The 121,896-nt window shown below is 36.9% G+C and overlaps 1 protein-coding gene and 1 long non-coding RNA gene across 3 annotated transcripts; one reads left to right on the top strand and one right to left on the bottom strand.

Moving 5' to 3' along the window:
* The first annotated feature begins 13,946 nt into the window (after positions 1-13,946).
* MACC1 (MET transcriptional regulator MACC1) lies at positions 13,947-44,720 on the top strand. 2 transcript variants are annotated; one of them, XM_010712754.4, is made up of 6 exons: positions 13,947-14,214; positions 26,064-26,768; positions 32,350-32,464; positions 34,826-36,864; positions 38,520-38,708; positions 43,676-44,720. In XM_010712754.4, the coding sequence occupies exons 4-6, from the start codon at positions 34,843-34,845 to the stop codon at positions 43,883-43,885; spliced, it is 2,421 nt and encodes an 806-aa protein (XP_010711056.2). In that variant the 5' UTR covers positions 13,947-14,214; positions 26,064-26,768; positions 32,350-32,464; positions 34,826-34,842; the 3' UTR covers positions 43,886-44,720. The 2 variants fall into 2 exon arrangements, with proteins under 2 accessions (XP_010711056.2, XP_010711055.2); XM_010712753.4 differs by lacking the exon at positions 26,064-26,768.
* On the bottom strand, positions 23,690-42,079 carry LOC146544118 (uncharacterized). Its single transcript, XR_014883878.1, has 4 exons — positions 41,637-42,079; positions 37,302-37,355; positions 27,100-27,134; positions 23,690-24,118 (listed from the first exon to the last, which is right to left on the bottom strand). It is a non-coding gene; the product is annotated as an uncharacterized LOC146544118 (long non-coding RNA).
* Positions 44,721-121,896: the final 77,176 nt, after the last annotated feature.

Raw genomic sequence — 121,896 nt, 5'->3', positions numbered from 1 at the left:
AGATGGCAGCAGAGGGGGGCAGTCTGACAGAATGACATCTGACATGGAAGAGTGTATGAAGCAAAGAAGTGGAACTGAATTCCTCCATGCAGAAAAAATGGCACTCATTGACATTCATTGACACTTGCTGAAACTTCGTAGAGGCCAAACAGTGGATGTGAGCACAGTGAACTGACGGATAGCACATTTCAGCAGAGGCGGCAGTGATGTGAAAGGCAAGCTGTATCCTGGACAGCAATGCATAGCTGTCACACCAGAAAACAAAGAGCATCTTCATCATCTTACCCATGCAAATCAGCTAATGATGATGACTATGTTACAAAATAATATTTTGTAGCTGAGAAGTTGCTCTATACAAATAGAGTTCTTTTCTCTTTGTATCTGCTGCATTTTCCCTGGAAATAAATAGGAGGAATTACTTTCAGAGTGACCCACTTATATCTATCTGCTTCATTATTAGCTGAAATATTTAAGCTAGTGACAAATTGACTCAATTTTCTTCATACATTAATTATTAAGTGATCTAGAATGTAAATTTTGAAAGTATTTTATGCAACCAACACAAAGACTGAGTTTTTAGAAAATGCTTTAGAAACTTCTATTTCACTTTATTTTTTCTCTTGTCAGTAATATTTAATCCTTCATTTAATGATAGAAGTTATACACTTAAAAAGTGAGTTCACAGTCTGAGCAACTAAAAGCAAAGTATGTTTTTCTTTCTACTTGTGTTATCCTTCTAGAAGGAGGATCTATACATTTGCACATTTTTCTGGTGATTGAGTACACTTTGTTTCCAGCCTTATATTTCACAGAGAAAGATTTGCTGTTTCCATAGGAAAAAAAACTGGCAAAAAATATGTTCTGGAATAGAATTATTCCACTATCAAACAGATGTAAGTTTCCAATGGTTTTGTGTGTGCGTGTGGAATAGAGCCCTGTTATAGCAGCTTTTTTATTGCAAAGCTTTTAAAATATGACTCATGGGTGTTTTGTTAGTGGAAACATTTGTAAAAGAAGTTAGAGCATATTCTTTTAAAGATGTCTTTTAACCCTGATTTCAAATGTTTACGTACAGCTTACATTCAATAATCTCTTGATTCCAATAATCTGAAAGCAAGTTGCTGTAGATTAAAACCACTTAATCATATTTTTGTTCAACATCTTATAAGACATCTATTACTGAATATAGATCACTTCTAAAATAATGCATGTTACTGTAGAAACTGAATTTTGAATACATTTTCTGCTTAAATATATGACATAGATGTATAAATGCACATTTCAATTAAATACAAACATTTCAAATTAGATGTATAATTAAAAACTTTTATGCCCCAGAAGTTCAAGTAACAAAAAATATCAGTTACCACTGTGAATTCAGTCACCCATGACTGAGAGAAGATCTTTAGAGAAACAGCAACAAAAGTAAATAGATCACAGTACTGAGAAAATTCTTAAGGCGTATATAAAATCATTATGCATGCTGAAATGACCATTTATTTTGTTAAGAAGCACATCAGTAATACCTAAAAATTGGACACTGGAAACCTAGATCTCTGTTAACTCCTGAACCTACAGATCAACACAAGGTTCTCTACTTCCTTACAAATGAACTACTACTTTTCCTCTTGGGGAACTAAGCAAAGGATAGTTTGGTAAAATCAGAAGGGGAATGAAGATGGCAGGAAGAAAAATGCACCTTACTATTTACTTGGTATAGGAGATTTTCTGCCAAACTCTTTCAGTTCATTTTCACGAGAAAAAGTACCACCACCAGAAGTGAAATATTTCTCTGTGGCTCTAAACATCAGCAAAAATACTGATGAACCAGAGGTAAAGAAGTGTGCTGCTAAATCATAATTTCAACAGAATATTCTTTGTTTGTTTAACCAAATGCCCGGCCTCGGGTAAAACACTGTTTTACCAAATCACAGGACTAACATTTTCAGTAAACAAATAAAAATGAATAATTCATTTCTCACGCCATCACCAAAAAACATATTTCAGGGTTTTCTAATTCTGTGCATAAATAGAGATGCATCTTTCTAGCTTTCCTTTCTTCATTCTCCTGTACTTCAGATTACTTTGCAAAGAACAGTTAAGAGAGAAATACAAAACCAGCTAACCAGTTTCAGTTGTCAAGTGTTAAAAAACTTCTAGTGATTAAACACAATAGTGAGAAAGTTTAAAGCTTTCTTAGAAGATAAGGTGAAATATATTTAAAGTGAAATATATTTTAAAATGTTATTTATTCAAAAAGGAAATTCACAAAAACAATGAGCTTTTTTATTGGTGTAATTGTGGATTATATTTATAATCACATAAAATAAGAATCACTGCTTGATTTCAGTAAAATACCTCAAACATTTCATCAAAGACCACTGAAGCCTTCCCTTTTATGTAACAATGGAAGATGAAACTACTCCTCCGCTCACTGTAACTTGAGGATTTTCAGGGGTTTGATTTTGAAGTCCATGACCATGCACTTCATTTCTGTGGTCATGCAGTTTTTAATTCTGAATTACTTCTGATTAAGTACTCAGAAGAAGAGTTTATTGTGCTTGGATAAATCCAAGTGGAAAAAGAAGCACGAGGCATCAAAAGTCCTACTTTTCAAGCAGCCACAAAGAACATCAGTAAAGCTTTCAGTATTCATAGGCGAAATAAGGGAAAAGGAAAATGATACAGAATTCTGAATGTTGTTTAACATCTTCCAAGATCAACATTTGTATTGTGAGATCATTGGACTAAACAAGCTGAAGATACGACTGCTCCTCAGAAGCTGAACACTTTACTCAATTGCTTTCTGAAAACAGACGTAATCCTGGAAATTACAGCAATTGGAAAAGGGTCAAAATAAATGTGCAATTCCAGTTACTCAAAATGAGATAACAGAAATCATGGCTTTTCAAATTGTGAGGAGTGTTTTCGCAATGGTTTCTTGTAAGCAGTAACTGACTGTGGCTGGTAAAGCAGCAAACTTTTTGCACAAAAAGCATCTGACTTTGTTCAAGCCCACATGGATAATGACAGAAGGTTCATATAGAGTCCATTACATTACTCAGTGAGAAGTAGTTACAATGGTAAAGATAATTTATTCAGTCCTGAGGTTCGCCAACTGTCATGAAATCTTCTGTGAGGATTCCAATGCTATGGAAAATCCATACCATAAAAAGGAGTGAAAAGGAGAAGACAAGAGTTCCATTTGCCCATTGCAATGGCTGTGCTAGGAATTTGGCTTGGGTAGAGAAAGCAAAATACTGCTGTTGTATCTAATATCCCTATAGTCTGTTTGCCAGACTACCAAGTTTAATTTGATACAAATGAGATATTATTCTTCAGCCGCATAAAGAAGAGTAATGATGACATCATTAGGAATTTACTACAAATACACCAAAAGGAATTGTGTACGTGTGGGGGAGAAGTGGCTTTAATTTCTGAGCTGACTAGCATGTGGTACAATGGGAAAAGTGAAAGAGATGTAGAGAAAGAATTTAAAATGATTGTTTGAGCTGATCACAAAGTATTGTTTTAAAAATCACTCTTTTTTATTCTAAGTTTATGGAAAATTTCCAGGCAAGGTAGACCTATTTTCCAATGAAAATTGCAGCAATAGAAGGAAAACCTTACTTCTATCCACTCAAATAGCTGAAAACTGGAAATAAGATATCAAGCAAAGATTAGCACATTGTAATTCAAATGGCAGAATAGGACTGCAATAACAGAGTTTTCATAAGTACAGACTATGTATGCAATAAGGAGCACTCACCTGATAGGTTATGCCAGAAGAACTGTAGCTAAAGAATTCTTGGAAGAGAAGCCAGGATAAAAATCTGTGAAGGGTGTAATTTCTGAACCAATACAGACATTTTGTCAGGAACAATTTGCCCACGGTTATATTCTATGACATCCACAAAAAGATGTGAAGTGAGAAATTTTAGGATGTGTTTGAGATTCCAAGGAAGAGAAAAGTTCCAAAGAAAGTGGGGCAGACAAAACTAGATTGTCAAGTTCAACTAAGTATTTCTTTTTCTTTTTCTTTTTCTTTTTTTTTTTTTTTGTGGGCCTCATGTGAATCTATTTGCCAATGTTTAGAACAAAACCAAACCCTGAACAAAAGAGGTACAAATTATTTAGATCTGGAAACTTATAATGATGTCAACCTGAATATAAACATCCAGACATGCTTTGGCTTAGTGGTTCTAATTGCAAAGACTATTGATCAATTTTCCAACTTTATCAGTATGTTTCCTTAAGATTCATTTGTTTCAATGTGCAAGAGAAATTCTGGATGATGGAAAGGGGGACACGAGGTTGAAACCCAGGTCAAAAGAGCTGGATGAAAGTAGCACTGTTTCAAAAAAAACAAGTCCAGAATCTTTCCAGAAAACTGAGTCCCAAAAGAAGTCCTTCCACATGTGACAACTACTAGCAAACACCTATCTTCTCATCAACTTTAACACTTATCCAAACACACTTACCTACTCTGTAACCAATGCTCCAGATGCAGCTGGTAATCATAAATGGAATCAAGTGAAAGTATTCCATGGCCAGTGCACAAGTCATAGCTCAAGTAACTGAGAATCAGAAGACAGGAGTTATGAGCCTAAGACTCCCTCTCAGTGAATGGGAATTGGTGGGTTGTGAGCTGACCTCTGCAAGGCAGTGTGAGCTCACAGGAAGTCTGTCAACGTCAGGTCAGAAATATGTATATTTATTTAATCAAAAGCAAATACAAGTTGGTTTCAAAAACAATGAAGGTGGTAACAGTGGGCTTGGCAGTACAGATAATGAATGGTGTCTGTCATTGTATTTAAGCACTCTCTTTGTTGAAATGGACTGGGGCTTTGATCTACAATTTAACAATCATGACTGAATTTGTACATTGTTTTACGTATTTATGAGGAGAAAAACAATAACAGCTTGCAGATGTTGCTGAAGAATCCATTTCAAATCACTTTTTGGGAAGATCACTGGAACTCTTCAGATCTGTGAATTAGTTGTTTTTTTCTCCTCATATTCATAGAATTAATAATAATAATAAGAATATCTTAATGGATGATATTCTACTGTGACTGAATTTGTAGACTATTAATGAAGTGAGATAATAAATTCCTATTCCAAAAATTCTTTTTATATACAATTACAGTCCAAAGTCCCAATAAATTAAGCAAATTGAAAGTGTATATATATGAAATCAATAAATGGAGGTTCTTATACATGCAAGTATGAGCACTTTTAATTTTTTAATTTGTTTTGTATTTGCATAACTACAGTCTAGAAGTTCTACTGAAATGTGTCAGCATAATTGCCCTGTTTATGGATGTTTCTGAACTAGACCTTCAGCAAAGAAGGCCTGCAAAGGGAATAAAGGGAATCTTCATGAATCCTCTGTGATCCAAATTGTATTTGAAACCATCTTATTTCACAGAGAGATTCAATATTCTATGTGTGATTACTGAAATGCAACTAATATTTTATTACTTCTTGTGATAAATTTACACTCTTCTAAAATTTTTTGCTTATGCTGTGGACCACCCACAGGGCAGTGCCACTGCTGCTCTGAACTCCAAGTTGTCTGAAGTCAGTGAAGTTGCAACTGTGAGCATCACAACCAGCTTTGGTGTGGTTTTATCACCTACCTTCCTCACTGTTTGTCTGGGAGGTCAAAAAAAAAAAAAAAAAAAAAAAAAGCAGGTGAAATTGGGTACAGCACTGGAAGATGTTAGCACTGGTTGTGCTTTGTTGGAAAACATTTCCTGAAACCATCCATGTCTTTTAATGAGATCTGAAGTAGTTAATTACTTGATCTTATCCTGTTTCTGTAGGTGTCAAAAAAACATTCATTACATTCAAAATGAAGACAACAGGAACAAACCTTGCAAGATTTCTGAGTAAGTGTTCCCTTGAGCCTGTCAGCACTGAATATATTCAATGTGCTGCAGAACCCGCCTTTCTCAACAGATCCCATGAAGTCCTCTGGGCCTTGAAACCAGATATACTCCTATTTCCACAACTTTCAGTTACTCATCCACCAAAGAAATGTTCCATGTTCAACAATGGTGGTGACATATATAGGAGTGGGATCCTCCACAGACGCAGCCTGGAATTACTCTCTCTGCTTCAGTGGAGTTGCTATGATTAATAAGAGCTGAAGATCTGGCAAAACTTCCCTTTTATAACTGCATCCTCAGCATGTACTGTACTTAAATTATGCTATTTGTTATACCTAACAGATTTTCTCTTAGCTGGCAATTCATTTCTAGCCTTAAAAGAGATAACTTAAAAACATTATATTGGTAGAGATGGGGAGGGCAGGTGGAACACATTTTGGTAGTCAGGTGTGACTGGTGGCAGTACTGAATAAGAGTATCTTGCTTAAGTACCATGTGCTCAGAGATAAAAATTGCTATTCTAAAAGCTGCCAAGTTCTTAGAGTGGTTCTTTTCCTGAAGATCTCTTTCTGATCCTTCTGCTCTGAAGGCAGCCAGAAATGACCTTCCCTTTTAGGCAACCAGTTCCTCAGGCAACATTAAAGACGCAACATTAAAGACCTTCTATGAAGATATTGGGGCCATTATGTGTATTTCAGATTAGTCAAGTGAGGTTATTTCAGCAGTGAAGGAGGCATGGGGTGGTGGTGGTGGATGTCTCAATGCCTTGAGCTGTGGCCATGCAGAGCAGACGTAGGAACATCCTCAAGACCTGCTGCAGCCTCTCGCTTATGCAGGGTTTGAGATCTCTCACACAACACAGGGACAACTGGAAACTTTGCCAGCAGCCCTCCCAGACTGCTTCTGAATTACACTGAAGAAAGACTATTTGAGTAATCCTTGAGCAAATGTCTGCACAGCTCTTACTGCCTGTGTGTCTCTTGGGAGTTAAAGCCAGGTCCGGCTTTCCCTTGTAAGGATGACACAGCCAGGCCTTTTGTGAAGGGAGCAGGATCAGCCTGCATTACAAGGAAGCATTATATGCTCAGAGCACACCAGAAATTTCTTATTATAGAAAAAAAAAGAAAAAAGATTTCATTTCCAGAAATAGAGTTTTACAGACCTGATGACTGTTTGCAGAGATTTGAGGAAATTGCACTGCAGTTATTAAAAGCGAGGCAGCATTAGTAGGCTGGTGGCACAGTCTGTTTCATATTGGTGCTTGTATGGCTGTGAGATGCATACTCCAGAGCTTAGACTCCAGCTCAGGAATAAAACACATACATATGCAGTGCCAGTATGATAATGTCATTCCTAAATAGCAAAACACCAAAATACACAATTAAATATGCATCTGAACTGCATCAACAGTAAGATTAGCTGATGTTTTGCTGACTCAAACTTAATGAACAACTGAGTGGGTACACAGTTGAGTAGTTTTTTTCTTGGTGATGTTTTTCTCTCTGCTCTAAGATTTTTCTCTTTCCTTTTGTACCCAATAGTGAGAGCTGTATGTTTTCTTCTAGGTAATGATTACACAGAAACTGAGGGCTCAGATTCCTGGTTCTGTATCTCAAGTCTGTACTGGAAGTAGAACACATTTTTCAGGTCTTATTCTGCTAGATAAAATCTGATTTTCAGAAGAGCCTGTTTTCTATCTAGCCACTAAAAAAAAAGCCTTGTCTTTCAGAAAGCTTCCAGTATCTGGTGACTCCCAGTGAGGCGTCTGTGGCTAGATTTTCAAGTTCTTAACATAGTAGTTGCTGAAAAACTGGTCCATGTTGACAACCTATGTGGTCAAAGCTAGGCACACACTACTTAATTCAACAGACTTGCTTGGGATCTACAGTGAGATTAGATTCTGATCATTTATGTTTATGTTGTATTAATAAATACTTTTCTTCCCCTATATGGACACTGACTAACAAGAAGAAAAATGAAAATGTATATCTATAAGGAAGAGAAACTTCTGGAGGTAAATTTTTCATAAATTCATGTTTTGAACTGGATTTTCCACTATTAAAAAGGAGAAGTCCTGAAACCTCTATGTGATTTCATAGCAGTCCCTCACTCATTGTTCTGTGTGATTCTCTGATGCCTAATAACACGGTAACCTTTTCTCCATAGAGATCCTTAACTATGTTTTTCTACATGGATGACTATTTTCATTAAACTTGCATCGTTCTACCAAGTCTGAGGTCTCTGTTCCTGTACAGTGTTGAACTGAACTGAAATGGATGATGGATTCACAGAACACCGGAGTGCATGCACAATCTTAGACATGACATAACGTGATTGCATATACCTTGTATATACATAGAGGAAATTGGGGTAAAACCACCACCAGCAAAACCCTTATTTACTTCTCTAGTGATCAGTTACTTTCTACCGATGTGCTGCCGAGTACAATGAGATAATCCTTTCTTAAATAGGCAAGAAAATATTCTAAAATGAAAAAAGCATTTCTTTATTCACTGTTGACTAATCTTGAATACCTGAGCTTCTTGGCCTGGAGTCCAGGATTTTTGTTTACTGTCACATAAATAATTTTCACTGTTGACAATCACTGTAACAGAAAAGATCCTTCTTAATTAGTCCAGGGGATTTAATGAGGAACTGGGAGAAAACTAGGCCTTTCTGGATCTGAAAGTTGTTATTCTTTTCCCAGTCTAACACTACAGAAAAAAAGTGTTATGTACTGCTGCTCCTGCCTCAGTTCTGAAGGCATTACTGCAAGCACTTCTCTATGATGAGTCTCCCCAAAACACCACCTGGGTCACCTGAGTCTTTGTGCCTTATTGACTGAGGCTGTAGGCTTGCATACTAAGGCCAAATTTGTTTCCCTTCTCCAAGGTCACCTTGTGCACGTTCCCTGTGGGAATATAGTAAGTGACTTTTCTCTGTGGAGAGCAGCAAATTCTGTGGAAGAGAGGTTTACTAGCAACAGAGTGAGAATGGTGTAAACAAAAGAGAAATTGTTTGTTTAAAGAACAGATTTTGCATAAAGTAATCTAGAAACTAACCAAACTGAACAGTTGTATATACAGAAAGGAAACAAATGTTCCCATGTCACAAAAAACATTTTGTGGGTCCTGGCCTGCAGCTCAAGTTTCAATGCTCTTGCAATTTCAGGAGAGAAAGAGATCTCTCATCTCCCTTTGTCACTCTCAGAGGCCTTTTTCCAAGTCCCTTTTGGCAACCACATGCTCCTCATTTAAGAAAGCTCTCGCCCTGATGTTCTTCGGTCCAATTTTCCAGTTAGCTATTCACATTAATGTTTAGATTGGATGATTCTTTTTAAAGTTTTTTATTCACTAAATAATAAAAGAACTACAAACACAAATGAAACAAACAATTCCTCCCACTCCTCTTTTAAAAATAATTTAATAAGATATTTATAACATTCCACTCATGTAAGGGCATGTTCTACTCATTCCTTCACTAACATAAACACTACAGGTCAACCATGTAGTTTTTCACGTTGATATGTTCTACTCAGAACAACTTGGTGTTTTCACCAAGACTTTCTGATTTGTTTTCTAACAAATTTCAATTCTCAATCCAGATCACCGCGGAGAAGCGATTTCAATTTTTTTTCAGAGTACAAGTAGATATAATAAATATAGGTATAGCACCTGCTACTCAATATGTTTTCCCTACTAAATTCTGTGCTGCACAGTGCTGTTTCAGTTGGGCCTATTGCCTTCAGCAGTTTTAGTATACATTCCTGCTGTGGACTTTGGCTGTTGTTTCCCACATAGTACTGATTCCACAGGTTCTGTGTTCACTGAAATAAAACAGATGCTTTTTTAAAAAACAAATCTTCACCTTGACTGAATTCTAAGACATCCTGCTATGGATATATCATGATTTGAGAGTTTTCTGATTATTTAACACCGCCAAGGACTATATCCTGCCCTTTAGAAATAAAGTTAAAAGCTTTCATAGAATCACAGAATTGCTGGGGCTGGAAGGGACCTCCAGAGACCATTGAGTCCAAACCCCCTGCAAAGCAGGCCCCCTACAGCTGGCTGCGCAGGTAGGCGTCCAGTGAATATTGAATATCTGCAGAGGAGAATCCACAACCCCCTGGGCAGCCTGTTCCAGTGCTCTGTCACCCTTACCATGAAGAAATTCTTACATACATTCATGTGGAACTTCCTGATATCTCTGGTTCACTGTTATCAAGAATGGTAGTTTTGCCTGCCTGGGTGGAGTATTTGTTAGTGTGTGTAAAGCCTGCTTTGTATTAGAAACTTTTGTTAGCATAAGTAATGTCCCTTAGGAATGTGATTTTTGGCAATATTCTATATTGGCAAAAGCCCTAATGTGGATGCAGAACTGCCAACATCAGTGCTTTTGCTGGTATAGACTATACTCAGCATTCTGGAATCAGTACAACCAGCCAAAACTTTTCCTGCCATTATAATTATAGTACAGTACGTTGGTGCTCTAGCATACACCTGGCAGAAAATCAATTCTCACCCCCACATCTCTCTTAGTTATTAAATATTATTTCGTTGGTAGGTGTAGGCAAGCTGTTACCCCATATGTAAACATCTTCATCCAGAATAGTCTCTGTTATGGAAGCTTTCTTTTCGCTGGTAGGGGGAGAAAAAAAACCTGTATTTGGCCATGTGAGAGTGGCTTATTTATATCCAGAATGACCTAACATTGTACCTTTTTTCTTGTTATGTGGATACATAAGTAATCACGTAGTAGCCACAGCTAATCTTTAGGAAAACTATTAGGTAACTGTCTTGTAGCTTGGTATTTATGATTCTTGTTTTTTAATGTCTTGGCAGGCAGGAGCTTCATATTTTATGTCTCCTAAGCTTTAGGAATAACTGAAACAAATGGGATGAGAACAATGTATAATGTACTTTAAAACCCTGGTGCTTATTATTCTGATAAGAACTGCAACAAAACTGAGATTAGGTCCAAAAAAGATACTCTTCTTTCTGCCCAACTAACTATTCAATTTGTTGAAAACAATGTATGTTTACAGACAGAGCTGAAGTGACCCCTTTGACCCTATAATCATTGCTGGTTTTAGACATCAAAATATGTAATTATTTAAAAAAAAAAAAAAAAAACAAAAAGGAAAAATCAGTAAAGTGTAAGCCGCATACTTGTAATCAAATAAGAAGCGAAGACATGGTGGTCACTTCCCATATGTGTTATGTTACATCAAGCCAAAATGTGATGGCTTACACTCCCAGGCTTTCCAGGATTCTGCCACCACTACCAGTAAGGTTGCAAAAGCCAAAGGATGTGGCTTGGTGGCACTCACCCCATTCCAAAGTGAGGTAAGTATCCCATGATGTTTCTTGTACCCTGGAGCTGACAGCCCTGTATGCTGCTGAACAACTCCTCTGCCTTTTCTACACTAGTGAATGTGTTCCTGTGGACTCACACGTCACGTTCAGCTTGCACCCCGGACTTCCTGCACTGCCCAGGTGTTCTCAGCTTCTAGATCTTCCCTTTTAGGCCCCACTTATATCCCAAAATATCCCTCCTCAAAGTCCACTCATTTCAAGACAGAAGCATATCTGTGAACTAGACTGAGATTAGCAAACCAAAAAAAAAAAAAAAGTGAAAAATATATTACTAAGTGAGTCTGTGAACATCTGCTATTGCATTTGTTTGTGTGTCCATTATGTGGGTTTCCACTGTGCATAAACTCTGCGGTTAATTAAACTTACAAAACTGCTTACTAACTGTCCACATAATGCTTAACATTCCTAAAACCTAACACTGTTAATCTACTTTATGGAAGATTTTTGCTTTGAAAATGAGTCAAGCTGCAGGAGATTACAGCGTCTCACCAAATGATTTTCACAAAAAAAAAAACTGCTGCAGAATTTTTGTAGAGACTGGAAAGGAAAGCAGACCAGTCAGATTTGGTTTTGGAGAGGAAATAGGGTATGCAGCATTGTCTTTTAAACACTTATTTTAGATCACAGGCTCTATTATGTAACATGATAGATGTAGCAAACTTTAATAACAACATGGGAACTCATTACTGGTCACTCTTCTACAGAACACCCAGATACACTATATTACTACTCAGCCCTGTTCTGAGGTTAAAAGGTGACCTGGAATATTGTAGGTGTTTTACATGGGTCAGCAAGGTCCAAAAAAGCTACAGGTTCAGATATCCTCTCCAGCATTTTCCTAGCTGAGAAATGTTTGAGAAGCAGATAAGCTTGCATAAGTTTTCACACATTCCTTTGAAAAAATTGGATATTAAAAATAATCAGTCCTTCTGTTTAAGGTAAAATACCTTTGTTTTTTCAATCAAAAGAACGGATTGTCAAAAACATATGGCTCTAAAAACACTTCTACTGGGAACTAACATTTCTTCTCTGAACTAATGATGATCTACTCAGAGACATGAAGACTCTGGAAGATAGTTTAGCTAAATAGAAATTTTAAGGAGTAATCTGAGATGATAGAAATGGGGTTGAAATTTAGAAATTAAGATACTAAGATCTTCATTCCTATTTAAATGACATTACTGTAACAATGAATTTCAGCTTGTTTGGAGGTGTATTGTCTTCTGTATTAAAGAGGGATAGTAGTACCTAACAAAAAAAACAAAACAAAACAAAACAAACAATTAATTATTTGCTTTCTCAATATGTCCAGGCAAACTAATAAATGTCCCTGGAAATGTTTCCTTTAATCTCTTGACAAAATTTTATCTGAACTATGTATTCTATTTCCAGGCCTTGAGTTTCAAAACTAGATGTTCAAAAAGGCAGTGGAAAAAAAAAATCAATTAAGTTTTCTGTAGTCTAACCTGCTTCTGACAGCAGAGCAGAGCTCTTTCAATGATATACCTAGTTGGTTAGGACACTTGGAAATGGAGCATCTCTTCTTTTTAATCTCTGTCACCATCACCGCCTCAGTTTATTATATGAAATAGAAGAGATTCCCACTTCACAATCCCATAAACTCAGTTAGGAAAGTCTATCATCTGGATGAGCAGGTAGAAGAAAAACTGTTGAATTCTGTGAAGGATCTGAAAAATTGTAGGGCTGCAGTGGAGTGATCCTTTCATTGAAATGATACTGGTACTATTCCTTCTAATACATTTTCCCCTCTATTTTTAACAGATGAAACTATTTGCTGAACTTGATTTACTTTTATACTAGCCCTGGTTGAACAGAACCACATATTTTGGCAAATAATACCTTTTTTTTGTTGTTGTTGGAAATTGCCCACCAGTACTGACACTATCTGCTCCAGGATTCTGTTTTTCTACAATTTTTTATCTTGGTTTGTATTTCGCTTTTTGGAGGTTGGCTTAGAAAGTCTGTAAAGCTTGTTTTCTTCAAAAGAAATCTTCAGCTGTGAATTTTAAGTGCTACTAAAATACTGCTGGTAATTAAGAACAGGACAAGAAAATCATATCTTCTCCAACTCCTCATGATGTGCCTGCTTCAAAGACCATTTATCATATCTCTCTGTGACTATGATCTTTGTCTTTATATCCTAAAGAATACGTATTATAAAGAATAAGTATTGCAGCAACTGTGATATCACACTTGGGAAAACATGATTTCCTGAAGGTCACAGAGCCAAAAGGAAATATTTCTGCTTAGAATGTCTCTGCCTAGGCTCCTCTGTAGATGCCTTCTCAAGCCATTGCCGCCCCTTGTTCATTTGCTTACTCATACCCAATTGTCTGATTACCTTATATGCACGGAGATCCCCAAACCGGTCCTACAGGTTCATGCAATTTTGGTCGTTGTATTCATTGCCTGTAAATCTAATTATTTCTAACCCTGAACTTTATCAGAAGCCCATCCTTTGTCCCCCTCCCAGCACATTCAACAGATCTGTAATATGGCATGTGAAAGCAGAAAACCTTAACTGGCTTCTGGCGGCGCATAAGGAGAACACATTCTCTTCCTCTTTTCCACGTGTGCCTATCTCTCCTCCCTAGGGCGAAACTCCCACACCACCTCTTCTGGTTTCAGGTGTAATCATAAACCAGCTGAAGGCAGTTGTGGGTAATGTAGTTCCTTCACTCTCTTCTGACTCCTTGCATAAGTGGTGCTAGGTACTTGCTGGACTGCAAATTCCAGCAGGTATTGTGCAGCACCTCTCACAGACAGGCACACACCAGGTGTGCTCCTAGCAGCTAACCCAGCCCTCAGCACGCTGGAATTTTTCAAAGCCAGAGCGAAAAATAGGCGCTCTTTCAACAGGGCTGATGTCCTGAGCCACAGCATAATTTGGATCTAAGAGAAGGCTCTTAGTTTCCAGAATGGTGAGTTGTTTTTTTCTTTTTTTTTCTTTTTTTTTTTTTTTTTTTGTAAATAAATCAAGTATTTTTGTTTGTATTTTTAAAATATTTCAGAGAGTCTGAGGTACTGCAGTAATTGCTTACTTAGTAGTAATGCTGCAGTCTGCTACCCTGTTTCTGGCTGTAGCTAATGCTAGGTACCTCTGGAAAAGGTGCAGAACCTTTGTGTATTTTGTATTGCATGATACTGTACCGTAAGATAGTTTGAGATGTGTGAAAAAAAGGCACTGTTAAAAATGTGTTAAAAAAGACTTGCTAAGTGCTGGTGATTGCCACTCTGGAGAGGACAAATAATAGTGAGCCCCTTAAAATTTTAAATTAGCCAATATTAAGCTGACCTTCCATGTCTTTCTTCTTTTGTGAATAAAGCCTCTGCTGGTTGGGTGGGCATGTGCTTTTATTTATTGATTTACTTCCTTGTTGTTGTTGGGTTCTGTTTCTGTTTCTCTTTTCTTCTGTATGAACAGAAACATTCCTGTTGATGCATGTAGCAGTTGCTCCAGCCTGCAGTGCTTTCTCAGAGAGAAGTCTGGAACATGCAAAAGGGTGTACTGAACACCACATCAGCATCTTCATTGTTAAGAAAGCTAGTAGAAATCAGAAAAACAGTTTAAAGAGCGTGTATACTTCTGACATTTAACATATTTGTTCTGTATTAAAAACATTCTTGAAAGGTTGTATCTCTAGGCTGACTGCAGGAAAATGCTGACAGACCTTGAACAAACTCTCTCTGTGGCTAAAAATATGACAAGTAGAGCTGTCTAGTCTGTTTAAATGAAATAAAACCCCAACCCCACAAACAAACAAACAAAACAACCACACATTTAAATGTAAGACAAGGAAGAAACAGTTCTTGTTCTCTTCCCACCTGTTACTACTGCTCAGCTAGTAACACCTCTGCTTTGATAAAAAATTGTTTTTAAAGGAAGACTGTTCAAAATAGTACAAAGCTTGAGAATCATTTGGGGGTATATTTACTATGAATTGAAAGTAGGCATCTTCCTGAGCAAGTGAGGGGGGATGATCATTTTTAGTGCGCAGATCTTGGGAGGCACAAATTATCACGTTGCAAACAACACTCTGCATAGCCCAAAACCACATGTTTGACAGAGGTCAACAGTGAAGAACTTACAATTTGAAACTAGTTTGATGGTGGAAACTGTTTTGGATGGGTGATATACAAGGAGATTTACGGCACAAATAGAATCTGATTACTGTCTTCCTGAAAGCTGTTAAACAGTGTTTACATTGAGCATGTTAAAAATAAGGAATACCTTCAGTCATATCCACTAAACTGTTTAGCGCAACGATATCCTCTGGGAATGAGTTCAACAAGCTAATTATATATTGCAGTAGAAGGCTTATTGAGTATTTAAATGTTTGGTTTAAAATGTTATTATTCCCCTCTCTCTATTTTCTCCCCTTATTATGAGAATGATTAATAGTGTTCAACTGCACACTTCTGTTACACAGTTTTCTCTTAACTCTGTCACAGGGACCTTCAGTTTGTGGCCCAAGAATATTGGTATTGGTGGACTCTCTCTGAGGGATTTCTATTTCATAGGGAAGCCAAAATTTTGAAATTCACTCTCTCTCACATCAGATGCCTTTGTTTTCTCTTTTCCACAGCAGATAAATTTTAGAAACTATCCACGTTCATGCTACTGTAAACTTTGGCACAAGTCCTATTTGGGGAATTCAGCCTTAAAATATGAATGCAAAATAGGTGGATGAAACTCCAAATGCACAAAGTGAAAGAATGTAAATCATGTTAACGTAAAAATCAAGAGATTGAATTTGAAGAGTTGATCAGTCAGTGGAATCTGATGGTCATGAAAGGATCTCCTGTATAAATATCTGAACTATTTGTCAGTGGCAGTGAGTACGTCAGACTTCTGCACCACAAATTCCATGCTGTGTACTTCAAGAAAACAAAACCAAAACATAGAAAGCATAGCTCTGTCTGGAACTACAGACTCTTCCATCGCTTTTACTACAAAATACTACATGGGATCCTAAGTTATCCCCCAGATCCAGTGATGGGAAATGGAATGTGGTTAGAAAAACAGAAAGGAGCTGTTTCAACATTGTCCCTGTCCTGATATTGCCATACTCTGCTGCTATTACAAGGAGTTTAGACTAATTTAATCTTACATCTTTTTAACTTCTTCTAGGGAAGCATTCCTCATTCATATCACTCCCTTTCTTGAACTCTTTTCAGTTCATTTTCTTCAACTCTATTTTCAATAGACAGTTTTTTCAGAAACTGAATTCCAGAGTAAAGTTGAGGTCATAAATTCATATGAACCATATATATGTATTGGCTCTGTAATATTTTTCCATATTTTCATCTGCTTCTTAGTACAGTCCTGTATCTTATTTGATTTCTTGGCATCTTTGTGCTTCAGGCAAACATGTCCAGGATCATATGTAAACTTTTCCTAAAAAATTGCAATTAGTTTAGAACTCAATCCATAGGAACATTTAAAAAGTGTTCCTCCAAAAATGCCACTTGATGTTCTTATATGCAGCAAACTTAATCTTATGCTGTTCAATTTATTAAAATTTCTGGTAGTTCTTTGTAGTCTCTTGGAGCATGAGTAATGACAGAATTTTGCTTTGTGAGCAAACGTTTTCAACTTACTTTTCACTGACCTTTCCTTCCCACTCAACAGAACTTCAGTAAAGTAAGTGTCTACTTCAATATCTATTGTGTACTTCAACATGCTTAGTCACAGGAGTTCATACATACCGAGGAGTGGAAGCAAAGTTGATGTAGGGCTTTGAACCACCAAAAATTTCAGGAAAGTGAAGCTTTCTTAGAGCTTGCAAGGAGTGATATTTTGTACTCTTTGTGGTGGATGGGAAAAGTTTTTAGGTTTGGATGTATCCAGGCATTCCTTTTAAGGAATTTTATAGGAGGCATATACTGCAATGATGGGAGTCCCTTACTTGCCAGCCTGCTCAGGAGGAAGCCAGCTGTGGATGAAATCTTTGTTATGTACCTGAGGATGCTGCCTTCTTCTTACTGTATGGGTGACTCTGTTCTGAAACCCAGTGAGCATTTTGGCAGCCTACAACAGGTGCTTCTAGGTCTTCTGCTCTTAGGATTTGTATTTACAAAAGACTCTAGATTACAGTTATAGGAATCCAAAATGTAAACAGTTGAACCAGCCATTTTCTTTAGCTTTATCAATAGGAAAGGATCTTTTCAAGTCCTTAGGGTAAGTCTGTTTCCACTGAAGAATCTGAGTTTGAAATGATCTTTGTATTCCTCTTTACAACATACTTGAGAGATAGGAAGCTGCTATTTTACTTTGGGTAAGGCCTTGTTTTACGTTCAAGCTGCTCTAATGGCTACCTGCTGCTGAATGTGGTAGTCCCACTTCTCTCACCTTACTATTACATCCCACGGAGCAGCACAGATAACACTGACTCATCAGTGCCAGCTGTGACAGCTCACTGTGAGACCAGATAAGTAACAGTAAGACTGCTGATTTCTGGAACAGCCAGCCCTGCAGCCAAGTGACATGCCTAAGAGCAGCCTTAGCCTTAAGCACAATTGCCATGTGATCATGTCTCTTGTTTAAAGTCTTAAAAACTTGGCAGATTTGACCTTAGTCCTATCCCAAGCTTGCTCTGAATATTCTGATGTCCATCTCTCTCTCCATGGGAGCATATAATTCTTACTTACTCCAATAGGGGGCTCACAAATATTTAAGATGGTTCTGAAATGAAAGAGCTGCTCCAAAACTAATGCCTGCTATTTTGTCATGTTGGCCCATAATGTCAGAGGCAGATATTGGTAGTATGGTAGTAGAGGTTGAACCTTCTTGCCAATATTCCTTTACATTTTGTTACCATGAGACAGATGGTAGCAGAGGAGCAGTCTGAGCAGTCTGATACGGAAGTGTGGAGTGAACCCAACTCCAGCAAAGGAGTGGAATTAAATTCCTGTATGCAGAAAAAATGACACCCACTGACATTCATTGACATTGGCTGAAACTTCACGGAGACCAAACAGTGAATGTCTGCACAGTGAGCTGGTGGGGTGGTGCGTTTCAGCAGTAGTGACAGTAACAGTGGATCACCTCCACTGGCATAGATTCTTAAGGAGCATGACATGCAGGCTTTTGTTCATCACTGACAAAAACGCATAGCTAATGGCGGATGACAGTATTGAAGAGTAGTGTTTTGTAACTGAGAACCTGCTCTATCAATTAGTGTTATTGCACTCATTGCAGTTGTTGGAGTTTCCACGGAAACAAATAGGAGATACTACTTGTGGAATGACCTATGTAATGGACTTTTACTTTAATTTCCACAGACTTTTAGTTAAAAAAAAAAATATGGTATTAATTCTTTTTGTGTTTTTACTTACTAGTCCTACCAGCTAACGGCATTGTTTGTCCATTGTGCCAGTCCTCCTGCTGTCACACCAAAGCAAACAGCTCCTCGCCTGTTGGCTGCAGTAAGCTGCATAAGAAAACATTTGTGTGGTGACTTAATGAGTTGAGTTCCCACCTTAGCCTGGGTCTATCAAGATCAAAACTTTCACTAGTAGGCTCAAAATTTGTGATCCATTGCTGGCAGATCTTGCAGCCCAATGTCAGTCCTATGATCTAATTGGGATCAGAATTTGGGTATGTATTTACAAGAAGAAGAAACTGTATTTTTATATGTGCTAAGCGGCATAATTAAAAGGAAATGACTTAGCCTGAAATAACCGAGGGGAGGGGTGGGGCCACTGGAAAGACTTTTAGGTGATTAGCTTTACTCATATGTGATCTCATGCAGCTCTAACTCTGAGCCCTGGTGAAAAGCCTATTGTGTGTGGTGATCACCTTTTTTAGCTCCCTTGCTCTGATCCGCTTCCCCTAATTTAATGGTCTCTTAAAGATGAGGGGTTCAACATTGCAGGGAGACAAGAATTCTCCATTTACTCACAATGCTGCCCTAATTCCTGCAGCATAATTTGTCACCTGTTGTTCTGTGTGAAATTATAGTGCTTTGAACCTGAGTTATGGCTCTTTGCTCTTCTGCTCAGTGTGTGGGTATGTGAAGTTTTTTGACTTCCCACTTGAAATTTAGTCTGTTTAACTCATTTCCAGTTAGTTTCATACTACATATTATAAAGGTGAAATGAGCAATGCAACAAATAAATCCAAGGAAACATCTAGCAGTTCTCACCAGAAGGAGCTTCTGGCTGAAGTGTTCACAGTATCTCTCTCAAGGGATGGGAAGAGGACAGCTAAGCAAAACCTTGCCCCTCACTTTCCATGCATCGGACAAGCTACTATAAGCTGGCATGGGGCAAAATTTCTCAGTCCTGCAGCTAGGTAGTACATAGGGCCAATTTGTGGGTTACATTAATTCAATGAGCTGAAAAACCTCACTGTTAAACCCTACATAGCTATGAGGATTGTGGGAGAAGCTAGCTAGAATGGTAGCCCAGTGGGATAGCTGTTCTGAGGTGCTCAGAAACATCTGAAGGGTTCATAAATCTAGTTGTAAATCAGAATTGGACAATTTTTTTGAAGGCAGCGCTTAACAGAAGTTGCATTCACCATCACTATTTTTTTGTTTTGTTTTGGTTTGGTTTTTTTTGTTTGTTTTATGAAGTAATAAAATCAATTGTTCTACAAAATAAATGAAAGAACCAGAAAAACAGTGGAGAATGTGTATTCCTAAAGTCTTCCTTTATATAGGTAATTTTCTACCACCTGTTGAGCATAACTGCTGTTTTTGATTTCTTCTGATAGCTGAAAAGCAAGGCCGGATGTACCCATCCTACAAGGCTCTCTCAGGAAGTGTTTCTAACACTTGCCTTGTTCTTGAGTTAATTGCCTTTTCAGACTGTGAGCATTTTGAGAAAGTGAAGGCTCTTGTGATATTTATGCAATGACTGTCAAAGCCCTGTTTGCAGTGATAGCTTTCTTCCCAAGGCACTCAAACATTCTGTGTTCTGTCACTGGTTTCCTGTGTGGTCTGGGACAGGTTGTTTGGAGCCAGATTTTCAAGGGGCTTAGCGCTTGTTTATGCAGGTCTTATGGTAGGAGTGGAAGAGATGGTAATGTGCCTGTTACACTCTTTGTGTTTTAGTTTTTGGTCTGTAAACCAGTTTTCTCCACTCCTCTCTCCTACTGTCTTCTATATCTGCCCTTCCTTGTCTTGTGTATTAAACAATCAGATCCTTGTGACCAGGATGGGCTTACTGTATATTTGTACAAAGCTTAGGAGAGGGTTGCTGTAGCAGCTAGACCTGCCAGGATATAAATGAAAAACTAAGCCATAACCCTCATTTGTGTCCCACCATAATATAAACATCAGCTCTGGGTCTTGAGATCGGATGTCTCTCTAACTGTCTCAATTCAATAGAAATGTATTTAGCTTGGCAGAATAATAAGAAGGTGAACGTCTGTGCTCTTGGTTCTGCATAGGAAGAGTAAAGGCAATTGCTTTGTTTCTTTTGGCTTTGAAATCTGTGAATAAATCAAATCTAGTGATTATGAAAGAATCCAACAGATAGACAAGCTGCCAGCTTTTGAGCTTCTGTGCCCATGGTCCTAAAGTCCATGGCATGTCTCAGGCCCCGTTTCTCTTGGGATAAGTGGGACGGGTAGGTCTGTGTCTTGAGCAGCCTACGCCTTTCTTGGGTGGTAAATTGTTTCTCTCTTAATATGGAGAAAATAGAGTGAAAGCTTACTCTTCTCCTGCAAGCAAAATGTTCTCCATGGATTACGCTTTAAGCCTTTTTTTTTTTTTTTTAAATGCTAATCTCTAAAGAACATCAAGACAAAAGTATGTGTGCATGTTAGTGATTCATCATACCAAATGAAGACGACAGACATTGACGCAGCATTGTAAAAACGTGCTAAAATCACTAGTGTGAGATAAATTCAATTATCTCACCTAAATAAAATAAAATAACCTGACCTAGCTTGCAGAGGAAAACAAGCTATTCAGTTACATTCAAACTGCCTTGATAAACATACAGTCATGGTGTGAAGCTCAGCACAATCTATTGCAATTCTAAGGATAATAACTTTCACTAACTTAGACAAATATCTTTACATGTAGTTACTGATGTTTTACTGACTGCTGTTTTTGTTTTGTTTTTTTCTTTTTTTCTTATGGAAGTGGATAGCTATACAATAGCTAAAAGAAAAGCACTGTAATCTAAACCAAATTCATTCCTAAACATTTGGGCAATGCATCTCCAAGAATACTTGCCAAATTAGAGTTTAGATGAAACTCTGGAAGTAGAACATATCCTTTGCATTTTGACTTCCAAATATCACACTCTTTCTGCTCTCTGTAGTAGATAGTTCTTGGCTGGAGAATCTTATGTTCTGTAAATATCTGCTTGTTGTCATCAGTGACATGAAAGTCTCTTCTTACCATAAGAGGAGACTGAAAATCTCGTATAATAAATGGCACAAACAAGCTTGCACATGTCTGTAGCATAGAGAAGTAACAGGAATCTCCAGTCTCTCTGCAGCCTAGGAATAAAACCTCTTAGGCAAAGTAACTTGCTATTACACATCAAGGTGCATGTTTGATGTTTACAAGTTAAATGCTAATATGATATCTGCATGTTTTGACACTTATATACTTCAAACGAGGAACCCCTGACAGTAATGGCAAGGATACATATGTAGTGGCAGGAGTGAGTTTCTTGGTCTAATGTCTTTCAGCCGCACTGTACATGTGCTCTGTATGTTGATTGCTATGGAAAAAGTATAAAACACCAAACTTCATTAAAATCAAATGTTAATTTCATTTACAGGAATCTGCAGTATTTCTCATAACATGTATTTTTGAACGCTTATTATCTGAAGTAGTAGGAACTCATTAAAGATGCAAAACTCTAGACTTCCTGAAAAGGAGTGAAATGCTTTAACATCAAAGGCAGTGGCCTTACGATTAAGATGTGAAAGCTTCCTCCCACATTTCAGTTCATGTGGAACAAGGACAGCAAACTTACAAAGATGAAACCAAAAAAATTTCTTTAGGATTGGCATTTGGAAGGTGTTGCTGCATAGATTGAATCCTCAGAGTTAGCACATGGCGGATACCTTCAGGTTTCTAAGTAAGAATGTCAAAACTCTAGAAAGCTACTATAACTGTGGTCTGAATTTCAGTTTATACTTGTACCTGGTTTCAGTTCAAAGTGAACTTTATTCTGCTATCAATGATCAGACTGAAAATGGGCAACTAGCCTGCAGCCCTATGCTGATGGTTGTTCCGTTCTTTCCAGTCTGCTGTAGCCAGTATATGAGGCACTACTGTCATTTTCCTCCAGCAGGCAGAGGTAGCAACCCTTCTGCAAGAACAGTGCCAGAAGAACCTCAATTTGAGATAGTGTATGAAGATTGCCTTTTAAAATAATATATATGAAATTAATTCATCTGTGTCCAGTGTTTAAATATCCTATTGATCCCAGATCAATTTTCTGTAACTTTTCCTTGATAAAAGTAGACTGGTAATAGTCTCCATAGCTGCTTTACTTCATATGCCAAGTGATTATTCTTTTTAGTGAATGGAGCATCATATGGCTGCAGAGATGGTTTTAGATGGCAAATGAGACACAGGACTTTTCTGTGTAAGAAGTCAGTGAGGTCAAAGAACTGCAGCCTTTTGAGACTGTTAGTATTACAAAATACTGAACTTGCTTCATTTATATGGAATGGAAGGTATGTTCAGTTTGTATAAAGTATGAGCCAAAATAAAGGGTTGGAACCTAGATTTTCGCAAAGCTGGACATTGGCTCAATCTTGCAGTAGCTGCTGTATTATTACAGAAAATGAATATACTTTATGTAAAAAATCTAAAACAGGGACAGGACAGAGGGATGAGACTACTGGCTGGAGTTTGTAGTTTTGTTGTTGTTGTTTGTTTTTTTGAGGGAGAGAATTAGGAGGCAACGTACTGAACTACTGTGATCAGGAGTTATTGATTTTCAGCCCTCCACTTCTGTTAGAAAGGCAATAACTACACCAGTGATGAAAAATAGTAAATGAAATATAAATCTGGGCACACATTTGAATCGGTAGAGTATAATCCACAAAATTTCTGAATGAATTTCCTGAAGATTTTCTGTGGGATTATCTGAGACCCATTGTCAGGGATTTCTATATGCTTGGTATTTACTGATGAATTTGTAACAGCATGACTTCAGCCATTATTTTTCTTTGTGGGATCAGCCAAACTTTTATATAGATGAAAACTTCTTCAAGTAAACTGACTAATTTTTGTTTAAGAAAGAATGAAACATAGGGTAATTTAGGGGAAGATTTTTCTGTGCTCTTCCCTCTGCATCTCTAACACTCACTGCTATCGCAAATGCACCTGTGTATGGTTAGGAAGTAAGAAAGTAGCAACAGCTTTGTTGTCTTTTTCTTCTCACCACTGCCATGTTAATGAAAAAGAAGAAAGAAAGTTAAAGTGTTTTATTTGTGGCAAATGGCATGGAAAAATAGAGATGAGTGAAGAAAGTTTCATGAATGGGCAGGCAGCCTCCTGTGTATAGTACCTGCTCAAGCTACTCCTGAGCCACTACAGCTTTCATCTGCTTCATCAAATTTTGCCTTCAGAAGTCAATGATGTTTTCATTGATGGAAGAGCTGGAGCAAGTGGGGGTGGAGGTAGAGTGCCTGTAGCAGCCTAGGAAGTGAAAGCTGGAGCTGTGCTGTTGCTTTTGGAGGTGAGTAGAAGGAAAGGGATTGAGTCAACATAGGAATGTCTGGGCTAAAATATGGCCTTCTATTATTTATCACATGAGTAGTTAATCCATCCATTCAAGAGGTCAGCCAGATGTCGTTGAGGACTTCCGGAATGATTTCTGCCTCTGAGCTCTCCGTGGAGGCTGAAAAAGGAATATACACACTTGATGTGCTTTCAATGGTAAACACGACATGTAGCACTAAAATAATGTGGTTTTCCTGAATGGGAAACCTGGCTTGGCACTGAGGTATTGCATCCATGCTAAGGGTATACATTGCAAGAGGGAAAACTGTTGCTGGAAAGCCAGTTGGACATGCAGTGCAATGGAAAAAATGAAGAACTAAAGAACATAGGGATTGGAGGAAGACGAGAGCTGGAACAACGAGCTCACACAGTGCTTACATTCACTTATTTCTCCCTCTGAAGGATGACTTTGTCATCATTGCATAAAAATGGATGACCATTGGGCATGCTATCCTACTGAGTAGTAAGTAAGAGAAGTATAGGAGCCCTCATCTCTACAGACAGGAACAGATAGTTTAGTCAATGAAATATAAAGCAGCAAGATTTGAGAATTAAATTTAGACACATAAGGGCATGGAATTTTTTGGGAACTTGTTGACTCAAATCTTGAACTCAAATGTTTCCTTAGAATAACATACGTGCAGTCTTCAGCATCACATGCATGTATAAAACTACCAGCAATGTTAAAAGCAGACCTTCCTCTGTCTTCAAATGTAGCACTTCTTAATTCTGAAGTGCCTAGTTTGCTGCAATCAGAGATGGATTATTAAATGGGATCTCACATTATGTGGCAATTTATCTTGCTCTGACTTAATTCTTTTTGCTGGATCATCACCACTTCAGGATCTATCTGGCTCTATTATTTCATATTAATCATATTATTTCAGTAAAAGTATGTCATTTTTAACAATCTATCGATAAATATCTAAGAGTACAATTTGGAGATTAAAATGGCCTTCACTAGTAGAGAAACTACCCATTTAAATATAAATCCCTTTTAATAGAAGTAAGATTTTTTTTTTTTTTCCTGTCAAGAACATTTGTAATTGCTATGTAAAGGGAGTGTCTGCAATATAATGAGAAGTATTGGGTTTGGCTTTTAGAGAACAAAATCTGGTTTTATGAATCCTCCGCCCTTTTTCCCTTCAAAATTACAGTTTCAGCAAACAATATCAAAAATAACTTCAAAATATTGGCAGGTGCAACTTAATGAATGTCCTGTTACCAGCAATGAAGGCACAAATGTTTTAAGTGAAATGACATCTTGCTACCAGAGAAAAAGTTCTGACCAAGTTTTGTGGTCTACAGTTGCCGTAAAAAGCAACAAAGAAAACATGGGCTTTCTGCAGTATACCTTGGAAAGAGTCACAGTGATTAAGACTCTATTGGATGCTCTCTTCTTTATGTTGCTAAAATGCCAAGGACTATTAATCAAGCTCTTCGGTCAAAACAGATCAATGTGTAAAAAAAATAGGTATATGCTTTTTCTTAAAAAAATAAAAATTTAAATCATAATTTGTCAGATACACTATTTGTTCTGTCACATATTCATGTGTCAGTTACACAGTTAGAAGTAAAACAAAATGTAATTTGTGAGTGTGCTGGAGAATGGTTATGCTATGGTTAGGAACTCTAAACTAGATCCATATGACAACATAGGCTGCGGTCTTTCTTCAGGCAATCACCTCATTTTCCTGAAACGAGAGCACTAAGGGATAAAAGTGCCTCAGACAGACATGGGTATCAAGCTGAATTTACTCTGAAGTTCATGTTGCATGTTTTGCTTAGGTATCTTCAGTCTATGGCTGTAGAAAATGTAGGTTCAGTACCCAGGGAGGTATATCAGTTTCACAGCTGGAAATTCAAGACTGGGTCCATGCACAGTGTCAGTCACATTGCATTATTGTGTCTGTTTTAGTTTGGAATAGGAAGAAAATCCTACATGTTTGCAACCTGTCCAGCTAATATAGGTGCTTAAAATCACTCGTTAATGTTGATTCTAATTATAAAGTTAAGAGCTTATAAGCACTGCGAGTGAATAAAACAATGGCCTTTCTCTGCAGGTGGATTCCTTGGTGCTTTGACTTAGTGCCATGAAGAGAGCACAGCTTTTGAAGGATTTCACTTATCACACCACTGGACTAGATGAGACATTTAAATGTTAAAAGTCAAGAGGGATTTTTCCCCTGCCTGTGCTCAGCCCTTCAATTAATTGCTTTTGGGAAACATGTGACTTGATGAAATGCATGAATGTTGGTTCCTAATGAAGAACAAGTTCTCTACTTTTCCTGGATTGGATTTTCTGGAAATTGTTATCCTTTACTTGCGGATAGCAAATATGCTGTTCTCCATATATAACTATAAGAATGTTAAACATTTAGATGTTGCCAAAACCCAGTGTTTGGAATAGAGGAAGCCTCTTATTTTTTATTTTTGTTTTTATGTAGTTATTTTTGTCATGACTTTGTGACTCCAAGACACAGGCATTTTTTTTTTTTTTAAGTGTCCTTTATTATTCTGTCAGCCATGAGATTATAAATCATTTGCTACAGTAAATGTTATTGCTGCTTCTTTTCCCCCCACCACTGCTTCCTGTCCACAAAGAGACCACAGCTTATATCTGTCCCTCTGCAAATTGTCTTTTGGCAATTTGGCAGAGCCTTTTTCCTGGGAAAAGCATAATAAACACTATGCAGGAAAGCTGGAAGTGCTGTCCACGCAGAGGCTGCGTGTAGGTGCCTAAGGCCTCATAGACCCTCCACTGCCAGGTAAGCTGCTCAGTTAAAGACCCCGTGTAACTTCTGCATGTAGCTTGGGAAGGACAAAAAGTCTAATTATCAGAAAAAAGATGAAAGCAAGGGAAAAATGCTCAACACGTTGAATATTTTGGAGGTATCCTGTATTTACAAACTGATCATAACATAAAAGCTATAGCTCACAAGACATACATAGCTAGCAAAAGTTCTGGGGTTCCCAGTTGCTCTCATCCTTCTAAGTTATTAAAAAATACTGATGGTTTAATCCTAGGAAAAAATAGAAGAACAGGATAGGCAGCAAGGCTCTGGTTTACATGCAGAACTCTTTAGATAGAAGCCCTACCTTTGCTGTGCAATATAGCTTATATTATGGTGGCACTGAAACACAAAAAAGAAAAATGCATCATTTAGCAATGGAAATTTATAATCAGATTGCTAAATAAAAGATGCTCCTTACAGAGGGTGTCCAACATCACTTTTGAAGGAATAACTCTTGGGATTACTGTCAGTAGTAACTTGTAAGCCCTGTGAAGTATCTGGGAATGTTTTCATTGGACCTCAAATAGAGAAGAAACTCTGTGCTTCCACAGTATGTTTATTTAAACATGGCACATGAGAATCTGTTGTGCTTGTTTGCTTGCTTGTTTTTATTTAAAAAAACAAACAAACAAACAAAAAAACCAAACCAAAAAAAAAAACAAAACTATTATTGTTTTTAGAGGCTTTTGAGAAGAAGTAAATGAGTTTTTAGAAAAATTAAGGAAATAAATGTGGGAAGTTCTCTGTTCAGAATAAAGAAGTAATATTACAATTTAGTGGCACAAAGTTGGTAACTTTAATTTGTTAAAGATATCCTTACTTTCCATTTTCAGTTCTTTAAAAATTTATTTGGTAATACAGGTGGAAACCAATGTCTATATCTCTCTCTATATATTTTTCTGATACTAAAGAGAAACCATAACTTATTTCAGTGTGGTAGCTGAAACATAAAATACAACATCAAGATTTATCTAAGCATTCTTGAGGTTTCTGGAAAGCAATGTTCCCAAATGCAAGGTTTATAATAAAAAATAAAGGCCATTGCCCTTATGCTTACAACAAGCAATTTAGTAGTCTAGATGTGTGGAATGAAAGGAAGGGTGTGTGCTTTGTAAAGGGAGTGTAGGCACTTTTTGCTTGCATAGTATTCTCCAAACTGGCTAGAAAGCAGCAAGTTCTGGGTAGTGGAGAGCTAAGTGGAGGCTATAAAAAGCACCTAGTGAAGTTGTGGAAATCTACTGAGAGGATGACCCACTTCAGGTCTCGCTCTCTGTTGCACTAAGACTACTAGCTCTGCCCTTTAAAGCTAGCTCAAATTAAGTATTATGAGCAGTGATTATGTCAGTTACAAGCATTACCACACAAAGGTCTGCCTTAAAACCTGGGTTCAGGCAGGAGTGTGAATGCGTCTGCAAATCACATTATCATAATATAATAAGTTTTCAGAATTGAAAAGTAGGTACCAAATGAGTCAACTATTTAAAAACAGAATAAGTTAGTAGATATATCAATTGAAAACATTTTCTTATCATTATAGGCAAAGTGACAGGTAATAGGATGATACTAAGGCACTAACATTGCTGCTGCTAAGTCTTGGTAAGTTAGCTTAATATATGGTTGAGATCTTTAGTTTGAACATTAAAAGCTACTGCTTTCTCAGTACAGAATGAGATACAGATGCAATTCTTTAACTGTCTCACATATCCTAGGCTGACAGTAAGATGAAGACTGTATCACATCAACTGAAAACTTTGCTCGTTGTTCTGTACTACCATTAGCTACATTACCATAGTTCAGCCTTGTGGTCAAGAGATTGGTAGGCTCATATCCAGTGACCTGTCTGCAGACCATGAGTACCAAGGGACTATTGTTATATGACCCATTGATGTAACTGATATTCAGTTGCAGACATGTTAATCTATATAAAGCAGAAAGTGTTTTAGATTTTTATGATGATGTGTGGTACCTTCTGAAACCACCCCTCTCCTCTGTTTTGCCTTCTCTTTAGAAATCCTTTTCTTCTTTTCATTTGTTAGAATTTAAATGATTCTGTGCACTTAGTTAGGTCAGGAATACTGTACTTAACACTGACAAAAAAGACTTGCACCATTTTCAGAATTATACTTGTAAGTCTAATAATATAGCCTCTGCAACTAGCAAGTCATCATCCCTCATGACAGCTGCGTGAGCCTGAGGAATGTATTACAATCTCCATCACATGCTTGCGTTGCTTGTCTTGTCTTTGCAAATGACAAAATTCATCCTCTGGATGTAGAGGCCATGAATCATTGTGAATAGTGCCTGACTATCACTACATGTGCGAGGAATTTGTGGGGTGACACTGCCACAGTAGAACTCTGCTGCTAACACAGACTCTTCTTGCAGGTGGCCAAACAGGGCTAAGGTTGAATGAAAGGCATATTGCTGGTGTCTCACTCTGGGATGCTGATACTTTAAAAACACAAAGGAATGTGTTCTGTCTTGTTTTTGAGGGCAGAGGCAGTGGGGAAGTGTTTGCTTTTGGGCTTTCTTTATTTTTTTCCTCACCACTATTTTAAGCACAGCAGGACACGTTTTCTTTGGTAGTGACTCTAGAGGAAGAAAAAAAATGCACTTGAATTTTAAAAAACCTGGAAGACATTTCCAGAGGCATTGCATGCAGCAAAAATGCTGTTTGCAGCAAATCTGTCTCCTGGCTTCTCTGAAAATTTCAGTTTTCTACCTGAGACTTTCCACTCCCTCTAGTGTGCTTTCCTTCCCTTGTGACAGTCTGCAGCATGCCTACCAGGAGCACTGTGGCCCTGCTTTTCCTGCCCCAATGGGCTGAGGCAGGGCCCTCCAGGCTGTAATAGCAGTCTGCACCCAACTAACTATTTCTTTCTCTCATAGGAAAAAGTGTCATGTCTCTCTACAGTCATGTTTGCTCTCTGGTCACCACCGTAGATGATCTCTTTCCAACTTCTTTACTTCTTCATTTCCTGCTCACTTCACGCTGTGAGCTGACATACTATCAGTCAAATAATTCTCTGCACCATTAAGTACTTGTCAGGTTACATCTTTCTTACTCAGCAGCTACCATAAATGAAAAGCATAGCTTCTGTTTCTTTCCATATATAATTCCCTCTTTCTGCAGCAAAGGTTTTTCATAATTTTTCCCTTCGCTCCTGTTCAGCATAGTTTTTCATCCCATGTGCACTGATCTCTCCTCTCGTGCAGATGATTGTTCATTTGTATTTACTGAGGTAAGTTTCTAATTAATAGGGCTGTCCTATCCAAAGTTTCTGTAAGGATGCTGTTTTATCACAGAATTTACGTACAGGGAAGGGGAAGCACTGGGCTTTCTTATTTCAAGAGTTTGATACAGCGGCACTGTGAGTTTAAGCACTCCCAGCACTAAGGCTGAAACACAGAAGAAATGGGATCCAGCCCTTCTGTCAGATCATGTCACTGTACTCAGGAAGCACAGCACACAGTACCCCATGGTATGTGCACGGCTTGTCCTTGGTATTTCCCACATCCTGTGACATTCTGACCAAATGTGTTCAATGTTTGCAAACAAACATCTGTCTTGTCCCCCTCCCTCCTCCTCTTTTTGGCTGGCCTGAAGATACACCTAAATAACAAGGGCTCCCTCATCGTGAGAGAGAGGCCTTATTTTTGAGTTTGTTTTTCCTTTTCAGTATCTGTCTCTACTGTCTCTGTGCCAGGCTAGTGGTAAGGTTTTAACGAGTTCCCAGAGGAACCTTTTAGGAACTGGCTTATTCTTTCTGCAGAAGTTTGTCGTGTGTATAAGATTTCAATATGCAATCTTGTTCTTATGTCTCTGACAATATGCACCCACTGTGTAAGAGATTTGTTTTTCTTTCTCCCTCTCCCTTCCCCTACGGGTTCTTATTTTAGTTTTTCTGCAGCTACTTGCCCTATCTTGCTCTATCCTCATCTTAACTTACTGCATCCCCATTCAAAGAGCTACTGAAATACTTGTTCTTTTTATTAACTATTCAAAGGACTGTTCTTAGATTAATATGTCAATAAATCATCAGTCAGAGTTCAGTGCTGACAATGCATATGCTGATGCTACAAGAAGTAGACTTTCTTTTTGTAAAATTACTAGGAATTTAAACTATGGATACCAACATAATGTCTCTACAGTCGAGACTGGTGATTAAACACCCCAAATCCCTGAAATGGAAATCTGAGATAAAAATCTGGCATTCTTCTACAACATTTTCAGTTCTTCAGCATTTCAAGATGCAGCAGCAATGAAAAACATTTACTCTGTAGGAAAGCAGATACATTATCAAAGATACTGCCCTTTACAGCAGATGGTGATAATTTTATACACATATGCGATGTCAGCTGTTGGAATTACAGTGTCGGGGTAAAAGAGGCATTTTAGATTTGATTTTGGTATGTCATTAACAGCAGAAGCTACAAACTATGAGTGTTGGAGGCAAGTTTCCACTGTTATCTGAAATCAGCCTTTCTAAAGCTGAAGGCTGAGATTTCTGATAGCAGGAACGTTAAAGTGCGTGCAGCCCCATGACAGCAAAGCCACTGGCTAGCTGTCAGCCTTAGCCTGACATCAGCCTTCCATCCTGCCTGAGTGCAAATCAGCATCTGATCAGATGGCCATTTGCTGAAGGTAGCCATTGTTGTAAGAATAAAAGGTACCGAGTTACATCTGCAGTGGAAAAAAATCACATCTTTAGCCATTGCACTGTGCACAATTGAAACAGTCATCCAGCTTCCAGTTTCTCATTCAGTAATTTTCTAGTATAAAGCGTACTTCTTTTTTCCCATAATTCACCTACTGGAATTGATTGATTTATTTTTTTTTTTAATAACCACAGCAAAACCTTCCCCAAGGCATTTTTTTCCTCTTTTTAATCACAATAAAAACACGATCTGAGGGCTGCAATTTCTGTTGAAGTGGCAGGCTGTAGTACTTTAGAGTCCTGTACAAAGCTAACTGTTGCTATATCCTGTGGATGCACCACAAAAAATCTGTGGTTTTCCCCGTCCCTTTCCCTTTATTTATTTATTTATTTTTAAAATTCCATGTGTCTTAATGGTTTTACTAGCGTCATTTACAACAGTATAGGGCTGGAAATGTTCCATGTTACTTGACAGAGGAATGAACAGACCTAGATCTTCTCCTTCAAAGTTTCTTGTCAAGTTTAACTGAAAATAGGAATTGAGATGTTTATTATTATTTTTATAAAGTTTTTATACAAGACACTCATAATGGAAATTACTGTATAATTGGCTCACTTCTACTTGCAAGACATTTAATTATGTGATTTGTTTGTTTTCCCCAATTGCTGGGGTGCTGCACTGTACTGTAGCTGTTACATCTGGTGCTTTTGCTATAAATTAGACAGTGAGACTCACTCAGGACCACAGTGCTCTCGGGCAAACTCCATAAATTAAACCATAATGTCACTTACAAAGTTTTTTCGTTTATTCTATCGCAGGAGCAAAACTCAACTATTCTTCAACAGTTTCCTCTTTTGCAGCTTGCTAATGTTTTACACATTCAACTGTTTCCTAGGAGGAAAATGCTTCCAGTAGTGGAACAGCCTCCCTCCATAACTCAGAGATTCCGCGGAGCAGGTCAGAGGGCGCTCTGATTGATGTGGATGACCGGATACCTTCAGCCACTTACAGTATGCCTCTACTGCTGTTTTCTCGATTAAGGCTGTCCTCCTCAAGCCTGTACTTCTACAAAACTTTTGATAGTGTTAAGAGCTACAGCTACCCTCTAAATCCCTGTACAACAGTTGTATTGTTTGTTTGTTTTTCTTGTATTACTTGTGTTTTGTCAGCTTAAACCATAATGGCTGTCCTTGGAGTCAGAGTACAGGTTTTATCTCACTGTCCCCTAGGAGAAACTTGCCAGCATAAAAGAAGTTCCCTGTCATGGCAAATATGGTTCAGTCAGGTTAGGAGGAACCATTATCCTCATATGAATAAGTGCTATTTAGGGTGTGCTCTTGGGGATGGAGATGGGGGGAGAAGAGAGAAGTCTTAACCAAACTTCATTAATTTAGGGTTTCTTTAAAATACCAGAAATCTGAAAAGGGAATTTTGACATTAGCCTAGCTTAACAACTTGAGTTTTGGACTGTAGAAAACTTTGGATTGAATGTCATCCGTTAATTTGAGTTAAAACCAGAGTTACTTTAATCTCACTGTTATTTTAAACCAAAAGTTGAGGTAATGTTCCCTTTCAAAAGGTAGACCTCTTAATTTTTGTCCAATTACAGATATGACTAATGGCACAGCTTCACCCAGCTGTACAAGCTGGGGGGTAGGAATGATTTCCTTGCCAACCTACTGCACTTCGGTAACTTGTACTGCTAGCTTAGTATGCGAAAGACTCCACCCTAACAAAATGAGCTCTGTCAGAGCTTTCTGCTTAGACTTCTGTGGAAACATACCACTTAAGAAGATGGAGTCTAGGACATAAACATATGTATATATATATAATATATAAATTTATAGAATTTTACTTCAGATATTATTATTATATTTTTTAATGTGATGTTTCTACTGTAATAGCATTGAAATGCAGGGAAAGCTTTTGGACACTGGACAGAAATGAAAGGCCAATTGGTGATTGAGCAGCCAGTCTGGTGGCCTTGCGCTTGTTCCTGCTGGCAGCTCCTTTCAAAGAGTCTGGTTGAGACAATGCTAGAGCCTTCCAGATGGGCAGCTAAGAACAGATAATTTCCATTTTGGTTCTTCTCATTTGGGATTTTACTGGAACTGTGGAAAAATTTCACTGTTCAGGCTTTTTGTCACAGTTCACGAAAAATTGGAACTGAAAAGTACAGTTTCAGTTCTTTTTTTGGCTGAGTGCACTGCCATTCCTGTGCTTCAGCAATAATTAATAACCTTGAAAACTTCTATGGGAAGTGTAATAATGAAGAATATAGACATGCTGAATGAATAGAAATGCTGAGTTTTACCTCTAAAATTAAAATCCCTTATAGGATTTTAAGCAAGTGCAAAGAAAGGATGCTATAACCTCTGTATAGAATAGTGACAAACTACTAGTGACAGAAACCCTTATTGAAAAAGAGACTGTTGCAGGAAGTGTGAGTTGATCAAAATATAAGCCATCTTTTGTGAACTGTTATTAATATAAAATATTAGGGCATTTTATAGTCACAGCAAATAGAAGTTAATGATGAGTATTCTTATAAAAACACATTTAAATATCAATTATATAGCTTTATTTGTCTATTTACATTTTATTTACTATTTATTTGTTTACTGAAGGTTGGACTAGATGATCTCAATAGTCCTTCTGAATCTGAATGATTCTAGGATTCTATTATTCTATTTAAATGCAATCTCAGAAAAACTATTTGCCACAAAATAATTTCTTTCTGAATTTCAAACTGTAAAAAAATCATAGATTATACTAATGAATTTTTAAAAGAAAAGCTGGTAGAACAAATTCCACTCACACTGAGATAAATTGTAAGAGTGCTGACATCAATTAAATACACGTGCTCTAACATGAGAAGGAATCCATACTGTTCACAGTGTCTGAAAAATGAAACAGTGGTTGCTTAATTTTTGCATAGAGATATTCACAAAAGAAAGAAACTCATAGAATTTTGTAGGAGACCAAGGATTACTGAAATGTAGTGGCTTAAACCTTATGGGATCTTAGCATGCTTAATACTAATTAACATTTCTTGTTCATAGTAATCAGAACTTTGCAGAAGATTTTTAACATCTTTCAGTGCTGATTTGTTAGTACTATTATTATTAATGAAAAATTCTTAATGCTACTTAAAAGCATTGATAGTCAATATTGATACTCTTTAATGATCTGAAGTAAAAACATACGAATATATCCCTTGACAATTTGATCCATATGCATTTTAAGATGATAAATTTGGACACCTGTCATCATTTTAAGAGTGTTGGTTGGAAACTAATGGAATGTCTCAAGTTTCTGTGATCTAGGAAATACTTGGTGGTTATTTTTTTTTCTTTTCTTCTCTTAAACAGATGTCAATGAAAGCAAAATGGATTTGGATATTGAGTGGTCTGATCTGTTCAAACATACCTATACTATTTCCAAGACTAACCCTTTCTGGAATGAACTGTCATCCTCCAATCCTTTTGTACATGACATAGCTGCTTCCAATAGAAATGAAAACAATAAATACTTTTCTGTTTTGAAAGAAAAGTCCTATTTGTTCTCTAAAGTTTCTAGCGACAGGGATTCTTTGGCTTCCTCAGGAGATGAGCTAAATATTGACTGTCTTCTAAGAAAGAGCTCAACAAGAAGGTCTGGACGATCCAAGAGTGTCTCTGACTTCTTGGATATTATTGATATCCGAAGATCTAATCCTCATAAGCCAACGCTTCAAAAAACTACAGTTTCTGACATGACATGCCTTCAAATTGACCGTGAAGCCTACAAAATGGCTTGGTTGAGTCACCGACAACTCACTCGGTCTTGCCTAGATTTAGAAGCCATGAGCCATAGTCCTGGATGGGCACAGACGCAAGCTGCAGACATTCATGTAGTTTGTAAACTGAATCATGAAGGGGGTTCAGTACAGCTACCTGACTCTGATATCAATGTTCACGTCCCTGTAGGTCATGTATTACCTGGAGAGTTCCAAGAAGTTGGTTTAAGGGCTATCCTTAACCCTCCATCGTCATTTAATAATGAGCTGTCTAGCACTGTAAGTCCTCTGATAGAACTTACATTGAGCAACCTCAACACGAAGGAAGCTATTTTCCTAGAAGTGAAAGTTGCAGCTAAAGTGAAGAATGATCCTCTCAGTCAAGTTATGAGTGATATTGTGTGTTTTTTTAGTCTTGATAAAGAAGGGCCTTTTAAGAAGCTAGAGAATTGCTACACTTACCAAGACACTATACAAGTGAAGCTATCAGACCTAAGTCACGTGATGTATACAGTGATTGCAGTACAGGCAAACAAACTCCAGCCTCCAGCCACTAACGTCTGGGACTACATTCATAGAACTGTCTCAGTTGGAATTTATGGTCCCAAGTATATTCATCCATCTTTTACAGCAGTTTTTGCAGTGTTTGGTCATAACTACATTCCAGGAAAACTTACTATTTGTGATATAAAAAAAGGAGGGAAAAATATGCCCCCTGTAGTGTTTCAGCTGTGGGGAAAACATACATTTCTGCTTGACAAGCCCCAAGATCTAAACATTTCTTTGGTATCCTGTGATCCAGATTTTGAAGTGAAAGTGGAAGACGAAGGCAAAAATATTAAAGAGGAGGAACTGAAAACTGGTGAAATGGTCCGCCAGCAATTCCTGTTTTCCATGCTAGGATGTAGGGAGATGCATTTCTTTGTTTTTCTTGTTCAGATTAAAGTCTCAAAAAGTAGACAAATAACACAATTCCATGTTACGACTCCTGATCCAGCTCCAAAATTAAGTGGAATTATCAGTAGGCCACAGCGCTTACAAAAACGCAAAGAAATCAAGTCTGCACCTTTGCTTTTAATACCAACAGTTAAATACCCAAAGTTTCAAGACAAAATTTTGAATGTTAATACTTATGGAGTAGCTTTGAAAACTGTGCTACGTCAAAATAAAATTGACTACTTGCTGGAATATTTTAAAGGAGACACAATAGCACTTCTTGGTGAAGATAAAGTAAAAGCCATTGGACAAGCTAAGATAAAAGAGTGGTATGTAGGAGTTCTCAGAAGAAAGATTGGTCTTGTACACTGTAAAAACATAAAAGTGATTTCTAAAGAGCAAGCTATGGACACAACTGACAGCGAACTGACAACCAGGAATCTTGTTGAACAGATTACATTGCCATTTAAAAAACTGACTTACATCTACTCAGTAGTTTTATCTACAGTATCAGAGAGTGTTTATGACTGGAGAGCTTTGGCTGAGGTGCTAGGATATTCACATATATCTTTGGATGACTTTAATGAGGTACATGGTGATAAAGAATCAGACAGAGTTGCGCATGTTGTAAAGAGGCTAAAGGAAGACTGCCATGCTAACAAAAAAAAGAGACTATTCCTTTATGAGCTCATTATTGTAAGTATTGCATGAACTAACTTGGTTGTTGGGAATGCATTGCCAGGAGGCTAGTCAGTAGTAACATGAACAAGAAAATGTTGTCCTATACCTTCACAGGAACCTTTACAAGCCTGAACATACTTTTGCAGATAATTATAGATGGTAAATGCATCCAGACTCTTACGAAAAATAATACTTTAATCCATTTATTTTAAATAGCATTCTGTAAACATACCAGAAATCTTGCTCATGTAGTATGTTGACAGGTCATGGTTGAAGTAGTTTTGTCTTTTGTCACTGTCACAAATCAATAGTAAATTATTTACCTAAGCAATTCACAGTCCTAATTAGAAGCAATTAATAACCACACAGTGGGAGAACTGTTATAGCATTTCTGCCATAAGATGCATGTCTAAGATTCATTATATTTTTAAAGCAAGGGAACTGTGACCTACCTGTTTGTTGAAGACAAGATTTTCAGTCCACATTTGACAGTTTCAGTGTTGTAGCTGCAGAAGGAAAACATAGAAAATATTTTAGAATTTATTTTCTGTGGTAGCAATTTATATGAGGGCTGGTCTGAAAGTAATGCCTCCTATTTTATTATGTTGGCCCATAAAGTCAGAGGAAGATGTTGGTGGTATGGCAGTAAAAGTTGAACTTTCCTGGCAATATTCCATTAATAAAATCCATTTTATTACCATGTGACAGATGGCAGCAGAGGGGCAGTCCACTTTGCTAAAGTGTAAAGGGTGTTGGTACTATATACTACTATTTCTCAGTAGAGTGACTTCAGTATATTATTCTAGTTGGGCACTAGTATGGGAGAATTTTGTATCCTTATTGACTATTTTTTGATAAGCTACACTAGACAAGGTCTTACCTACCAAAATTTGTACTGTTTCAAATAGGATTTCTATGGAACATTTTCAACTAAAATATACAAGTAGCTGTTTTCAGGCAAAAAGCTTGCTATTGTATAAAAAAATCAGTATCTGAACACCGAGGAACTTTTCTGGTTTTCGTTCTTGATATTGTTCTGGCAAGCCAATATTTTCTGTGGAACATCTTTCTGATAAAAAAATTAATAACCGCTACCCATTTTCTCATTAGCTCTTGAGGAAATAAGTAAGAAATGAGAATGCAGCCTTTCAGGACTTTGCTCCTGGAAACATGTTAATTCACTTGCTCTTGAAAGATCATTTGGCATGGGGACTTTCATTTTCACATTTCTGTGTGATGATTGGCAAATTTTCCATTATATGAGAGGAATAAATCAAAGGGTGCTGGCCAGTGTAATCAGTGTTCTAGAAAAGCAGTAGACTAAGGACCACATCTTAGTGCAACAGTACTTTAGTTTCAGTTTTAAGTTCCATGTCGTACTCTAGGATAATTTGATAGCCCAGATATTTTTGTTGTACAAAAATATTTTGCCTTCAGGATCCCTTAGCTGGGCAATATCCATGTGACACCAGAACGCTGAAGCAGCTGAATGCCAGCCTAATTTTTTCTTAAGCTTGTGGGGAGCTTTCCTATGAAATTATGGGCAATGCAGTTTTATTGGAAAAATATTTGTCAGCTTAAAAATGTAGACTGGTCTTTGAAGACAAATGATAATGATGTTTGTAGGAAGTTCCTTTTCAAAGGGACATTAATGAAAATGATTGTTGCAGGCACTTTTGAAAATAGATTGCCAGGGATTAGTGGCCCGTCTTACCCAGGACACCATCATTTTGACATCGGCTGTGAAACTTGGCAAATACTGGCGGGAGCTCGCAGAGAAACTAGCCCGACTCACGAAGCAGCAAATAGAGGCTTATGAGGTACCCCATCAAGGGAAAAGTGGAGCAGTGGCTCTGGAGGTAAAGTTCTGGGTAATGCAGTGTGCACGCTTGCTCCTTTCCAGGGACCTTTCTTCTTCCTTGTTGTGTGTAATTTTTTCCTTTTATAGTTACTGCCTCTGTATTTAGTTTGTAATCTCTTCAGGGCAAGAAATTCTCATCAAGTTTTGTTTACAATTATTTAGATTTTCCTTTGAGGCCAGTTGTAGAGTGTTGTGCCAAATTAATTTGCTGCAGAGATCCAGGTATCTCTCTATCTTGAGTTTCAAATCTTTACTTTCCATCCCAAGGGCCACTTTCTATCCCTTATTGACTTGCCATCTCATTTTTAGTCTTGCTCACTCCTCTCTTTCTCTTTCCCAGCTGCTGTCATTTCAGTTGCAGTAAGGAAGACCATCCAGTTCTTGCAGTGAGCCCCTTCAAATCACCTTTAGTACAGCTTTTTTTCTCTCCACTGAGAACAAGCTTAATTCTACTATACTTCCCTCTTCTTCGTCTGTGTCAAATTTGTCACCATCAAACTCAGACAAGGCAATCTCTTACACCAATTCCACCTCTGTCCTTTTATACAAACATGGCAAACCCTGTTTTAATTGGATGGTTTGCCATGTAGCTCATATTTGTTGTAAAAGCACTCTGGTTAAATAGAAGTATGACTTCTAAATAAAAGTCAAGTTGTCCTCTCAGATGTATTTTAGTGTGTATACAGTCAAGAGGCAATTTAGGCACCTAAGTATATCTCTAGTGCTATTTGAAGATGCTCAGAGGTATCCATAGCATCCATGCAATGTGACAGATATGTCATAAGACTTAGGTTGGCCTCATGCCCAAACCTCTGAGTTGAGGGCCAGCCTATATTCCTGACACACCTTAGCCTGGGCAGCCAACTTTCTTCCTACATTTCTCTGCTTTCTATATCCACTGTATCCTACAGAGTTATGTGCCAACAACTGATAGTTCTCAGACTGGGTTTAACATTGAACATTCTCTTAAGTATATCACTGAATGTTGCTCAATGTGACTTTTCTGTTTGGACTTTGGCATTCAGGATTGACTCTCCATTTGCCTGTAATATCCTCTGATTATTGCAGGTAATGCACATTATCCAATCTGAATCCCTTTTCTGTCACTTCTTGGTACCTAACAAATTGCTTCTATTTGCCATTCATGCCTTCACAGCAGCTCAAGATATTCTTTCTTCCTTTTTCTTTCCCTGTAGCTGATTCTCCCTTATTCCTGTTGAGCATATTTTCCTTTCTACAACCTAATTCCATTGAATCTTTAATCTCAGTCTTATCTGCGTTATGATTACCGTCAAGAGATTTCTGCTCTGATCATTAACCACCGATTCTTACTCACTCTGAATGCCCTGCTCCAGCTCCAGACCCATATTTGACTCAGATGCACATTTTGATTCACATACAGTGTTCTTCATTTACTGCAAAATTCTATCATTTCTTCTCGAAAACATTTCCTGCTCCACTAATCTTACTATTCTCTTTGAGATATTTCAAGGCTTTGCTTTGTTTGGTTGTTCTGGACACATTACTTGTGCATGGATGTGCATTTCTCCTTAAAGTTTTTGTTATTATGAAACTCTACCAGTTGCTTGACTACTGCTCTCTTTCCAGTGGGAAAAAAGTCACCTTGTTATTAGCTCTATTTTTGCACTAGTGTGTGAATGACTGTCACTTCCATTTTTAACTTTTGTAGTGTCTTGTCTAACTTCTTAGACTTTTGTTTTACTTGCTAAGCTTCCTTTGTTTGACAAAATCACAGCTCTCTTGAGCGAGAATTATAGAGCTTATTATACCTGAGCAATGTGTGTCTCCACTGGCCTCCACGGTATTTGGAAATCCTTCCTTAGCTACCAGACAGTAGAATCAACATAATCTTAAAACACTTCTTTCAGCATGTGTACAATGTATATACACGCACATATATATGATATTTACTTTGTTATATACATATTTACTTTGCCTCAAATATATAGGTATTATATATCCATCTATGTACATTCCCACCTAATATAAATCATAGTATAATAAACCACCTACAAGATTCTCCACCTTCCCATGACATCATCTTATGACTGAAGATAGTACAGTCAAGTTCTACATATATCTATTATATAAAGCCAGTAACAGATCTCTGAACTTCTCAGTGGTCTAGTGAATTGAACCTCTGTATTCAGAAAACAGTACTCTGCTTATAAAATTTCTTGTTTATCTTCAGTGGGAGTGCCTATGTGGGATGCAAAATGAATATAGCTAACACAGTGTAAATTCATACCTGTGTGGGAAAGACCCCATGATTTTTACCAGGCTAGTGTTAGTCTGATTATTTACTTCAGAATGGTTGCTGTTCGTCATGTTTACTTAGAAGCTACAAAAGAAACACCATTAAAATAATCTTATCCTGGAGTTTACCAATTGAAATGGCTTTTTTTTGTTGATAGTAGTTGTTGGTATGTAAGTGAAAAAATAAGAAAAGTTGAAGGAGTAATGATTCTGACTAATTACTAATTACTATTGTCTGAAAACATTAACCAATTCATTAATCAAGGACTATTCTCCATCACAAGGATTGATTGGCCAAAAAATGTTTCTATTTCTAATTGGAGTATTTTTCTTAATGGGAGAAATCTTCTCTCGGATGATCACAAAGACAAATTGAGGTGCATACAATTGATGCCTTGCTTTTGAAGTGCTTTTCATCAGTAGATTCCAAACCACTTTATGGAGAACGTAGGTATCATTATTATCTACTCAGCAGAGGTAGTGGGAGCAGAGGGAAAAACCAGGCGCGTAGCTGAGATGTGATTTGCCCAGCATGCTGCAGTGATTTAATAGTTTGCCTTAAAATTCTGCTTTGTTGAAATTCAGCAGTGTCAAACCTGATTTAGTTTAGCTGTTGCGTTAGAGTGTGTGATTGTGGAGAAGGACCTACCTCAGAAGCCTGGTCTGCAGTATTAGTTAGGTGTGATGAACATGTGGGTTACTGCCTCGTTGCATTACAGATGATCAGTTCATAAAGTTTCTGATTGTCTACAGTTTTCTTTCGTCCTGCAAAAAAAAAAAAAAACATCACTTGAGGAAAGCACGGTTTGTGTTTTAGGCAATTCTCTGATTGTGCAGTGTCAGACTGACCTTCAATGTAAGTCAAAGCATAGCATCTTTTAATACTCCCTGTCTTTTTGCATACTAGTAAGGATTGCCAGAGAAGGGCTGTCCCCTAATCTTTCAAATAGCCTGGTCCAGCAGGCTATAAGAAAAGGAAGCAGGAGACAGAGAAAGGACATAGCCAGCAGTAGAATATCAGGAAATCCCAGTTTTCTTGTTGGCTATGTTGCTTATCAAGCTAGAAGAAAGAATAAAGAACCTTAAAAAGCTTAAATGACAAACTTCACCCAAAGCATTGGCAACTATCTTATGGCTTAAACTAAAGGTAGAAATCAGACTAATCAGACTGTGAGGCATACTACCAGGGAGATTAATTGTATGGATTTTTGCATTGAAGGATGAGGAGAAAGGCAGTAGAAGATCAGGGAGATGTTGACAGAAACTATAGTAAAGTTAATATTTGAGTAAGTTAGGAGTTCTTAGCCCAAATATGGAGGATAGTTCAGAACCACAGGCAAAGGAATTTCCTCCAGCTACTTGTTTTCTTAAATGATCAAATAAATAGAGCTCAAAGTAAGGAGGTGGAGCTTTACATTGTCTATTGCAGATTCATATGACAAGATATTGAAGAAATAACCAATTTCCTTCTGAATTATCCTTAAGAAATATGGCAATTGTTTTACCATTAAAAAAGGGAAAAGGATTTAAAAATCCTTTTAGAATTAAATGATTTCTGGTCACTTCTGTGTGTTTATATATATCTATATGCATCAGTTCATGTGCTTTTATTACTATGGATAAGTGTATTTTTCTCAAAACACCATAGAACAGTACTATTTAGGAAAGTGAAGTGTTTATTTATGGCTTTGTGTGTCATCCATACAACTGATAATTAAATTGCTCTTTGTTTGCAAAACCTCTGTTGCCAATGAGAAAAAGGGAACTAGTTGTGTAAGTTAATTTTCAAAAGCAGCAGATGGGAAGACAAGCTTTCTGTTTGTAAACAAAAGCAAACTTGCTCTGTACATCAGCACTTTGAAAGACGCAAATCAAGCTTGGTATCTGAATCATGCTTCCATATCTGCATTAATGCCACAAGGTAAATGACAAATTACAGCTGGGGAAGACCTACTTCATATTTGGTAGGCATAAAATAATTAAACATATTCTAATTTGCAATAAGGAGCACTGGTAACTTGTTTTTTCTTACATATATATTTTTAATTTTAGTTTTTAAAATAGCATGCCCTAATTTTAAGAAGTTAATTATAAAAACTTTCGATTTTCCTGCGCTTTGAGCAGTTTTATTTGTCTGCTTCTGTTTTGTTTTGCTCTATTAGTAGGCAGATCTTTCTGTTGATATCACCTGAAAATATTTTTGTGTAGGTAAGAACTATATTTAAACGTTCCAGACTTCATAGGGGGACAGTGGAATCTTGACAAAGTGGGGCTTTAACCACCAAAAGCACAAGTCAAACTCTAAATGGGGAAATTGCTGTTGGGTGTATATGTTTCAAAAATGATCAAGGGGAAAAGCATTTTCCTTCTACTCTTGTGCCTTTAACTTTACTTTCACATATAGATGTGTATTGACTTTGTGATAGTTATCTGAATGAAAACTTTATCTTTCTCTTATTATTCCTCTGAGAATTCTGCAATTTCATATCAATGAAGTACAAAAGGTTCCTGGATTTTTTAATGAATATGCCTTATATAATAAAGCATGTCAGTGTGGCTGGGGATCAAATAATTATTTTTCTTCTTTCTCTTTTCTCTGACTGTTGCAAAGATTTTGCTTTTTTTTTTTTTTCTGCAATAGTTCAGTTTCTGCAATTAAGATTTCTCATACTTCTCCCTTATTTGCAGATGATGTGGAAACCTGCATATGACTTTCTCTACACGTGGGCTGCCCATTATGGAGACAGCTACAGGGATGTCTTACAAGATCTGCAATCAGCCTTGGATAAAATGAAAAATCCAGTAACAAAACAGTGGCGAGAGTTAACTGGAGTGTTGATTCTTGTGAACTGCATGGAAGTTTTGAGGGCAAGTGCGTTCTCCAGAATGGAGGAGTAAAACCAAACTATCAAGATACATTTTTGGAAAATCTAGAAACTGTACTGTTATCTGTATTTCGACAGAGCTTGCAGAGTAGGGCTAAATGCTGCTGGTGTTGAGTCTAGTCCCATGGTTCTCAGCTATAGCCATTCAAGATTGCCAGGCCTTGCTCACAGCTACTGAGGAAGTAAGAAAAGGGTGAAGTCAAAAATGACTTGAATACTACAGGCTTTCTACAGGGAGCTATTTCTGACTGCACTTATTTCTAGGTGGGAATTAGTTCTAGAAACAGAGCAGTGCATGGATGAGTGCAGCCCATGGGGCATATGTTTACATTATTTTCACTGGGGCATTAAAAACTAAATATTTAAAACATTTTAAAAGCTGTCCCAAATCTTTAAGAGAATATGTACAGGATAACCTAGAAAAACTAGGATTCTTTGTCCTAAACTGGGACAAAATTAATCTTCTTCCAAAAGAGTAATTCAATAGTTATTTATACTTGGAAGCAAAGGCTTGTGCAGTGCATTCCTTCCAAAACAGCTTTTGGTTCATTTTATGGAGTCTTAAAAAGAGACAGGCAATGTAGTAGTCAAGGTCAGTTGGTTTGTTGATGTAACTCTAAAAGGGTTATTTTTTTGTGTGTCTAGAAATAAAGGAAGCTTTCTTGGTGTACTCTGTCCTGATCATTTGCACACTTTTCCTCTGTTATTGTTAATTAGGAAAGACTGGCTTAATAGATATAAGGGCTGCAGACTGTTTATAACCTCTTCTGTTGATCATTCTTTTCTACCTTACTGTATGAGGAATATGAGTGATGGCTATAAATTAAAAATAATTAAAAAAAAAAAAAGCAGTAGGGTGCTTTCTAGAATTTTTTTTTTTTGCAGCAATTAATTTTCCTTAGTCATATGCTCTGTAAAGAACCCTACTTAAACATCAATAAAAGTCTTGCAATTACTAGGTAGTTTATTATAAATACAGAAAATACAGGCTGAATAATAGCTACAGACTAACCAACGTGATTGCAATTATTATTTTTTATCATAAGCTTCTAAATAAATTTTTAGTTAAGTAGAAGCTTCAAAATGTTAAAGCCATTTTAAGCATCTTTAGCAACATTCGTTCAGAAACATTAGCATATACTCATGACAGCTGGGAGAAAAGAAATCTGGGTTCTGTCATCCCTTGTTGACAAGACAAAGCCAAATTCTTTCTGGAGTATCATAAAGGAGTAACATTACAGTTAAAAATCTGTGCTCCTGCTATTTTCTTAGATGATCTCTACTAACAAGGAAGATTTTGTGATTCTAAAACCAAATAGCATGTGTAAACATTTTTCTTCCCCTCCTCTTTCTTCCAACCTGCTTTCTTTTATCGTTTCTTTAAGCTTTCCCATTGCATTCATAGCTCAGAAGAGTCTGAGGAAAGAGCTCTTGCTCCAGTAACCGAAAAGCTCGCTCAACAAAAGTCCCTTACGCATGAAGGCATGACTGAATTAGCATGCATGCAAATCATTTGGCTTCAGTGGACTTGCTCTTGATTTGCAATAGATTGAGGGATTCAGACTACGGAGCATTAGTTGTCTTTGTTTATCAATGAAACCTGGAGAAAAAGGATATAGATTGTTGGAATTTCCTGTTGTTTGAGTTGTTAGCACCTATTTCGTCTTCTCTAGTTTTAAAAAGAGCTGCAAAGAAAGTATAAAACACGTTCTCTTGTTAACTTGTCATTCTGTGCAGAGACCAGCTGTTTTTCCCTGATTGCAGTTATGAATCCCCCCAAAGGGGAAAAAGCATCTATCAGCTTTGCTGTGCTGCTGGATAAGAAAAAAGGTGCTTATTTATCAGTAAAATGCCAAATTGAAATACTAAAATAACAAATTTAAAAAAATAGAAATCAAATTAAAATAAATTATTTAAAATAATCCTTAAACATAGCATTGCATGCCCTGATGAAGGTTTTTGTACATTTTCCAGATTTGGTCGCAAGGCCAGTTTCTTTCATTGATGTGAAACAACAGTAAAATTGTTTCTGCTTAGAACAAGAGTTGAATTTGGCCTGGTAGATCTAGTAAATATTGACTTAGTGAGTCAGTGTTCTCCTTAGCTTACAACATTAAGCAACTGGTCTTTCAAGTATATTTCTTTAAAAGGAAATTTATATCTGTCTGTAGTTTTTCCTTACCCCACATTCTGTATACTGTGGGCTTTGGCTGCTAATTGCTCTCCCCATTTCTGCTTTAAGCTTCTGCTCATATGAATGAAATGTGCACTCACGCAATATTCTGTTTACTTTAGCATCCCACACTGGATACATGAAATAATAGGTATTAAAATCTCATATTTTATTTAGTGCTCTAGTATTCAAAACCGCAAAATGCCAGCTGAGAATGAAAGCAGCTGCATGCAGCAGCAGCACGCATAGAGGAGCACATGGGTCTGGTAAACACACTGTTCTTGACCTTTTCTCCTTTCTTCCCACTCTGTCAAGAGAAAACAGCTTTCCCATGAGCCTGCATACATACCTTCCTGGATTTCTGCAAAGTGGGTGAGATTAATGGCTCTCTGAGAGGAGACAAGGCAAAATAAGCCTGGGCCTTGCCTTAAATGACCCTCTGTTTCCAGTTTCTGTTCCATTTCCCTTTGGATGTGTAGGCAGACAAGACCCTTTCATTATTCCTCTAGCATCTGGATTGGTATGGTTCTTAGATGAAAAATGTGTGAGCACTCAATTACTTTATGATTTCACCTAATGATGAAAACTGGAAAAATAATTGCTGCAGCTCTGTCTACCTCTGAAAGGGATAGGCATGCTGCATGGTGGGCAGCAGTAAAGAAAGTCTAGCTGCCACTCGCACTAGAAATGCTATTTTTTTTCAATTAAGAAGCCATTCCTGTTCTTGCAGTGCAGAGACGACTCAGCTCTGTGCCATTTGATGGCACACTGCAGTGACGTGTTTCTAAATTAACACGAGAGAAAAAGTAAATGGGTTTCTGGTCCTCCATTTGGGTTTTGGGAAAGACTCAGTTCCTTAGGTTTTACTTTTTTTTCTTTTTTTTTTTTTAACTAGATGTATAGATAGGAAAAGGGAAGTTTCTTTTAAAATATAAGCAAGGGTTACCTCCCAGGGCAGACTCCAGGTTGTGGGCTGGATAGGGACATTTTTTGTGGACTCATCCAGGGAGGAAAAGGGAAGGCAGCAGCCACCCTCTCCTGATGAGGCCAAAGAAATGGGAAGAGGTGAGGAAGCTTCTCTTTTAAGTCACTTTTTGTGAAAAATACTGATTTTTCACAGTAGTTTTCTTATTAAACTGAGTGGCATATAAAGCAAATACTAAGCAGCTCCAAAGGAGCAACTGTTTTTTTGTGTTTTTTTTTTTTTTTTTTTTTTTCTTCTTCTGTGTGTGTGTGTGTGTTGAATTGACTGTAAAGACATATTCTTAAAGCATTTTGGACTCATTCTCATCTTTTTGCTTTTCTATCATCTTCATCACATATGTACAACTGAACCAAATACAAACAGGCGGCTTTGCTATTTTGTTCTGTTTGTGTTCTAGTTATAGGAATGCCGATGAAAAGATAATGCAACAGAGAATGTAAGGATTGGATATTTTTTCCCCCTCAGAAAAGCATGTAGTAAAAGTAATTCTGCACATTACAGTGAGAGAGCATCCCGTCTCTCTGGAGAAGTTCTACAGTTCTACAATTGTAGATGTGTAAAGAAAATGTTAGTCCAGTGCAAGTAGTAACTGTTGTTCTTTATAGCTCTTCTGATGTCAGTAAATATCTACAGACAGTATGGGACGTAGTCTTCAAAATAACCTGAAGATTGTTCTTAGTACATATGTGCCTCTTTGTACGTGTTGCCGTTGTATATATGTTATCTATTTTTTTTTTTAAACTAACAGTATATATTTTTAAGCAAAATAAACAAGGAAAGATGATGTTGTCCACTGGAATATTGTACAGATTTTATGTTGTTTTTGTAAGCCAAGAAAGAGAGGTCAAAGACTACAGATCTGTTAATACCTGAGAAATGAGTGATGTCCATAGATACTTTCCTTCATTTGAAAGTTCTGTGCTAAAAATATGGATGTACACTCATTTTAGTCTGTTTATAAGCAGAAGTAACTGGCTTATATCACTCCCTGAGGCAGCAGAATGAACCAACTGCTGAGAGCAGCGCTAGCTGCAGAGGTGATAGGGCAGCCTGTTCCCCTCGCAGGGATGTGTCCCAGAATGCGCTCCTTTCTGTGGCAGAATCATGCCGGCAAGTTTGAAAAGGTGAATCTTTGAAAAGGCCATTCAAAACTAGCACAAGCTTCTGAACATTTGGAAGAAAGAGGTGATACCACTGTTCAGATTTAATTATATATTTATCTCGTTTTTCTCAAATCATATTTTTACTGGATATCCTTGTCCATTTAGACACTGCGTATCTTCGATGCTCAATTAACACTCATGATTTTAAATTAAAACTAAGTGGCAGGAATTACTATACTGACTGGAAAGTGCATTTACATATTCATTCTAAATCCCTGGTTTTAAAATGTTAATGAACTGGCCTGCACGGAAGAAGGAGGGCAACACAATAGTCCAAAAAGCAGGGAAATACAAAGGGCATTCGGTTCCATTCCACAACTGCAGCATTTTAAGCATTACAATCTTGGTAAATTCAGAACAAGATCTAAAATGTAGCCTTGACAAATACAATACGTTGAGAAAAAAGAAAATCAGGACTGACAGGGAGGAAGTGAATAAACAATGACTGTTTCACATGTCTAATAACAGTGAAGATATCAGGCAGTGGGTTTAAAAATAAGCTGAAGTGCCTTTTCACACAGCAAGGAATTGAAGAATGAGTTGTTACAGGAAGTTTTTGAAGACAAATGCATAAATGGGTGCAAAAGACACCCAGCCAAATTTATGGAAAAAAGTGCCATATGGAGGTGATGGTCTGTGTACAGCCACCAGCTGAATACAATGCAGAGTCAGAGAGTGGGAATGCAGCAGGGAGAAGCACATCCCACACTCATTGTATTCTCCACACTCTGGTCTGGATGCTGTGGGGCTGGAGCAGGCAATGCACCCGCTTTCACCCTGACACTCCTGCTGCTCTAATAACTACCACATTTACATGGCCACCGCATCCCAGCACACTCCTTTACACTGCCCTTGTGCCTCCATACAGGACATAGCTTGTGCTTTTATTCTGCAATAATTATGGCCACTTTCCTGGTCCTTTCCTTGCTTCAAGTGCCAAGAGCAGCTGGTTGGAAGGAGCTACCATCCTCTGACCTGGATGCTGAAGTCTAGGCAGGGAAATAGCAACCCAGTCAGACTTGCCCCATGGTCTTTTTCTCTCTCAGGATCCAGCACAGCCCTGTGTCCTGTCCTGGAGGGCCACAAAGATGGTGAAGGGCCTGGAGCATCTTCCCTATGAAGAAAGGCTAAGTGAACTGGGTCTGTTTAGCCTTGAGAAAAGAAGACTGAGAGGGGACCTGATCCAGGTTTATAAATATCTGAGGTGTGGCGGCCATAGTGGTGAGGCCAGTCTCTTTTCAGTGGTACGTGGAGACAGGATGAGGGGAAACGGACATAAGCTGCAGCATAGGAAGTTTCGCACGAATGTGCGTAAGAACTTCTTCACAGTGAGGGTGATGGAGCACTGGAACAGGCTGCCCAGGGAGGTTGTGGAGTCTCCTTCTCTGGAGATATTCAAGTCTCGCCTGGACGCCTACCTGTGCGACCTGGTGTAGGGAACCTGCTTTGGCAGGGGGGTTGGTCTCGATGATCTCTAGAGGTCCCTTCCAACCCCTACAATTCTGTGATTCTGTGATTCTGTGATCAGAGAGAAAAGTACAAAGGGGTTGGAGAATGTAGGGGAAAAAGGAGAGGCAAATTTTAAAAGAAATCTCACATGAGAAGGCTCATTTCATAATTCTACTCACAAATAGGATATGTTGGTATTGGAGTCTGAAACTGTTTTTTATAATGCCACCCTCTGCCACCCTCATACAAAAGCTTCTATTATTGATAAAGGAGATTTAATAAAGCAGTTAATGTATGGTTTAATAATGCTGCTGATAAAACTAATTTTGTGTAACTGAAAAGTTCTCTCTGGAGTCCTTTTTGCAAGACTGCTAAATAGGATTATCAAATCTTAAAAAACAAACAAACAAACAAACAAAACAAAACAAAACAAAACAAAAACACCTGAAGCTCTGAAGCTCCTGCAAGAAGATGTTACAAAGCAGGAGGGAGCTGAGAAATTTTCCTAAATAAATTACAAAGCTTAGTCATATTACCAGGGGACGATCTCCTAGAAACAGAAATCTGAATGGGCTCCATATACCTGCAAGAATCTAGAAAGGTTTTAGGTTGGAAGCCCCATTGTCACACAGCTCTCTTTCTTGACCTGAAGACCTCTAGCCAACATGCTGACTTCAGTGGCAGTCTACATACACAGCATGTCAAGACATCAAACTAGTGTCAAACTACTAAAACGAAATGGACCTTGCTGTTTCCTCATTTTTATTTGCCTATAAAGGACAAATATTACTCCATAAAACAATAGAGATGGTTCAGCTGAGATAGTGATGTGTAGGAGCTGTCTCTGCATGTCCTCCACAGCAGGTGCTGGTTAGAAATGTTCACAGTACCTTGGTTATGTGGACTCTTCTGCAACCCATACTGCCAGTCTTCCCTGGCTTGCTAACCCCTCTAAAACCTTCTTGGTGAAGCTCTCCTCTTTCACAGACATGTGATATTCTTGTCTTTATAGACAAGCCAAAGATGAGAGAGAATTTTTTACTCTGGAGAAAAGACACATTCTCACAGGTTCTTGGTTTCCTGCTACTTTATACATTTTTAATGAATTAAGCTAAGAAATTTAGCAACATCACAGTAGTTAAGGCCAGTTTCCTGTTTTTAACAGTGACTTTATCCTCATGTGGCTTTTGTCCTTTTGAAGGACTTTATAAGTAGAATTATACTTTGGAGATGTAGTTGCATAAAGGTAAGTACTGATGGCACAGAAACTCAGTGCGCTGGACTCTAAAAATGATGTTGATGGAACTTACGGGAAATATTGCACTCCTACTGAAATTCATGTCACATTATTTTACCACAGAAAGAAAATATGACAAAATGCAGGACATGGAATATTCTGTAATTAAAACCACCAAAAGATATTAACAGCCTGTTAGCACATTTCAAGCCCTTTTCATAGTTTGTGTCTCCCCTAGTATGTCTAGAGAGGAGAAAGGTAAAAGAGGAGAGAAGGGTAAAAAAGAGATGTTATTATTACTTGGATGATTGCTATTTTTGTCTATTAGTATTATATCAATAGTTTGTTTGACATTAAGGATTTGAAGACTTGTATGATGCTTTTGGATAACATAGAAAGTGAAGAAAAAGCACAAGAAGCAAAGTGAGGGTAGAAAAATTGTTTTAAATATCACTCAAAGGATATATCCATTTCAAACTCCAGTTCAGGCCTCGTTCATTGAGCACTGTAGCCTTCGTAGTTATCTGGCTTATTGATAATTAGTGTGCTATTTAAAAAATATGATTAATAAGGTTTATGTTGAGTATTAGGAAAAGGATCTTAACCAGACAGAGGTGGGCATGGAAGAGGCTCCCCAGGGCAGTGGTCACAGCACAAAGCTGCCACAGTTCAAGAAGTGTTTGAACAATGCTTTCAGACATAGGGTTTGAATTTTGGGTGGTCCTCTTAGGGGTTACATTACATGAAGGCCCATGATGGACCTTTAGGGCAGAGGGACTAGGCCTCTTGCAAATACAACCCATGAAATATAATGAGGTAAAACTGTGTAAGAGTTGTTTTTGTTCACTTATGAGTGGACTTCAGAGACAGGATGTTTTTGCAGAAATCCTAACTGCTGTAGTTCTTCTATTTCAGCCTTAGAAATGTACATAAGGCCAATAAAAATAAAAGCTGAAAAATATATTTGGCTGACAAAGGCACTGATAAAGAGTACCTCTGTATGTCTGCATCAGACACAACTGTAAGTAAGACCTGAGACTGTAGCACCCAGTCAGCAAATTTGTCTTGAAAAAAAAAAAAGACAGTTAAATAATTCAAGATTCTTTTCTAGATAATGTCAGATGCACGTCTAGGTTGGGCAGTAGCAAAAATTTTGACTGCATCTTATTAATTGAAATATTATTTCATATTTTACTATATAATTGGATCACTCCCAATGTAGACATCTTTCTTTTACCTATAATTTTCAGATAAGCTGTCTCTAGTAAAATGGTTCTTTTGGTGTAGGCAAATAACATCCCAGACTAGTTAATCTAAGGGAGAAATCTTGAAACTACAAGCCTTCAAATAGAGTACTGGCCTTTTTTTTCCTCTCAGCTCCAATTATCTGTGTCCTCGTGGACACCCATTAGCTTAGAATACTGCTCCTAGCCCTCTCTTTTTCTCATTAAGGCATTAGGGACTCATTAAAAATTGTGTACAAGCTAACGATACTCAGGACCTTCATTACATACAATAGTAATAGTTTTCACTGGATCTATTAAAATATCTCAGTTGTATACACAAATTCATCTGTATGCTGCTAGTTTTACTCATTGAGTTACATTTTAAAGAGCGTATTCTTGCAAATGCTAGTGAAATACCCCTCTGCCCCCAAAAGGCACACTATTTCCCTGTACTAAATGGCCCATTCCACAAAACATCATTTTTCACTCTTATTGTTTCCAAAAACAAACATAATGCTCCAATTTTCTTATTTTCTTCCTCTTTATCTTCCTTTTCTGTGCATTAGAGGGACCCCGGAATTGCTACACAGTACACAGGAACATTTTCATGGGAGGTACTTGTTGAAATACTGGCAGCATGTGACTGAGATTACAATGAGCCCAAAAGTGCTTACAGAAATGCTAAGAAAAAGCCAGCACAGTAAAGAGTAACAGGCAGAGAAATAAATTCCGGGGTTATAGAGTTCCTGTATGATGTTATTATTTATGGCCAACCAGAATTTTGCAAAACAACTTGACTGAAATGGAAATAAACAGTAATATCAGCCATTGTCTCAAATGACAGACTAATTAAAAACAGGGTGACTTCATCATTCTGAAGTTATTTCTTTTTCCTGTTTTTCATTTAGTGGAGGATGCTTCACAGTTCCCATGCATTAATGAGAAAATATAAATTCCTTTTTCTAGCTTTGTTTGGCTCATACAAACTTCTTAAATATATTCCTCTGTGATTAGCACGGAAATCGATACTTTCTGAGCACAGGCAATTATCAAAATCAAGCTTGCATAATCTTGCTAGTTCTACTATTTGTAATTAGCTTAATTAATGCAGGAGGGGCTCAGAGGAAAATTTAGAAGGTTTCAGTACCTACAAAGTACCTATAGATATTTTAGCAACGGCATCCATAATCTCAGTCTTCAGACTTCTCTTATTTTTATTATTCCAGTTTGACAGTTCTCCTCTCCTCTCCTCTCTCTCCTCTCCTCTCCTCTCCTCTCCTCTCCTCTCCTCTCCTCTCCTCTCCTCTCCTCTCCTCTCCTCTCCTCTCCTCTCCTCTCCTCTCCTCTCCTCTCCTCTCTCTCTCTCCTCTCCTCTTTCTTCTCTTCTCTCCTCTGCTCTCCTCTTTTCTCCACCTCACCTCACCTCACCTCACCTCACCTCACCTCACCTCACCTCACCTCACCTCACTCACCTCACCTCTCACCTCACCTCATGCTAACTTACTGGTTGTCCCTTCTCTGTCACTTTATCGTCAATTACTTGTCCATTATCATTACTTTAAAGGCAACATATAATACTATAACCCTGTTATTTTCCTTTATTACTCTCCTATTGTGACTGCATCTCCTGCCTCTTACCTCTTTGCGCACACTTTTGGTATAGATGTAAACAGTCAAAAAGTTGTACTATGGAAATCTGTAGTCTACTGCTGATAATATTTAAAGAGATTTATTACTGTGCTATTTGTAGCAGCTGATCTAGAAAGAGGCAGCATCAGTTCTCTAATATGCTAGGCATTGCATAATGTCAGAGCAAAAAAGCAGTTGTCAACAAATCCTTGAAGCAACTGCAGAATTCAACTGTAAAGGGCATAGAGATGCTTTTTGTCTACCAGAGATATCACAGCTATCCAGTAATTTATGACTGTCATAGTCTCTCTGAACATGATTGTTATTTTAATACCATTAGCCATGTGATTGCGCAGCAGCAGTTTGAGTAACATGAATCTAGTTCTCTTCAGACAAGGATGGTACACGTGAATAATCATGATCTACTGCACAGGACAAGTCAAGGTGATTAGTATGAAGTAAGGAACAGAAAGTCATGTGGTCTAGCCCCAGTCATTGCCGTAGTCATTGCTTGTATGGTTTACCATGACTCCTGTGCTGTTGAACTCACAACAGCCAATCTTCCTAATCTGAGAGTCCAGACTGACCAAACCACTTTGTTTAGAGCATTCTCAGTTTCCTCCCATTACTCACTTCTCAAAGCTCACATAACTGTCAGTGTAAAATATCAGGAACAAATGAAAAGACTTTCTACTTCAGTATGTGCTGTGAGATACTGCTGAAGCAGATTTGGTTTCCAGACATGCATCCCATTGTCATGCTATGTGCTGACATGCTTTTATGGTCATCACCTTTTACAGAATGATACTTCTGTTTTGGACAGCTGTGGTAGCTGAAACTCACTGACCTGAAAGAAAAGCAATCGCACATTTACCTAAATTAGCTTCCTGCTGATACAGTCAGTAGAACTGACTGACTACAGAGTCAGAGCATTTCTTGTGAAATCCCGCCTTGAATCTGTTTCTTTCCAGGGGAAGTCTGGCCACTCTCAATTAAAATGAGCATGGTTCAATTTTCTCGGAGAAAATGATAACAAAAGAGAGAAAAAGAAAATGGGCTGGGGTGATAAAATTTCAGAACAGCACAACACAAGTTACATGTCATGTAGCTGTAGGCACTATATTAGAAAACCTTTCCTTGGCTGCCCACATCTGAGCACCCTGTCACTGCTGCAGGGCTGGAAGCAGCTGCTGCCCAGACAAAATGGGAGAAGCAGCACTGCATGGGCATCTCAGCACTGTAGAATACAAAACACGCTCAGTGGGGAAGGTCAAGGTAGGAGCAATAACCTTAGTAGGGTAGCACCATAAAACTGTGGTTGATTCATTCTTAACTGGAAGCTATCTTCAAAATTTTGCACTTAAGCTTTCTGCCTACAAAACATATAAAAGTTTGTTTATCAGACTCAAATGGCTTGTAAACATAGGTCAGATGCTCTGCTGATTTCAACATATACTAACAAGGGGTTAGGTCCAACATTTTTATAATGGTTATAAATGCATACAGACAATACAAATTAAAACAAACAAACAAAACAAACATATTTAAAGCATTGTTGCAAGTATGCTTTGATTTTACCTTAGTGATTATAAAGAATGAACCATCTTTCTTACTGTCCAAGCCAGAAACACATTCTGCAGCTCCCTGTAACTGTAGAGATTGCTGTTGGACTTTTATTACAAAAGCCAGCAGGTATTTGAGACAAATTATAAATTGTTGGTTTTGCTAAGTTGCCTTTATATGGCTAGCCTCTTCTGGGACACATACATCTATGACACAGTCTTGGTAACATTTGTTGTCAGCAGCTGAATGACAGGAGCAGGGTGAACTGGATATGATTTAAAAGCAATTCAATTCACCTGAGAGCAAAGTACAATAATTATTTTTCAGTAATGCTCTGTTTTTTTGGTTATGAACTCTTTCCAGAATATTTGCTGATCACAAGCTAAAAGCACTGGGATCATTTTCAATCCTATTAATTTGTATTGTAGAAGTAGTTGAAAACATGTTTAAAATAGAAATGAAAAGATACTAGTTTTTACTCAAATGCCTGAGGTATATAGAATATAATTCCCATGAAGGATAAAATGGTGCAGAGTGTGAGTAGGAAGTATTGGCACTTGTTGCACTCTTAACACCTGGGCCTCAGGCTGAGCCTCCTATACACAGCTGCTTTATACCTCCAAAGCTCACTATTTTTAGATGCTTAATTTGCCCTTTGAAATGACATTTGCAAAGCACTGAATGAAAGGAAAAAATTACTTCTCCCTCTTCAAACCTTGCCTTAGTGGAGAGAAATGGCTTGAGAAATACAGGACAATTTTCAACAGTGTTCAGTTTGGCATAATTTTAACGTTCCAGTTTAGGAAGGGGTATCACCTATCCCTTTATGGACTTTGAATTATTGTTTAGTTTTATGCCATAACAGACCATAATATAACATAAACAATTGTTCGTTCTCTGATGGAGGATGCCTAACTGTACACAAAGACATATGGCCACTGGGAAGACATTCCAGCCTAATTAAAGTGGAATGCAAGAGAGAACACATTGTTTGTATACTCTTTGCTCTAAATAGGGAGTAAACCTTCTTAGGCAGAGATTTTCTAAGCACTGGAGGATATGTTATCCTATATTGTCACTAAGCCAGATGACCTCTTTGGATTTTTCACTGTTTATGTCAGCAAAGAATTTGACTCAATTGGAGAAGTATCTTTTTCCTTACTTAATGAAAACCACAAGTAACCTAAGTCAAATGACTGAGCCAGATTCCACCTCTTAGTTTGCTGACTTACCATTTACTAGTGTTAACTGAGTAAGGCAAACACAAAATGCTACAAGTGCATATTAGAATTTTGTGCTCAGAGACTGTTGTAAAAATTTTGAGATGCCATCACAACTGTTTCAACTTCTAAACCTTCCAGCCACCTCATATTAAGTTCTCCTTGGCAGCTCAACCCGACCTTAACCCTTTATGTTTGCTTTGTTAAATGTGTCACAAGATTTCTGCTCTGTCCTATGACCAAAGCAGGGCAGGAACCTCCCATGTAGCGTGAAGATCTTCACACCCACCTTCAAAGCAAACTGCCTTTCAGAGCCTGCCAGGGAAAGCAGTAGAGTACTGCTCCTCTGAAATGGTATGTTATTTGGAAGTGATTTGTTTCAGAGAACTTCGATATAAACAGGAACTGGGTCCAGATCTTTGATAGATATTTATTCTTTGACTAAAATGAGAATGAAAAAAATTAATTAAAACACCATTTGCTAAAACATAACTTAAAAAAATGTCAGAGTACATAGTTAAAAAGTTGAATATTGCAGACTTCTGTAATGAGAAAACAGAATCATGGCAGGAGATCCAGCTTCCATTAAAACAATTCAGATTTCCAGTAATAATTACTCAGTTAACTTTTTCAAAAAGAAGCGTGGGCTGTATATTTTCTTAGGTGCAAGTTTATTTTTCTCTTCTTTCTTTTAGGCAAAATAAAAGATCATCTTGTCTAAAACTGTCACTAACTTGTTTAAAAGGGGGAAAGTAAACTATTCAACACTTCAAAATATCCATGGATCTTCAGAATACTTCTGCTAACCATCTTAAGCTTTTTATTATAGACTGTAGGAACTATTTTCTCCATTTTACAGTACTTTTTATAAATCACACAATTTGTATTTTTTTAAAAAAAGGTTCATTATATAGAAGAATATTAGAGTTTTGCTGATGACTACTTCACTCTGAGATCAAATTTTATGCATTACTCATAGAGAAGAAGTCAAGAAACTGAAGGTAATTAAAAAAGTAGGAATTATGATGGAAAATTTTCCATGACTCTTTTCCATGACTCTGATGAATGAAATGTGTCATATAAAAGGAAATAACATGAAAGCTGTCAGTTCTGTAATATTAGCTAGGTATTGTCTGAATTAAAGTGTTACTTGGTCTTTCATTCCTTTCATATTAGTCAGATAGATTTTACATCTACTCGTTAGTCATTAAACATAGGTAGAAAATGACGTCTCTTCCTGCACTCTCTCATTGGAAAAAATGCTGTCTCTGAGGGTGTTAAAATCATAAAACTTAAATGAAACTTAGTTGTAGCAGAATAACTTCAGTGCCTGAAAATGTGCGCAATGGATTTATAATATGTGTGGTATCTCTGGAGAGATGAAATGAAAGCAGCAGGGGTGACTGAAATACAATTCAGAGCAGAGGAACTCAAATATCCTGTTATTAGATGATAATTCAATCAGTAAATTCCCATTTTATTTTATTTTTTTTTAGGATTTTTGCACAGAGTTGTCATGGAGTTTTTATCTGGTTGCTGAGCTGTAAGTACAGATTACAAGCTGCACATGGTTTGTAGTTGAGCACTTTGTCAGACAGACTTTACAGCCAGTATTAATATGTGAAGTAATAATGCACACTTGATAATAGCCTTGATATTTTACTGCACTGAAAAGCAAAGTCTAGCTTCTTCCTCTATGGTCAATTCCCCAAGTGCAAAGAGCCTTGCCTTCTTTTTGTGGTATGAAGTACAATCAACCTACAATCATATTCTTCTAAGTTCACAGAGACACAGATGCTTTACGGGACCTTTTAAGTTGGAGATTGAGACCACTGAGAATATCTTTTATATTTTTATGTTGAAATGTGAGCATACACTTCTGGCATCATTAAGACAAAAAGACAGGTCTGCAATCTCGATGTGTCCACTTTGTGCCCTTCTCGTCATCTACTTATTTCAAAGACATTTTGAATGGAAGAGTAATAAATACAGCTTCTGCTGTTACTTAAGTAAATTTAACACTTCATTTCTTAGATACAATTGTACATCATTAAGTTCACTCAAGAATCTTTTTCTTTTGAAATGAAGAATCTATTATTTCAAATGAGACTGCTTCAAAAGAAACTACTTTGAAAGCTTTCTGTGTATCTATTTCAATACAGCTTGCAGCATTTCTTATGATGGTGAAGTCTGTATGACAAAGATTATTTTTAGAGGACTATCCAATACCTTTTGTTTCATGTACATATATACATATGGATATGTGTGTGTGGATATATGTGCATACATATATCCACATATATGTTGGATATTACTAAGTAAATAATTCAGTAACAGGTTTTGAGAAAGTTCTTGTAGATTGGGTCAAAGTCACTGGGACCACTACCAGAAAAAATAATAAATTAAAAAAACGTATCAACAATATACATCTATTTTTTCTCTCATACTGACTTTGGGCAGGATCATTCTTTCCTGGCTTCTAGTTGGTAAAGGGTAGAGACTTTAAAAAACCCCTCTGTAACAGAACATCATGTTGTCTGCTGGTAAACAATATAGACAACAGATTTTCTTATGATGATACTATATCCTTATTCTCAAACAGCTCTTTGAGCTGAAAGCAAATAGAGGACTAATGAGATTCTTTGCGTGGTGTGTTGAATCATGTAATTAAATAACTTTGAGTAAGAGACGGAACACTAGGACCCAGAACTAGCCAAGGTCTCCAAGGGGGATCAGGAGGATGTTGAATATTCTTAAATGGAAAAGACATGGTGAGCACAAAAGCAGATTATTCAGATACATTTTTAAAATTAGTGAAGTAACGTGGGTGACATGATATTAGAAGCATAAAAAATAATTTCTTACACGGAGTCTATTAGTTATCATAAGAATTAAAAAACAAACAAACAAACAAAATAAGACATGGTAATGTTGTCTGACAAATCAGAACATAATTGAAAGACATTTGTATCTAAGTAAAACAACTATTTTGGCAGCTTTGTAGCAACATGGGGTACTCAGCATTAAATTACTGAAGTGTATCAGTTGAAGCAGCAGAGGTGAAGGTGTAAGGAGAGACAAAGAGTGTTTCAGTGAACTTATCCTTATAATAATAGGCACATTCTCTTTAAGAAGATTAAAGTCAGAAAGGAGATTGAAACATGGAGAAAATTAGCAAATTCATTTTAGAATCAAAAATCTGTATTTTAAGTGTCTATGGGTGAAATTAGAGAGTAAAATTAAAAATAAAGAAACATGATCTGCTTGAGTTAATTATTTGTATTTTCCTTAATGGCTACAGTGATTTTAAATATGGATTCTTATGAATACTGCTTTATTAAATAGGCACAATTTTCTTAAAATTTTAAAACTGAATACTATGCATTACGCTTTTATTTAACATTACAAAAATAATTCTGAAATGAAAAAAAAACCTCAAGTTTTATCAGAAATTAGTATAAGATCTATAGTGCTGAATTTTATTTCAAATCTTCAAAATCATCATGGCTCATCTTCTCACAGTTTTCATCGTGTTGCCATGCCATGTTGCCATGAAGTGTATTTCTATGTTTTCATGAAACGGAATGAAATATAACACATAGGTGCGTATGACAAAAGAAAAGCATTTTTTTAACGTCCTTTGTCCTCTTCAGTCTCCTTCCAATGAGCCAACCTTTGCAGATGAGAAACATGACCATTCCAGAATTCTAATCAACGCACCAGTACATTCAGACTTTGAGCTGCTCAGTAAGACTACCAATTATGGAATCAGTTTTTACAGTGATTTTTTTTTGTTTAAGAGTGATGTAAAGCAGACTCTGATGCTAAAGACTGATCAGAAAACGCACAAATTTTAAACAGACCATTGAACAGACTGAGGCACAGCTTTAAGATGAATGATATATTTAATAAAAACTCATACAGAGAAACAACTCTCCTAATCATTCAAATTTTTAGGACAAAATTAATTAACAAAAAGTAACAATGATGTGTAAGAAAAACCAAACAGGCAGTGTCAGAATATATTAACTTCTAAGCAGAAATCTAAAAGTTAAAAAGGCTAATATATGCATTAACAAGAGAGACATGGCTTTGTACGTTGGAAAATAATTGAAAATGAAATGCAAAATTTTAAAACTATTTAAGAAAAATATTTTTAGCTACCTAGTGTTTTTGTTTGGTTGAGCACTGAACACACCACACAATGATTTGTGCAACTTTCCTGGTAAGTTTCTGGGATCCCAGAGCCTGTAGGCAGTCTACTGCATTCTGCATCAAATTTGCAACTCTGCTCCTACTTTAGGGCTCTTAAACTTGTAAGAAGATGAAAAAGCAAGAGTTTTACCACTGCGGTGTGAGAATTCAGTCTGCATGGCTAAGGCAAGATCTCTCTCTTATCCACTGCATTTAGAAAGATGGAATGGGTAAGTTTTTCTGTAATGAATGCAACACACCTCCTTTCAAAAAGAGAAGGAAAGAGAAGAAAAGAGAAGAAAGGAAAAGATAAAGATAAAGATAAAGATAAAGATAAAGATAAAGATAAAGATAAAGATGATAAAGATAAAGATAGAAAGCAAAGAAAAGCAAAGCAAAGCAAAGAAAGAAAGAAAAGAAAAGAAAAGAAAAGAAAAGAAAAGAAAAGAAAAGAAAAGAAAAGAAAAGAAAAGAAAAGAAAAGAAAAGAAAAGAAAAGAAAAGAAAAGAACGGAGAAGGAAAGAAAAGGTGAAGAAAGAAAAGAAAAGAAAAATAGCCCCAAGTTAACCATTCCATCTCATTTCTATTTTTAATTCCTTTTTCTTAATTCCTTTTTCCTTCCTGTAATGGTAGTGGGAGCGTTTACTTAGTGCATTGCAGCATTCAGAAAGTAGGTGCAATCAGGAATTCTGATACTGTCTCAGAGAGAGGGTCTGTATTACAGTATTGATTAAACTGCAGAAGGTTAACACTGAGCCAGCTCTTCTCTTCTGTGCTCATTTTTCTGATCTTTAACAGTACCAGAATTTGTGTCTAAGTTGAAATCTATCCTCATGACTTATGTTGTAGAAATTGCTTACACTAGCTGTCATGTCCCACACTTCTGAAGGAGAGTTAGTAAGAAGAGCCTTTGGAATGCAACAGATTCATCTGAGTGTAGTGATCTATTCTAAAATGAAGACCAAGATTTTCAAGGTGGACTAATGCCTTCAACTAGCTGCTTTTGAATCACTAATCAGAGTGAAATTTGGAGGATCATGTTTCAAATATTGGCCTTTTAAAGCTGGACACCTGAAATCTTTATTCTGCTAGAAAGCTTGATCTTCTCACCGATTACAGCCACTCCAGTAGCATTACACTACTGATAAGAATACTCTTCTTCAGTGGCTAAGCTACAATAAAAATCCAACTACTTTTCTTTTGTGTTTTAATGCATTTCTCCCCTCATATATCTAAACATAAATGGTTTTAGGAATGTTAGATTGAATTATCATCCAACATTTAGTTTCTAGAAGGCATACTACCTACCATCTCTGAAATATTTTACTTTGCTGGCATCCTCATTCTTGAGATCCTGGTACAATATTTCATAACACTTCAAGGAATGGGGAGATGTTTTATATCTGGAAAATTGATTTGCCTGAGGTCAAATGGGAATCATGGAGCTAAGGAACGCACTGAAGTTGGCTCACCCACTGGCAACCTAAAGCCTGAGATATCATTAATTTCCCTATCCTGCTTCTGAAATACTGGAAAGAGAACAGCACAAACTGTTTCATTATTTCAACAGTTACCAGACATGTAGAATGAGTACATAGAATCTCACAGTTAAGATGCAGGTTTTTTTACCCTTCTGCTATTTGGCAGATTTTTATTTTATTTTATTTTGAAGAAGTGTCACAGTCATGGATAGATAGATCCAGGAGACAAACAATTTACTTTTGCACTTTCAAAATTTTGCGAGCTAGGTTAAATGGCATTTTTTTATTTTCCTTACTGCAAAATGGCTATTAACCAAAATATATGTATATTAAGAAGATTTAGAGTTCAATTCAGGAAGTACCTTAAGTGTTTAACGTCCACTGAAGTCAAAGATGTTATGCACATCCTTAAATGCTCTGCTAAATTGACACATCTGTGGTATTCACTGAGATGGTGCAGTTCCATATTTCTAAATAATTTATTTACTATAGATTTAATTTCCAGCAACAAAATGAACAGGTAAATTATAAATTCATACAGAAACCTTTATACTGGGTTCAGAAGTGAACGCATACAAGATATTTGGGCATTATATAAAACACATATTACCAGATAAAAATTGCTAGTTTTCAATCTAGTATGTTCCACTAAGCTTTAAGCCTTAAAATTTTCTAAAGAAGTTATCAAAAAGTGTAAAAAAATATTCTGCTTTTACCTGATGATATTCTAATCAGCTAAGTAGATATTGCAGCTATAATTTTTAGGGGAGAGATGACTATAGCCTATAGCAGTTATTTTGGAAAACTTTACTTCTGCTTGATTACTTAAGAAGAATGCAATTATTAGAGTACTGCAATTATCCTAACAGTAGCAGCAGAAACCATTAAGTGCTACATTTTCTTTTTTCCTGATCTACTTTTCAGTTGCAGTCAATTAAAAAAAGTGTTAATTTAAAGAATTCTGACAGTCTTCCTACTTTTTACTTGCATTACTGTTCCTACCAGCAAAATAATAACTGTCTTAATGGAAAACATAATTAAAAATCTACTGCTTTTTCTACCAATAATAGTGCAGCTTTACTATAATATACTGTGTTGGAACAATCAGAACATCTGGGTGAGCTTTATTTGCGAGAGAAAATGTGTGAATTTGCTATCAGGAGCAACCTAACACCAAATGCATTCCAGAATGAACACACTGCTGAGGAGACTGAGCAATCCCCACTTTCACCCACTTTTTCTCCACAATAGCCATAGACCTGCTGGTCCCATGCTGGAGCAGATGGATGATGTAGATGACCTTTTCATGTCTATTCCAACCTTGTTTTTTAGTTTTTAGACTTTAAGATTAGCAGAAACAAACTAGAGTGAACATCCACTAGCCAAGAACAAACTTTTATATTCAAAAACTGATCTGTATTCTTTACAGGCATACATGATTATAATAATTTGGAAAAGGCTGAAATGCAAAACACTTTCCCAACTTACTCAAAAGATTGTTTCTGTAGCATCAAGTTCAAAAGAACTTCATAGAAACTTGTTCTTCTGATTTTCCAAATCATACATTAAGCAAGGTAGTGTCATAATATGTTCTTTTCATTTGCCATTACATTGGCTGCTATTTTTGAAGAGTGAGAGGATATGTCTTACTGCTTGTACTACTCTCTCTGAACCCATAAATATGCTGTCTTCTAGATGTCTAATTAACTCTTATATTGCCAGCTCTTCTGGGACAGTGGTATCTTTCTGTTATAAATACAAAATATCTAGTGCAGTACTTGATTGCTCTGACAAATTCATGACTGAATTTCCTAAGTGCAATGCTAACAAAATGAGCAATAGCAATAAGATGTAAGACAGACAAGTCCCTCAATAGTGAAGGCGATTATTAAGTGAAGTTTATACATTTTAAGAAAATTTCCTAATCTCTGCCAAGTTTTTATCATTTAGCTTTTAATTAATCATCCTTCCCTACCTTTTTATAAAACAGATCTTCTTTATTCTTTTACTCTTTTAACAGTGCTTCTACCTCATGCTACAGTTAAGGGGCTAGGTTTGACTAGAAGTGGCATGTGCAGACAGGCACAAAGAACTTTAAAAGCTCTTTTGCATTCTTTTCTGACATTTTGCTCTCACATAACATTTCTTTTATTTGTAGTTTCCTAACTTTTCTGGTGATTTCTTACCACTGGAAGATGGTGAGCCTGTATTGTTCATAGCAATCTCACATGGATATGAAACAAATATTGGAAGTTGAACTGCATTCCACAAGAACACAATGGCCTGCGGATGTATTTTGTATTGCTATCTCCATACTGGTCTTAACAGACCATCATCAAGCTCTGGAAGACAGACCAAGATGAGGCCTAAAAGCCACTTATTTCTCCATTGTGATGGAAATCTGTACAACAGTGGAAGAATCCCTCTGAAGAAGAGGCTGATTTATGGTAGTTCTACCATTTCCAGAGAGTATGCGCATAGTAAAACAAAACAAAACAAAACAAAAAAAAAAAAAAAAAAAGAAGACAGAACATAAAAAAAAAAGTCCTACCCTCCAACCCCACTAAAGATAAATATAGAAAAATCTGTCAAAATGCAGCTGTATGACATTCAGCTCTTGCTGTGCAGAGACAATAAAACAGAAGAAGCTGTAATTATTATGCTACTTAATATTAAGGACTTCATATACCAATGTCAGTACAGCTTTCCTTAGGAAAGGTTGTCAACTTGCAAAAAATATTTTTGGTCAAAACAACTGAGCAACCACAGAAGTATACTGTTTGTCTTGTAGTTTGGATGCAACAATCCTCCTAACTTCTGTTATTTTTTTTGGTGTGGAATGCCTAATGCATACATGTTCTTCAGATTTGCTGTCTATGTTAGTTTTTGTTGTTGCTGTTGTTGATATCAGTCAAATTTACAAAGACACAACATAAACAATGTATTATTTTAATGGATTCTGCTAAGTGTAAATATCTTCCTTAATGGTATAAAGAGGTTATTCTGTGTACATGTTCTGTTTAGTTATATTTGTTGTTTTGTAAACAAAATAAACCACAAAAGAATACCTAAAATGATTTTTTTTTCCTTTCACGTTCATAGGTACTATTTACCTTGTCACCTGGAGAAAATTGTTTACAGTGTACCATTTCAGCTGTGCTGAAATTAAAGCCTTCATGTTTTTAGCATGTGCTTTGGTTTCTGAGAGTTCCAGTAGTGAGTACAGACTATAGATGAAAGACTATAGACTATAAGAAAGAAGTCATGTTGCTGTATTGAGTCCCAAGCTCAGAAACAAGCTGAGTGCTTTGTAGCCAACATTTTGCCCTGGAAATTGCACTGACACAGCTTATCTGAAATTTTCACGTCTTCCTAGCCACTAGAGAAAAAAAAGGCAAAATTGATAAAAAGAAAGTCATGGCCTCCTTTTCCACCTACATTCACATGTTAGAAAGGAAACCCATAATAATAGGTCACTCTGCAGTTAAAATCAATACCGAGCCAGCTGAGCAAAATTTGAACACCTATATTCTGAAACACGACTGCAGTTTTCCTAGGCATCCTAACATCAGTGAATCTGTTGGGTATCAGAAACCTCTTAAAAATCAATGGTGTGACACTTCAGCTTTAACAACAGCATACAATCATCTCTAAAGAAATTGTAGTAAAATGAGAGAACAGATACTAATTGTTTCTACCAATTAGGTAAATAAAATCCTAACAAATTCTTATGATGGATTGTGCAGAAATATATATAGCCACAATAAAAACAGCAGATTGATCTCAAGTGGGTGGAAGAGTGCAGGGTGAAGAAATGCAATTTTATTTCCTCATTTTGCTTCCTTGACCTTTTCAGCAAAGCTGAAAAAGTCTCACTCTTCAGGAATGATGATAAACCAGATATATAACAAGTTTGTACATGACCCTGTATGAACATTCCTTTCATCTACTCAGTTCTGCAGTAAAAGGCATCCTTTAACAGGATGGAATATTTCTGACAATATTCAGGACATGACTCAAAATCAAACAAACACTGTCAGAGTTCTCTCAGAAATTTAAAGAGGTGTAAAGTTATATTGCATTTCAGGGAAAGAATTTATTATCTTGGAGACTTAAATGGATCATTTTAGTACTGATTAAAAAACAGCCACAAACCCCACAAATACAGTCCTTCTAAGGCGATGAAAATTTTTTTGTAGGGAACAATGTTCTCTACAGGCCTTAAACTTTTCTTTAGATTCAATTATTTTGAATTCGCTGGTTTTAACAATCGGCAACAACAAAATAACCCCTTAAATTTAAAAATTAGATGAAAAAATCTCACCAGAATACTATCCCTTTTAGAAAGACTATTTGGAACCTATTTAATATCTTCATCAATGACATCAATAGTGGGATCGAGTGCATCCTCAGCAGGTTTGTGAATGACACCAAGCTGCATGCTGTGGTTGGCATGCTCAAGGGACTGGATGCCATCCAGAGAGACCTAGACAGTGATTGGCCCAAGAAAACTTCATGAGGTTCAACAAAACCAAGTGCAAGACCTTGTACTTGGGTCATGGTGACCCCCACTATCAGTACAAGTTGGGAGACTTTAGGATGGAGCATAAACTTGCCAAAAAGGGGTTGTATATTCTGGTGGATGCAGCTGGACATGAGCCAGCAAGGTGCAATCATAGCTCAAGAAGCCAGTTGTACCCTGGACTGTATCTAAAGAAATATGACCAGCAGATCAAAAGAGGCAATCTTACTCCTCTACTCTGTGCCAGTGAGACCTCACCTGGAGTACTGCATCCAGATGTGGAGTCCTCAGTACAGGAGAGACATGGATTGATTGAGCACATCCAGAGGAAGGCCACAAAAAGTTCCCAAGGAATGAAACACCTCTCCTATTAGGGCAGGCTGAAAGAGCTGGGGCTGTTCAGCATAGGGAAGAGAAAGCTCTGGGGAGACCTTATAGTGGCTTTTCTGTATCTAAAGGGGGGATATAAGAAGGAAGGAGATGAGGTCTTTAGCAGGGTCTGTTGTGATAGGACAAGAGGAAATGGTTTCAAATTAAAAGAAGGAATGGATATAAGGGAAAAGTTTTCTATGATAAGGGCAATGAAGCACTGAAACAGGTTACTCAGAGAGGTGGTGGATACCCTATCTCTGGAGACATTGAAGAGCAGACTGGACAGGGCTCTGAGCAACCTGATTGAGCTGTAGATATCGCTGTTCGTTGCAAGGGAGTTGGACTCGATGACCTCCAATGTTGTGTGTGTTCCAACTTAAATAATTCTGTGATTCTATAACCTTGTAAATAAGAATTTATCAGAGTTGGCATTATTGTGCATTTTTATAGGTATTAATGATAGTTGATAGAAGGTATCAGTAATAGCAATGTAAAAGTTAAAAAACTAAAATTCTACTTGATTTGATGTTAAGAAGCTTTTTCCTGTAGCTAGTGAATATTACATATTGTCATGGAACACAAAGAAGCTTGAACCTCCATTTTCTTTTGCTGCTCTTTGATTTGTCCGTTACTTCTATTTCATTATTTTCTCATGGCCAATATTGAACTGTCACAATGCTCTCCTTATCACTCGTTTTTATCATCACCAGCTTTTAATGGTATTCCAGATGGAATAGTACCTCCAGAAAAATGATTTGGTAAGTGAGAAGTTTGAAAGATGTGTGCAATGCATAATTGTCTGTGATCAAAGCTGACCTATATATACCTCACTAGGATTGCAACAATGTATAGCAATATTTCAAATAGAACAGATAGAAAAGGAGCATATAAGAATTTTACATCTTTCCGTAAATCTGAAATAATATTTCAACTGCTGTTCATCAGTAACATGTATTTTTGAACTGAGTTTATCTGTTGGCTCCAAACCCAAAAAACTTGTTTCACAAGGACTCTCAAATCCTTTAAATGTTTGCTAGTGCATAGATACAAAGGAAAACAAGTAAACATCACAATAATAGTAAGCACACATTGATTTTGATATGTTGTTTTAGTCCCATTAATTTTGTTTTCAAAATTTATTGGAACAGCCTTTATTTTTGTTTAGCCAAAACAATAACGTTAACATTTTCCTTCTGGGCCAATTGATGTATGAAGGCTCTGAAGTGTTGCTAAGCAAAATAAAGGTATATTTTCTGGGAAGATATAAAACTGTCAGTTCTGGCTGAGATGTTTCTGAAACAGTCTCACTACCTGATGTTAACCTTTTATGTACCAACACTATATTCTGAATAATCTGACTAATTGTAATTACCTCTCTCTCCAAACAATGCCAATCAAGTGAATTAATTTTTTGCTGCTTACTGGAACACCTCCATGTATGTCAATACTTAACCTGGAAAATTTATGTGAATCTTTTTGAAATTTATAGTGTTAACTTCAGTAGCTGCAGTTTTGAATTTCAAAACTACAGAAATGAATGCAATTCCTTGTCTTTGCTCTAAAGGATTACTGAGGGACTCCTAGGAATTAAAAAACAAACAAACAAACAAACAACAAACCAACAATGAAAATCTGGACATGTCATGGTACACTTTTTAAGTGAAAACCTAGTCATTCCACAAAGAGATGCTGCTACAATGGAGAAGTAAGTAATTAGTATTAGGGTAAAACAACCATTCCAATTGATTGTCTTAATATCTGTTCTGGAAGACAAGCTGTGCATTCATACTGCAAATTTCACATTGCATAAGAGATATTTCTACACATATTTCATGCAAACATTATTTCAAAGAGAAGCAGATAGATAGCATGCTATATTAATATAATCAAATCTACACTGCAAAGAAAAAGCTCCCTGAGTCATGGGATGCAGAAATTGCTGCCCCATTCCACAGGCACTGTCTCACTGTTTAGCCTGGAGGTATAAGAAGAAACCTAGAATCACAGAATCATAGAGCAGCTTGGGTTGGAAGGGAATTCAAGGATCATCAAGCTCCATCCCTCCTGCCACAGGCAGGGTTGCCAGCCAATAGATCAAGTGCTAGATCAGATTCCCCAGTGCCCCATCCATTCTGACCTTAAACATGTACGGGAACAAGGCATCCACAACCTCTCTGGGCAATCTGTTCCAGCACCACATCGCTCCCTCAGTAAAACACTTCCTCCTGACATCCAATCTAAATCTCCTTTCCTTCTGTTTAAAAACATTCCCCCTTATCCTATCACTATCTATCTGTGTAAAATGCTGATTTCCCTCATCTTTATAATTTCCCTTTAAATAAGGCTGCAATGAGGTTTCCTTGCAGTCTTCTCTTTTCCAAGCTGAACAAGCTCAGTTTCTTCAGCCTATCTTCATAGGAGAGATGCTCCAGCTCTTGTATCATCTTCATAGCCCTCCTCTGGACCCTTTCCAAAAGCTCCACATCTTTCCTGTGCTGGGGATGCCAGACTTGATCACTGTACTCCAGCTGGGGCTTCTTGAGGGCAGAGTAGGGGGGAACAATTGCCTTCCTAACCCTGCTGGCCACCTCTCATCTGGTGGAACCCAGGATGTCACTGGTCTTCCAGGCTGCAAGAGCACACTGCTGGCTCACATTAAGGTTTTCATCAACCAGGACACCCAAGTTCTTCTCTGCAGGACTACTCTCAAGGAGTACTTCTCCTGGTTTGTATACACATGTGGGATTACCTCCATTCAAGTGCAAAATCCTGCATTTTACTTTTTTGAAGCTCATTAGGTTCACAAGGGCCCACCTTTCAAATTTATCAAGATCTCTCTGGTTGACATTCCTTCCTTCTCTGGTATCAACTGCATTGCTCAGTTTGGTGTCAGCAGCATACTTGCTGAGGGTGCACTCAATACCATGATCTGCAGCACTGCAAAAGATGCTAAAGAGTACAAGACTCAAGATAGATTCCTGAGGGACATCACTCCTTCCTAGCTTCCACCTGAACATAGAGTCATTGATCACAAAAGAGATCTAGAGGTTGCATGAAAAAAAAAGGACTTGTATCATTATGAGAGGTCAAAAATAAGCAAATGTACCACTTACTGACATCATTCTAAGCTAACAGAAATCCTACGTAAAGGATGCAGGACTTGATAATGGTTTCTCATTTCTTTGTGATTGCCTTTACTTGAAGGAGAGCTTTTACAGGAGACCATTTAGAGCATCAGGCACCACCAGTTACAAAAAAATACCACTAATTGAAAACCTGTCCTAGGGCATTCTGCAAGTGATCCTTTCTTAAGGGAGGGCTGGTGGAGCCCATTCTATGGGTCTTCCTAGGCTGTAACAAGTGGGACCCTGGGGAGGACCAGTGTCAGCCATTGGTGGGACATCCAGATAGCTACTGCTATCCTAGGACTCCCTACACCAAATAATCTCCCAGGGTTATCATTTTTTGTTAGTATTGTTAGGTCATCTGAAAACAGAAAAATTGAAAATATGTGGTGATAACATTGTAATACCACTGCCTCTGTTACACGAAGACTTTCAAAGCATTTCTGTGCAAGAAACCTACATCTTCCCACCAATTCAGAACACCATAAACTATAGCCTATAAACTTCCTCTACTTGTCTTGTGCCACTGCCTTTGCTGTAAGCTGGGCTTTCTTGCATTTGAAATGCAAGATAAGGTACCAGATGAGAATGAAATTTCTCATATGTTTTATTCAAAATAATTCTATAATTGCTCTCTTAGGGGGTTGGGAAAGCAAGTATTATCTATTTCTGAGGTGATACAGGCCATGCTGAGGTCCTAGAGCTATAGCTGTAGCTTCTTTTTTGCTATTTCTTTATAAGGTGATGCAAAGTTTTTGGATATCAGCCTCTGCATAATGATCTCTCTGGTGGCAGTGTCTCTCCTGGTCTACAAAAGGAACCTTGGCATTGCTGCAGGGTGTTCTGCAGGCTGTTCTCTTTTTCAGTTCCCTATGAACATTTTGTATTTTAGTCACCTTTGCCTCTTAGCTCCTCCAGGAGTTGTAAAAATTACCTCACAATGAAGTTTTACACAGATTCAGCATCAGGTTTTTAAGTTTCTTTGCCTCTGTGAAAGAAAATAGCACTTTTTTTTCATAGAATCATAAAATATCTTGATTTGGAACGATCACTGAGTTCAACTCCTAGTTCCACAAAGAATCACCAAAGTTCAATCCTCATGTCTGACAAATGCTCCTTGAACTCCAGCTGCTTGGGGCTGTGACCATTGCCCTGGGCAGTCTGTTCCATGCCCATCATCCTATAATTAAGAACCTTTTCCCAACCCCCAACCTGACCTTCCCCTCATGCAGCTCAGTGCCATTCCCTTGGGTTCTGTCACTGTCACCAGAGAACAGATCTGAGCGCTACCCTTGTAAAGCTGCCATGAGGCCTCCCCTCAGCCTCTGCTCCAAGCTGAACAAACCAAGGCACCTCAGCCGCTCCTCATACATCTTGCCCTCTGGACTCTTCACTACCTTCGAAGGCTTCCTTTGGCTGATCTCTAATAGTTTTATGTCCTTGCTATACTGTGGAACCCAAACTGCAACCCATGCACCAGGCTGTACAGTGCAGAGCGGAGTAGGACAACTCCTCCCATGGCCCATCTGACAGTACCATGCTTGATGGACCCCAGGATACGGCCAGCCCTTTGGGCTGCCAGGGCATACTGCTGGCTCTTGTTTAACTTGCTATCAGTCAGAACCCATAGGTGTAGGTATATATAGCCCACATAGGGCTGCTTTCCTATCTCTTGTCCCTCAGCCTGTACATATAGTCAGTGTTGCACCTTCCCAGGTTCAGAATCCAGCACTTGGTAAATTTCGTGTTGTTGGTGACTGCCAGCCCTCTAATTCGTCAGAATCTCCCTGCTAGTCTGCTGTACCCTTGTAGGAGTCAACAGCTACTCTCAGTTTAGCGTTGTCTGCAAACTTTCTTTGAACATCTTCAAGTCCTGTGTCTTGATTGATGAAAATGTTGAAGTGAATTAGCAACAGAATTGAGATCTATTGTACCACACTAGTGACTGCCACCAGCCTGATGCAACTCTGTTGATTATAACCTTTTGAGCTCAAACAGTCAGCCATTTGTTTGAATAACACATTATGTTTTTGTCTAGCTGTACGCTGATCCTTTTTGAAGTATACTTTGAGGAGCAATATTGAAAGCTTTGCTGAAATAAAAAAAGATAATATCAGCTGGCTTCCTTTGGTCAATAAGGTGGGTACCCTTGTCATAAAAGGAGATTAAACTCATTAAACAGGACTTTACCCTTGTGAACCCATGTTCACTGTGACCAATGACAACACTGTCTTTCAGGTATTTTTCAATAGATCCCAGAGTAATCTTGTTCATAATTCTACCAGGCACTGAAGTGAGACTGACAGGTCCGTAATTACCAGCTTGTTCTTCCCCTTCTTGAGAACTGGAACAATGTTTGCCAGCTGCCAGTTGACTGGGACCTTTCCAGATTCTCAAGACTGTTGAAAAATAATTGAGCAAGGCCTTATGATGACATCAGCCAACTGTTTGAGTACCCTGGGCTGAATCTCACCAGGCTCCATATACTTACATGAATCCATCTGAAGAAGAAAATCACACGCAGGTTTGAATCTGTCTGAGAGTTTATCATTCCACAGTCATGGTCCTCAAACTCAGAGCTCTGGGGGTCCCAGGGCCCATCATCAGTATTGAAGATAGAGGTGAAGAAAGCATTAAACACCTCTGCTTTGTCTACTTTCCTATTTGTGAGGTAACCTTCTTTATCAAGTAATGGATCAATGTTATCTCTAGTCCTTTTGCTGTTTACATATTTTAAAAGGCCCTTTTTGTTGTCCCCTGTAGTACTGACCACGTTCCTAACTAATCTTTAGTCATGTTAATTCTTGCCCTACAATAGTGAAGAGTATCTCTATAGTCCTATCATGTTACCCAGCCTCTCTTCCAGTGGCTATACCTTTTTCATCTAAGCTCTAGAGGAAAATCCCTGCTCAGCCAAGAGCATATTAAAATGAGTGGCTGCTTGATGCAGAAGTTAATGTTTATGGTTTCTGCTAGGGAAACACTTCACTTTCCTATAGCTTTCACATCCATTTGTGTATAGCACACTAGCAGCTCTTATAAAAATAGGAGTAAATAAGCAATACATATTCAGAATTTACTAAACTTACTCCTTTTGGTTCTAGTACAGATAATTAAGGACCAACTTAGGGCATTTTCTATGTTTACTGAATGAACCCTCTTTTTTATACAAATGGTGAAAGAGGACTTCATTGAAAATATGTTGCAGCATTAGCTCCATGATTTCAAATGTAGATTCATATATATTTATCAGTGTCAATCCATAAAACTGACTGTTAGGGACTGAGAGACAGTATTTGTCTTTTATCTGATTGTTGATTTCTGTTCATCAATAGTAAAAAGTGCATACATTCCTAATTCCCTTTGTCTTTTCTGTATTGCCTTGTCTTGACTACAGCTACCAGCTAAGACTAAATGGATACTTGAATGAGGCCAATTATACTTGTTGCATATACTGCTTGAACCTCATTTTGGTATTGTGAAGTGGCAGTCAGCTTCTGGTGGGGCTGAGAAACCCTGCTGTTCCTGGTTCCTCGAAGAAGGTATGGAAGTTCACATATGCACATAGAGCATGCATCTTAAATGATTACACTTCACTGGTAGATTAAAAAAACAAGTTATACATAGCAGAGTAAAACATACAGAGTCTGACACTAACTTCATGCTGTTTTATAAAGTGTGATGGAGGATTTCCCCACCACTTGGACATTTTGCTCCTCAACATCTTCAAAGCAGGGCTGGAGCCCTTTGTGTCCCTTTTGCCACAAAAAAAAGGAGCTTCCAGGTATTCATGGTATTCAAAATTTATTGACTAGGAAGAAGGAAGGTGCAGAAAACAATTACAGAATCTGTCAAAAGTTAGTATATCCTGAAGGTATATATATATAATATACCATCCTGCATTTCCCAATCCTTTATTTCTGTGAAATAATAAAATATCTCCATTAAAAAAAAAATGCTGGATGAGAAATATCATACAACATGGTAGCCTCTCTTCTCTCTGGGTAGTGTGCCAACTCCAAACGTTCTGTCTTCTCGGTGATATTCAGCCCTCAAAGTGATACTACTTGAGGAAAACCACTGATTTTTTGTATTTTCCTTTCCTCCTAAAACCTTTCTATGTTTCTCCTGTTTTGAAGCAAGCACCTGTTTTTTTTGCAATTAAAACTACTTACAGTGTTATAGATAGGATATCTTTGGTCAAGAACAAAGATATTGTTGGAGATAAGATAAAATTGTTGGAGTTCATCCAACAAATGCAATACATTCCATTTTTGAAAAGTCAAATGTAATTGATTTTTACAAAGAGATCCCTGTGTCAGCTGGCTAATCACTATGTTTTGGTAACTGCTCACTAAACAGACAATAAGAATTAGTAATGTGAAAGATCTTCAGAGCAATTTTCAAGAGGTAATGACTTCTCGACAACAGTGACAAAAATGAAATATAGACAATGCACAGTTTTGCCAGTGGAAAGATAATCCAAAGTGATAATAAGAAATCCATGGCCTCATAATTGAACCCTAAATTTCACCAGACAAAAAGAAATCCAATTTAAAAAGAAGAAAAAGCTTGCACTATGATTGATTTATTTTTTAAATGAAGGTTTCAGTGTATCTGAAAAATTTAAAGTGAACAGAGCATAAAAAGTTTTCAAACTCTCCTATGCAGTTATTGGCCTAGAAAATTCACTGAATGAAAGCAGTCTTACAATCACCAATCTTCAGGAGGCAGGTTATTAACTTAAAAAGAAAATGTCAGAAGATTTCAGCTTAAAATCACAAAGTTGTCAGTGCAGAAAGGCAGACTCCCTGCAAATCAGACATATAGAGTTCTGGCACATTTGGGGTCAATTGTCCTTATTTTTAGCACAAATCCATTTCAAGAAGTAGCTTTAAGTGTATTGGGATAAAAGTCACAAATCTAAAGAACAAGAGTGGTGCAGAGGACCCTTAAAGGCCCATGTTAAACTTGGAAACTTCTCCTACTATCTTTCTTGAGAAGAGGCATGGGATAAAGATACTCTGTACTACTGGAGGTCATCACTGCATCTTGTCCTGGTGGAAGTGGTAGGGTGCATCACTAATGCTCAGACGTTTTGGATAGTGGTGAAGAATAGATTGTTTTCATTTTTCTGAAACTTCAAAATGCTTGAAGAGCCTTCCAAATACCATGACTGGAAATTGCCAAAACGTTGGAGGTAGATCATAATGTACACATAATAAATAACCTTTGGAATGACTGGCAGAGTGGCAAGTGAGCTTTCTCTTGGAAAGAAGATACTAAAACAGAAAAGAGCAGGAGGAATATTAATAGTCAACCATATAGTAAGTTCACATCAGATATTAGATTTCCCTAAGTCAAATTGTGTGGAAAATGACTGCTATATTAGTTCAGTTACAGCAGTCATTCTAGTTTTACAAGTGCATAAAGCAAAATAAAAAGCTACAGTCATTTATAAATTCCAACAAAGTCCCTTGCATGCAACTTATACTACTGCACACTGTGAGGAAATAATAAAAATTAAAAAATAAAAAAATAAAATAAAACTCAGGAAAAAATCTATTTTCTCCTGACAGAAAAATGAGCTTATTAGCTGACAGCCAATATTTCTGAAATCTCTACTTTTCAGTGTTCTTTTATCAGTCAGCAGATTCCATTGTACTGCAGCTCCAAACTTCTATAGTAGAGCTCAATAATAACACCAGTTCATGCTTCTGTTGCACTTAAATTTCTGCTGGAACTTGTCTATAATTTTCGTGAATTAAAATCTCAGAGCTTTTCTCCATGTTAGGCTAGCTCTATGGTCTGGATTCAAAATCTCACTAAAGGCCAAAGAAAAAACTACTGGCTTACCTTAGCTTTTTACATCTGTTCTATAGACAGCAAAAATGATTCTTCAGGTTAGTCTGTTCATCTCAGATGTGGTAAAAAAATGATGTATAGGCACAGTATTTGTACATTTCATCCTTGGAAGAGGTATATTTGGCCTGATATATAAGCAAATACACAGATTTTAAAAGCAGGATAACTTATACCAGTTAGATGTTTTACTGTGAAGAATTTAGACAGAAGAATGGAGAATCATAACTGCAAGACAAGTTATCCCTTCCATCTGGAGTCTGTGCATACCTGCTAGAAACAAAGAAATGAGTTTCTGAGGGTGAAAGGAGATACTCAACTAGCTTAATGTTAACAAAATGTACTTATTTCTTCAGCACATAATTCTGGAACTTCTGTGGAGCACATAGTTCAGTTTTCTTTCATTACCTGGGAGGGTCACTATTCCAGATAGTTCATAAGAAAAATTATAATCACTGTTTCTTCTATTGCTTTATCAGTTATTCTGAAAAAGTCCTAAGCCATTCACTTTGAACAGTATTGGGAGTGTGCTAGTAAAAGACAAATAAGCCGTAAAGGATTCCATGCTACTGTTTGACAAATACTGTTTTGTCTACGTTAGCAGAGATGAGCTGAGATGCCCAGACACTCTTGTGATCAACACTCTTTATAAGAATATACTGGTTATTTTTCAATTGTTTGCTGATAATCTCTATGTTTTTTATTATTATTTATTTTATATATATGTATGTTTCTTCCCTCCAAACCAATGTTGTGTTAGGATTGGGATGTCCATTGCAGCATGACTTCAAACTAATAGTGAGAGAAACTAATATGTCAGAGAACAGATGGAGATGTTATCATGCTGATCCTGGTCATTCAAAGGTGACCTGCTTCACGTCATATATTACTCTCAGGATGCTGTTGAAATGAATTATAGTTAGAGATGAGCTATTGTCAGAACCTAACATTCTCTATACCATGCAGTGCGTGAGAACTGTGGGAAAAAAATAAAATCTCAAAGACGAAGTAGATGAACTACAGCAACCACAATCAACAGAAATAATAACAACAACAAAATCAAACCAATCTGCCAACCAAATTTTCTTTGAATGTTAGCATTTTAGACAGACAAAATCAGCCCGAGTTTTTTCTTTAATTCTGCAGATCACAAGGTATGTTATCTCAATTTCATTTGTAACAGAATACTGTTCCCACAATTCCAAACTTGTTAAATCTAAGAGCTGCAATTGATCAGAGATTACCAGAGCACACTGCTATTCTGAAAGTAGTTCAATCTAATTTTTCCCACACTTTCACTCCATGAGTTACCATCACATCTTTGAGATCCCTGTACACTGCAGTACATTGCTATTCTCAGATCCCATAAAGACTAAACACAAAGCTTGAAAGCTGGAGAAAGAATACCATTTTCTTTGTGAACTTGTTATGGGCATCTCCTCCCTCTCCTTTCCTGACACATCTGTTTCCCTCTGAGCCAGGAACACTCTCACTGGACAGGTTTGCTCACCCAGCTGAGCAGCACTCAGTGCTAGCCATGAATGACTCATGTGCCCTGAATGAGCCCCGGATCCACAGCACTGATCAGACATCCCAGTGGATGAGTATTACTGTTTTGCACTGTTTACAGCCCTCAGTGTTGGCACCTAAGTTAAAAATAGCAGTCATGATCAAGTTAAGCATCAAGCACATAAATACATACCTATTTTATTGAGTTTCCATAATTAAAGGATGAATGGATAAAAATTATCTAGTGATCTTCTTACTTAATCTTCCGGGGACATTACTAGAACCAAAGATATTATCTAAATGTAGAAATACATTGTTTTTCTCATCCCTTTCAAATCTTCTTTCCAGATTAAAATACCGTCTCAGCTACTTTCCTGGAAGCAAAGGGTTTGATCTGACGTTATCTAGAGAGGGAATCTGAAGCTCTCTCTGATTCTCAATAGGAAGATTTAAGTGAAGGTAGCTGAGGAAGATTACTTCTCTTATCCTTTTATGATCAGGCAGAGCATGAAAACACATTTCTATATGACAAATTCATGTAATAAAGTATTCCTTTTGAAAACTTGTGCTGCTTCAGCTGCTTGGGATACTTACTTGTGTGACTTCAGGCACACACACACATACGACAGAACCCAAAATAGATCTGGAAGATGAGTCATGATGTTCAGGAAGGGCTTTGAAATAAATGTACCTATTTACTCTTGCAGCTGTCTGCTGAAGCTAATACTGCTCTACAATGGTGTTATTAATTTGTTATCAACAGCTGCATCTCAGAAGTTTGTTTTTGCTTTGGGTCATTGTTGTTGTTGTTTTTATTTTTTAAATCAGGTAATTATAATAGCGGTTCATGTCTTCAGAGGAAACATTTGGAGAATAAATATGCCAAACAAAAATAATATAAAATGGGAATATTAAAATTAGGACATCCTCAACAATGTTGCAGGCATTTTATCTGCTTGCCAAATGCCATTATGTTGCACAGCATTTTAATTAATTACTGGGAAACATGGAAAGTAATGTTTTTCTGTCAGACTACTATGGGTGCTGTATGTTTTCTCCAAATATGCTATGCAATGCTCATGTTAATGTGTCATGTTTGTATCTTACTATGGTGGCAAAATTGTGTAACCAGAGGAAATGGTCCAGTAAAATTGCAACTTTAGAAGTTTGTACGTAAGTGTTTGCTTTTTCAGGTAGACAGAGCCTACTTTCAGCACAAATTCCAATACATAACAAAAATGTCAGTTAGCAAAACTCTTAATTTGTCCTTTTGCTGTGTCGTTATTTTTCCTTTGACCATCAGTGGTCTTGTGTTTATTTTAAATAGAATTCTTAGTGTAAGAATCATTCTCATGTTTGACTGCCAAACCAGTAATGTTTCAGCAAGTCTAATGATTTCCTTACTGTGATGCTAATTTAGTCCAAAAGCAAGGTCATCTTTAATTTTTAATTATTATTATAATTTTCTAATAAGAAATTCACTGCTAAGGGTCTAAGCCAACTGCTTTTGACATACATTGACTTCATTGGAAGCTTTACCAGAGCATAACAGCAAAAGATAATTACTACATAAATCACAGAATCTCGTATACTTTCAGTGTAGCTGACTTAATGGCAAAATCTCTGCAAAATTATGGACTTGATTATTTAACATAGTCTTATATTAGCATGGTTCCCCATAAATTACTCACAATTTTTATCATGGAAAGTGAGAGGCAAATATGTGTGTACGTACTAAGTGTTAGCGTTTATGGCTGGAATTATGATGGTTTTTGCATGTGATCATTTTTTGCCAGTCAGTAGGTTGAAATGGAAATAGAATGTAAATGATTGATCTACTGCAATAATGAAAAGAAGAGATGAAGGAAATCTTATATTGATGAACCAAGGCTTTAAAGTTATATGTTTGCTTAACAAGTTAAAATATGAGAGAAAAGTCATTTCTCACAACGCTTCATGATGAATTCTTCATTCAACACAGTATATGAGATGCATTTAACTTTAAAGTGCAGCAATACCACAGAAACCAGAAAAATTGATGGACTTCTACTAAATGTGCAACTTAATTTATTACCAACAGGAAACTCCAGTAGAACTGTCATTCACTAAAATGAATCTGAATTTTATTAAACACCTCCTACAGCATATGCTTATTGAATTTAGCATTTGCATTTAGATCAGAGCTGTTAGACTTCTTAAGAAGATAATTACATTTCTGCAACACTGCTGACCAGTAACTAAGGTGATTCAGATTTTTTTTTTGAAGTCTTCACCATAAATTTCTCACAGTATATATGATGATTAACAATCATCTGTAAACAATATAAGGACATTAATAAGCAGGCAGAAAAATAAAAATAAAACAATAAATGAGCATTGGAATTATGCATACAACAAAAAATAAATCACTGATGACAAAATAGCAATAAACAATTATTAAAAATACATTTTACAAGCAGTGACTGTGTCCTTTACTAAAGTTCATTCATTTCCACTCAATTTCCACTCCAATTTGGGTCTCCAGATACATATATATACATATCACTAGAATAAAAGAAAAGGAATAAAAAATCAGAAAGCATCATCGATACTCATAGTTATAAAAAAAATCTGGTTTTGGCTTTTTTAAGGCCCGATATTGTTTTAGCTTTACCAATGAATTCATAGGCAATCTTGCACAATGTGCTGATCATTCTAAAAATAGGTTTTACTCTGGCACAGACACCTTTGCTTCACTCAGCAGACTGTGGCTGTTACTAAGCTTACTTAGTAACAGGTTTGGCTTTGAACGTTTTGCTTCGCCTGTTGGAATTTATGTTGCTTATCTTTATAGGTTTAGAATTTTCAAATTGCTATTGCATTTTATTGATTTTTTATAGAAGACTAGATGACTTAATGATGTTTTGAAGAATATTTTTCTGCCTTTTCTTTTCCTTCGAGTAGATTTCCATGGAAACTGAACACATTTTGTCGTTGAATGTCTTCTTCTGGCTTCATTTCCTGTCTACCTGAGATAGCACTTTGATTAAATACACCCTCATAGTTGGCAAATTAAAATCATCATGAAGATTCTCTGAAATCTCGACTAATCTTGTAAAGATGCTTTAATGTTTTGAATTTAATTTAGCATACTTGCAAGGAAAGCAAGAAATAGTATTTTCTAATTTAGCTGGATCATGATACTGCTTAATTGTTTTAATGTTGTCACAAAACTTCAACAGTATGTTGGAGACCAGCTTTTTACATGATCTGATAGTGACAGAACAAGAAAGAATGGTTTTAAGCTAAAAGTAGGTTGACTTAGATTAGATGTTAGGAGGACATTTCTTTACTCAGAGGGTGGTGAGGCACTGGCACAGGCTGACCAGGAGAGCTGTAAGTGCCCCATCCCTGGAAGTGCTCAAGGCCAGGTTGGATGGGCCCAGGGCAGTTTGAGCTGGTGGGTGGCAGCCCTACCCATGGTGAGGAGGTTAGGACTAGATGGTCTTGAAGGTACCTTCAAATCCAAGCTGTTCTATCATCCTACGAACTGAGATCTGTCATCAACATGCAATTGAAAACCAGCTACGGTCCTTCAGTATGCCATTCCCTACCTCACTGCTTGTGCCTTTTTTTGTGCCAACTGTTCCCTAAACAGTTACCTAACTTACACTCTCTAAGCCACTGTTCTCTAACTTGCATAAGTTAACAAAAAGGGTGGTTTACAGTTCATCCAAACAGTAGGAGATTGTAGTGTTATCCTAGAAATGTTCACTTTTAGTATATATACGTTCACTTCTAGTATATATAGGTCCTGCTAGGGGAGGAGTAATGGGTTCCAGTGATTCACTGTAGAGTAGCTATTTGCTAATAGCTACTTAGTCTAGGAAGGATAAAAATGGTTTAGGAATAAGATCTGTGGAATGAATAGGCTTGTCAAAAGAGACGTAGCTGCCAAATTAGAACTAATATTAATGATGATCACTTTTTTTTTTCCATAATGAAGCTAACACCCTTCCTTCTAAGAGGCAAATTGATTATGTTCCCAGTTAAATTTTATAGAAATCTGTGACAGCTACCTCTACGTAGTAAAATGTCTTATTTCTAATCCCAATGCAAGTAACCACAGAGAAGTCCTGGTGAAGAACTGGTATCTTCTTTTCCATCATATACTTCCACTTTCACCTCCCAGGCAAGCAACATTCCTGGGATGAAGGCTGGCTCCCCTGATGCTATGAAATGATAGGGAAAGAGTTGCGAGTTACAGATCTGCCATTAAATTTCTCATGGAGAAAACAGATGGTATTATTTTACAGACTATTCCTTGCATGCTACTCCTTGCTAGGAGTAGACTACTCCTGTAGCTTTCAGTTTGTTTAGAAGGCTACTGTGATGCAAATCCCTATACACTACATGCAAACCCTCTTTTGTATGAATAATCCTGATCCTACAGATCACTGTCAGGCACCAGAGATAATAGGGATCAAGATGAGCAACAGATGTCAACTAAATGATGTTTCTGAACCCAAGTGTCAGCATCCAGATGCACATGGACAGACTTTGTTCCTAATTATCAAGGAGCAGCAAGGTCAGGCATTGCTGCATGAGTGAGAGGAGCAGGGACTGAGGATCAAAGACAGTTCCACAGGGCCTGAGTGCGGAGTGCAGGTCTGAGTTGATAACAAGGTCACTCAAGAGTCCAGTGACCATCCAGTCAGTGCACAGTGATGAGGTTGGTCCACAGCCAAGCTGGAAAGTAGTATCAGTGGTTCAGCAGAAGGGATATAAGAGTCCAGCCACAAAGCAAGAAGATATTTGAAGTAGTTCTGGAACAAATCTGGGGATAGGAGTGGAAGCAGGGAGTAAGTGCTCCCACTAAGTCTTCTCTGCAGAGCCTTCTCTGCAGAGCTTTTTTAAGGCTGGACAGCAATACTTACCTACATGGATAGTGAGTTCAGGCAGCCAAACCCCGCAGAGAAGAGGATACACTTAGCCCCCTGGCATTACTGACAGTTGCTGATGAAAATATCTTGAATTTGTTTGATGCTGATGGAAAAGCACAGCCAGAGGTTTGGAAATTATCTTCTAAAGATATCTCAGAATCTGGAAGCTGTAGGGATTCGCCTCTAATTAAAGGCGAAAAAGATTTATCCTAGCCTTCAAATTCATGCATTACAATTTTTGAAATTCAATTCAGCATTATGTGCTGGTTCCTAGAGAACATCCTTTACCTGCCTTGTTAACTATCACTTGAGATTCCAACAACAAATCTAGTGGCAAAACCACAAATACAAATCTGGTGCAGGAAGAGAATGACTTGAGAACTGAGAATCTTAAGTCTCTAACAATTTGTACAGTGATATGCAGATCTCTGGAGAGGACACCTTGTATTAAACAAGGGTAAAATATGCATGCGTTGAAGCCTATGCAAATCTATGAAGTCTGTTACTTCCATAATACACAGAGATAGGATCTCAAGGAGCACTGACCACTTAGACAGGCTTCTTCAGAAAAGAAGCTCCATAGTTAATCCCTGAGTAAAGTCCAGCTATGCATTAGCATCTATCAAGTGAATAATCTCACTGCAAAACATACAGAAATTTGTATGAACCCATTCTTAGTAGCATATGGGCAGAGGTCTGGTAGAGAATGAAAATGCTAGAGTAGTATGAATCTTAAATAGAAAGAATGAAGAGTCAGAGTCTGACCCATATTTAGCACAGTTGTGTTACAAAATATCACTTACTTGTCTTCTGTTTAAAAAAAAAATCTGAAAAGAGAACCTCTGGATTGTTAAAATACTAGTGTTCTTGATTAGAAAGAATATGAGAGGATAAAAAGGCAGCAAAGACAATACAAAGGCCATTTGGTATGGTTTCATGACCTACAAGCACAAAACTGATGCTGTGATTCTCTTGAAAAAATAAATAAAAGAGACAAAATCAGAAAACCACAGTAGTTACAAAGAGGAGTGAGTCACAGTAGGTTGCTCCAGGGTCCCACAGGCCTGTCACTCCAAACAAACAATACTACCAGAAATAGGTGACATATTCTTCAAATCTGAGGCACAATAGAGAATATAGTCAGTCATTCTGTTCAAGAGCATCTCTGGTAACAATAGGCAGAGACACCAAATCTGATTACAAACATGTGGATGTCCCTTCTAGTGGAGATGGAACAAACAGCAGATCAAATGTATTTCGGAAACTCTGTGTGCCTAATACACAGTAGATAACTGAACACTATCTGTATATATATATATATGTATGTATGTATGTATATTTAAAGAACTAAAAAGAACAATTTCTAACAGAGTTTTTTATTAATTTGTGATTTTAATGTTGTGCCTTGCAGGAAAATGCATGGATTTGGGCAATAAGGTATGAAACATCTCTTGAACAACTATGGCGCAACATTTGTTTTTGTACTCAGCTACATTATGAAATAAATTTTAAAACTTATTATATAAGTGATCAGTAATCATTCCTCAATAGACTACATATCCCACTGTTTTCTAGTAACAAGAAACTTCTGACGTGTTGAAATCACTTTTGGGAAAAAGCAGAGATTATTTTTTTACTCTGGAAAATTGCATCTCAGTTGTGGTAAGAAAAAATCCGGACTTTGATTTTTGATGTTTGGTCTGAAAAAGAATCTGCAAGAAAGGCAAAGATGCCTTCAGATATACGCTTTTCCTAGAAGCTGATACTGACCACATAATCCATTTGCATCCCTTGACTCCTGTTATTCTTCATGACTTTTACTGTTTGCTACTATGAGTAGTGGGAAGGGTCCAATCTACTACCTAGTCTTTCACATATGCAGCATAAAATCCTCAGCTTAAATCTGGAAGGGTCTAGTTGTGATAATTGTGTTCACTTTTCCTTGGAAGTTTGGATGCATACAAGCCCCAGCAGAGCACAGAGTTTGTTATTTTTGTATAATTTTGTATAATTTCTGCTTGTCCTGTAGAATTTGATAAATGAGGGGCTTTGGAATTGCTTATGGGAATATGATTACACAGAATTAAATTGTCAAGCTCATTAATTATTCCAATTAAACACACAAAGCCAAGAAATGGCATTCTTCTGCCTCCTCTACAGTGGATTGTGTACAGCCTTTTTGTGGGCATTTACATTTTTATATTCTAATAATTTCATCTTAAAATGTAAACATAATTGCGCACAGACGCAGAGCTGGAGCTCAACTCACAGAGGACTGGAGGCAGAAACCTCTCCCATTGGTATGATGATATTAGTTTTGCTTCATGACTTATCCTACCAAGTCTACCAACCATCCTAATGTACACTGACTATGCAGGGATTGCTCTCCTTCAAACTTAGTCTGCCTTCATTTACATGCCATTATAGAAATATGCAAATCTTCTATTTACCATTTTGAACAATTAGCTTACAAGGCTAAGACACAAACGTATTTTGTCTTCTATTTACCTATAATTATTCTGGCATATTAAAGGAATGGGGGGAGCAGTACCTCTGCAATTTAATTCTAGTAAAATAACCTATCACCCAAATAAGATGCATGCTATCAGTTATGGTTTCTTCTGAAGATGCTGACCCCCATTAAGCATTGCTTAATTACAGACCTTGCATTATAAGCAGCCTCTAAACATAAACCCATCAGTGAAAAAGAATACAAGGGAAATTATATGAAATAGAGATAAGGCAGCAATAATGATTACAACTACAAAGACATTCACAGTCAGGTGTACAGAGAAGGTAAACCATTCTTCCTTTTTAGCAGAGAAAATATTTGATTAATGAAGGAACCAGATTAAGAATCTGATGGAATTTTAAATTATTGTTGCTATTTACCAAGACTGCTTAGCACAGTTTTAAAAACTACATTTTGGATCTACTAGTTTGATCAGACAAAAGGAAGTCTCACATGTCCTCAGTGCCTGTTCCCATTTGAATGGCCTGGGGGAAGAGGCAGAAGACAGATGGGTGTTAAGTTGTTTCATTTTGACCAAATGTAAGAAGAGGCTTTGAAAAATAGCAGAAATCTCAACTAGGACTCAGTATGAGATAAGGAAAGCAGAAAGGGGTCCAGGCTTACATGCTGGCATAGAGCTCTTTCAAGGTGAGGAAGTTCACACTTCTCATTGGTATTTAACAGCAAGAAGGACAAAAACCCTTGGATTTCACCAAAACAAATCCCAGCTCAATTTTAAACTTCCTATTTCATAAATCAGACTACAAGTTTACAAGAAATGTGGTTCTCCACTCCACAAGATCTGAACTTGAACTTTCTGGGAAATGTTTATGTATGGCCCCTGTAGTTCCCTTGATCCTGATTCAATAAAGAAGAACAAGCTATTATTTTCCAAGTGTGCAGAGGCTTCACAACTATCCTTCTATGTCCATCTTGCTATTATATAAGGGTCTCCAGCCTGTAGCTTCTGGCTTCCATTTTGGAGGCTGGTTAGAAAGCTCTGTGTAAACCCCTCCTGAGACCCCGCACTCCTAATGCAGGGTTATGTACCTGACTCTGTCTATTTTTCTTTGGGAGAAATCCTTCACCTGATTACTTCCAGAATGCCTGGAGACTTCTTCAGCTTTCATTGGAGCTTTTGACAGTAACTGGAATCAAAATAAGGATTCTTGTCAGAAAGTCTTTAAATAAGTGTTTGTTCAAGTGTCACTGTCTGCACTCTGATTGCTGACATGAGCCCTTCACTAGCCTGCAGGGAAAAATGATTAAGACTCACCAACAGATAAATCCCACAATGATTACACTCATCTTCCTGCCACTAACCATGACATAAACACAGTTCTAGTGCAATGATGAATCAAAGGTTATGCAAGAAGGCTTTTTCTAAATCCCATTTCCCCATTTGCCCAGTGCTGCTTCCTTTTTTTTTCAACAGTTGCTAGACAGAAAGCCAAACACTGGAAACTGAGAGCCCACTGTATTCATTGCTCACAGGAGTATTGCTGGTTTCAGTACATTTCTTTTTTTCAGGTAGTGAGAGTATAAAAAAATCTACACAAAATAGCATATTGAAATCTATTTACCTTTTCTGTACTTTTTTTTTTTTTTTTTTGCCTAGGGCCAGATTGGAAATGCAGGACTGGTCCCCTGCAGCAAAGTTTTAGCTACAGGTCCAGAAGTAATCACTTCCAAGGGTCTGCTTCTCTCCAGATACTGAATGCTATTACTTTGGACTTAAACATCAGAGTTCTTTATAACAAATAAGGATCCAGCCTGATAGTGTAGTTCAACTGACAGAATGGCGAGATGATTCACAGTAAAATTCCTAATATAAAGAGTAGTAGTAAAAGTCCCTGTACCATCTCCCTTCCTCCCTGCTTATATTTCAGTAATTGCGAAATTCAGAAACTGTGAAACAGCTTTTAGCATTCATTTACTATCTTGCAAGACAGCATTCACATTTATTTTACACACACTTGCTTTTATGCTTCATATCTATTAAGAATAAATACATAGCAGCCTGATTTTTCCCCTCCTTATATATATATATTCCCTCCTTATATATTACTTTCTTAAATTATTTTTTTAATTCCAAGGTACATATTATTAAACATATCAGATGATGTATTTTTGATGAATACTTGAAACAGAAGTCAAACACAGAAGCATTGCTTAAGTAAATTGTACCTATAAATAAATGGTCAAAAATACATTAAAATGGAGTGTACATAAGTATCTCCTGATATAACGCTTCTATTTCCTCCCACTAACATAAAGCTCATTAATCATAGACATATTGAGACTGATAGTTTCAAAGCCTATGCTACACAGGCCAGCAAAAGTTTCCCACATGGCTGCGATAATTCTTGTACAAACAGAGGATTAGAGTCAAGTGCTACCAAGTAATATGAAGTGTTCCAGGATGTTTTAAAGAACAAGACTGTGTCTGGACTTCATCCATACACTAGGTGGTTTGTAAAGGAAAAGTGGTCTCCAGTGGTACATTTATTATGAGAAGTTAAAGCTAATAACAGTACTTCACCTAAGAATTTGGAGTTTTCAGTGTTTACATTCCAAGAACTCCTGCGTAACTCTGTGTTGTTGTGGAAGAAGGGCACAGTTCCCCAGTTCCTATAGAAAATGCAATATCTAGCCATCAATGCTGGTAGACAGAACTTTGCAATCAGAAGTGATGGATCTTTTTAAGTTTCCCTGTATGCCAAAATCTGATTGGAAAAATATAGTAACTTTTCTATTGCTTTTCTTTCTCCAGTGTCTTCTCTTCTTTTATAGTTTGTATGAACATAAAAAATGTCAGTAACATAATTGGCTTAACAAGAATGCATACAGATCGAGGCTCTACTGCAAGATAAAAAAAACTTTATAAAAAAGCTGGTAATGTATTTGGGAGAACTAGCAAGAACTAAAACATCTAATGAAAGAATCAATTCAGATTAACTCAAATTTGTCTTCTGTTTAATTTTGTCTAATTCTAAATCCAATATTTTGCTAAGTTTACATTAGCCTTAAAAATTTCCTCGCAGTAAAAGCTTTGGCCAGGATGATGCACATAGCACTTAGAACTTGCTGCCATATGCGATCTCTGCATTTCTTATCATATTGGTGTTTATTTTTAATTTGCTTGGCAAAAGACAACACAATCTATGCAAAAGTGGCAGAAAATTATTCAGCTCTGACAGACTGATATGTTGCAGTTCACAGAATTTTCAGAGTTCAATAGAAGAAAAAGTGTTGGTTCAGTATGAACCTTTCCTACCCTAAATGTCTTCCCTTCCCCTTACTTAATGATCTTGCTTCAGAACACAAGCATTAAAAAGTGCTAAAAAGAAATGAGTGATACATTGCATTGTATTTAGTTCCCGCTGTTTTATGACCTTCACATTTTTTGTACCCATTCAGAAAGATATCTGGTTGCTTTGATGCTTATAAAGTCAAGAGATGCTCATTTGATGCTCCCAGCCTTCTGGGTTCTCCTCAGTTGTCATGGTTTTCTTCACCATACCCTTACAACATGATTTTCAAATCTCATTCACATGACTTATTGTGTGAATGAAAGAGCATCTCAAATTTATCAGAACTTTTGTTTCCTTAACATTAAAGCCTTCACATTATTCAGAGTCTTCCATTTTGCTTTTGTCACCTACGTGTCAGCCTAGAATGACTTATGAACTTATTTCAAAGTCCATTTATTTTTCTGACAGTCACTAACTTTGTTCTTAATTGAAGGAGCTTCTAATCTTCATGCAAACTCTATGGGATTTCTTGTAGAGGTACTATCGACACACTGACACGACTTATGTTAGGTGCCTCTCCATTTTTGGGTTCTGCTGCTCTGCACATGTATAAATAAATACATTCAGTACATCTGCTGCTACCTCAGAGTTGCTGATTACATGTAGTGAGAAAGCATACTTAGGGAACATATATTTTTTGGCTACTCACTTTCTTGTTTAAAAATAAAAATAGATTATAATTGGGATGCACAAATCATACTCTCCAAAACAAGAGCTTCCATAGCTATTCTTGCAATAAGTTAATCATCAAAATTTCACAGCATTCAAATCTTTTGCCTATGATTCCCACTGGTGCTAGACTTTTAGGAAAACTTGAATGGAACAGCCCCATTGGGCAGTGTATGGCAACTGCTGAATCACGGCCTGAACCTCTGATTGATCACCTGAGGCGAGCACTAAGTCAGCCACAGGAGCACAGGTGAAGGCAATTCACCTGTGCTGCTGGAAGGGGGGAGCCTGGCTGCACCTCTCCTAGACCCATTTAAGAGCTGGCTACCAGTGGGGAAGGATCTCTTCTGGAGATCCCTTCTCTTGAGTTTTGCAGTGAGCCCAGGACACAGGTAAGCATTCTGTCTATTCTCTTTTTGTTATTATAACATGCTTAGCCAAACTCTCTTGTTTATTTCATAGTTATAATGTCTTTATAATCATTAATTATACAGGCAGACAAGTCATCAAAAATCTTGTTATTGCATTTAGCATGTGGTGATAAATATCATCTTTTAATTTACAAGGATATGAACAAAGGCCTGAAGTCCAATAAAATATAAAGAAGGAAGAGAGCAGTGAGTTTAACTCCCTAATTTTTTTTTTGAATCTGCAAAGTAGGAGATGCAAGAACAGAGAGTCCTGAAAGTCAGTTTGAACTCTACTTATTCTTTCTTGAGCAACATATAGAAAATATACTTTTTAAAATATTGAAAGGCACCTGGTTATTGGTTTGTTAAAAACAGGCTGTACTTATCTCTAGAGTTGTCTGAATTTTGCAAGATGTTTCATTTTAACCTTGTAATTCTGTCACTTTAACTGGAAATAGCTATAGCATAAACATTTCTACATGCTGAAATCCATGTAAATATCTCCCTATAAAATATCTCCCTATAAATAGCCTTCCTTAGATAGAAAGAGATTTTCCTTGAGCATGATCGATTTTGATAAAGAAAATTAAACAAAGTTCCCTATAAACATTCAGTGATCACTAGCTATTGCCTTTTTCCTGAAGAATGGCATTTGTGGACATTTGAAATAGAAAATAACTTCTGTCACAGACCTCACAGCAAGGTAACCTTTGATAAAAATGCACTTTCAAATGTTGATCTCTCATTTTTGTCTATGCAGGCAGTGCATTATGAAGCCCAGCTACAAATTAATGACAAAGTAGTAGATGAATTTTACTAGCAATTTTAATTCCTGTAAAATAATCAATGTCTTGATCCAGAGTCTATCTGAATCAACAAAATGAACTCTTCTAATTTCAGGGGCCTACAGAAATACTAATTGAAAATTTTACTTATATTGCTAAATACATTGAGTACACTGTAGTCACTAGAACTTCCAAGTTATCTTAGAGCATCAGAAGGTAAGTACTGTGGGACAAACAATGAGTCTGTATCTGGGTTAAAGTAGAATCAACCCATGGATATTTCAAGTTTGGATATATCTTGATCTTCTAAGAAAATCCATTTGTTTAGGTAGCTCAGTATATTGCATACTACAACAAATTAACAGGTTGTGAGGATAAGTGATGCAAACTACTTCCTGATTTTCATGTTTGAGTACCAAGCTTATATCTACTTTCACTAAATTTATGGATACAATTTCTACTAATGTCACAAGGGATGGGTAGGGTGTGAAATAGATCAAGTATAATTCTAGCATCTATAATAATAGCATTAGTGCAGAAGTGTTGTGGTAATGCCAAATCACAGCTTGAACCAATGATTGAGCACCTGATGGGAAGGTGCATTGCATGCACCTGAGTAAGCAGAATGGGTGGAGCCAGGATTTACCTCTTCCCAGACCTCATTTAAGGGTTAGTGGTGAAGGTATCTCTCTGGAGATCTCTGCTTACCTGAGTTTTTTCTGAGGGCGAGAAGCTTCTTTCATTTACTTCTGTGCTTATGGCTGTTGTGTTGGAGTGAATACCCACTTGAAGCAGCCTGGGATCTTGCTATTTTCCTGGCATTATTGTGCTTTCCATTGCATTACAAGATGGGTTTAGAATACTCGGATATGATAGTCTATGTCATCTAAATTTCATGATGAGTCTCCTGAGGACTTTAATGTTACTGTTGTCTTTCATGTGAAAGCTTCTGAATGCATGAATTGAGAATGTTTTAAAGGGCAAAGCTTATTATCCAGGTAGGCATGACTCATACACATGATGTTACTCTATGAGCAATGTACTTCAATGAGTGAAGATGTTTGGCGGATGATTTAAGAATTTAAAACAATCTGGTTATCAGTGTATCAGTTATTGCTGATAGGATGTGCTTGGTATTTTGTTCCTTGAAAACTACAATAAATCCAAACTGGAAATGGAAGACCACTTTGTTATGAAAACAAAGTGATGTTTAAAAACAGAAGTATTTTCTTGACTCATGCTAAGAGAACATAATCCCTTAGTACTTCTAATAATCACTGCAGTGTTCTTCAGTACTCAAGAAGACAAGACCCTGAACAAGGTTTTCTATGATCTGTTTCTGTACTACTTTTCTGAAAGAAATTCAGGACCACCTAGGCTTAGGATCAATCTTCCTTACACTACTTTGCCTTTGAAAGCTTCTTCTGTTTTGCTATAATTTTAACATCACTCTTTTAAAAATTCTAAGACTATTCTGTACTATTTCATGCTTTTTTTTCCTGAAAGAGTTATAATTCACATGTAATACTCATTAAGGGTGGTAAAATATATCCTCTTTCTATTTAGCTTCTTTGTAGAAAAATATAGTGTTCTTCTAAATCTAGAGAGAAATAATTTACACTACTGCTATATGTTCATCCCCCAAGAAAAGCAAAAGCATGGATAATGCTGTAAAATAAATACTGATTTTTCTGAGATAATTAGTTCAAATAAAATTTAATGATTTGCCTTCTGGAAACTTATGAATTCTGATTTGATTTTTTTTCCCATGTTATTCAGAGAAATCTTTTATCCAGAAAATATTCTTATTTTATGGAAAACTGTAAGAAATAACCTGCTTTAGCTTTAAGAGTAGAAAAGATTGATTCAAACATTCTAATAGGTATCAAACAATTGATTAAACTAAGATAGGGACTAACTTCCAAATAAAAATCTAATTTTAGTAGTTAATAGAAATTTGTTAATTTTTTTCTAGGCAGGTATTTCAGGAAACCTTACTGCATGCCTGCTCCAGGAAGAGATAGTGTGCTTAAAAGTAAGTACAGAATTTAAATACCCAAATTGTTATATAATGAAATATATATTTTACAATTTAAGGGATGCATTATATGTAGACTGCTAGAAATGTCATATCAAAGTAATGTACTCATTAAGAACTGCTGATGAAACTGTCAAGGTTAGAAAACTTAAACTTGTGAATTTCAAATGCAGCAAGCTAGATATGTGAAAATAAATAGTCATACTTATGGCAATCTCAAAACACATGCATTAAACCAAGTTGTATTAAAATGCCTGAAACATAAGAGTCTTCCTAGACAAGTGCATCTAGAGCTGTAATCAAAATGACTGAGGAGAAAAATCGACCATACTCAACTATGACTAAATAAACAGGATTACAAAAAGGCCCACATGGCTTCCATCCTACCACACCTGTGGACATCAGAAGACCTGTTCCTGTGCAATGATTAGTTTCAGCTACACACACAAATGTTGGTCAGATTGTTTTCTCAGTGATAGTACAGTGGTGCTGCAGAAGTACTTTGACTTCAGCCCTCTATGAAAGGGCAACAATTTTGAAGGCCTTTTTAATCTGATAAAAGAATGGTCTTTGACCTAGCATCTAAACAACTAATTCTACACTTAAATCATGTTATTTAGATTATGTAATATGTATATCTAAAAATGATGAACTTTGAAACAACAAAATATCAGTGGAAGTATAGATATTGCTCTAATCTGAACCCCAATCTGAAGCTTATGGTCAGTATTCCTTGTTTGTTTTTGCTTCACAATGGGCTGGAAGCTGTGTTATGAAATATTTACATTTTACATAGCCATGAAATTCTGATCCTTAATCAGCTTTCAGCTGAGCACTTGTGATTCCAAATGCCTTCAGCAAGAACTGTAATTGCTGGCACATCTGAAAGTCATTTCAGGAGCATAAAACAAAAAGTGAACTGTAGTTTGATAGATCATTTTGCGGCCTACAGAGGAGATACAGTTGATGTAATTCCATAGGTTATGACTTTCCCTCCTGCCCTGCTGCAGGACATGACCAGCTTCTAGCCAGACACTTGGGTGCAGCTCTTGACTGTCAGCAGGCATATTCTCTTGCCTCAAGATTTAAAGTTAGGTCAAATCCTTTCTCTGTGTATGGTGGATGTGGACACACCAGCACTACTGAGAATTCTTCCATCACTTGATAAAAGTTAACTATACAGAACTTTAAGTGTCTGTTTTGACCTGGAGGTATTCAAGAGCTGTGTAGATGTGGCACTGAGGGACATGATTTAGTGGGCATGGCGGTGATGGATTGATGACTGGATTGGGTGATCTTAGTGGTCTTTTCCTACCTCAATGATTCTATGATTCCATGACCCAAAGAGCATACTTTAAATCCTGTTTCCAAATAACTGTAATTGCTGAGTTCTGATATGCACTTAAAATATGTGAGGTATATGGAGTAGAATAATTTACAGTTTGAGACCTTTGAAATTAGGTGTCCTTCAGAAACTCATGGAGGTAAAGTTGAATAGAATAACAGTCCCCATATCTATAGCAGGGCATAACATGGATAATAATGGTAATGAAGTTCATCTTTAAAAAAACCTACCCTAGCATTTGTTTGGTTTATATTCCTGTTGTCTACAATTTTTCAAACATAAAATGACTTTGTAAATGATAAATTGGGTGTAAAGTAGGGATAAATAACTCTTACAATGAAAGCTTAATTAAGCTGGTATTTTTCTCTAGTCCTGGAAATCAAATTTCTGCACTTAACAAGATTGTGTATTGTCTTCTTCCTACTAGGTCTCCATAGAAACACACTTAGTAATGTTTTGTCAAACAGCCAGTAACCTAAGGATTTCAAATTGTGGAGTCTGAATGTTACTATTCTGCAAGGAACCTGTCTTAGGGAAAACACTTGAAATTTTGTGAAATAATGAAGTGGTATTGCTTAATTAAAATCAGTGGTAAGATTTCAGCCTTCAGAGAAATAACAGGCTTCGGGAGCAGCTTAGAAATGAGAGTGATAATGAACTCCAGAGGTATCAGTAATGTCATTTCCAAACTACATAGTACATTCATTACTGTTGATGTAGGGTATGTATGTTATCATGTGTGTACATGCAAAAAGACAAAATCAAAGTGAGAGGAGAATTGGATAATGTTATGCAGCACACAGGAAAGTGCAACTGTTGTGGATGCCTCCAGATCTAGAGGGGTGGTGGAGGGGGGTTAGAATCATTAGGGTTCCCTTCCAACCCAAGCCATTCTATGAAGGTACCTGTCTGACAAAACCAAATAGGAGAAATAGCCTGTCTGAAAACCCCGAATTTCAACTCCCTGCAGCACAGGTATAATAGATGAGGATTAATAAAAACTTTTAGTTTGAACTTGAAATAAATTGATTACATTACAGGTAAACTGCCTTGTGAATTGTTTCTGTACAGGCCAGATCCCACATGCTAAACTGTACTGGCTTCAATGAATACTGTACTAGCTTCTAATTTTATATTGAATGGTACAATTTTTTTAAACCTGGCTGAAATAATACCAAATAGTTCCCTATCCCTAAGTGCTTTCGTTCTAAAAATGCTAACAATTAAGTTGACTTAGACTTTTTTTTAAAAAAAAAGCTCTTCAGAGAGATAACTTAAGAGAAAAATCTGCAATGCAGAAACCAGTTCCATGGAAGTGGTTATATAATTCTAAGAGCTACTCAGACCAGAAAAAGATAGCAGTTGGTTTAAATTTATTCTTGTTTGCTGATTTGACCATTAATCCAGACAAGGTTTCAGCTTACCTGGAATCAATATAGTTTTCCTTACTCTGGCATGTTCAGCTCCTTTAATGAGAATGCTCAGTAAGCACAAAACACTGAAGTGTGTGTGGGAGGGAAAAATATAATACATTTACTACAGTTTCTTGAATTATGTAAACTATTCTTAGCATGCCCAACTTATGGAAAATTTTGATACGAAATTTATTATTTGCACTGCTTGTGCCAGCTCTAAGTGTCGTGGATGGCTTGACCACAGAGTCTTCCTGTGTGTACCTTTAGATGCAGTATAAGAGACACCTTTTTATTACTTGTGCACATTTGTCATTATCTCTTCTTTGTGTATAACATCTGATTTTCCATGGATAAATCTTGAAATTACCCTCTTAGCAGCATTGCAGTGCTCCAACAGCTAGAGGAAAGATGCAACTCTTAAATTTATTGAGGTCAGACATTTGAATACAGCTGTAATTCTTGCTTACATTGTTCACAGCACATTCATCAGGGTTTTATAAACATTTCTCACATAAAAGACAAGTAGTTTGTGCATATAATGAAACAACAGCTTTCATGTATTGAGTGTATATACACATAGCAAGTAAGGTACATGTATATGTACTGCCTAAATACATATAAAAAGTACAGTTATGGTCATTATAGCAATTCTGGTATATTTAGTTCAGTATTCTGAGGTATCTTCCATTGAGCCTGTTACACATGATAAGAAAACGGAGTATTTCTCCTTCAAGAGAAGGGCAATAGTTTTCTTTACTATTTTTAGGGAATACAGGGCTGTTGCTGTGTTCTCTCTGAAGTCTTTGGTTTGTTTTCTGATAGAAGTGTATCTTGCACATTTTGGTAAGATGCATTACAGTTTCATCTCTTGGCCTAGGGCTAGGAGGGGTATTTTAGAAGGAAGGGTAGGCCTGGGCTCTCCCCAGAGCAGACCCATAAGCTGAAATCAAGACACTGACTTTCTGAGAGCATGGGGCAGAACAGGATTCATCTGTGGCTGTAGAGTGCAGCAAGGGTTGTGTGTGGTAAAGGACAGGCACACAGAGGCTTTGGGTGAGAGGAAAGGAAAAAGACATCCTTCATGGCAGATAAGATCGATTCAATCCTGAGAAGGCTATGTGAAGCTGTTGCATTAAAATCCAGGTTGAATTTCCTTCCCTGCCCACTGGGAAAACTGTAAGTTTGTTTTCACTTTCATTTATTCGCTCTTCCCCAGCAGCTGTCTCATCTACTTAATGATAAGTGTACTAGTTGATCATTATTTTTGTGCCACAATTAAACCTTGCCTTACAGGATGACTGCCATTGGTGCCTTAGAGCAGTAGGAACAGTTCCACTTCTTGATTCTGATCCAGTTTAATTCTTGTCTCCTGTCTCATGTCTTGCCATGCTCCTAGGATGTAACCTTACATGTACACAGATAAAAATTAGGACTGTTTATCTGCCCCAGTCAGAAAGGTGAATAAAGGTATCTGTAATCTAACCTTTGATAAAATTTCTGTGACTGTGACAGTTAGAAAAGCATATAGAAGAGTTATTTAAGCTTGGCCACAATAAATCTACGCATTTCATCCTCACTATTTTTTTTCTCTGTACATATGACAAACATGGGAGTAAGATCATCACTGTCATGAAAGAGGTCAGAGTTGGTACAGAACAGCTGCTCAAAAAATAAATATTTCATATCTCCCTTTGTGATCACTGTTACAGTGATGACTGGGCCTTATGTTTCAGGTAACTTTGGGCAGATCACCTCCTAAATGTTCCTGAAATTTTCAGCCTTAACACTAAAGGTAGCTTAACAAGCTCACCTATCCACTCTCTAATCTTTTTGTTTAATCATGCATGATGGTGTATTTTGGAAGTGATTCTACATTTAAAAAAAAAAAAAAGAAAATATAACTTCAGGCACTCTTTTAGAAAAGAAGTGTTTGGAAAGCATTTGAAATAGTCTATGTGCTATGTAAGAAGCATGTCCTACAGTGCAATTCTTACTCTGGATACAAGTGTTCTTGCAACACAAACGAATTTGTCTGAGTGGCAGTAACAGGCTGCAATGTGCTGACTACTTTCAATGTCTTATACCTCCTTTGCTGTGATTATATTACAAGGTTTTATTCTCTAACAAAGAGGGTGAGCAATCTACATGAATGCAGCAAAAGATATTAACAGGTAGTAGATTCTGGTATGTAAGACTTCTGACAGAAAAAACTGAAGGAGTATGCCCAGAATGCCCACTAGTTCATTTACAAACACAGACCTACATTACAGTTGCACTATTATGACTATAAAGGTCGAACACTGGTCAGTTAAGAAGTGTCATGCTTTTGCGTGCCTTGTCACCAGTAATTAATTTTCAGTGCATATATATTAGCACACTTGTGTTTTTTCTGGAGACTATCTGCTGCCACCTTTGCACAAAAACGTTAACGCTTGCTTAATGATCAGCTATTTAATATTTTTATATTCATCCCATTTTTTGTAGGACTTAATTTTCAAATTGTATTTTAAAACACATAGTCTTTACCTTGAAAACATCACTATTTACTCAAGGATCATAATGTTCAAGCCTTTGGGCCTATGGGTTCAGACCCTGCTTGGAAGACCGCCAGCTCTGTTGAAATTAGTACCTCAGAACACAGAACTAGACCTGTCTTGCAAGCTGAGCCTCACTCATTCCAGGTATCTGATGCATTAATGGATGAATCTTTTGAAGATCCTTTTGAGACAATACAGGAGCATGTCAAATATCCTGCGTTCTACATACAGGTAGAAGATAGCTAAACTACAGAGATTACTTTCAGTTTGGATACTTGACTTTCTACATAATTGGGCAAAATATTTCCCTTTAAGTAGGCAGTAGCTATCTCTTTAAATATGAAGCAGATCTTCCAGTGGCAGAGGTGGGGAGCAATGCATGTTAAACACTTACATGTCAGGAAACCAGATAGAGGAACCTTAGAGACAGTGTTATCCTACCTTTTCTGATAGGTACAGCATGATGATCACTTGCAACATCTTCAAGAAATGACATGGGAATATGATGAGTGCGAGTCACCTTAATTATAAAATCCCAGTTTGGTACCAGAACAGGTTTATTGTGTGCATTGAACAAAATAAACATGCTATGTATTGGTCTCTTAATTTCTTTAACTTGAAGGGTGCTGTGCAACTTCTTGTACAGAGGAATGCAGTTGTGCTGCAGAGGGGGTAAAGAGTTAAGATGTGTGATTCCTTTAGCCATTTCACCTGTTTGCACAATATTAACTACTCATTTGCATTCCTACCTTACTCATTTTCATTAAGGGATAATATGCTGCCTTGATTAGATTTTCTTTGCAGACAAACTTCTAATGATTTCTTGGCAAATGGTAAATGTGTCATCATATACAAACTCAATGTAAGATATTACAATAGCAGTGTAGCATCTTTTAGACTCAAATAAGTTTCCACTGCTTGGAAAATTAAAACAAATAAATTGTGGTGAGGAAGGGCAGAAAAGATCGGCTGGAATCAGGGAAGCTGCATACCAGAAGGAATAGCACCTAAAGTATAGTCAGTAGCCCCTATAGGTGGGGACAGTTCTGTTTTTGTCTATGAAGAGACCATAACAGATGCTGTCAATTTGAAGGTGGGCGAGAAAGCCAACAGTGAATAATGGAGAATCAGTACTGAGCTGTATGGATTGATGTTGAATCTGAACAGCAGATAGCCCACATGGATGGGGGCTACCAGAAACTTGAGAAGACAGAAGAGCTATGCAAAAAAAAAAAAAAAGTTTGAAGTAGAAACAAATATGCAAATGTCTTTCCAGTTGGTGAGAGGGGTCCAGTGAGAAAGCAGGAAAGATTCTTTGATAGAAGGAAGTTTTAATGTTTCTGTTTGGAAACTGCTGCTGTGTATTGCACAAATGTTATCCTGAGGTGGAGAGTACTGAATTTTGATCAAATTATAAGAAAGAGAAAACAACATATTGGGAAACAGTGGACAACTTGATATGTTTTTCATTTAGAAAATTGTCCCATTTTGACATCTGTGGAAGCTTTTATTCATTTAGATCCTGTTTTCTGAAATAAACTGTTTTAATTTAATATATTTAATGTTTTAATAGTAAAATGTTGAGGCTTTATTGTGACAAAGTAAAGCAGCATAATCCTCCCCAAAAAATGTTGTTTTATATTTTTGAAAGTGTTATTTTGATTTCATTCCATAAAGGAAAAATAATCAACAAAACAAAATGTCAGCATTTCCTGAAGTACTGAATTACTCCCTCTTGACTTGTCCCTTTGCTACTTCAAAAGGCATTGTGTAACTTGGACTGGAAAGGAGAACTGAACTAATTAAAGATAAAATGAGAACAGCAAGAATTAAACAAACAAAACCAAAGCAAATGCATACAGAAAACAACCCAGCAAAAGCCCAAAGGAATTATTAATGCAATCATTTTCCTCAAGCAATCAAGACAAATGACGTCAAGATTTTTTAGTGCTGCTTGGAAAAAAAACAGCAACTGTAAAATATAAATTTCATGGCCCACCCAGGACAAAATAAATACAAAACCAAGAGTTTCTGTACAAATGCAAAGTTTTTTTTTTTATTCAGTTCCTTCTAATGTTCATCTTATTACACTCAGAGCTTGCATCTCAGAATTAACTTGCATCAATTACACTCATAAATCTGGGACTATTTTATGATTATTTTATTTCCAAATGTATTGCCTTTTGGTCAATAAACAGCAGCAGTAATTTATAATTTACTTTTCCACAGATGCTTTAATTCTGCTGTAGATGCTATTTTCAGTCAGTTCAGTTAAGGAGCTTGATATCTAGTTTCAATCAAGGATGGTCCAATTTCAGTAAATGTCTCCCACAGATAGGTATGAGGCAGAAAGATACCAAGTTGATATATTACTATTGTTTTCTATGTATTTTCCTTATTTTCTCTTTTGTAAAGTGCCTATTATTCAAAAAAAAAATCAAGAAAAAGGTATTATGAGATTAATTACTTTGACCTCACTTTATGGTTAATACATAAAGATACCGCTGTTAAGAGTTTATAGAAGTATGTCTCAGGGGAAGAGAAGAGACAAATCAAAGGTACGCAGAAATGGGAAGGACAAAAAGAAGTGAGTACAACCAGGAAATACAGGAAGGAGAAGCTAGAAAAAGATACTCTACTGCAGTGGTTGAGAGAGCTTAGAAATTCCAATAGAAAGATCAAGAATAGTAATCTTACTCTAGTGTTAGTGTAGAACTGTTGAGGATTTAATTAAAGGTTACTAGCAGTAAAGAAAGTGATTCAGGAGGCTTAAGGTCTCACAAACCTCTTCTAGAATTTTAAAATTGTTTTTATTTTCTCCTCATTTTCCCCAAATTGTTAAACTCTCTATTCAGTATGATTTTTATTCCCTATAACTCCACAGTGTATATGTTCAAATGATGAACGTTACTAGTATTTCTACAATGAGACTGCAGATACCTGGAGTGCGAACTTGGAAACTCAGCATCTAAAAGGTGCCAAGTCATTTGTCTCAGCTTCTAGAGCAGCATTTATTTTATGTAATGTACTTTATGCACAGTAATTTACAGATCTACACAGGAAGAAAATTATGATTTTTTTTTCTCTATGAAGAGAAAATGAAATATGTATCTCAGGCCAAATATCAGGAAAGTGAAAACTGAGTAACTATGATTAAACAAAACAGTGATAGATGGATAGCACCCAGAGACAAAGGAAACAGCAATATTTTTCTAACTCAGTAGCTTCTTGGTTCTCATGTAAAAATTTGACCAGAAATGACTCACCTCTAGTACAGCACTAGCTATTGTTGACCATACCCAGCAACTATTTGAAGCCACAGAATGATCACTCACTTCCTTTCAGCTCTGGGCATAAAATAAATGTGCATCTGCTGTGGGAAGAGTGAGATTGAGCATCCATTGACTTCCTTGCCTCTGCATAACCAAATTGAGACAAGCAGCCCTTCAGAGGTTGCTCTTTCACTTTTTATTCCTTTCCATACTGCCATCCAGGAGACAACAATGATACTGAGATTTTCACAAAGCCTTTTATTTTCACATGGAGATGAAATACTTACATCAAATGAACTTTACCTACAGCTACCATGAGGATTTTTTTACAAGATTTTTTTTTCTTTTGTGCTATCAACCCCCCAGTTCTAGCCTCAGGGATGGGATTTTTGCCAGAGCAGTATCTCATAATAAGAGAAATCTCTGTCTGTAGGACAGCTCTTCTGATACATCCCTACCCTAACTGCTGTTTTCCTGGCAAAGTGCTGGCCTAATATCTATTGTCCTAATATCTGCACCTGAGTGAGACCACCTTTGGCAGCTGGAAGTGCTCTTTTCTCTTTTCCATTCACATAGAGCAATAAAGGCTCCTATGTTTTGTTTAGGAGAACATTGAAGAAAGCTTGAGGCAGGATGGGGAAAAGGAGTTGGCAAGGCTGTGAAGTAGAGGTACCAGTGAAGTGGGGTTGCAGGTCATTGTTGACAGGAATTTTGATGGGTGGGGGAGATGCATTCCACGTAGGCTGTATAGGCAATGGGTGCCTGAAGGATCAGCGACTTTAGTATTTTCATCAACAAATGATCATTTCTGAATAAACTGGCAATTACTAAGGGAGAACTAAACAACCAGAGATGGATAGATAATAATGTCATAATCTTCACATAAAACATCTTGTGATTTGGAAAACAGAGAGACTCCTGCACGTAGGTTTGTTTGTGTTTTTTTCCCCGCCCTTCCTTGATTCATGCTATTTTACTGTCTGAGCATTGAAGAATAGAGATGCAAAAATACTTGATATTTTAAAAGACTGATCTTCTTAGTGTGTAATTTGTTTCCACTGCATGGAGAAAGAAAGAATTTCTCCACAGTCTTACTAAGAGAAAGTGCTTTGGAGTATGGACCAAATATCACTACTGCAAGAAAACCATTTCTAAGAAACAGTACAACTGGAAAAGAAAAAAAAATAGAGAGAAGGGAAGGAATGAACAGTCATTAAGATAATTAATCAAACTGAGAAAGTCTGTCTGTAAATCTAGCTATTAGTGAGAGGGGAAATTGTGTGAGCAGAATGTAAATTCAAGTATATAGGGTTGTTTGTTTGTTTGTTTTTGTCCAAGCATCTTTAGTAATTGAAATTCTATTGAATGTTGAGCAAGTTAATTTCAGTCAAGCATGCTATGTCATACACAGCAGTGAAAGGGAAAAGACACATTTGATAGGTGTATACAGTTGAACACCACATAGGTTCCATGAGCTCCAGCCAAGGTGATACCACACAAAGCTGCACAGAAACTTTGTTTCAGAACTGCAGAAGCTTCATATACTGAAGCTCCTTTCATACCAATGCATCTGGGAGGAGGATGTGGCTTTTAAGTAGCTCAGATGACATTCAAGAAGCAAGAGTTCCAATTTTCAAGACGAGTAAGAAAGAGGACCCTGGTAATTACAGGCCTGTCAGTCTCATTTCTTGCCTAGTAAAATTGGAGATAAATTTTGCTGGGAGTTACTGAAATAAAGCCTGAAGGATAATACAAACTTTAGTCACAGCCAATACAGGTTCATGAGGGATAGGTCCTGTTTAACTAACTTAATTTCCTTTTATGACAAGGTCACCCATCTAGTTGACCAAGAGAAGCCAGCTGATATTATTTATTTATTTATTTATTTGGATTTCAATAAATCTTTCATTACTGTTTCTTGTAGTAAAATTCTGGACAAAATATCCAGCATATGGCTAGACAAAAAATAAATAAATAAGTATATATATGTGTGTATATATATATATATATAATGAGTTAGCAATTGGCTGATGCATCAGACCCAGAAGTAGATGGTATTACAGTGTAGTAAATGGGGTTACATCAGGATGGTGGACAGCCACTAGTCAAGTTCCCTAGGACTTTATTTTAGGTTCTTATGAATATTTTCATAAATAACTTGGATGCAGCACTAAAAAGTGTTTTGAACAAGTTTGCTGACAACAGTAAATTGGGAGGAGATGCTGATTCCATCAAGGGTGCATATGGCTTGCAGAGAGATTCAGGTAAATTAGAGAGCTGGGCAATGTCCAGACACCTGAAATTTAAAAAGAGTAAGTGCTAGATTCTGTACCTAGGAAGGGGCAACCTTGTCTATACTACAGACTGGCGAATGAGAGGATGGAGAACTGTTCTGCTGAAAGGGATTTGAGGATCCTAGTTGACAGCAAGTTTTGAACGTGAGGCAGCAGTGTGCCCTGGCAGCAAAAAGGGCCAAATGTACCCTAAGGTGCATCAAGCATGGAAGTGCCTGTGGGCAATAGGAGGGGTTGTCCTGCTCTGCACTCTATGGCTTCACCTTCAGCACTGGGTGCAGTTTGGGTGCTACATCACACAAAAAAACATAAAACTATTACATATTCAAAGGAGAGCTACAGAGGTAGTGAAGGTTCTGGACAGAAGACATGAGAACTGGCTGAGGTGCCTTGTTTAGTCCAGAGCAGAGAAGCTGATGGGAGGCTTCTCGATGTCTATGGCTCTAAGAGAGAGCAGAGGGGCAGTGCTGAGCTCTGCACACTGGTGGCAGTGATAGGACTTGAGGGAACAGCAAGGAGCTGTGTCAGGGGAGGGTCAGGTTGGATATCAGGAAAAGATTCTTCCCAGAGAGTTCAGTCAGGCACTGGAACAGGCTGTCAGAGCAGTGGTCATGGCAATGAGCCTGCTGGAGTTCAAGAAGTGTATGGACAATTTTCTCATTCAGGTGGTTTGATTTTTGGGTGATACTGTGTGTGGCCAGGAACTGGGCTTGATGGTCCTCGTGAGGCCCTTCCAAATCAGGATATTCTATAATTCTGTGATTCTCATCTGGCCATGTAGAATGTGGCGTAGTCTTCAAAGACTATACTCTTTAGCCATTAACCTATATAGGCCAGAGACTTCATGGACATAATCTACATAAAGCAACAGCAATAGTAACACTTTCTTCATTCACAACACAACTGTGTCTGAGCAGAAATCACAGTGCTCTCTAGTAGAATAGGATAGAACCTCAGCACAGTAAGAGGTGACTCTACAGCAGCTTCACGGGAAACACCAGGGCTGTGGTCAAAGGCATGTTAATCAGTTACTGACACGGAGCTTAACTGAAACTATGTTACAGATTCTTATTTTGCCTATAAAATACATTCTGGCAGAGTGTTTTAAATTATTTTTTTAAAACAGCTGAAAAATTCTGACTAATCTTCATTAGTTATGGGTAACAAACAAGATTCATTTCAGCAAAACATTTTTCCTATTTAATTTGTTTGCTCTTTCTGTTTGAATTTTTACATAATTGCTCTCACTATGTCTCTTGATGAATTTATCTGAACACAGTTATTTAGTGAAGCAGCAATATTTATGCTACACCTTTTATAGTCTTTATGTGAGGAAAATTAAGTATGTGCCAGACAGTGCTCCAAATTCTTCTCTTGGATCAGAAACTTTTCTAAATAGATACAGAAGAGATTCTCTTCAAGGGAACTGCAGCTTTACAACATACTAGTTAAAGGGCTTTGAATACCAGGCTGGATGTGCTGAAAGTAGCATCTTTGATTTGATTTGGAAAAATTTCTTTCAGAATGTGACAACTGTCACAGAATTTCCTTTGGTTTAATGCATTTTTTCCATCATTTATACTTTAATTTTATTTAGTAGGAACAATTTAGAGGAATATGCTATAAATAACTGAGGCCAAAGATCTACAGAATAGTTTCCCTAGAATTTGTTTTTTATCATTTGTCCTATCCTTCATAAGATTTAGGACTCCATTTTGTTGAGCAACAGCTTTTAAAGCTAACTTTAGCTACTCTGACAGCTGTATTATTAAATTCTTATTTCAGCATAATGGAAACTCAAATGTAAAACCTGATGTAATTAGTTTTTAACTGGCAGTAACTTCATAAATTACCATGTTTGCATTAATAGTTCATTTTAAAAAAAAGAATACAGGTGTTTAAAATCAGCATTTATATATTTATATAAATATTTATATATCTATATAGTGTACCTATCCAGTAACATTTTGCAGTACTTCAGAAAATGAAGAGCATAAGGATATTTTGCTTTCTTGTGAAACCAGAAAGCCGAGTTGAGTTGGGATAGCAGTCTGAGACAATAGCTGTGAAGTTGGGCTTATAGAAAATCATAGAATTATGGAATGGCTTGAGTTATAAAGGACCTCAGAGGTCACCCAGTTCCCATCACTCAGCCACAGGCAGGGGTGCCAACCACTAAATCAGGCACTAGATAAGGTTGCCCACAGCCTGGCCTTGAACACCTCCAGGGATGGGGCATCTACAACTTCTCTAGGCATCCTGTTCCAGCACCTCACCACCCTATAATGAATAAGACTTGGGAGTTTCGAGAGCTCTGACTTCACTTTCTTGCTTTTTCTTAGAGTGTGAATTCATCTCACTGATCTATGCCTCACTTACCCACTGGTGAAGTGAGATTAATTAATTCCGCTTTCTTATGTATTCATCTTATCTATTGTAACCTTACTAAAAATACACTTGAATAGATAGATTCCTTGAATGCTACAAAAGAATTGTGTTGATCATCTCATGGTTGTGAACTCTTAAATTACACTGCTTGCAAACACTTTGTGGCTACTTGGACTCACTCTATCTGGGTGAAGTTACAATGAAACTCAGAGCTTCTTCCCCAGTAAAAATGCTAATAGGTGATTAGTTGTGCTCTAATAAAAATGTGTTACACAGCACAGTATCTTCAGTAAATCTAATGTGCCACTCTTTTAAGTAGATTTTCTTCTATGTCTACTAGCACACATTGTAGAATGGAAAAAGTATAGTCATTTGTTCTGAGACCATTTTCCTTTGAAATTATACTCAACATAGGAGAGCAGAAAACAGAAAATGTGGAAGCTTTGTGTTTTGTCATGTCAGAATACTTTGTACAGTGGTAAATAATAAACTACTTTATTGCCTACGATTCTTTATGTCTTCTAAGACTGTACTAAAATCATAAGCCTGTGGATTTCATAGTTTTTCCTCTTGCATAATACTTTAATGCTAATTGTTACCAGCATTTTATTTTTTTGATGATTTGGCTCTAGTGTCTGGGAGGTGAGAGTTTGTTGGATAAAATATTCATCAAGAAAAAATTGCATTTTTTCTGCTTTCATTACCTGATGATAGATTTTATATTCCTTGCATATTCCCAGTTCTCTTTAGTATTATGGCATTTTTTTGTTTGATAATAATTTCTGACTGTGACTGTTACATGTTTTCCCCATTGTTAAATGCCCTCTGTCCACCTTATCAAGAGGAAATGCAAGATTTAAAAAATTTACTGGTCATCTTATTGTAAATAAGAGAAAACGGTTTCTTTTGCATTGAGATGTAGGAGATACTTTCTTATTTTTTCCCAAGACTTCCCCTATAACACTGGAGAACTTTGTAAGAAGTATATTAGCAATTCTCATCTATTTTTTTTTCAGCTCATGGACTTCCTCCTTAATCTATTTTATTGTATTTATTTATTTATTCATTTATTTATTTATTTACATATTATATGCAATGGTTATAACCTTAGTATTTTAGAGAAGAGGAGAAATCAACTTCCTGAGTTTACTTTCATTCAAAAAAAAAGGTTGACTTTGGTTTAATCAATTAATATCTTAGGTTAAAAAAAAATCACGTTTTTACCAGTACAGTTCCTGACTCTGATCCTATCTCTTAGCCTGACATTTCAGAGAAGGTGGGACTTCAAAATTGCGAAGATAAAATGTCTAGTACATTGACATTTTAGTATTAAATATTAAATGAGAAATAACTGCAAAGTAGTGGTGCTGAATGAAAACAGTGCACTGAAGTTGCAAAAAACTGTCACAAGTACTAGATATGATTTTTAAAAAAAGATTTTCTTTTTGCTGTTCTATTGTTTTTTTGCTCCAGTTGTTGCTGCCATTGTTACTCCATTTTATTAGCTAGACTGGCAGCAGAAATATGTCCTTGTTCCAAAGGATTAAGCTGTTATTGTTGTTGTGATTTCATAAAGCTATAAAAACAGTGTCACACACAAAAACAGAAGCTTTATGCTAACAAAGAAACCCTGACTTTGCACTTCCATATTCAAGTAATTTGGGCAAAGGGAATTGGATCAGGTAGGTTTCGAGAAGTCCTTATAATAAGACATGAATTCTTTTTGGAGACTAATAGCCAGATAATTGAATTTTATCAGGAAAATGAAATAAGAGTATGACTTTGGAATCCTGCCCGGGATTTGAAATTCTGCCATAAATTAGCAGCGTTCCATGTTGTCTCTGCAGAGACCAATGTGAAATGAGTAGTAATGCAGATCCTTTTTCTTCAGATTTGTTCCAAGGAACGAGTATTGACAAACATGGGAAAACTTGGATTGCTCTGAATTGTTTTGCACTCCTGAAGTGAATTTATTTTTCTAGTCAATGCTGTTAATTTGGCAACTTTGGCAAGTGCTGAATTTGCCATTAAAGCTAAATAGAAAATCAATAGCTGATGGTCAGTAACAATATGGTCTACTTACTTTGACTAATGATATATTTTCTGCTAATGTCTGAATGCTGAAGGTCTCAAGGCACTTGCAATAGGAATTGTTCATTGTGGGAGCAAGAATTTCTCTTTGAGTTTCCATTGTTTGCCAGGCAGGAGTCCCTCAGTGAGATGGCACATGAGCAAAATTCTGTGCCCTCACAAAATGCCAGTGATATCTGAGAAACTATTTGCAAGTTTTTTTGTTGCTAGCTGCAGGAGGTGCACTAACTTGAGTCTTCTGTCAAGTCAGCTTATGATGTGGTGAAATGAAATATGTGCTCTGTGTTCCCAGAGAGAGCTTTTATGACAAATGGCGGAATAATAGCCCACTGCTAATTTGTATTGAGGTATACACGCTGCTGGCTTGGTGGCATCACTGCAGCAAGCTGTGAATCATGCGCAAAATGGAAAAATCCCCGCTTTTTCTGTACAAGGACTGAATACAGAAGAAGCTGTTGTCTGCTCTGGGTTGTGGGCACTGGTGCTCCAGATTTAGGTTTTCTTTTTAAACAAAAGAATGCAAGAAACCAAAACTGTCTTGAAGAATAAGAATAAAAGGAAGTTCTGTCCTTTATTCTATTCCATTGTTTGTATTTTCAAATACTGTCCTAAGTCTTAAAAGTTTAAAAATCATTGTTTCCCATTTCAAGCACTTTAGAAGCTTTAAATATATGTTTGGTATGTGGATTCTGCTTTTTATTTGCTCCTGTCTCTCTTTCTTTCCAATCCTGCAAATATCTAGTTCAAAATTTGTATACTTGGTATGGAGAAGAAGCAATCACTGTCACTTTGTGGGAGAGATGGAAAAGGGCTGACTTCAGCACTTAGGAGACCCCTAATGACTTTTCTGGGACATGAATCTTCTGTAGCCTTTTATGTAAGAATATTTATCCACAAAGCAGTATTAAAGTACAATGTGTACTTTTGTGTATGCCAAATTAAGCACTATGAGAAAGTGACTTGCACTGGGTATGCAGAGAGGACATTTCTACAGCAGGGCTGTGTGTAGAGTATGAAACTGTCCTGTGCATTTTTTTTAAGTGAGATCAACCATATGGTCTTGGAAAGCAGGCCTGAAACACTCAGCATGAGATCTATTGCACAGGCACAATTTTCTCTTGGGCCACTCTTTCCATAAATCAAAAAAATTGATTTATGGAAGCCTGCAATATTCCAATAATTTCCCTCTCATCTATTATTCTCATTTTGGCCAGGACTTGTGTATAAAATTGAGATAGCAGGAACAGGAGAACTGTTCTAGAGTCATGAATAGGGCTGTATTTTTTTCAGTCAGAAATTTCACCGTGCTGGAAGAGTACTCCTCTAGACCAGCCTTCACCTCTGGCCAATTCTCATTATTCAGAAAATGGTCCTTGTGAGTAAGCTTGCTGTATTTCTTTTAATTTGGAGGGAAGCATGTAAGATGAGTCCTTGAGGGTTTCCACCAAAGTCAGATGATGTACGAAAGAATCTGTGCTTTTTAAATAAATCTTCTGCATTCAAGTTGCCATTTGTTTTTGACTGAAATTGTTTTTCAAAAATACTGAAATTGTCTTAAAATAATATAATTTTTTTTTGTAATTCATTTAGTATTGCCATATGAATTTACTACTCATTTTTTTCATTTATGCTGCTTTAAGATCTTCTTTGAACTTTTATTTTGACTCGTTTCTCAAGCAATTACTTTGCTAAAGCATTTTCATCCTCTCTATTCCCTGAATGAGAATGAATATAAATTATCTTTTCTACAATACATCTATACACTACTTCAATAGGTATAAAAATTCTGCCTCTGTAAAATATGAGTATTTTTTTTTCTTTCTCATTTTATGTGCGTAGAATTTCTTTGCAAGAATGCAAATAAAGGCCAAATCGCAGGTTATTTCTTCCTGATGAGCCAGATACTGTGCATAGCTGTAGAGATATGCTGAATATCTGCATTTCTCAGTTTCATCAATAGTGGGGATTTTATGTTTTCTACTCTTCATTTCTTTTTCAAGAGGAATAAAAGTAGCGGAAAATGATTTTCCAAGTTCCTGTTTAAAAGACTTATTTTTTTCAGTTGAAGCATTTTCAGTTGCATAGGAATCTTAGTTTGATCTTTAGAATATAAATTCTATCGACAAATGCATATATATTCTCCACATCTTTTTAAGAATGCTTTTTCTTTCAATATTAATACTCAAGACAAGTTTCTGTTGTATATCTTAAAGGGAACCCTGGATCAGAAATTCTCTAAGTTCAGGTATGCTATTCCTATCTAGATCATAGAACTTTATGAAAAGAATATCTAGAATTTTATTTTAAAAAGATCCTGTCATAGAATGTAAACAGGATGTAATGAAAGCATTTTTTTCATTTATTTCTTGTTGAAGATCTTTGTCACTATGAAGATTTGCTTTTGTTTATTTATACTGATTAAATAACAGTTTAAAAAAATGGATTCTTTTGAATTTGGTAGGTTATTCTGAAAAAGAAAATATGTGGATGTTGGATATGCATATTTGCATGTATGCGTATGTCTGAGAAGTGGTGAGTCACTATTAGAAAAATAAATGAGTGTTTTTCAGCTTATCGTAGAACACTTTTTCTTTCTGCTAAAATTATTCATTACATTTAGGAGTGTCTGTTTTGGTTATTTTAAATGAAAAGTCAGATTCTGGGAATCTACTTTTGAGGATTTCCTGGGCACGTATTATCCTCTGCTCATTTTTCATTTGCTTTAATGTGCACGTTAACATGTAATTTTTAGATTGTCAACTTATTATTTGTGACCATAGGTGCCCTATAACTGCAAATTTTAAGTGTCAGACCTATCTTTGCAGTCTAAAATTAAGAGTGTTTATGGTACAGAAACTTAAAAAATATCCAACTCAGAATGATTGAATAACTTCTTGCTTACAGAAACACAAAGTTCTTTAGAGCATACTTGAGCTGAACATATATTTTTATAACTATTTTTTGCCCTGGGTTTTTTTGTTTTTTTTTTCTTTTTTTGGCTGTTCTTTCATTTTGCACAGGATTACAAAAAGATTCATCCACTCTGCTTCACTGAAAAATTAATTTAGTAGAGTCCTTGCCAAGGTGCTAGGGAATTATTCTCTTCTGGCAGAACACTTCAGGAGTTTTCTGTCCACCTCCTTTTTTTAACTTTTCTTCTTTCCCCGTTATTATGTGTGGCCATTGCTTATCTTCAGTTTGTCTCTCTGGCAGTAGTTGACTCATACACTATGTACTAGCTGGTATAACAGCTCTCTGACCTGAACTAACCCTTTTCCAACAGTTCTTCACTTACATCATGGCTATTCTAACTTCTCATCCAAGTGAGGCTTTATGTTTCATCTACTGAAATACTATGCAATACCAAATGTGCTATATTTTAAATGCTTTACAGAAGAGCCTTCAAATGAGGCAGAAGTTGTGCAAGAGAACTGAACTCTGAACTCAACTTCTTATCTAACTATAGAATAACAAACAATCCCTTGCATCTTGTTCAAAAGTTGAAAGAATGAAAGACTTCTGTTGCTTACTGCAAATAATGTATATGCTGTTTCCTTGTGTTTACATTTAGAATCTAAAGCTCAAGTTAAATGGAACGGGAAAAATGCAGTGTTGTCAAGTATTTTTACAGGGGTAAGATAACATGCCAAGAAGCCAACAAGGCATGTCAGCTGATTAGGGAACTGAAACAACAGAACTGGAGTTATTTTCTAAATTAGCTACTGTTTGTTAGGCGTAGAGATTTCTTTTTGTCTTGACGGTGATATTAAGTATTTTGCTTTTTCAGCACAAAGGGAAGATTTCTTTTCATAATAAAAAGACCACAGTATTATTTCTTCTTACTTAGGGCTAAATATTTGCATTAACCCAATCAATGTTTTGTCATGCGATTTGTGGGAACTAAAGAAATTGCTGATTCTACTATTCCATTTCCACATTTATCCTACTCCATTCTTCCTCCAAAACGCTGTAAAACAGGAAAATTCTGGTTGTTTTTTTTTTTAAATTCAACCACTGTCTTGTTATGCTACTATTTCTCTGAAGACTTATTCATAACTCAATATGGTTGGTGCTATAAAAACATTAGAAAAGATGGAATCATGAAGAATGTTTGATTATGCTTCTTCTAGTTGTTAGGATGATAGTCTAGGGCATTAAAGTGCAACGAGAGTAGTATCTACTCCTGTAGAGATACATACACAAAAGTATTTTGGCCTCATGGAATCCAGAGCCCCCATTTAGGAAAATAAGCTCCTTATGCTTGTATAAATTTGATATGAACTACAATTAACCAAATAGTCTGCCAATTTATATAGCTCCCAATGAAAATTCCCAGTAATAACATGCATTTTCATTGTTTCTCCTGGATCCACTGGATTTCATCCACTGTTCGTAGTCACAGGGAAGGGGATAGAAAATGTATGGATGCCTTTTTCATCCACTCAACATCCAGTCATGCAGGATGCTAGAGATTACGCAGTTCAGGTAAATGAGAGCTGCATTATGTTTGTCTCCTATGAATTTGCTAACAATAAGACTAGAAGTGTAAATGTCACCATGACTTCTCCTGATAAGGATACTCTGTGATATTTGTGAAAATTGAAGTTCATTGGAAATGTGCTATCTCTGTAATTAGGACATTTTCCCTTACTATGTTGAAAACTCATGCAGTCAATGTCTGATGTAAAATATTTTGTTACCTAAAAATTAATTCCCAGGTGAACACACTAGTTATCAAACCACAAAGTCATGTTTCTTCTTGACCAAATGGAACATTTAATTAGACTGAGGGGAATAGTTTTGATAGGAAGGACTGAAACAACACATGCTGCAATGCATAGCTGGGTAGTTAGAGAATTCCCCAGAGAAATGTAAGCATAGAGTAGAAGCATAGAAATGCAAAGTACCTTGTTTCCCTCGATTTTTTTTTTTTTTTTCCTTTTGAATTTTTTAAATTTGAATGTTAGGTTTATCTTGCCTGGTGTATGGGAACTGCTGAATCACAGCCTGAACCTCTGATTGATCACCTGAGGTGAGCACTTGAGTCAGCCCTGGGAGCACAGGTGAAGGCAATTCACCTGTGCTGCCAGAAGGTGTGGAGCCTGTCTCCACCTCTCCTAGACCATTTAAGAGCTGACTGCCAGTAGGGAAGAATCTCTTCTGGAGACCCACTCTGCTGGAGTTTCATAAGCGAGCCCGGAATAGGGGTAAGCTTTCTATCTATTCTCTTTTTGTTATTATAATCTGCTTTGCCTAACTCTCTTGTTTATTTTTTCGGGACCAGTAAATCATTAATTCTACATAGGGCCTCTGGTCTATGCATCCCTCATCACGCCATGAACTGTGCTATGGCCAATTCTTTTGCTTCCGGTGGCTCAGGCATCGTGGCCTGAGACACCTGAGGTGGATTTTTTTTTTTTTCTATTAGGATCAATGAAATCTTCTAGGTTCTATGTCATTGGTATTCTCTCTATAACCCTTACCCTTGTTTTCTTAGGGTAGTTGTGGAATTTTTGATTGTCCCTTAGTTGTCTCCAAGCTGGAGAAGGATATGGTTGGGCTGGCAGTCAATCTTAGCAAATTGGACCCCAACCCAAATTAAATCATTAAACATTTGTTTTCAGGAGACCCTTATGGGACCCGATTGAAGAGCTCCAGTAGCTGGCATCTTGGTTTTAGTCACTGGGAGGACCTCGGCTTCTTCTAATGTCCAAACATCGCACCTAGTCTGTAGGTGTTCTGTTTCTCCTAGGTTGACAACTAACTGGGCAGCCTGCTGGACTACCGCTTCTGAGGCCATCAGGGGATTTAATATAGAGACCAAAAGTACCATACAAATGAGAGGGAGCTTGCTGTAGAATTAAGTCTCTCATCCCTGCTGAGAATTTGACCATACACGGTCATCAAATGTGTGCTCATAAATTGCTTCCCTAATGCCTAGTTCATTGATATAATTTTGAAGGTCCTCCATGGAGGACCACATCCCTGTACATAGAGGTATATCAGATTTATTCAGCCATACCATACGGCAGGCCGCCATTAACCATTCTATTATAGAATGGTTTTCATTAAAATATTGATTACCCGCATATAACTTCTGCCTGAGAGCAGGATGGACAGTCATGGTGGCCAACTTGGCTATTTCCAGGCCATTCATCAAAACACTTTCTGTAGGCTTCTGCTGAAATCACTGTACTAAATCCATCAATTCTGTTGCCGTGTATGGCTGGGCTGTGTGCACGTACAGTTTAACACAACCACACAACTGCAGTCAAACTTAACCTGGGATGTGAATGTTACACTGGTAGCATTAAGAGCTACGATGTCTATCTAGTTCTAGACCTGGGAAAAATCTGAAATCTCTTTCCTAAGAGGTCTTAGTTAAGACAGAATTTAAGCCACAGAAAAATGAGAGAGGAAAAAAAATTAAGGTATTTATTATGTATAGAAATCAAACAATCCACGAAACTCTAAGTTAGTCAACACATTTTAAAAATACGTAAATGTTTTAGGAAATAATTTGATTTGTATAGAAATCATATTTTCTTTTATCTCTAAAGACCTACAACTCAAACAGCTAGTTAAAAAAAAAAAAAGTCTCATTTGGATCGGCAACAAAAAATTTAGTCATTGTATGAGTGAAAATGAAGCAAGGGTCTGCAGAACGTGTGTTTCGGCTTTCCTCCATTTGTGTTTCCAGGTGGACAGTGGTATCTTCTAGCAATTGGTAACTAGAATTTCCCAATATAGCAGCTCAGGGTGGAATGAGGCAGCTTTCTCTATAAGCACCTGCCCAGACTTTTATTTCTCAAGAAACTGTAAATGCTTTAGACTTCTGTAGGTTTGGATAAGATCTAAGCAGATCTTGATGATATCATGTATGTCATATTTAGAAAATTTTCCATTAATGTTCTGATTTTTATTGAGAAAATCCTTTTCTTTTTCTACTTCTTTTCCTTTTCATTCTTTTTCTTCTTTTTCCGCCCCCACCCCCCATGGAACTAGCAAGTACCAATTGTTCTGTTAATGAAAATGGGGAGACTAATATTCTGTTTTCTATTACTTCATTAATGTGGTTAAAATTTTCCTTTAGATTTTCACTCATTCAGAAGCAAGTGGCAATGTAATATTTCTTGTAATGATTTTAGGCAGATAGTTTGTCCTGCCAGAGTAGACACCCAGTACAACTCCTCTCCATAAATAATCCTTTTGTCTGTAAAGAGTGAAGTCCTTGATTTATTTATTTATTTATTTTTGTTGTTGTTGTTTTTTGTTATGCTAATTTGATATCTGTTGCAGCAGAGAGGAAAGCTATACCACAAATAGATACAGTCATTCTTATAATATCTTGCTTTCTAAAAAAGCAAGAAAGTTTTCTGAATATTCGGGAGTATTAGAAGGTTTAGCCCAGTAGGAGACACTCAGCACTTCAGGTTTTGAGATTATCATGGATATGAATGGAATGCCATTTAATTTGGTAGAACTCAACAGTCACTTTCAAAATCAGACAGCTGTCTAGTGTAAAAGGAAATATGCATTTTATGTGATTCCATTATTATTACAAGTTACCACATTTAAAAACAGATAGATACATACATAGAAGAATATTACTTCTTTTTAACTTCTTCCTTCTGTATACTCTTCACAGTTCAAGTAATTTGAATTTGCAGATAAAGCTCACATCTTTTTGTTCAGATTGTTTTATATTCAAATCTCTTCTGCAAGAATTCTCAGTTTTTGTAACCTAACAATAATGATAAGGAAATGCTGGTGTCCCTTGGGTATGGATAGCTGGAGCCACCTCCTGTTCAGACAGTAGACAGACTGTATTAATCACCATAATTTTAAACTTAAAATTGATATTTTATTTATTGGTTTGGAGTTGTTACCATCTAATATTGGTGGGGATCCAAACCTTATGCAGACTTTTGCATATGAAAGCTATAATTCAGTGGAGTGTATGTGCTGGTTAAGTGCAAGTTTGGGTTATACTGATAAATACCCTAAATAAATGCATTTCTAAATCAAAAGTAACAAATTTTTATTCTCTTCAGATTTGTATTTTTTTAAAAGATGAATTAAAAAATCAGAATTAGGTAAACATGATTTTTTTTCCACAATACCAGATTCCAGATTTCTCCATTACCATTAAATTATCTTGATCAAAGTATTTCATTTGATTGTGTAGTAAAGTTTACAAGTGTCTTGTTTTCCTTGTGCAAGAAAGGATTACAATCTGACGAGACATTCAAATTGAATACTGAGTTCATTGTATCATAGCCAGTAGTAACTGAACCATACTTAATTTACAGATAGGAACTCCTAAAGAATGAGGAATTTCGAACTTTTTATACATATGATCAGAGTGAAGAAATACTTCACAAATATGGGCCAAGTAAATGTTTATTCACAGAAAATGATAGAAAGAGCAAGAATAGCTGTTGTCATGGAGTTTTGAAGCAGAACGTGAACTTCAGGTCATTAAGGTTAAGAAATTTCCCTGTACAATTCTAGTCCTTCAGCTGCTTCTTAACTATCTAACATTACCCTGAGGAGCAAAGGGTTTTTATTGCTTCCCAGTGACCATATTTCTTAGGTCAGTTCAAGCAAGTCAGAAGTACAGAAAATAAAGCAACCATGTATGTTCAAAGAAGTGAGGGTAAGATGACTAGAAAGAAAATAAAATAAGCTCACGCAGAATGAAACCTTAGAACAAATGACACATTTTCTATGATCACTGTATAAGATTCAACACAACAAAGCAGAATATCAACTCCATTTTCTTTAGGTTATACAACAGGAAACCCTGACATAAATTCAATGCTAACTTTATGTAGCATTGTTTTAGGTGACTCCAGCTGTATTTTAGAGATCCACTCTGTCATCTTACAAATCGGTCTCTGAACGCAGGGAATGGCTTTAACAAATAAGGTTTTGATGTTAGATTTGAATTGTATGTGTTGACCAAATAACAATACAGTTGGTATAGTTGCTAGGCAAAGTGTATCACATAATTTGTAGCAGAAATATCACATCATCCACACAAATATCGCTCTGACTTGAGACTCACAAGCGAACTCTTAGGAAACTCTCAGAGTGCATGCAGCTAGGGACAACAAAAGTAAGAGATTATTGTATAATTCTGATTATTTCTATGAATTGTGGTTATGAATGAATCTTAAAAGTTAATCAAGACTCTAGGGTTCAGAATTTTATTTTAATAACCTTGCATAGTTCTGTCTTAATTCTAATAACTTCATTCTAATAACTCTTTCAAATTCATATATTCATCTCCTCCCTTTTACTGTGAGAAGTAAATAATCATGACTTCACTCACACAGACACATATGGTTGATATTTGGGGAGGGGGAAGGCTGTTTAAGGATCAGCCACAAGTGAACATAACAAATCTCCTATCCACCATGTGTTAGTTTTAATGCAGTCTTATAGATTTTTGAAACCAGGACTAATGCTTGCAAAAGTTTATTAAAATTGTTGTTTTCGGGATGCTTTAGAAGTATAAAGGAAACCCTTCACATGGAAGATTATTTTGTTTTCTTGCCGAAGTTGAAGTTATCATTTTTTCAAAAAGTCATTTTTGAGCCAACATCACCTGTGTAAAATTTAAAATACTGAGTATATTCTTGTGCATAATGCAATGAACATAAAGCTGTGATGGAAATTTGGCATCTCTGCACAGCATCTGCTGTTAGTATATTTAAACACATTTAACAAATCCACTGCTAGCTATTGACCGAAAACTATATGAACTTGTGAGATCATGGGAAAAGTTACTTTAAAAATTTCTTACTATACATGGTTTCAGTTACACTCTTGTGTAGTGTGAGGCATATTTACCTGTTAATTGCACTTCAAAAGTAGACTTTACTATGAAGGAACTTGTAATTCAGAATAGCTTAGTGTATCAGTAGTGTGCCCTTACACAGAAACAGTGTATGGGATGGACCCTCCTGAAATGAATCTCTCGCTGCCTCCCCAACAGTAGCAATAACAAGTGCTCCTGCAAGCTGCTCTACTAAGTGTCCATAAAGGCATAGGAACTAAAAGCCATTCAGGGTATCTTTTTAGAATACTGTTGTCTAACAGACTGGTAAAAGACTTTTCTCTTAATTTTTGGAACTGTTAATTTTTATATGCCTGAACATACCATATGCAAGCTGAATTGCACCCAAGGAATGAGCCTTTAGCCTCATTGATCAGCCTCTGAAAGCTGTCTCATTTACTTCTTGTTTTCCTATCTCTCCATACACTGTGCAGCTTATTTTTGCTTCTGATTTTTTTTTTTAAAGGAATTACTGATAATGATTTTTATTTCCTCCTTGGGATGGCTTCAAAATACATGGATCTACTTAGGGAAGGGCTATGTGGCTGAAATGAGACGTGATCTATCAGTGTTCTCTTTAATGGACACTTTCAAAATTTTATGAAGAGACAAGGAGAGATGATGAGGACTTTTGTAAACAAGAACCCATGTCTGAGTTAACTTCTACTTCGTGGCTGTTGGTAAAAGCATGCCAAGAACCACCTTGCTAAGAAGTCTACACTGAACGCCTTGGCTAAATGAGGAGGGGAAAAAAAAAATGAAATGCAAGAAGATAATATTTAGTATTTGGACAACATTCTCACAACAATTTTAAAAGGCAGCATAGCAGTCATTTTGACTCTCTCATAAGGCCACCCCCTGCACCTGCTCAGCTATATATTTGCTAGAAAATTAAGTGCAGTTAAGAGACTACCAGCGCTTTACAGCTATTCTGTTTTACTCATAGGTTTATGTGCTGTTAATTTGGAAACAAAACTATTATGCTTCAGGTGGTGTTACAGTTTTGATAAAGAGGCAGTACAATAGACTAAAATACCCTCCTTTTAGGCATCGCAAATTGCCACAGCAATAGTATTTAGGCTCATTGGGTCATTTATCTTCAAACCACACAGCTGACTCAACACTTGGGTGGGTTGAGAAGTAAGTGGTTTTGACATTTAGCAGCCCAAGGCTTCTTTTCTCCTTGAGAGACTGCATGTCAGCTGTGTTCGGTTTTTGTCTTCAGTGACTGTTTTGAAGCAGATGGCAAAACCTCATCTCAGCTGGATGATTGGGACCCTTGCTGCATTTAGCAAAGCTTACCAACTGAATTATAACTGATTATGCCTTCAGGTATTGAGTAGCATATGATTTATGGTGTTTTAAATATAGTCTGTGGAAGGTACTATAAGTAGCACTGAGTATATTTTGAAAAAATAATAAGAGGAAAAACACTCAGAAAATGAAACAAAATAGTCTAGAATGAGATAAACTTCCTTCTGTTAGAAATAGCTACATCACAAACGTTTTTTTTCAGCTGTAGATGTGCTGCTGCATATATTTAGTCTACAAGCTTGGTATTCTTTGTATCTTAAAATTATTTACACATAAGATTTGCACAGGATGTAGTTCTTTCCTGTAATGCACACAGTTTTGAAAATGCAGATTTCAAGGATGGGGTCTGTATAGGTGCTGAAGTGATAAGCCTGAAACAGCAGAGAAGATTCAGTGAGGTTATCGCACTGGCACCTCAGCAAGCTCTTCTGTTCAGCTAGACATAAAGCCTGAGAGTAAAGTAACAACCACTGTGGGATCAGCAGATCTATTTTTAGACTGCTCTTTTCCAAACCTCATCCTCCTGCAGCACAATATTTGGCAAATTGGAAGTAGTGCATCCTAAACAAGCTATGTGGTTAGAGATTCAGAGTATTCATGCCGCAGCAACAGCTATATATCTTCATCTTTTTTAAAAGAATGCCAATTAAAAAATAAGTTAAAATGTTTATTTATAATAAATGTCTTCAGGTAAAACCTAGCAAAGAATATCTTATTTTCAACCATTTAGTAACCCTGCAAAATTATGCCTCTGCTGAAACTGGGAAATGTTTGAGAGGTAAGTGATTAGAAGCTGAGTATTTGCTGCAAGTTACTATAGTGAATACAATAAAAAAAAAAAAAAAAAAAAAAGCTGCCAGTCTCTCAACAAAGAATTTCTAAATATATACAGGATCTAATCCAAGGTGTACCTTGCAAATAGCACTTTGACTTGCATTTTCTACATTTCCTTTGCTCAGCAGAAGGTAGCTGAGATCAGTAACAATTAAACAAGAATAAAATGAATGATTTACTGAAAATAATGTAGAAGACAAGTGTAGCTATTTTTAGTTCCCAGGCAATGGATGAGTGTGTTGCAAAATTGTTACACTGCTGAAAGAGATGCTCAGACTCTCAGGGGGGAGCATGCATTAGCAGAAGATAAATATCCAGTACTTACGATGTGTTATTTGTGAGTGTTCACTATGGGAACCATAGGTTTAATCAGGTATGTTATCTTCTTATTGTTTCTGATTCTACGATAACCATAAATCTGAAATTCGTAGGAGTATTTTGGGACCATACAGTTCTTTAACAGCATTTTGTGAAGTCTTCTATCAGTTCAGAATGTCTGTGAATATTTGCTCATTTTAAAATTTGTGATTAAGCATGCAACCAAATGTTATGTAAACTGTATAGTTCGCAGATATAGGCAGAGCAAACCAAATAAAATATGAACAGATTTTTTTTGGCAATACTTTCTCTAATTCCAACATGTAGTCTTCTTTGACAATCTGTTCAGATGTGTTTTGTTTCCCTCAGGGGAAAGAAAGCAGGCAAGTGCACATACCTTGCTTAGCATGCTATTTGTGCTCTCTGAACACAGATACATACCTTGTGGGGGTACTTATTTCTTTTCTTGGAACAGACTGAAAAATCCCCAGTTTAGTAAATGAAGTCTCAAAAATAGTAACATGTCACAGGCACAGAGGAGGAAATAGAAAGGCAGTCCTTCCCCCTCCTCCAACCTACCCACAAACTATTCATCTAACTAGGCAAAAACCACAGCCTTGTTCTCAGTTTGGTCCTGAGCTGTGCCCTGCAAAATTACCCAGTTTTTTGCTACCAGAAGAGAGTAAAAATTTGATCTGTAATTATGTCATGTCCTCAACACTTTACTACAACAGGAGCTGGCCTGAGCTGCTTACACAGATCCAGAGTCCTCATAACAGTGACTGTAGTTCAATTTTCGGTTTTGATCTTCCAAGAATAGTAGAGAAAACAGACAGAAAGATTTCCAAAGAACATGCTGCACAGTGGCATCTTACTAGCTTAAATAACAATATTTCTTCTGGTGGAAACATTCCATAGGCAGAAGTCACCTATTTGCAGTGATCAAAGAACACATTTTGCAGTTGCATCTAAACAAATGTTTTCTCTAAGAAGCAAACCACTTGCATGTTACAGGAGGTGAACAGAGACAGTATAAATGAAACAAAATGTATTTGCTTGTATTTCTAGAGTGCTAAACAGCCCTTCCTGTGAACAGTGGAATTTCATTTTTGAGAACTGAATTATTGAACTTTCTAATTCTCTAAGCTGTCAGTTTCAGAGAAATATTGAAAATACCAATTCAAGAGCTAATTTTAAATTGAAAAATAATGATACAGCCCCACATGAAGAGAAGCTGAAAAAGTATTGTAGGTTGGAATATACCAGAATTATCACTAGGTGGAAACTCAGAAGTCTTCAGAGTTCTTTTTGTAGCATCAAACAGAGATATTCTTTGCAAGGAATCACAGTTTGTTCTGAATTTGAGAAAAGGTCTTAAAGATTTAGATTTATATAGGTAAAAACTGATGTGTTTTATGAGACTCTGGTGGATACCTTGCTCCATTTGCATTTACTCTTGTGTGTACTCTTCCTCAAGGAAGGTGCACCATGATATTAATTATATACACTATATTTATGATTCAGGCAGTGGAGCAGTTTGCACAGAGAATCTGCAAATGCCCCATATCTGGAGGTGTTCCAGGCCAAGTTGGATGGGGCTCTGGGTAGCCTGCTCTAATAGCTGGCACCTTTGTCCATGGCAAGGCGGGTAGGAGCAAGAGGTCAGTAACAAAACTTTTTTAAGATAAAAAAACTTTTTATAAGCAGCAGTATAAAGAATTTTATACACATACACATATACAAAGGTTATTGAACTGCAGAAATGTTTTTACGCCTTTCATTTCTTCTATTTTGTCTCTCTCAAGTCCCGGTTAGTTTCAGGGGATAACCAGTGCTGTAGTCTAATAACTTTTCATTTTCTCCAGGAAGTCAAATGTTCATTATCACTTGTGGGCATTTCTGTTTTGGTAGGCTTTGATTTTTGACTCAGTTCTGGAAAGCTGGATCTAGTTCAAACTTCTACAGACAGGATAAAAACTCCAAAGACACAGAGCACAGAGGGTACAGACATG

Source organism: Meleagris gallopavo, chromosome 6 (assembly GCF_905368555.1).
Source record: "Meleagris gallopavo chromosome 6, MGAL_WU_HG_1.1, whole genome shotgun sequence".
NCBI lineage: Eukaryota > Metazoa > Chordata > Aves > Galliformes > Phasianidae > Meleagris > Meleagris gallopavo.
The sequence above is the reverse complement of the archived record's forward strand: the minus strand, read 5'-3'. Positions and strand labels throughout refer to the sequence as shown.

Excerpts from the sequence above, each read along its gene's own strand:
- MACC1 (XM_010712753.4), top strand. Across the intron at positions 36,865-38,519 it reads TCCTTTATGAGCTCATTATT|GCACTTTTGAAAATAGATTG; the intron begins GTAAGTATTGCA and ends TGATTGTTGCAG. Across the intron at positions 38,709-43,675 it reads GTGGAGCAGTGGCTCTGGAG|ATGATGTGGAAACCTGCATA; the intron begins GTAAAGTTCTGG and ends CCTTATTTGCAG.